The sequence below is a fragment of the Podarcis gaigeae genome, assembly GCF_964106915.1.
Source record: "Podarcis gaigeae genome assembly, chromosome: 9".
Lineage (NCBI taxonomy): Eukaryota > Metazoa > Chordata > Lepidosauria > Squamata > Lacertidae > Podarcis > Podarcis gaigeae.
In genome coordinates, this window is record NC_139685.1 from 12,744,975 (window position 1) to 12,879,895 (window position 134,921).

The following is a 134,921-nucleotide window of genomic DNA, read 5'->3' on the forward strand; positions in this document are numbered from 1 at the left end:
AGTTAGAGTGTGAGTTAGAGTGTTTGAGTTAGAGTTTTACAGTTAGAGTGTTTGAGTTAGAGTGTTTGAGTTAGAGTTTTAGAGTTAGAGTGTTTGAGTTAGAGTGTTTGAGTTAGAGTGGCTGAGTTAGAGTGTCTTAGTTAGAATATCTGAGTTAGAGTGTTTGAGTTAGAGTGTTTGAGTTAGAGTGTTTGAGTTAGAGTGTCTGAGTTAGAGTGTTTGAGTTAGAGAGTTTGAGTTAGAGAGTTACAGTTTTAGAGTTAGAGTGTTTGAGTTAGAGTGTTTGAGTTAGAGTATTTGAGTTAGAGTGTCTGAGTTAGAGTGTCTGAGTTAGAGTGTTTGTGTTAGAGTGTCTGAGTTAGAGTGTCTCAGTTAGAGTGTTTGAGTTAGAGTTTTAGAGTTAGAGTGTTTGAGTTAGAGTGTCTGAGTTAGAGTGTCTGAGTTAGAGTGTTTGAGTTAGAGTGTTTGAGTTAGATTGTTTGAGTTAGAGTGTCTGAGTTAGAGTGTCTCAGTTAGAGTGTCTGAGTTAGAGTGTTTGAGTTAGAGTGTCTGAGTTAGAGTGTTTGAGTTAGAGTGTTTGAGTTAGAGTGTTTGAGTTAGAGTGTTTGAATTAGAGTGTTTGAGTTAGAGTGTTTGAGTTAGAGTTTTTGAGTTAGAGTGTTTGAGTTAGAGTGTTTGAGTTAGAGTATTTGAGTTAGAGTGTCTGAGTTAGAGTGTTTGAGTTAGAGTGTCTGAGTTAGAGTGTCTGAGTTAGAGTGTTTGAGTTAGAGTTTTAGAGTTAGAGTGTTTGAGTTAGAGTGTTTGAGTTAGAGTGTCTGAGTTAGAGTGTTTGAGTTAGAGTGTCTGAGTTAGAGTGTCTGAGTTAGAGTGTTTGAGTTAGAGTGTCTGAGTTAGAGTGTCTGAGTTAGAGTGTTTGAGTTAGAGTGTCTCAGTTAGAGTGTCTCAGTTAGAGTGTTTGAGTTAGAGTGTTTGAGTTAGAGTGTTTGAGTTAGCGTGTATGAGTTAGAGTGTTTGAGTTAGAGTGTTTGAGTTAGAGTGTTTGAGTTAGAGAGTCTGAGTTAGAGTGTCTTAGTTAGAATATCTGAGTTAGAGTGTTTGAGTTAGAGTGTTTGAGTTAGAGTGTTTGAGTTAGAGTGTCTGAGTTAGAGTGTTTGAGTTCGAGTGTCTTAGTTAGAATATCTGAGTTAGAGTGTTTGAGATAGAGTGTTTGAGTTAGAGTGTTTGAGTTAGAGTGTCTGAGTTAGAATATCTGAGTTATAGTTTTTGAGTTAGAGTGTTTGAGTTAGAGTGTCTGAGTTAGAGTGTCTGAGTTAGAGTGTCTGAGTTAGAGTGTCTGAGTTAGAGTGTTTGAGTTAGAGTGTTTGAGTTAGAGTGTCTCAGTTAGAGTGTCTGAGTTAGAGTGTCTGAGTTAGAGTGTCTGAGTTAGAGTGTTTGAGTTAGAGTGTATGAGTTAGAGTGTTTGAGTTAGAGTGTTTGAGTTAGAGTGTTTGAGTTAGAGAGTCTGAGTTAGAGTGTCTTAGTTAGAATATCTGAGTTAGAGTGTTTGAGTTAGAGTGTTTGAGTTAGAGTGTTTGAGTTAGAGTGTCTGAGTTAGAGTGTTTGAGTACGAGTGTCTTAGTTAGAATATCTGAGTTAGAGTGTTTGAGTTAGAGTGTTTGAGTTAGAGTGTTTGAGTTAGAGTGTCTGAGTTAGAATATCTGAGTTATAGTTTTTGAGTTAGAGTGTCTGAGTTAGAGTGTCTGAGTTAGAGTGTCTGAGTTAGAGTGTTTGAGTTAGAGTGTTTGAGTTAGAGTTTTAGAGTTAGAGTGTTTGAGTTAGAGTGTTTGAGTTAGAGTGTCTGAGTTAGAGTGTCTTAGTTAGAATATCTGAGTTAGAGTGTTTGAGTTAGAGTGTTTGAGTTAGAGTGTCTGAGTTAGAGTGTCTGAGTTAGAGTGTTTGAGTTAGAGTGTTTGAGTTAGGGTGTCTGATTTAGAGTGTCTGAGTTAGAGTGTTTGAGTTAGAGTGTTTGAGTTAGAGTGAGTTAGAGAGTCTGAGTTAGAGTGTCTTAGTTAGAATATCTGAGTTAGAGTGTTTGAGTTAGAGTGTCTGAGTTAGAGTGTCTGAGTTAGAGTGTTTGAGTTAGAGTGTCTTAGTTAGAATATCTGAGTTAGAGTGTCTGAGTTAGAGTGTTTGAGTTAGAGTGAGTTAGAGTGTTTGAGTTAGAGTGTCTGAGTTAGAGTGTCTTAGTTAGAATATCTGAGTTAGAGTGTTTGAGTTAGAGTGTTTGAGTTAGAGTGTTTGAGTTAGAGTGTCTGAGTTAGAGTGTTTGAGTTAGAGAGTTTGAGTTAGAGAGTTTGAGTTTTAGAGTTAGAGTGTTTGAGTTAGAGTGTTTGAGTTAGAGTATTTGAGTTAGAGTGTCTGAGTTAGAGTGTCTGAGTTAGAGTGTTTGAGTTAGAGTGTCTGAGTTAGAGTGTCTGAGTTAGAGTGTTTGAGTTAGAGTTTTAGAGTTAGAGTGTTTGAGTTAGAGTGTCTGAGTTAGAGTGTCTGAGTTAGAGTGTTTGAGTTAGAGTGTTTGAGTTAGATTGAGTTTTTGAGTTAGAGTGTTTGAGTTAGAGTGTTTGAGTTAGAGTATTTGAGTTAGAGTGTCTGAGTTAGAGTGTTTGAGTTAGAGTGTCTGAGTTAGAGTGTCTGAGTTAGAGTGTTTGAGTTAGAGTTTTAGAGTTAGAGTGTTTGAGTTAAAGTGTTTGAGTTAGAGTGTCTGAGTTAGAGTGTCTGAGTTAGAGTGTTTGAGTTAGAGTGTTTGAGTTAGAGTGTCTGAGTTAGAGTGTTTGAGTTAGAGTGTCTGAGTTAGAGTGTCTGAGTTAGAGTGTTTGAGTTAGAGTGTCTGAGTTAGAGTGTCTGAGTTAGAGTGTTTGAGTTAGAGTGTCTCAGTTAGAGTGTCTGAGTTAGAGTGTTTGAGTTAGAGTGTTTGAGTTAGAGTGTTTGAGTTAGCGTGTATGAGTTAGAGTGTTTGAGTTAGAGTGTTTGAGTTAGAGTGTTTGAGTTAGAGAGTCTGAGTTAGAGTGTCTTAGTTAGAATATCTGAGTTAGAGTGTTTGAGTTAGAGTGTTTGAGTTAGAGTGTTTGAGTTAGAGTGTCTGAGTTAGAGTGTTTGAGTTCGAGTGTCTTAGTTAGAATATCTGAGTTAGAGTGTTTGAGATAGAGTGTTTGAGTTAGAGTGTTTGAGTTAGAGTGTCTGAGTTAGAATATCTGAGTTATAGTTTTTGAGTTAGAGTGTTTGAGTTAGAGTGTCTGAGTTAGAGTGTCTGAGTTAGAGTGTCTGAGTTAGAGTGTCTGAGTTAGAGTGTTTGAGTTAGAGTGTTTGAGTTAGAGTGTCTCAGTTAGAGTGTCTGAGTTAGAGTGTCTGAGTTAGAGTGTCTGAGTTAGAGTGTTTGAGTTAGAGTGTATGAGTTAGAGTGTTTGAGTTAGAGTGTTTGAGTTAGCGTGTTTGAGTTAGAGTGTTTGAATTAGAGTGTCTGAGTTAGAGTGTTTGAGTTAGAGTGTTTGAGTTAGGGTGTCTGATTTAGAGTGTCTGAGTTAGAGTGTTTGAGTTAGAGTGTTTGAGTTAGAGTGAGTTAGAGAGTCTGAGTTAGAGTGTCTTAGTTAGAATATCTGAGTTAGAGTGTTTGAGTTAGAGTGTCTGAGTTAGAGTGTCTGAGTTAGAGTGTTTGAGTTAGAGTGTCTTAGTTAGAATATCTGAGTTAGAGTGTCTGAGTTAGAGTGTTTGAGTTAGAGTGAGTTAGAGTGTTTGAGTTAGAGTGTCTGAGTTAGAGTGTCTTAGTTAGAATATCTGAGTTAGAGTGTTTGAGTTAGAGTGTTTGAGTTAGAGTGTTTGAGTTAGAGTGTCTGAGTTAGAGTGTTTGAGTTAGAGAGTTTGAGTTAGAGAGTTAGAGTTTTAGAGTTAGAGTGTTTGAGTTAGAGTGTTTGAGTTAGAGTATTTGAGTTAGAGTTTTAGAGTTAGAGTGTTTGAGTTAAAGTGTTTGAGTTAGAGTGTCTGAGTTAGAGTGTCTGAGTTAGAGTGTTTGAGTTAGAGTGTTTGAGTTAGAGTGTCTGAGTTAGAGTGTTTGAGTTAGAGTGTCTGAGTTAGAGTGTCTGAGTTAGAGTGTTTGAGTTAGAGTGTCTGAGTTAGAGTGTCTGAGTTAGAGTGTTTGAGTTAGAGTGTCTCAGTTAGAGTGTCTGAGTTAGAGTGTTTGAGTTAGAGTGTTTGAGTTAGAGTGTTTGAGTTAGCGTGTATGAGTTAGAGTGTTTGAGTTAGAGTGTTTGAGTTAGAGTGTTTGAGTTAGAGAGTCTGAGTTAGAGTGTCTTAGTTAGAATATCTGAGTTAGAGTGTTTGAGTTAGAGTGTTTGAGTTAGAGTGTTTGAGTTAGAGTGTCTGAGTTAGAGTGTTTGAGTTCGAGTGTCTTAGTTAGAATATCTGAGTTAGAGTGTTTGAGATAGAGTGTTTGAGTTAGAGTGTTTGAGTTAGAGTGTCTGAGTTAGAATATCTGAGTTATAGTTTTTGAGTTAGAGTGTTTGAGTTAGAGTGTCTGAGTTAGAGTGTCTGAGTTAGAGTGTCTGAGTTAGAGTGTCTGAGTTAGAGTGTTTGAGTTAGAGTGTTTGAGTTAGAGTGTCTCAGTTAGAGTGTCTGAGTTAGAGTGTCTGAGTTAGAGTGTCTGAGTTAGAGTGTTTGAGTTAGAGTGTATGAGTTAGAGTGTTTGAGTTAGAGTGTTTGAGTTAGCGTGTTTGAGTTAGAGTGTTTGAATTAGAGTGTCTGAGTTAGAGTGTTTGAGTTAGAGTGTTTGAGTTAGGGTGTCTGATTTAGAGTGTCTGAGTTAGAGTGTTTGAGTTAGAGTGTTTGAGTTAGAGTGAGTTAGAGAGTCTGAGTTAGAGTGTCTTAGTTAGAATATCTGAGTTAGAGTGTTTGAGTTAGAGTGTCTGAGTTAGAGTGTCTGAGTTAGAGTGTTTGAGTTAGAGTGTCTTAGTTAGAATATCTGAGTTAGAGTGTCTGAGTTAGAGTGTTTGAGTTAGAGTGAGTTAGAGTGTTTGAGTTAGAGTGTCTGAGTTAGAGTGTCTTAGTTAGAATATCTGAGTTAGAGTGTTTGAGTTAGAGTGTTTGAGTTAGAGTGTTTGAGTTAGAGTGTCTGAGTTAGAGTGTTTGAGTTAGAGAGTTTGAGTTAGAGAGTTAGAGTTTTAGAGTTAGAGTGTTTGAGTTAGAGTGTTTGAGTTAGAGTATTTGAGTTAGAGTGTCTGAGTTAGAGTGTCTGAGTTAGAGTGTTTGAGTTAGAGTGTCTGAGTTAGAGTGTCTGAGTTAGAGTGTTTGAGTTAGAGTTTTAGAGTTAGAGTGTTTGAGTTAGAGTGTCTGAGTTAGAGTGTCTGAGTTAGAGTGTTTGAGTTAGAGTGTTTGAGTTAGATTGAGTTTTTGAGTTAGAGTGTTTGAGTTAGAGTGTTTGAGTTAGAGTATTTGAGTTAGAGTGTCTGAGTTAGAGTGTTTGAGTTAGAGTGTCTGAGTTAGAGTGTCTGAGTTAGAGTTTTAGAGTTAGAGTGTTTGAGTTAGAGTGTTTGAGTTAGAGTGTCTGAGTTAGAGTGTCTGAGTTAGAGTGTTTGAGTTAGAGTGTTTGAGTTAGAGTGTCTGAGTTAGAGTGTTTGAGTTAGAGTGTCTGAGTTAGAGTGTCTGAGTTAGAGTGTTTGAGTTAGAGTGTCTGAGTTAGAGTGTCTGAGTTAGAGTGTTTGAGTTAGAGTGTCTCAGTTAGAGTGTCTGAGTTAGAGTGTTTGAGTTAGAGTGTTTGAGTTAGAGTGTTTGAGTTAGCGTGTATGAGTTAGAGTGTTTGAGTTAGAGTGTTTGAGTTAGAGTGTTTGAGTTAGAGAGTCTGAGTTAGAGTGTCTTAGTTAGAATATCTGAGTTAGAGTGTTTGAGTTAGAGTGTTTGAGTTAGAGTGTTTGAGTTCGAGTGTCTTAGTTAGAATATCTGAGTTAGAGTGTTTGAGATAGAGTGTTTGAGTTAGAGTGTTTGAGTTAGAGTGTCTGAGTTAGAATATCTGAGTTATAGTTTTTGAGTTAGAGTGTTTGAGTTAGAGTGTCTGAGTTAGAGTGTCTGAGTTAGAGTGTCTGAGTTAGAGTGTCTGAGTTAGAGTGTTTGAGTTAGAGTGTTTGAGTTAGAGTGTCTCAGTTAGAGTGTCTGAGTTAGAGTGTCTGAGTTAGAGTGTCTGAGTTAGAGTGTTTGAGTTAGAGTGTATGAGTTAGAGTGTTTGAGTTAGAGTGTTTGAGTTAGAGTGTTTGAGTTAGAGAGTCTGAGTTAGAGTGTCTTAGTTAGAATATCTGAGTTAGAGTGTTTGAGTTAGAGTGTTTGAGTTAGAGTGTTTGAGTTAGAGTGTCTGAGTTAGAGTGTTTGAGTTCGAGTGTCTTAGTTAGAATATCTGAGTTAGAGTGTTTGAGTTAGAGTGTTTGAGTTAGAGTGTTTGAGTTAGAGTGTCTGAGTTAGAATATCTGAGTTATAGTTTTTGAGTTAGAGTGTCTGAGTTAGAGTGTCTGAGTTAGAGTGTCTGAGTTAGAGTGTTTGAGTTAGAGTGTTTGAGTTAGGGTGTCTGATTTAGAGTGTCTGAGTTAGAGTGTTTGAGTTAGAGTGTTTGAGTTAGAGTGAGTTAGAGAGTCTGAGTTAGAGTGTCTTAGTTAGAATATCTGAGTTAGAGTGTTTGAGTTAGAGTGTCTGAGTTAGAGTGTCTGAGTTAGAGTGTTTGAGTTAGAGTGTCTTAGTTAGAATATCTGAGTTAGAGTGTCTGAGTTAGAGTGTTTGAGTTAGAGTGAGTTAGAGTGTTTGAGTTAGAGTGTCTGAGTTAGAGTGTCTTAGTTAGAATATCTGAGTTAGAGTGTTTGAGTTAGAGTGTTTGAGTTAGAGTGTTTGAGTTAGAGTGTCTGAGTTAGAGTGTTTGAGTTAGAGAGTTTGAGTTAGAGAGTTAGAGTTTTAGAGTTAGAGTGTTTGAGTTAGAGTGTTTGAGTTAGGGTGTCTGATTTAGAGTGTCTGAGTTAGAGTGTTTGAGTTAGAGTGTTTGAGTTAGAGTGAGTTAGAGAGTCTGAGTTAGAGTGTCTTAGTTAGAATATCTGAGTTAGAGTGTTTGAGTTAGAGTGTCTGAGTTAGAGTGTCTGAGTTAGAGTGTTTGAGTTAGAGTGTCTTAGTTAGAATATCTGAGTTAGAGTGTCTGAGTTAGAGTGTTTGAGTTAGAGTGAGTTAGAGTGTTTGAGTTAGAGTGTCTGAGTTAGAGTGTCTTAGTTAGAATATCTGAGTTAGAGTGTTTGAGTTAGAGTGTTTGAGTTAGAGTGTCTGAGTTAGAGTGTTTGAGTTAGAGAGTTTGAGTTAGAGAGTTAGAGTTTTAGAGTTAGAGTGTTTGAGTTAGAGTGTTTGAGTTAGAGTATTTGAGTTAGAGTGTCTGAGTTAGAGTGTCTGAGTTAGAGTGTTTGAGTTAGAGTGTCTGAGTTAGAGTGTCTGAGTTAGAGTGTTTGAGTTAGAGTTTTAGAGTTAGAGTGTTTGAGTTAGAGTGTCTGAGTTAGAGTGTCTGAGTTAGAGTGTTTGAGTTAGAGTGTTTGAGTTAGATTGTTTGAGTTAGAGTGTCTGAGTTAGAGTGTCTGAGTTAGAGTGTCTGAGTTAGAGTGTTTGAGTTAGAGTGTCTGAGTTAGAGTGTTTGAGTTAGAGTGTTTGAGTTAGAGTGTTTGAATTAGAGTGTTTGAGTTAGAGTGTTTGAGTTAGAGTTTTTGAGTTAGAGTGTTTGAGTTAGAGTGTTTGAGTTAGAGTGTTTGAGTTAGAGTGTTTGAGTTAGAGTGTCTGAGTTAGAGTGTCTGAGTTAGAGTGTTTGAGTTAGAGTGTCTGAGTTAGAGTGTCTGAGTTAGAGTGTTTGAGTTAGAGTGTCTGAGTTAGAGTGTCTGAGTTAGAGTGTTTGAGTTAGAGTGCCTGAGTTAGAGTGTTTGAGTTAGAGTGTCTGAGTTAGAGTGTCTGAGTTAGAGTGTCTGAGTTAGAGTGTTTGAGTTAGAGTGTTTGAGTTAGAGTGTCTGAGTTAGAGTATCTGAGTTAGAGTGTTTGAGTTAGAGTGTTTGAGTTAGAGTGTTTGAGTTAGAGTGTTTGAGTTAGAGTGTTTGAGTTAGAGTGTCTGAGTTAGAGTGTCTGAGTTAGAGTGTTTGAGTTAGAGTGTTTGAGTTAGATTGTTTGAGTTAGAGTGTTTGAGTTAGAGTGTCTGAGTTAGAGTGTCTGAGTTAGAGTGTTTTAGTTAGAGTGTTTGAGTTAGAGAGTTTGAGTTAGAGAGTTAGAGTTAGAGTTAGAGTTTTAGAGTTAGAGTTTTAGAGTTAGAGTTTTAGAGTTAGTGTGTTTGAGTTAGAGTGTTTGAGTTAGAGTGTTTGAGTTAGAGTGTCTGAGTTAGAGTGTTTGAGTTAGAGAGTTTGAGTTAGAGAGTTTGAGTTTGAGTTTGAGTTAGAGTTAGAGAGTTAGAGAGTTGGAGAGTTGGAGTTGGAGTTGGAGTTGTTGGAGTTGGAGTTGGAGTTGGAGTTGGAGTTGGAATTAGAGGAGGAGTTGATGTTGATGTTATCCCGCCACTTGCCTACCACTTTTCTGGTGGCAGGTATTGTTGGTATTCCACCGCTCCACCACCACTTTTGTGGCAATCACACAGGGTCCCCGGACGTTTGACGGTCTCTTGACCCTGTGCCACCACTGTAATTGCGTTCTTCGCTGCCACCACCCCATTTCTCACGGGTACACACGGAGTCCAGTCAGTTGTTAACATTAACAAATAATCAAGTTTATTTTATAGGCACGAACAAGCTTATGGTTTCAGTTAATTTTTCTTGGCAGTTTCTTAGTCTTAGTTCCTTAACTGTCCTATTCGTTCCTAGCGAGTTAGAGTGTTTGAGTTAGAGTGTTTGAGTTAGAGTGTCTGAGTTAGAGTGTCTGAGTTAGAGTGTTTGAGTTAGAGTTTTTGAGTTAGAGTGTTTGAGTTAGAGTGTTTGAGTTAGAGTATTTGAGTTAGAGTGTCTGAGTTAGAGTGTTTGAGTTAGAGTGTCTGAGTTAGAGTGTCTGAGTTAGAGTGTTTGAGTTAGAGTTTTAGAGTTAGAGTGTTTGAGTTAGAGTGTTTGAGTTAGAGTGTCTGAGTTAGAGTGTCTGAGTTAGAGTGTTTGAGTTAGAGTGTTTGAGTTAGAGTGTCTGAGTTAGAGTGTTTGAGTTAGAGTGTCTGAGTTAGAGTGTCTGAGTTAGAGTGTTTGAGTTAGAGTGTCTGAGTTAGAGTGTCTGAGTTAGAGTGTTTGAGTTAGAGTGTCTCAGTTAGAGTGTCTGAGTTAGAGTGTTTGAGTTAGAGTGTTTGAGTTAGAGTGTTTGAGTTAGCGTGTATGAGTTAGAGTGTTTGAGTTAGAGTGTTTGAGTTAGAGTGTTTGAGTTAGAGAGTCTGAGTTAGAGTGTCTTAGTTAGAATATCTGAGTTAGAGTGTTTGAGTTAGAGTGTTTGAGTTAGAGTGTTTGAGTTCGAGTGTCTTAGTTAGAATATCTGAGTTAGAGTGTTTGAGATAGAGTGTTTGAGTTAGAGTGTTTGAGTTAGAGTGTCTGAGTTAGAATATCTGAGTTATAGTTTTTGAGTTAGAGTGTTTGAGTTAGAGTGTCTGAGTTAGAGTGTCTGAGTTAGAGTGTCTGAGTTAGAGTGTCTGAGTTAGAGTGTTTGAGTTAGAGTGTTTGAGTTAGAGTGTCTCAGTTAGAGTGTCTGAGTTAGAGTGTCTGAGTTAGAGTGTCTGAGTTAGAGTGTTTGAGTTAGAGTGTATGAGTTAGAGTGTTTGAGTTAGAGTGTTTGAGTTAGAGTGTTTGAGTTAGAGAGTCTGAGTTAGAGTGTCTTAGTTAGAATATCTGAGTTAGAGTGTTTGAGTTAGAGTGTTTGAGTTAGAGTGTTTGAGTTAGAGTGTCTGAGTTAGAGTGTTTGAGTTCGAGTGTCTTAGTTAGAATATCTGAGTTAGAGTGTTTGAGTTAGAGTGTTTGAGTTAGAGTGTTTGAGTTAGAGTGTCTGAGTTAGAATATCTGAGTTATAGTTTTTGAGTTAGAGTGTCTGAGTTAGAGTGTCTGAGTTAGAGTGTCTGAGTTAGAGTGTTTGAGTTAGAGTGTTTGAGTTAGGGTGTCTGATTTAGAGTGTCTGAGTTAGAGTGTTTGAGTTAGAGTGTTTGAGTTAGAGTGAGTTAGAGAGTCTGAGTTAGAGTGTCTTAGTTAGAATATCTGAGTTAGAGTGTTTGAGTTAGAGTGTCTGAGTTAGAGTGTCTGAGTTAGAGTGTTTGAGTTAGAGTGTCTTAGTTAGAATATCTGAGTTAGAGTGTCTGAGTTAGAGTGTTTGAGTTAGAGTGAGTTAGAGTGTTTGAGTTAGAGTGTCTGAGTTAGAGTGTCTTAGTTAGAATATCTGAGTTAGAGTGTTTGAGTTAGAGTGTTTGAGTTAGAGTGTTTGAGTTAGAGTGTCTGAGTTAGAGTGTTTGAGTTAGAGAGTTTGAGTTAGAGAGTTAGAGTTTTAGAGTTAGAGTGTTTGAGTTAGAGTGTTTGAGTTAGGGTGTCTGATTTAGAGTGTCTGAGTTAGAGTGTTTGAGTTAGAGTGTTTGAGTTAGAGTGAGTTAGAGAGTCTGAGTTAGAGTGTCTTAGTTAGAATATCTGAGTTAGAGTGTTTGAGTTAGAGTGTCTGAGTTAGAGTGTCTGAGTTAGAGTGTTTGAGTTAGAGTGTCTTAGTTAGAATATCTGAGTTAGAGTGTCTGAGTTAGAGTGTTTGAGTTAGAGTGAGTTAGAGTGTTTGAGTTAGAGTGTCTGAGTTAGAGTGTCTTAGTTAGAATATCTGAGTTAGAGTGTTTGAGTTAGAGTGTTTGAGTTAGAGTGTCTGAGTTAGAGTGTTTGAGTTAGAGAGTTTGAGTTAGAGAGTTAGAGTTTTAGAGTTAGAGTGTTTGAGTTAGAGTGTTTGAGTTAGAGTATTTGAGTTAGAGTGTCTGAGTTAGAGTGTCTGAGTTAGAGTGTTTGAGTTAGAGTGTCTGAGTTAGAGTGTCTGAGTTAGAGTGTTTGAGTTAGAGTTTTAGAGTTAGAGTGTTTGAGTTAGAGTGTCTGAGTTAGAGTGTCTGAGTTAGAGTGTTTGAGTTAGAGTGTTTGAGTTAGATTGTTTGAGTTAGAGTGTCTGAGTTAGAGTGTCTGAGTTAGAGTGTCTGAGTTAGAGTGTTTGAGTTAGAGTGTCTGAGTTAGAGTGTTTGAGTTAGAGTGTTTGAGTTAGAGTGTTTGAATTAGAGTGTTTGAGTTAGAGTGTTTGAGTTAGAGTTTTTGAGTTAGAGTGTTTGAGTTAGAGTGTTTGAGTTAGAGTGTTTGAGTTAGAGTGTTTGAGTTAGAGTGTCTGAGTTAGAGTGTCTGAGTTAGAGTGTTTGAGTTAGAGTGTCTGAGTTAGAGTGTCTGAGTTAGAGTGTTTGAGTTAGAGTGTCTGAGTTAGAGTGTCTGAGTTAGAGTGTTTGAGTTAGAGTGCCTGAGTTAGAGTGTTTGAGTTAGAGTGTCTGAGTTAGAGTGTCTGAGTTAGAGTGTCTGAGTTAGAGTGTTTGAGTTAGAGTGTTTGAGTTAGAGTGTCTGAGTTAGAGTATCTGAGTTAGAGTGTTTGAGTTAGAGTGTTTGAGTTAGAGTGTTTGAGTTAGAGTGTTTGAGTTAGAGTGTCTGAGTTAGAGTGTCTGAGTTAGAGTGTTTGAGTTAGAGTGTTTGAGTTAGATTGTTTGAGTTAGAGTGTTTGAGTTAGAGTGTCTGAGTTAGAGTGTCTGAGTTAGAGTGTTTTAGTTAGAGTGTTTGAGTTAGAGAGTTTGAGTTAGAGAGTTAGAGTTAGAGTTAGAGTTTTAGAGTTAGAGTTTTAGAGTTAGAGTTTTAGAGTTAGTGTGTTTGAGTTAGAGTGTTTGAGTTAGAGTGTTTGAGTTAGAGTGTCTGAGTTAGAGTGTTTGAGTTAGAGAGTTTGAGTTAGAGAGTTTGAGTTTGAGTTTGAGTTAGAGTTAGAGAGTTAGAGAGTTGGAGAGTTGGAGTTGGAGTTGGAGTTGTTGGAGTTGGAGTTGGAGTTGGAGTTGGAGTTGGAATTAGAGGAGGAGTTGATGTTGATGTTATCCCGCCACTTGCCTACCACTTTTCTGGTGGCAGGTATTGTTGGTATTCCACCGCTCCACCACCACTTTTGTGGCAATCACACAGGGTCCCCGGACGTTTGACGGTCTCTTGACCCTGTGCCACCACTGTAATTGCGTTCTTCGCTGCCACCACCCCATTTCTCACGGGTACACACGGAGTCCAGTCAGTTGTTAACATTAACAAATAATCAAGTTTATTTTATAGGCACGAACAAGCTTATGGTTTCAGTTAATTTTTCTTGGCAGTTTCTTAGTCTTAGTTCCTTAACTGTCCTATTCGTTCCTAGCGACTTCAAACTGATTATCCCAACTAACTATCTATCTGACTCCACCTAACAATTCCTCTCACTCTCTCGCCACACAACTCGACCAACCCACAGACTATTCCTCCCTCTTCCTTCTCCAACTCTCAACTAGCTTCCACACAACACCCACTCTCACTCCCCCTATCAGTTTCCACTGGCCAATCACACCACACTCATTTTAACCCTTTGCTTATGACCCACCTAGGAGGCAAACGCCACAATCTGCTCAGAGGATATCATTTGCACTGTCTCAGGTTACACATGTCCCTTCTTTTTCAGGTTTTGTGGATTTTTAAGTCCTTCCAAATCACTCTGTGTTGTCGCTGATTCTAGCGGTGAATCTGCTAGATTCTACCAGGCTCCATCCAAGGTCCACAAATTCTGCCCTGATCTGTTAGGTCCTCCACTTGTCTTACCATTGTGTACCTTGACACTGCCTATGGCCTTCCCAGTTTTGGCCCTTTCTGTCCCCACTCCCCACCCCTCCCAGAGGGCCTGTATTTTCTAAATCTAAATCTGGCTTCCCTAAACAGAAAGTATTAAACCATTACACCTGATCCCTGCAATTGCAGCCATCTGGACTTGCTGTTAGTTGGCAGAATTTTATTTTCTCTCGATTTTAATTGTAGCAATGCTAGGCCCCCAGACCTTTCATACAGGTTACCCAGCAGGTATTTAGTATTCATCAAGAGTTCAGTTGCCATTTAGCTTTGAGGCTCGTTTTTTAAACCTCACCATGACACCGGAGAATTTGCGTACTTGCTGAGTAAAATGCCACAGAGTCTTTAACTTCCACCTGGGTAGCCACCAGAGGCAAACAGAAAGGACCTTGGGTTTAATGTCTCATCTGAGGGAACGTTACAATGTGTAGCCTTCATTATTCATAGCAGAAAAGGCCTTTGTCTTGGTCAAACAGGTTTAATGTGTTTTCTATGCTACATAAATTCAAACTTGATGGTTCATTTATTTGTTGGATTGTTGCTTTTATTCAATCTCAGCTAAGCCCTGGGATTTACTAATAACTTGTGTTCTGTCCCCTTGCTTGTTTGAGAAAGACAGGAGTCTAGTTTGTCCACCTCCTCTTCCATTGTCTGTGTTAAAGTTTGAGGCATTGATGTTTCAGGGACCTCTGTTGACAGAACTAGCAAGAAAAACAGTGTTCAGTTTGTAGATAATTTTTGTTTTGTTCTAGTGTACAAAGACGTGGCATTATATTACTGATATGACTGCCTTCCTCTGAAAGGATTCTGTGTGGAAATGGGGGAAAAAGGTGCTCTGGAATATGTTGTACCAGAATGCAAGATAGCAAGCTACTGTAAACATCCCATGTAGCATAGAAATGGCAAACAAACGTATCGGGAGAAGAAGTTGTTTATTGTTTTCTCAAGGTTTTCTGTTCTGCTCAGGATTAACAAAGCTTTAAACATGGCTGGCCAAGTTTATCAAATTATCAAAGTTTTAAACCTGACTGGCCATGTTCCCCCCTCCCCTGCACTCAACTTTCAGTGGCTAAACTTGTTTTTGTTTTAGTTTAAACTTAATCACCTTATTATAGCAAAGGTATTTAAAAAAGGGCAAGCATCCAAACACATTTGGATAAGCAGTAGTTTGAAGCTTAGTTTTGGTTGGGTATAAAGGTAAAGGACCCCTGGACGCGGGTGGCGCTGTGGGACAAGGGTGGTGCTGTGGTCTAAACCACAGAGCCTTGGGCTTACGGTCAGAAGGTTGGTGGTTCGAATCCCCACAACTGGGTGAGCTCCTGTTGCTCAGTCCCAGCTCCTGCCAACCTAGCAGTTCAAAAGCATGTCAAAGTGCAAGTAGATAAATAGGTACCACTCTGGTGGGAAGGTAAATGGCGTTTCTGTGTGCTGCTCTGGTTTGCCAAAAGCAGCTTAGTCGGAAGCTATATGCCGGCTCCCTCAGCCAGTAAAGTGAGATGAGTGCTGCAACCCCAGAGTTCTCCGCGACTGGACCTAACAGTCAGGGGTCCCTTTACCTTTATAGAACCACTGACAGTTAAGTCCAATCGCGAACAACTCTGAGGTTGCGGCGCTCACCTCGCTTTACTGGCCAAGGGAGCTGACGTTTGTCTGCAGACAGTTTTTCTGGGTCATGTGGCCAGCAAGACTAAGCCTGAGATGCAAATCTTACAAATAAAGTAATCACAAGAGCAAGTCAAATCTCTCTCGCTGGAGCATCTAGCTAATATCTATACAGCGGTATACGCTACAACTTCAGCAAACATTCTGGATTTGCTAAAGAAATGTTGGATAAAAGTCTGTGGGCTTCATTCTGCCGCAGATCATGCTAGGTTTTTATAATGGTCTCTTCTGGTTTTTTTTTAAATCTATAAAAACATTTTACTGAAACTACTAATAGTAGCTTTCAAAAAATGAGAATGACATACCAAATGCTAAACATTCAGAACACATTGCACACATTGTTTGGCTTGTGTGGAAAATATTATATGCTTATAATAATGGAATGTGTAATGAATGTACCTGAAGGTTAGATCATGTATAATGTGCACTCTTATTTTGTTCCGGCCGGCATGTTTTCAATAGTGCCTAGAAAAAAATATGATTTGTTTGCTACTCTGTGCAAATTTTATACTAATTCCAGACTCATATTCCCATCATGGCAACTCAAAAGGAAAGAAAGTACCAAGGCTGTAGCTATCGGGAGATTGCCCTCAGATTTATGCAAACTCCAACCCATCCTTTCTCCCATACATCTTTCCCCACATGGCATGCCTTCTGTTTCTTTACGAGATTCTTGTACACAAATTAAATCACGGCTTCCTCATCAGAAGTTGTTCTTTTCCATTCAGCTTGAGAGCTGTCTAAATTTTTTGTATTTTGTTTTTCAAAATATAAATAAAGACGGGCAAGGTCAAAGCTTTTCTATTAGCTCTCGGTGGGGCCTCTGATTTTATCCAAAGCGAGTGCTTGCCATGATTAGCCCTCATGATCAAGAAAGTCAGGAACTTCCTAAGGCCCAAGACTAACTCAGAAACCAACTGGATTCAGATAGGGAGAATGAAGGATGAGGATGGAGTCAGCAGCATTAAATGGTCAGGTATTGCCATATCAGTCCAGAATAAGGTGCTGCCACAAACTCTGGTGTGTTGGTTGATTTATTTATAAAGAAAATTTCTTACCTGCCTTCATCACAAGGTCCCAGGATAGGATATACAATTATAAAAACAAATAAAACTTTGCAATTATAACAAAAACTCAAAAACCATTCCAAATGGAACAGAACAACATAAATACAGCAAAAAAGATGGGTCCCACGAACAGGCGCTTTGAAAAAAGATTTGCTCAGTCTCCAGCTTTCATGGAAACAATGTTCTGCTGTGGTTTTTCAGGATTTCACCTTTATGTGTGCCAGAAACATGGCCACCCATTCAGTAGCATGGCTGTGAAAAGGCAGGCTTTTTAGCATCCTTAATATCACGTAACTAGTGCAAGTGAAGCTTCCAGCAAGAATTATTCCTGTTGACAAAATAAGGGGGGAAAGATGAATAATAATCCTCTAATAAAAACATCCAATCCGTATCTGGTTTCTACAGAGCACTTTATAACCTTATAATCCCCCGTTTTAATAATATCAGTAGGCTTTTGGGTATCAAACCAGTGAGTGACAAATAGATGACAGCTCACGGGAGGGAACTGTGTGCGTTGGGGATGAAATTTCACTTTGTTACTAGCCAACAAGAGTACAGCTTCAGAAGAGAGTGCTTTTATTCTTCTTTGTAGCTATTTTTAGGCTGCATTCTAAGCTGAAGGCCTTAACTTCTACAGATTCATTAGAACACCCCCTCCTGTGATCTGCTGCTGCTGCTGCCTAACTCCCACTTTCTCGACTTTCTCTGTCACAGTAACAAGTCCCTAGTAGCAGATGGTCCCAGTCTTCTTTCCTGTGCGGTTTCCAGAACAGCTCATTTCATCCTGTTTAACCAGACTTGCAGACAATGTGCCACCCCCCCAAAAAAAACCCCTACACTTGCAGAAACCACAGCATTAACCCAGTTTCCTAAAAGCAGGCATGTTCCGTTCTGATGAAATGTGGCAGTCCTTCAAATCTCACTACAGTGGTACCTCGGGTTACATATGCTTCAGGTTACATGTGCTTCAGGTTACAGACGCCGCTAACCCAGAAATATTGCTTCAGGTTAAGAACTTTGCTTCAGGATGAGAACAGAAATCGTGCTCTGGCGGCGCGGCAGCGGCAGGAGGCCCCATTAGCTAAAGTGGTGCTTCAGGTTAAGAACAGTTTCAGGTTAAGTAACAGACCTCCAGAACGAATTAAGTACTTAACCCGAAGTACCACTGTAAATCTAATGAGATACTTTCAGCAATAACCTTTGCAAGTACAAGAAGTGTAAACTGTTTAAGTAATTCAGGTAAGGATGAGGTTGATATAAGGCCGCACTGTTGTTGTTGGCATTCATCTATCTCTAGAGACAATGGAGAGAAGGCTCCCTGGAAAAGACCCTGATGTTGGGAAAGATGGAGGATGTTAAATAGTGGGTAGACATAGCAGACGACGCAGCAATTTCTCCAAAGCAGCTCTTTATTTGTAAGCTGGAACAGAACTGAACAGCAAACAGCTCAGCCGGCCTGCTTTTATAGGCAGCCGGCTGTCAACATTGTAGCAACAACAACCCAGGGTTTCCTGCCTAAAGTAACTGACATGGGGCTGAGTGAATACATGATACTCCTGGTGGCCAGGGAGAGAACTTCAATACATAACAGAGGGCACAAAGAGAAGGGGACGACAGAGGACAAGATGGTTGGACAATGTTCTCGAAGCTACCAGCATGAGTTTGACCAAATTGGAAGCATAACACTCAAAATAGAGCATGTTTGGCTTCTGAAAAAAAGTTCACAAACTGGAACTCTTACTTCCGGGTTTGCAGTGTTTGGGTTCCAAGTTGTTTGAGAACCAAGGCGTTTGAGAACCAAGGAACCACTGTATCTATAGCCAGACACAATCTAAAACAACAGGACAATCTAAAAAAACAACGCAACCCATCTCAAATAGTTGCAGCCACAGCAGCATCTACACGACGTGTAAAAATAATAAATCGGCTGCATGGATAAGATTTCTTAAATTCAGAATCCTGCCATTCTCGTAATGGTCAGCCATGAGCTAGTCAGGCATACTGCCTTGAGCAGGGAATTCATTTTTTTTTTTTTTTTGGCAATAATATTTATTAATTTTCAATAGACATAACAAAAAAGAAAATATGCAACAACACAATAGAGAAGTGAAAAAGAAGGGGAAAAAATAACAAACTTGAAATACCTAAACAGGGGAAAAAGAAACTCAATTAATTAATTAAAATCCATTTTCATAAACATTTTAGTTGACTTCCTCTAATCTCCTCCATCTGAATTTCCTCTTAATTTGAATGTAGCAGTTTCCAATATCATTATTTCATAAAACAATATTACAGTCGTATTCCAATTTCTTTACATTTCTTATAGTACATTTTCTTATTTATATATTTATGTCTAATTTAATCCTAGGCCTGATTGGTTCTTTCAAGTGGTTACATTTCTTTAATATTAGAATATTTGTTCAAATAGTCTTTAAATTTCTTCCAGTCTTCTTGGTAGTCCTCTTCTTTCTGGTCGCGGATTTTCCCGGTGAGATCAGCCAGCTCCATAAATTCCATCATCTTCGTCTGCCATTCTTCTACTGTTGGTAATTCTTGTGTTTTCCATTTTCTGGCTAGTAAAATCCTAGCAGCTGTTGTGGCATACAAAAATACTTTCACATCTTTTTTGGGCAGTTCATGTCAGCATCGCCCTTGAGCCAGTGCACCAACTAGACTCATGCACCTCAACCCCGACTGGGCTAGGCGAGCTGGGTAGCACTGCCAGAGACCACCTTTCTCACAGGAACAGGTCACAGTGCTGTGGACTCACAGCTTAGAGCTGAGAGCACCGGATTCACTGTCTCAATAATACAGTCGTTGCGCAGCAGAGTTTTGCAGAGTCTTGCAGAGTATAAACCACTCGGAGAGCAGCTCTGTAGAATATCTTCCTTTTATTCTGTAACTACAACTATGATACAAAACTATATACAGAGCTGAATATTCTAAGCATAAATCAATGCTACACTGAGAGTCTGGAGCTGCTCTTAGCAGCAACCTTATCTCTAGGCACGATCTCTAACACTCTCTCTCTCTCTCCGATACACTGACTGACTGACTCTCTCTCTCACACACACACTGATGTGGTGCTGGGGCAGAATAAGTAGATAGCAGGACACACCTCCTCCTCTCTGGAGAGTCAGCAGAGACCATCAGGAGATTATCAGGAGATTCTTGGGTATGGGAGGGGTGAAATCTCCTCAGTTCAGTGCCTACTATCCCAAGGAGAAAGGCCTCTGGTCTGAGCAGGGAATTCAAAAGGCTGGGTGCTATAACAAAGCAGCCCTGAACTCCTGCAGATCTCATTTCAGCGAAACAGAGGAAGGGGGCATGCAGCAAGTTTTCAGCTCTTTTGCCAACTGAGACAGTGTGACACAGATGCAATTACTGAACTGCCCATAAAAATCTAATGTATCCGCCAGTGCCTTTCCAAAGGTTGGTTATGTTATTTAAAAGTTTAAAAAATCAGCTACGTGCAATTCCTTCAGTTTAGAATCTTTGCACATTGGATCTAAAAAAAAAAAAAGTGGACGCCACGGGGGGATTTAAATAAACGTTCCAAGGCTTTGCGAAAGCCACGTGAAGCCGAAAGATGTTAAAGTTGCATGAGAGGTCTGGACCCTCTGAAGTTTCAGGCTGTAAATAGGATTTAGGACCTTGCGTTAACCAAGACAACAAAAAATAATTAACGCATACTGCTAAACTTCATTAGTCTCCCAGGGTTTAAATTATGCTTGCAACATCAACACATTAGAGTGAATAGTGTTTAAAAAGGTGGGAAGCCACTTTGCTATGAAAATTTGTTTTCTTCCACACTGGGAACAATGCCCCTTTCTTACTGCATAATTGCCTTCAAGATATATCTAGTGAATATTGTTCTGATAGCAGAACTCCCACTGAAAGTTTCTTCAGACATTAATGTGCACATTTGTCTGAGGCTACATACAAAAAAAGGGACGCAGGTGGCGCTGTGGGTAAAACCTCAGCGCCTAGGACTTGCCGATCGCATGGTCGGCGGTTCGAATCCCCACGGTGGGGTGAGTTCCCGTCGTTTGGTCCGAGCGCCTGCCAACCTAGCAGTTCGAAAGCACCTCCGGGTGCAAGTAGATAAATAGGGACTGCTTACTAGCGGGAAGGTAAACGGCGTTCCGTGTGCTGTGCTGGCTTGCCAGATGCAGCTTGTCACGCTGGCCATGTGACCCGGAAGTGTCTGCGGACAGCGCTGGCTCCCGGCCTATAGAGTGAGATGAGCGCACAACCCTAGAGTCTGACAAGACTGGCCCGAACGGGCAGGGGTATCTTTACCTTTACCTTTTTACATACAAAAAACACACCTTTTTAGTCTGGAATCAATGGAGAAGTGTTTTTTTCTATGTGGTCCGCATGCAATCTAGATTTACTGCATTTATATATTTTGTTATTTTTTTGCCCCCGAAAAAACACTTCTTAAGAAGCTGGTTTCATTCTAGGGGGCAGGGGGAAGCTCATTGCAGATTAATTCTGCATCACCCCGCAGTATGTCCATTTGAAAACAGATGAAAACAGATGTAGGAAGTCCTGGAAATGGGACTGTTGTGGGTGGCTGTATACCAAGGTCACAACCACAATTTCCTACTTTTTTTCTTTTTAAAAATAGCAATAATAATATATATACCATATTTTTCGCTCTCTAGGACGCACCCGAGCATAAGACGCACCTAGTTTTAGAGGGGGAGAACAAGAAAAAAAATCTCTCCCTCTCTGCGCAGCACCCCTTCAGCGAAGCGGGAGGAGAAACTGAGCCCCTTCCATTTCTCCTCCCGCTTCGCTGAAGGGGCGCTGAGCAGAGAGGGAAAGCTGCGCAGCGCCTCTCCAGCGAAGCGAAGCCAGGAGAACAAGAAGGATCAGTGCACACCAATCCCTCTTGCACTCCTGGCTTCAGCGAAAGCAACGCAAAGCCTCCGGAGCGCAGTGGGAGTTACCGCTGTGCTCCGGAGGCTTCGGGTGACTGCCCCTGAAGCTATGGAGCCTCCATTCGCTCCATAAGACACACACACATTTCCCCTTAATTTTTGGAGGGGAAAAGGTGCGTCTTATCGAGCAAAAAATACAGTGTGTGTGTGTGTGTATTACCTTTATTGTAAGATTGTATTTTAAACCAATAAAGATGTATTTTAAAAATAATAATAATAAAGACTCTACTATTCCATCCTTCTAAAGAACATCAAAGCGAGGTAAGAACTGACCCTTGGAACTTTTCATCACTTTTGGAAGCAGTGCATGCAACAAGGCCCAGATCCCAGATCGTGGCATCTCCACACAGGGCCAGGAGAGACTGGTGCCTAGAACCCGAGAGAGCCACTCACTGTTGACAAATACTGAGTTTGACTCAGTCCTGAATCAGATATGGCAGCTTCCTATATTCCTGTTGGGACTTGCTCTGTGGAAGCATTTGCAGCATGTGGCAGATTTGAGGACTGGAAGAAAGATTTCCTTGTTTATTTTTTCCCCACTGGAGCATTTAGATCCTGCCGTTTGAGTGTAAATAGTGCACCTATTGTTCTCTTTCTCTGGCAAGAAACAGCAAGGCACTGTGCTACGCTGGGGGCAAACCAGTGGTGGTGGTTGCCCTGATTTTCTCCTTGCCCAAAGCAGAGAGTGAGGAACGTCAGGAAGATGTCAGGTGAGGCATCTCAGGGCAATTGTCTGTTAATGCGGAACTGTTGGGCACGACTGCCACTGGGCGAGGGCAGGCAGGGAGGAGTTCCTTTTCCATGCGATTGGGTAATTCATGAAAGATGTACAGCGGTACCTCGGGTTAAGTACTTAATTCGTTCTAGAGGTCCGTACTTAACCCGAAACTGTTCTTAACCTGAAGCACCACTTTAGCTAATGGGGCCTCCTGCTGCCAGAGCACGATTTCTGTTCTCATCCTGAAGCAAAGTTCTTAACCTGAAGCACTATATCTGGGTTAGCGGAGTCTGTAACCTGAAGCGTATGTAACCTGAGGTACCACTGTACCTGCGTCTCTATAACACCTACGCTGATGGATGCCCCCTTTACACTGATCTGTGCAGTCTTGACTACTACTCTCTAATTTTATGCGATAAAACATCACACACATAGCTGAGCAGAGATGAAAGGGGGAGAGAGAAAAACGTTGGTACGGCAGGTATCACCAAAATTACTTTGTGAGAAAGGGCAGTCCAGTATTTCTCTAATGGGTAAAGGTTGAATTGAAGGGACATAAATTTCAAAGGGAAGCAAAAGGGTTAGGAATGTGATGGATGTGAGATAACAATAAGTTAATCATCGACATAATGTCACAGAGCATTGCCCTTGCATTCCAGAGTTTTGGGGACCTACTGTCTGCAATAATTTATCTCTCTCATTCTGTATGCTATGTGTATTTAATTCATCTGATGAAGTGAGGCTTAGTCTGGACGTAAAACACAGTTATGCATATCTGTTTTTAAATTTGTCTGAATTTTACCTGCATATTGATATAACAACAACAACAATAATATATTTTTTATACCCAGCCCATCTGGCTGGACCTCCCCAGCCACCCTCCAACAGAACACCAAAATACAATAGTCCATCAAACATTAAAAGCTTCCCTATATTGATAATTTTTTAATAGTGTTTTCTGCACACCACTTACACACCTCCAGGTGTCCCTATTTTCCAGTGACAGTCCTGGATTTACAGAAGCCATCCTGGTTTCTGATTTGATCCTGGAATGTCCCACTTTTCTTTAAAGGTAAAGGTAAAGGGACCCCTGACCATTAGGTCCAGTCATGACCGACTCTGGGGCTGCGGCGCTCATCTCACTTTATTGGCCGAGGGAGCTGGCGTACAGCTTCCGGGTCATGTGGCCAGCATGACTAAGCTGCTTCTGGTGAACCAGGGCAGTGCACGGAAACGCTGTTTACCTTCCCGCCGGAGCGGTACCTATTTATCTACTTGCACTTTGACGTGCTTTCAAACTGCTAGGTTGGCAGGAGCAGGGACCGAGCAACGGGAGCTCACCCTGTCACAGGGATTCGAACTGCTGACCTTCTGATCAGCAAGTCCTAGTCTCTGTGGTTTAACCCACAGCTCCACCCGCATTGATGAATATTTATTCTATATTTAAACCTTAAAATTCTTATACAGTGGTACCTCTGTTTATGAATGCTTCAGGTTACGAGCTTTGCTAACCTGGAAGTAGCTGCTCCTGGTTGCAAACTTTGCTCCAAGATGGAACAGAAATCGCGCGCCAGAGGCCCCATTAGAGAAATGGGTACCTCAGGGTAGGAACGGTTTCAGCTTAGGGATGGACCTCCAGAACGAATTAAGTTCGTAACCAGAGCTACCACTGTAACAGCAGTAACAGTTATTCTGTTCATCTCACTCAGGACCCCCGCCTCACCTGCCTACCCACCCACTCACTGGTCTTTCAATCACTGCAGATGAAAAATATTATCGAAAGCATGCAAGCTACAAGAATTTGCTGAAATGGCGCAGTTGACAAATACCCTGAGAGGCAATTCAATACAAAAATTTATGGAAAAGTGGGATAGATATAAAACATGTTCAAAAATACATTAAAGGTTTGCTATCTATGCTAGGATTTGATTGACGTTGGAGTGAGACTGAGTTGAGAAATAAGACTAAGAGCACATATTGATATAGGAATGTATTAGATAATATGTAATATTACAATAATAAGAGTACATTCATTTGTAAAAAATAAATATACAACGCGAAAGACAGGAAGTCTAGTGTGTTGGCATGTATATGATAAGGGGGGGGGGGAATTGTTTTTTTGTTTTTTCCTTTGTTCGTTCTTTTTTTGTTTCCTTTTCTTTCTAGGTATATAAAATTTGTATATCATTTTTGTATACATGTTGGAAATTATATTATAGTAAGTCCTGTAATGTAATATGACAACGTTTACCGCTGTAAGATAAGAATGTTAACAAATAAATAAAATGCAAATTCGAAAGAAAGAAAGAAAGAAAGAAAGAAAGAAAGAAAGAAAGAAAGAAAGAAAGAAAGAAAGAGAAAGAAAGGAAGGAAGGAAGGGAAAGAAAGCATGCTTTTGGGTTGAGTTAAATGCCTCACTGCCTCTAGATATCTATAGCTTGATAACTGGAGGTGCTTGCTTAAGGGCATTTAGCGACTGGTGGTTACTCAAAGTTACTGGAAGTTGTGTCACAGTTCACCTACCCAGATAGGAACTGATACAATTACTTTCGCATGCAAATTGTAGCTGTAGGCACTGTGGGAAGGTGCATTGCAGGTTGCCTTTTGGGCACTGATTCCACGGACATATTCAATATCTATGATATGCATCTGTTTTGAGATGGAGAAGCCAGAAGCATGAACAGTGGTCAAGGCAGAGAGTTTTATAAGGGTGTTACAGGAAATTCCAGGCATCGTAATCCATAGCAAGCACTTTGACATTTTCATAGCTGCTGCACATGTTGTTTTTCATCTACCAACAAGCCCAATGACTCTTTTCTAGTTAGTCACTGATGTTTCAGACCCTACTGATGTCAAAGCAAAATTAGGGGTTGTTTTTCAGTATTGGAGGGGTGCAATTTGAATCACCAAATTTGGGATTTTTCTTTCAAATGAATTTGAGCTGTTCTGGACATTGCACAGCTGCACCTAAAAGGCCAGTCACTGCTGCTTTTCCACCACATCTTTAGGATACACATACCCAAGGGGGATTTTTTCAGCTGGAACTCAAGTCCGGCACCTCCCAGTTGGGCACCATTGCCATTCTAAGAGAACAAGGGTGAGTCCCAGCACATCTTTTTCTAGAAAAATAGCACTGCATAACAATAGCAAACATGCTTTATCACTACCTGCTAAAAACATGATTGTTTAGACAAGCCTACCCTTAGAAAGTTGAGATAATTTTGATCTCTTTTCGTATTTTTTGCTTCTTGGGAGAAAAGCAATGACAAACCTAGACAGCATCTTAAAAAGTAGAGACATCACCTTGCCAACAAAGGTCCGTATAGTTAAAGCTATGGTTTTCCCGGTAGTGATGTATGGAAGTGAGAGCTGGACCATAAAGAAGGCTGATCGCCGAAGAATTGATGCTTTTGAATTATGGTGCTGGAGGAGACTCTTGAGAGTCCCATGGACTGCAAGAAGATTAAACCTCTCCATTCTGAAGGAAATCAGCCCTGAGTGCTCACTGGAAGGACAGATCCTGAAGCTGAGACTCCAATACTTTGGCCACCTCATGAGAAGAGAAGACTCCCTGGAAAAGACCCTGATGTTGGGAAAGATGGAGGGCACAAGGAGAAGGGGACGACAGAGGATGAGATGGTTGGATAGTAGTGTTCTCGAAGCTACCAGCATGAGTTTGACCAAACTGCGGGAGGCAGTGGGAAGACAGAAGTGCCTGGCGTGCTCTGGTCCATGGGGTCACGAAGAGTCGGACATGACTAAACAACTAAACAACAACAAAAATTACGACAAAACCAAAGTTTTCCTAATATAATTTTGGGGCTGTGACAGTTTCTTCCCTGATATAGAAGTTCAAGTCAATCTGATCTTACACTGAACTTCACTTGCACTCGGCTGTAGACTAGGGAAATATTAGAGCCACCATGATCTACGAACTATCAAAATCTGGGGTGCCCTGCACACCTTTTGTAGTGTTGCAAACCCTACAAAAGGTTTGGAGTGGATCTCAAAGTTTGGGGTTCGTAGTTAATGAAGCCCATTCCTAGATTTACCTTACCAGGCAGAGGAATTTCAAGAATGTTTTGAACTGGACTGCTCAGACATTTTCCATTTGAAATGAATGTGAACTAGAAAGTCTTCCATTCCAAACAGGTTTCTGTCTCTCTGTCCGCTTCACCCGTCTTACAAGGTATTGTTGCGAGGGCTATTGAGCAAGCATTTTAAGCACCAACATAAATGCTAAGTGAAGACCCTAAAAAATCCACAGATGCCTTTACTCTACGGTACATTCCCTGTTCACATTCTGATAGGGTTGCCATACGGCCAAAATTTCCCGGACATAGCCAGGATTCAGTCATTGGCAACGGCGTCTGAGAGAAAATTGCTAGAATGTCTGGGAAAATCCAGACCTATTGGCAGCCCATGACGACAGTGTAGATTAGGGAGAATTTCCTTAGAAATACAGTGGTACCTCGGGTTACATACGCTTCAGGTTACAGACTCCACTAACCCAGAAATAGTACCTTGGGTTAAGAACTTTGCTTCAGGATGAGAACAGAAATCGTGCTCCGGCAGCGTGGCGGCAGTGGGAGGCCCCATTAGCTGGTGCTTCAGGTTAAGAACAGTTTCAGGTTAAGAACGGACCTCGGGAATGAATTAAGTACTTAATCCGAGGTACCACTGTAGCTCAAAAACTTCAAAGCTCAAAAACTTTGCCCTAAAAAGCTGGGCAAACGTTTGTGTCTGGATTTTCACTTTTTGAAATGTGGCAACCCTACGTAGATATGCACTCGCATATGTTTTACATGCAAGCATCTGCAAAGATCGATGCACCGCTCACACAGTTCCTCACTTTGCCACCACACACAGCACATTGCAATGCAGCCAAACTAAATAATAATAATAATAATAATAATAATAATAATATAAAATAATAAAATTTTATTTATATCCTGCCCTCCCCAGCCAAAGCTGGGCTCAGAGCGGCTAACAACAGTAAAATAATACAGCATTCTAAAATCAATTCATTCTAAAATCATTTCAAATCAAATTGATAGCAACCATTGGGCTAGAGTTCTGTGAAGAAATTACCTAAGGAGGGGGTCAGGCTGTGCCTTGGCCAAAGGCCTGGTGGAACAGCTCTGTCTTGCAGGCCCTGCGGAAAGATGTCAAGTCCTGCAGAGCCCTAGTCTCTTGTGACAGAGCGTTCCACCAGATCGGAGCCACAGCTGAAAAAGCCCTGGCTCTGGTTGAGGCCAGCCTAATCTCTCTGTGGCCCAGGACCTCCAAGATGTTTTTGTTTGCAGACTGTAAGGTCCTCCGTGGGACATACCAGGAGAGGCGGTCCCGTAGGTACGAGGGTCTAGGCCGTATAGGGCTTTAAAGGTTAAAACCTTAAACCTGATCCTGTACTCCACCGGGAGCCAATGCAGCTGGTATAGCACTGGGTGAATGTGATCCCGCAGCAAGGACCCCGTAAGGAATCTCACTGCAGCATTCTGCACCCGCTGGAGTTTCTGGGTCAGTCTCAAAGGCAGCCTCATGTAGAGCGAGTTACAATAATCCAGTCCGGAGGTGACTGTCGCGTGGATCACAGTGGCTAGGTCAGGGCGAGAGAGGTAAGGAGCCAACTACTTAGCTTGGCAGAGATGAAAAAATGCTGCCTTTGTTATAGCTGCAATCTGCGCCTCCATGGAGAGGGAGGTATCAAAGATTACACCCAAACTCTTAACGGACGGTGCTGGCACTAATTGCGCCACCGCAAGAGATGGGAGTTGCCCCCCCATCCCATATCGTTCCGACCCAGCCAAAGGACCTCTGTCTTCGAAGGATTTAACTTCAACCGGCTCCCACGTAACCATCCAGCCACAGCTTCCAAACATCTGATCAGATGCCAGATTAATTGTGTACTTGCGGTTAACATGTCTAGTTTTTGCATTTTAAAAGGAGCCACAGAAGCGGGGGAAGAGAGAGAGGCTACATGTTCCGAAGGCCTGACAGTATCTAATGGAACCCAAGCACGAAACAAGACAATCTGCTACAAGAGAAAAGCAGTCACAAAATACTTGAAAGACCATATGCATGCAGAGGGGAGTTTATGCGAAACCTCAAATTAAAATAGATGCTGAATGTGCGTGATAGAGAAACCATTATTTAGGGAGGGAGATGCACTCTAGAAAAAGGGATTTGCTGCTTCGAGAGATGGAAACTCTCACACAGGTACTGAGGACCAGAAGGAAAAAATAACACAGAGGAACGTTAGCAAGGAGAGTTAAGCAGTTCTTTACGGTGGAGCAGAATGTTGGTGAACAAAAAGAATAGGTGGAGCAGTGGCCTTAAAAATTCACCTGCTATCATTTACGAATGGCTCTCTTATGTATAAATGAATGGTTATTTTAGTATGTATTCCTTACTTCTGAGCACCTGCTTTTCTTTTCTTTTAATATATAAATTTTATTAGTATTTTTCCACCCAACAACAATACGAAAGATATCGAAAAATAACAATACACAAAACACAAAAACTAACATTCAACCCCCCCAAAAAAACCACAAATCCATATCTTACAAGTTAATAATATAAACACTAAAAAGAAAAATAAACATTGACTTCCACCAATCCCACAGAACCTCCTTTATTGTGTCTTCCCGTTTTCCTTATCATCTCTATCCTAACATCTAAATATAAATTCCTCTTTAACTTCACAAGGTTATTCCTGACTCAGCCAGAATTCTGTCCTCGGACCTTGACTTTTAAGATATTCATTTAGGCACTCCCATTCTTTTTTTACTTCACTTTTTGGTTTTTGTCTTATGTCTGTCAGTTTGGCTAATTCTAAGTATTCTGAAAGCTTACATAACCACTCTCCCCTAGTGGGTAACTGATTCCCTTTCCAATACTTTTGGAAATAGCGCCTGCATTCCTACACCTATTCCATCTTCTCTCCCTTCGTGCTTCTCCCTTCTGTTCTCTCCCTCTTCTTCTCTTGAACCTTCTTTCCTAGCTCAGACATACCAGAGTTCCCTGATCCCTTGGTCTGCTACGTTCTGGTCCTGACTCCTTCCTTGGATGCAACTCTCTAGCATCCAAGCAGCTCTGTTAATGGCAGGAACAGAGTCTGACCCCACTCAATAGCAAGCAGTTACCCTAAAAGGAGGGACACGGGTGGCGCTGTGGGTTAAACCACAGAGACTAGGACTTGCCGATCAGAAGGTCGGCGGTTCGAATCCCTGCAACGGGGTGAGCTCCTGTTGCTCAGTCCCTGCTCCTGCCACCCTAGCAGTTCAAAAGCACGTCAAAGTGCAAGTAGATAAATAGGTACCACTCCGGCGGGAAGGTAAACGGCGTTTCCGTGTGCTGCTCTGGTTCGCCAGAAGCGGCTTAGTCATGCTGGTGGGTACCCTCAGCCAATAAAGCGAGATGAGCGCCCAACCCCACAGTCGGCCACGAGTGGACCTAATGGTCAAGGGTCCCTTTACCTTTACCCTAAAAAGGGGAGAGAGCAGTTCAGCTAGTGGCTGCAAATCTATGACTGACAACTGTCCGTGAATGGCAGGCAGCCGACCCAATCATTGCTAGGTGTTTCCCGGCCCAAGAATTTTGCAAACCATGACGTGTCAGTGTACAGAATCTATTACCCTTTTTTTGTGCTGGGACATCAAATCTCCATATATTTACTGCAATCTGGCTTGTCAGCTCTGAGCGATCTTGGCATTAAGACAACTCTCCCAAGAACCACCAATGGAGAGGCGAAGTTTTAGTTTCTAGACCAACCCCCCCAGTGTTCAAAATTGTCTCTTCAAATGATAACACAAGCCTCCTCCCCAACAAGAAAAGTTATCACATAAAGCTTTCAAAACCTAGTTACTTTGGTTGATTTTTTATAATTACAGCAATTTGGATAGGTAAATCAAGTTTCATTGCTAAGACGCGTCTTAAAAGCGGATTCCAAGAAGGCTTAACAACAGGAAAAATATTGCCGCCTAGTTGACAGATTCTGTATGAACTCATCAGCAAATTGACTAAACAAAGCCTTCTTTAAATATTTTTCCTCTGTCACTTCATGTTGAAGCTTATTTCCTTTAGTGCATGAAGCAATGAAATATTAATTTTAAAGCGTTTTCTTTTCTTTGAATAATCTGCAAGCTTTGCCTCTAGATGGATTTTAGATGACATTTTCCCCCTCCTCTCCTCATTTTTTCTCCTAACCACTCCCCTGAGCTACTATTACCTAACTTTTACACAAACAAGCAGAGCTCAGAAGCTCTAACTCAACAGCTGCCTGGAACCTAGACTCGCTTGCTTGTCACCCTTTGCACAAAGAGACTGCACCCAACTGGAAAGTGTTTTGGGAAAACAAATCTTTGCAGAAGGAATCCTGCGCAGAAGGAAGGTAGGATGATTGCAATTACTTTTAGAACCGGCTGAGGATGAAAACAGACAGCATTCTTAGACTGTGTACACACTCCCATTTACTCTCATCCACCACTGGTTTTGGAAGCAGTTTGCATTCAATTCAGACTCTATTTTATCGTTTCTTATGAAACACTGAGTTTTTATGAGTTTCCCCACCAAAACCAGCTTCAATCTGAATCGAGAAAAAGAGAGTTCCAGCTGTATTTTAAGCCGATAACATGAACACAGCGTTAGTGTAATGAACATATATTCTCTGCCTATAAAGGCAAGTAAGTAGCTTTGAAGGCAGCAAACACATGATCAGACTACTTCATTTGCACTTAGTCTGTTTGTCTGTCTTCACTGTGTATTAAAGTCTTGACTTCTTTTTTTCAACTTTTGGGAAAACCAATGCCGTTTTGGGGAATGCTGAGGAAAAGGGGTGATCCAGTGGTGTGATATTTTCCCAGCCATATTCAAGAGGGGTTGTGTGTTTGGGTTGTTTTTTTAAAAAAAATATGGGACATTGCTAGTTCTATGTCAGAGAATCACAGAATTGTAGTGTTGGAATGGGACCCGAGAGTCATCTAGTCTAACCCCCCTGAAATGCAGGAATCAATCAGGTGGTGATAAATTTTACAACCAAATATATCCTGTAACTAAACTGCTATAGAGAGGTGGTGAAGAATCCAATCAGGCAAGATGAGGGAAGAATGGAGATTGGATCTAATGAATACTTTTGTTATTACCTCAGAAACGATATGGGCATAACGTAGCCACCTAATATGTTTTCTGCTGTGGGGCTGAGGGATCTGAATTTGAGAAACAACTGGGGTTTTTTAAATACCTCACCCCTGTTTAAAAACCAGAACACCCTGTTCCTGTAACATAAACATGACATTCTTGAGATCGCCCAAAGACAGCTCTAAAATGCTGAGCTGTGAACCAGAAAGTCTTCCAAGTTCAAATCTCACCTCAGTCATTAATATTATTGTCTAGGTCATGGGTAGGCAAACTAAGGCTTGGGGGCCGGATCCGGCCCAATCGCCTTCTAAATCTGGCCCGCGAACAGTCCGGGAATCAGCATGTTTTTACATGAGTAGAATGTGTCCTTTTATTTAAAATGCATCTCTGGGTTATTTGTAGGGCCTACCTGGTGTTTTTACATGAGTAGAATGTGTGCTTTTATTTAAAATGCATCTCTGGGTTATTTGTGGGGCACAGGAATTTGTTCATTCACTCCCCAATATAGTTTGGCCCCCCACAAGGTCTGAGGAACAGTGGACCGGCCCCCTGCTGAAAAAGTTTGCTGACCCCTGGTCTAGGTGTCTCTAAACAAGGTGCAGTCTTCTTTACCCCAGTGGAGGAGTGGTAACATCACCTGCCTAATAGCCTTCTAAGGATTGAGATCACATATGTGAAATAGTTTCATAGAACCATAGAATGGTAGAGTTGGAAGGGACTCTAAGGATCATCTAGTCCCAACCCTTTGCAATGCAGGAATCTCAACTAGATCCTGCGTGACAGATGACCAACCAATCTCTGCTTAAAAACCTCCAGACTCTCACTCTTGTGGGAGTCTGTTCCACTGTCAAACAGCTCTTACTGTCAGAAAGTTCCTCCTAATCTTGTAGTTTGATTCCATTGTCGAAACAAAATAAAAAAAATCCTTCCAGTAGCACCTTAAAGGTAAAGGGACCCCTGACCATTAGGTCCTGTTGTGGCCAACTCTGGGGTTGCGGCACTCATCTCGCTTTATTGGCCGAGGGAGCCAGTGTACAGCTTCCGGGTCATGACTAAGCCACTTCTGGTGAACCTGAACACCACACGGAAACGCCGTTTACCTTCCTGCCGGAGTGGTACCTATTTATCTACTTGCACTTCAACGTGCTTTCGAACTGCTAGGTGGGCAGGAGCAGGGACCGAACAATGGGAGCTCACTCCGTTGTGGGGATTCGAACCACCAACCTTCTGATCAGCAAGTCCTAGGCTCTGTGGGTTAACCCACAGCGCCACCCATGTCTCACCTTAGAGTAGCACCTTAGAGACCAACTAAGTTTGTTATTGGTATGAGCTTTCGTGTGCATGCACACTTCTTCAGATTCTTGGTTTGAGCCCTATCCTCCAGAGCAGGGGTCAGCACCCTTTTTCAGCTGTGGGCTGGTCCGCTGTCCCTCAGACCATGTGGTGGGCCAGACTATATTTTTTGGGGGGGGGGAATGAATGAATTCCTATGCCCCACAAATAACCCAGAGATGCATCTTAATTAAAAGCACACATTCTACTCATGTAAAAACACCAGGCAGGCCCCACAAATAACCCAGAGGTGCATTTTAAATAAAAGGAGACATTCTACTCATGCAAAAACACCAGGCAGGCAGCTCGTCTTTGGAAGGAAGCATGGAGTGCTCCAAAATCTCCTGGTAGACAGCTATGTTGACCCTGGAATTAATGAAGCACAGTGGACCAAAACCAGCTGATGACATGGCTCCCCAAATCTATTTTCTGATGAGAGCAGCTTTTGCATCTCATTTGGAAACCAAGGACCCAGAGTCTGGAGGAGGAATGGGGAGGCACACAATGCCAGGTGCTTGATGTCCAGTGTGAAGTTTCCACAGTCTGTGTTGATTTGGGGAGCCATGTCATCAGCTGGTGTTGGTCCACTGTGCTTCATTAAGTCCAGGGTCAACGCAGCCGTCTACCAGGACGGCTTCCTTCCAAAGACGAGCTTTATGGGGATGCTGATTTCATTTTCCAGCAGGACTTTGGCACTTGCCCACACTGCCAAAAGTACCAAAACCTGGTTCAATGCCCATGGGATTACTGTGCTTGATTAGCCAGCAAACCCACCTGACCTGAACCCCATAGAGAATCTATGGGGCATTGCCAAGAGAAAGATGAGAGACATGAGACCAAGCAATGCAGAAGAGCTGAAAGCTGCTATTGAAGCTTCCTGGTCTTCCATAACATCTCAGCAGTGCCACAGGCTGATAGCATCCATGCCATTGAGGCAGTAATTGATGCAAAAGGGGCCCAAACCAAGTACTGAGTACATGTGCATGCTTCTACTTCTCAGAGGTCCAATATTGCTCTATTTGCAGTCCTCGTTTTGCTGATTTCATTTAATATTCTAATTTTCTGAGATTGTTAATTTGGGGTTATCATCAGCTGTACACCATAAACATCACAATTATAACAAATAAAGGCTTGATATATCTCGCTTTGCATGTCATGAGTCTATCTCATATATTAGTTTTACCTTTTAAGTTGAATTACTGAAATAAATGAACTTTTCCACAATATTCTAATTTTTTGAGTTTCATCTGTAGATAACTAAAGATGGCTATCTTGTCTCCTCTTTACCACGCTAAACATGGCCAATTCCCTCCACCATTTCTCATAAGGCTTGGTTTCCAGACCCTTGATCATTTTGGTTGCCCTCCTCAGTACAACATTATAAAATGCTATTATTATTATTTTTCCTTTGGCATCGGTGCTCTTACCGAAGCCATTGACGCCACTTTTCTCTGCATTATTTTCGTAGCCCTTTGCAGGTTCCGCCTAACTCCACCATGTTCTTGCTGCTGTTTCTCGCCACCGGTGTGGCCCTATGTGTAACTGATGCCCAGCCGAATGAAGAAAACGCACTCCAGGACATGCAGAAAAAAGTCAACGACCTGTGGCTGAGTTTGCTCTATCCGCAGCTGTATGAGGATATCGTGGCCTCCAACCGGACTGCTTATGCCTCCTGCTTGGTGAAACCCAGCCCTAAAGTAGGTGCGGAGAAGCCGCAGGTTACAGGACACGTTTTGTTCAGGCAGGCCTACCCAAATGGGAAACTGGAAGCTATTTTCAACTTGGACGGCTTTCCGGCAGGCACCAACTTATCCGGGAGAGCGATTCATATCCACCAGTACGGAGACCTCAGCGACGGCTGCGACTCCGCAGGCGGACACTACAATCCCTTCAAGGAAAACCACCCTCGTCACCCTGGGGACTTTGGGAACTTCTACTCTAAGGAAGGCAAGATTAAAAAATATAAGGCCAATCTCGTGGCCACCCTGTTTGGCCCGTACAGCATCATAGGGAGATCGGTTGTGATCCACGAGCAAGAAGACGACCTGGGGAAAGGGAACAACAAGGCCAGTTTGGAGAACGGCAACGCGGGCAAGCGGCTGGCTTGCTGTGTTGTCGGAACGGGCACCAAAAACCTGTGGGAAAAGCAGTTCCCCGAGGTTAAGGAGAAGAGGAAGAAAATGCTCACGACCAAAGAGGCAAGCAGCAGCTCGCATGGCGTTGCTGCTAAACCATAGGAAAGCCTTCTGGTTCTTTTGAGAAAGTGTAAGATACGCCTTTTGCTCTGTCGTAGTGCTCCATTCCGTAAGCAGATTAATAATAAAAAGTAGCGGCGTATGATTTAAAGGTTCAGGCTTGCTCCCCCCCGCCAGCTCTAAAGTTTATCCTTGATATATTAAGGAGGACTGTATGCTTCGCTACTGAAATCTTGAGCAACCCTGCTTATTGTGTGCCATATCTCTTAGGGGGGAAATATCAAGAACAAGAAAGCTGGAGGAACAAACGGTAAAAATAAATGTCTCCAACTAAGATGGTGTGCTCTGTTTTCCTATATACCTGAAACGCATAAAGAAAATACTTCCCTTTCAACTGTTTGAGGATGGGCTGGCAGAGAGTGATAACAGCTCCCCCCCCCCCCCCCAGAGCTCAGGTAGGAGTTTGTGTGTTATTTCTATTTTAAAACTTCAGATCCATTATTTTATTCTGCTTATATTTGCAGGTTTTACTTCCTAACTTTTTTTTAAGCTTCTTAGCTGGTTTGAGTTATCCACAGTCCTGTAGCTGTGTCACACTGTTTATATTTGAAGCAAGTGTTTCCAAAAACATTCCTGACTTTTTCTTCGTCACTGAATAAATATTTGGAAAAGTGTGATTTGAATCACTTCTGGTTAAATTGTGTAATGCTGTTTGTGCAATGTTGATAAATGAAGGGGGATCTCTTTCTGCATGTTTTCAAGAGTGACAAAGGTGCCATGAACTATGCCACAGAAGCACAGCAATCTAGTTTTGTGCAGCTGTTGAGAGTACTGAACTAATAAAATAGAGCAAAATACATTTTTTTCATTCCAGAAGTTGCAGTTCTGAAAAAAGGTTTCTGACAAGCGTTCAGAGGGCAAAATCTAGGTTTGGTTTTTTTTAAAAAAAAATCAACGAGTTTTTCCAGTGACAAATTCAAGGACAAGCAAACTGGGAAAAATATGAACTTTAGAACGTACTGCTGTACGTGTTTATTTCTTAAAACATTTGACCAGTGATCTGACAAATACACACATAACCTGACACCGCTTCTTAAACTTTGTTCTAAGCGATTGTGGCTTACATTTCTTTCTATATATTTTTTAACAGAACCACCACATTATTCTAAATATGTGAGGATGCTTGGATAGGTTCTGAATTAAAACCCCACTATTGCCTGGATCTTTTGTGGCCAGAATCCTGCAGTCAAACTATATACCAAGTGAGAGCTGAGGGCAACTAAAAATTGGGTTGATGCTTCAGCATATAGAATAAATGTCAAAGAGAACACATATACTCAGCTCCTAATACTCTCCCCTTGTTATTTGTACTGAAGTTGCACAAAGCACTTCGAAGTACACCAGCAGCTGCCATGCACCAGAGTTTAAGACCAAGTGAGTCACAGTCATGTTATAAAAATGAAGTAAAAACAACACAAAATATAGATAAATATATTAGGAAATGTCTTTATTACAATTGACAAAATATATATATTACTTGATGACAGGGTTGCAATGAAAGCAAGGCCTGCAAATAAATAGAATACACATTTTTAAAGGAAATTATTAACCAGCAGCAGAATTTTATAAAGCAATTAATTTATTTAAGGTTTTTAAAAAACATGATTTCCACCCGATTTATTAAAATACATTCTCGAGAGCTCTTGAGTTAAAAAAAAACTTCTGGTGGATTATATAAAATGCCCTGTGCATAAAATTAGCCTCCACTACCAAAAGATTGTTTTTTCCATCAAAAAGAGGTTGTTTCCATGACCATTGAAAATTTGCACAGTTGAATGATTTATCAAACACATTTTTAACGTAAAGGAGTCTTAAAATGTAACATTTGGGGTTTCCCCCCGACATTACAGTGTTCATTGCCTTTGAGAAGGATGCGAGGGAATCCTTAAAAGAAAAGCTTTAAAGAAGCACCTGAACTTAGGAAAGGAGTCTTAATTTCTGAGAGCCTCCAGAACTGATAAAAATGAAAAACGAGTCCTAGTGAGAGAAAGAAACAAAAAGCCAAGAAGAACTTTACATAGCAGATCCCTATTCAGAATCGTAAGACTAGACTTAGGGTGTTTCATTTTACAGCTGAAGCCTGATAATCGCAGCCCTATGCTGGGTTCTGTCTCTTTCTTGGTCGAACTGGACCGAACCTTTGAAACTGGATTTTATTTTTTTCTATCATGAATGGCAATATTCACCCCACAGCCACCCCCCCCCCCCGCTGAGTGAACACTCAGTGTCCTCATAGTATCCATGTCCCAGTGTGAAGAGCATATCCCCCCCCCCCCATGAAAGGGAATGGCAGCTACTCGTTTTATGGGAGAAATAATGGGGGGGGGGGGCATTCAGCAACACTAGGAAGGTTAAAGTGGAGCAGGCTAAAGCTTTCCCCTTGAGCTGGACACACTATCTTCATTGCATCCACACTCCCACCGCACACTGGAGGACAAAGTCCTGCGACAGAGAGCCTGCTGTCAGTCAGTCAATCAATCAATCAATCAATCAATCAATCAATCAATGATTGATTGCCTGCTGTAATTCCCAGTGAAAGCTATAAATTGTGCAGGGAGGTTTAACAAGTACAAAAGTACAAGGAGCTCTCCCTTGTAGCCATTTACCGTATTTTTCGCTCCATAGGGCACACCGGACTATAGGGTGCACCTAGTTTTTAGGGGGGGAAATAAAGAAAAAAAATTATTTCCCCTCCCAGCCCCAAAGAGCAAAGAAGCCAAGACAGTGAGCGGGATCCATCCTGCTCGCTGTCTTGGCTTCGTTTTTAGCCGCGGGGCTGGGGTGGGGGAAGCCCGAGCTTCCCCCGACCCCAGCCCCCAGAACAGGTCCAGGCTGCGCATAACCTTGCCGCCGCTCCCGGAGCTGGGGGCGCACTCCTAAGGCTTGCAGATAGCTGCCTGAAGCTCGGGGAGCACAGCGGGAGTTGGCGCTGCGCTCCCTGGGCTGCAGGCTGTAGGCTGCTATCCGCAAGCCTTCGGAGCGCGAGGAGAACTCCTGCTGCGTTCCGAAGGCTTGTGGATAGCTACCTGAAGCCTGGAGAGTGAGAGGGGTGGGTGCGCACCGACCCCTCTCGCTCTCCAGGCTTCAGCGAAAGCAACGCGAAGCCTCCGGAGCACGGAGGGAACGCTCCCACCGCGCTTCGGAGGCTTCCCGCTGCTATCGCTGAAGCCAAGGAGCCTGCATTCGCTCCATAGGACGCACACACATTTCCCCTTCATTTTGGGAGGGGGAAAAGTGCATCCTATAGAGTGAAAAATACGGTAACTTCCACTGGGAGAAGGGCTTCACTGCACGAATGCCGGAATAAGGTTTAGGTTGCAAAGGGACGTTGGGGAACTTGGCATGTAAAAATAATACGTAGATCCACTGTGGTGCACTTCCATGTTCAAAGGTGGTTATCATGGAGTTGGAAAGGGCTCCTGGGATCATCTAGTCCAACCCCCTGCAATTATATACAAGTGATAAGGGGAATGGGCACTCTTGTACCCAGATGGCCAGGCTTCATTACCACTGGCACGGACTGTTTTCTGCAACTGAAAAATATATAGATGCAAGTGCAAATTTATGGGGCCATGTACTGGTTTCAACCAGCAGCTAAATGAATATAGCTGCAATGCTATAACCTGTGCAAGTGGCAATCAAAAACAAACAAGAAAGCTCTCTAGGGTTTTTGATAGCAAAGAATTAAGTCCCAACAAGGAAGCACGACTGATACTCATAAGAACCTCTGCAATAAATAGCATCAACTGTGCTGCTCTCAGATAAACAAGCCAATGTTTTTGAAACTGAAGGCTGCTGCTATAAGCACAGTAAGAGCACAGGGGGACTTAAAAAGCTAAAGGACCCCTAACAGTTAAGTCTAGTCGCAGACGACTCTGGGGTTGCGGCGCTCATCTCGCTTTACAGGCCGAGGGAGCCGGCGTTTGTCCGCAGACAGTTTTTCCGGGTCATGTGGCCAGCATGACTAAGCCGCTTCTGGTGCAAGTGAACACCGAAACCAGACTTACTTGTGAGTGAACATGCGTAGGACTGTAAGTTAGGTCTAAACTAGATGTCGTTGGATGTACTTTATCAGTCTGCCATCTCTTCTCTGTAAGCGTAAGACATGGAATGTAGCCCACTTGACCTTTAAATGGTTAAGGAAGCCAGCAAATCAAAAATTGGAATCAAAGGAGCAGAAGAACGGAGAGAAAGTAAACCAGGAAGAGTGTTATTGACAAGAATTCAGCTGTAACATGGGGCCGTCACATTACCTGATACCCCCCCCCCCCCAATCTGTATCACCAGAAGTCTAGATATAAGATTACACATAGTTACAGTGAGTGGCGACACTGGAAGTAAAGAAAAGAGGGAACGGGCTACTTCATGGATTTGGATAGTGACTGGGTTTCGGAAGTTCAATTATCACTTAACCTGCTATAGCCCCTGCCGCTCTTTGCAACTGTGTAAGTAGTCACTGAATCAGCCCCTGCTCTTTGGATTACTGAATGGATTTTAGATCACGGGGTTGAGGAATGTTTATTTTTAGAGAGCAGCGTATCTGTTACTAATACCTTAATAGCTACATGCATTGTTTAAAAACTAGGCTTGCTTCTTCAGGCTTGTACTTGCTTTTACACATATATGACCTTAATTCAATCTCTCCCTATGATAGCATCATTCCAGCTCACCGGAAGCTACTGAGCTCAAATGCAAACATTTCCACTAGCGCAGCTGGGCTCCAAACTAGACGCTACATAAAAAATGCAAATGGCAGCCCTCACTCCATAATTTAAAGCAATGCAAAACATTGGCCATTCATGGTGTGAACTTGTTTACGTTAAGCTGCCCTCCCTACTTGTCTACTTTTTTCTGCGCTAGGACTTCATCAGCATTAGCTGTAGCCCTTATCAAGGCTGTGACAAAACCAGAAAGAAATATATATCTTGAAATGAACATTGGGATGTGGAATGTCTTATTTATGATGAGCAAAATTCCAGAATTTCATATTCATAAGTTTGGTGCATATTCATTACTCTTCCCACTGTATCAGTTTTGTCATTCCTATAACAACAAATCGAGACAATAAGGCTATCTGTTATTTTACCAATAAAAGCACAAACGCTGTGCTGAGTCGATAACATTGTCAGCTACTCTATCAATAAAAGCAACAGTACCACAAATTCAAGAGATAACATAATCCTCCCCCTTTTCCTCCGCTGCACTATGAGGAATGAAATTATGCAAACTAATAAATGGTTTCCACTTTTTTTCATATTAATGCAAGAGACAAAAGCATTTAATTTAGAATAAACCAGTGTTGCTCAAAAAGAATGGGATGCAAATAGCAGAGTGGTGCAATGCCCAAGATTAAGGGAGTATTTAAGGAACACTGCAGAGTCTTCCCCCCCCCCCCTTTCCTCTTGGAACAGAGAAACTGAACGGGTTGAAAAAGTAAAGAAAGATTGAAACAAAACTCTCCGGCTTTGAAAATGCTGTCATTTGTTCTGTCTCCATGTGGAACCATTCCACAATCTTTGGCCTAAAAGGAGTCTCCACGTACTGTAGAAAGATGCCTAATGACTTCCTTGTTCCTTGCTGTACTGGAAGAAGAGCACGTTGTACAGAGAGCGAGAGTGAGAGCGATCAAATGGGGTTTCTCTAGCAGCCAAACAATTTGTTAGAACCAGTACTTGTTCCAGCTGGCTGGAGGATCCTGAAGCTCTTTTCAGGGTTCCTCCTGGTTCCAAGCCTGGGGTACAATCTGCTTGTCCACTTGGAGTCCCTTCGTCAAAGCAACACTTGCTATCTAGCTCAGCCGACTTTCAAGATTTGGGTCTGCCGCTGCTTCCGGCACGAACCTGCTAACAAGCAGCTTGTAACAATGTGCAGCTGGCAGGTAAGTATTTTGTAAAACTAAGGCTCAAAACAGGAAGGATTTCCCTCCTTTCTTATGAACACCATTGTTAAATTTGGATTAATCCCCTCTCCAATTGGTTTTAAGTTCTAGGAGTGAGAAATGAACATTTACAGGCAATTAGGTTCCCAAGCCAGCAGGAAAATTGCCTCTACGGCTGGAGGCCCAGACAAGCTCTACAGCTGCTGAGATTGTTTCTTATTGGGGGGGGGGGACCAAACAAAAAATCAGGCCTCCCTTTAGCTCCACAGCTGCAAAATATCCACAATAAATATTACACAGCCATTGTCCTACCAGGAACCGCAAGGAAACACTTCAGAATCAGTGGAAGTAGGCTATGGAAAGCTTTGCTCAGCAGGCCTCGGAAGCCCTAAAGACTCTCTCCCACTGGAAGCTAATTGATTGCCACCACGGGAAGAATTGAAGAGAGAAAATGGCTACAAAAAAAAGAGTAATTTCAACTATTATCCACAAGGCTAATGGATCAGAAGGGAAAGAAAAATATATACTTCCCTTCTGCACAGGTGTACCTTTTGAGCTTAAATGCTGCTCAAATGAAAGCAGAGAAGGCATCCGACTTCCAACTCTCCCCTGGTTTAAGCTCAAAAAGACGTCATTCTGACATGGACGAAGTTCAACTTCCATTTCTAGGCCGGACAAACTCCATTTGATACAACCCAAAGTGTGAGCCGTAAGAGAGATGAGTCAAGAACTGAAGCTGCAGCAAAGTAAAGAGAGGGGGGAAGGAAGAGGAAGAGAGCGAGAGCTCACAGTTTGCAAGGAAGAGGGGGCAGAATAAGGGGAAAGAGGGAGGGGTGGTAGTGATACATGGCTAGCGAGGCCAGCCTTGTCAATACGCCGTTGTGCCTTAGTACTTACTGGAAAAAGCTCCTTCAAAATAGAAACAGCAAAATAGGCTGTGTGTTTGTATGTCTGCAAGTAATTAATCCGATGACCAGACACGGTGTATATACAGCCACCAGTTATATCAAGGCAATTTGCTGTTTAGTATTAAACTGTGTGTGCCAGGAAGAATCACCCCCCCACCCTGAGAAACCAAAAGCTTGTTCATTGAAGCCTTTGTTTTACCATTTCTGATTCTGTCAGCTTCACCAAAGGCAACTCTCTCTACCCCCCACCCCTTGACGTTCCAGGCTCTTAAGATACATTCAAACAGGCACTGCACCAAAAATTATACATACTGAAGAGACAGAGATGTAACTGACGTGATAAAGCATAATGATGGGGTGCTAAGTCCCATTATTCTCAATTATGTCACTCTATTTAATAACGTTAATCGCAGCAAATAGCAGAGGGCAAAATTCTGAAAGCCATCATTTTAGTCCTGCTCCTTTTTTTCACATTTCTCTAGGGTATGTTTGTTTGTACATACCAAAGTGTTGGATGCAGGGTGTGTGTGTGTGTGTGTGTGTGTGTGTGTGTGTGAGAGAGAGAGAGAGAGAGAGAGAGAGAGAGAGAGAGAGGGAGGGAGGATCTTTCTCGACAGACAAACAAAGAGGCAGCTGGGAGAAACTTGAAGAGACTGGGGACACATCCTTTCTGAAAACAATGCCACGGTCATAAACAGTCACGGTGAGCCCAGATCAGAAGCACTGTCTGTAACTGTCACAGCTGCAGGTACATTATCTGGAATGTCACTGAAATCTGGAGTTGGGAGAGTCTGCTTTTCATCATCCTCGGCGTTCCCTGTGTCACCGCTTTCATCCTTTTTGTCACAAAGATTCTCAGTGTCGCTTTCCGAGGTTCCTGTCTCTTCTTCCACGGCTTGCTTCTCGTTTGTGTGTTTGTTCTCCCCGAGGTTGCAGGGCTCTGTGGAGTCAAAGGGAGGAGGGCTGGGCAAGGGGGATTCGCCTTCGGATGAGCTGCTGAGCTCTGGCTGACCTGCTGCCTGGCTCTCTGTCAAACATTCTGCTCTGCTCCCTTCCAGCTCTGCAGCTGCCTGCTCCTCTGTCAGCTTAATGATTTCATTCCCAAACCCATTTGCACCGTCTTCCTCAGAAGGAAACTGGGGTAATGATGGATGAAAATGATTGGTTTTGTTACCGTTGTTTTGGTTTGTGCAGGAATCATCAGAAACTGCAGCCATTTTCTCCGGGAGTGTCAATTCTGTTTTAACGGCACACGTCTCCTCTTGTTCTCTGGTTTCTTCTAGAAGAGAAAAATGGGGAAACATCACATTTATGTAGATATAAAGCACAGTTCCAGGTTTGGAGGGGACCAAGAAGCAGGCACCTCCATAACACAAGACAGTGAATTGTCTTTAAGCCTGTCCTTAGGCATTGCACCCTTTTCAGGAATGCCCTCTTTAGATATTTTGAACTAAGCAGAAAAGGTCTCATCCACAATGAGATGCAGGGGCAAGAGTATAAATCTCAACACAGAGGATTAGAAGATCTCTCCTTTCAGACAATACTCAGAAGAATGAGGAGGGTTACACGCTATTCAATCTTTTCTTATTGCTGCCGTTGAATGTCCAAAAAAAGTCTCTAAGAATCACCTAGTCCTTAGTCTGCTATTTCACTCCATGGGTGGGTTCAGATGTAACAAGAACAAGTGTTGTGTTCATGCATTTCCTGCTTCTGGATCAGCATCTGGTTTCATATCCTGGTAAGTTTGTTAAACCACAGTTTCCCGGTTCAAATATAACGGTTCAACAAACTGTGGTTTAACAAACTCCAGGGAGTTTTAAATTGTGACACGCAAGAGAAAGGTGGAAGAAGTGGGTGGGCATATAATTCTCAGTTTAAAACTCTATGGTTTATTAGAGCAATTATCAGTACATCTGACCTAGCCCAGCGGCTCACAATGGCATTTCCCATTCAATTCACTTTCCCACTTACACATTACTCTCAGAAGCATCTTCTACGTGGCTCCTTCAAAGTTTCTCCAAAGAAACCATGTGCCAATGATTTCGTTCCTCATCCCACTACATTGTGATCTCTGTCCTGCTGGGACACCAGCCCCATGGAAGCGAAGCATATACCCAACCTTGCCATTCCCAGAAGTGTGGGAAGAAGTGATGAGAGAAGGAACTAGACTAGACCTTAAATTTTCAGGTTGGGGGGAAGTTTAGTATGGAAACAAAGCTGAACTGACACTTACTTGAATTCATGTAACACACTCTTTAAAAAACAAACCCCAATTACATTGAGTCTGGAGACAGCCTGAAGTTACAGTCAAGATGTCTGAATCTCTTGAGTATTAATTAGTATGACCACCGTTTAAGTACTGTATTTTTAATATTTGGGGGCAGATAAAACAGTGTGGAGTGTGAAGGAAAAAAGGAAAAGGAAAAACAAAGTAGAGGGACAGAAAAAGTATGAGAAATTAAGGGAAGAAAGTTTTATTTCCCATTGGAAATGCTAACTGCAGAACAGAACAACTTAATAAATAATAAGCAAAGGATAGCAAAGAGCATCACAGTGTAATGAGGTGGTTGGGAAGGCTCTATTTCTGCCACTGCCTTCTGTATGTTGCTCTTCAAAACAACTTGAGAATTCAGAAAGAACATAGGACAGAGGTTTTCAACCTTTTTGAGTCCACAGCTCCCTGAACCAACTACATTCTTTCTGCGGCACTCCTGTGGGGCTCGGGAACTTATTTATGTCACCCCTTGCCTGCAGAGCTGGCAGCCTCTCACCCTTTTTCAAACACCCTCCCTGGTCTCTGAGATGCGCCCCCTGCCCTCAAAGAGAGGTGCCTGCCAGAGGCACCATTTGCCTGCGGAGCTTATAGCCAGGGCTGCTGCAATTAACAGCTGTGCAAACCTTGGGGAGGCAGAGAACTGAAAGATGAGGGAGGGAAAGAAAGAAAGAGGGACAGAGGCCAGTGTTGCCCGCAGCACCTCTGGCCATCATTCAAGGCACCCCAGGGTGCCATGGCACACTGGTTGAAAACCACTGGCATAGGATATCAACTCACACACTGTAGCACCTCAGAAAACAAGTGCAGGATCTGCATTTTGAACCTCCTCTTACAGCATTAACTCTCTCTGTGTGTAAAGCTAACAAACTCCAACTCTGAAAAGTTCTAATTTTCCATATGCAGAGCTGTTTTGAAGGGGGGCGTTTTGATATCTGATCCGTCACCTCAATTCTGAAGCAGAGAAGGTCTTATGAGAATTGTGCTGAACCCTAAACCCTCAGGTTTCGTGTTCCCCTTAACAAGTTCTGATGCCTGAAAGCTGCTGAGATTCTCAGCAAGCTGAATTCAACATCCAACACCTCTTGTGCACTCTGGCAGAATCACAGCACACATGACACCAATTTTTGCATTCAGTTCCCCAATGTGATTAGAGTCACGTGAGAAAGAGCAAAGAAAGGCTGGCTGACTGGCTGGCTGGCCCCATCCCCTCCGCCCTGTCCCCAATATTTGGCCCTCCTTCTGCTCGCATGCTAAAGGACTGAATACTTGCAGCAGGGAGCCCGCTGTACTCATCAGGGCCGACCCACCAATGAGGCAAGGTGAGGTGACCGCCTCAGGCGGCAGCACATCTGGCCTCCAAGGGATGCCTCGCCCGCTGCCACTGTGAGTGCACTCCTGCCTTATTCCTAATAAAAAACCTTATCCCCCCACTTGTTCCTGAAGTAGGTCTTTGCTTTTCTTCCCTGGCCAGTAGGGCCCTGCTATTTTCTGCTATGCCTCAGGGGCCAAAATGCCTTGGGCCAGCCCTGGTACTCCAGAGGCTTTGCTGTGAATGAGAACCATTATTTTACAGGATTCTAAATCTGGCACAGAAGTTTCCAAGAACTACCACAGGCTTCTTCTTTAAGCGCATGGAGAGCAGTGAACCTGCAGATCTGACCAAGGGAGTAAGGCTAGCGAGTGCATCTCTGCTCTGTCTCATGCACTTTTAATGGAGCGAGAGGACCTGAGCATACACACCACATAGATCTACTATTTGGGTAAGTTCACATGTGATTTATCAACACAGAATAAATTATGATTGCAAAGGTTGATTTGGTTCCATGAACTTGGCTGAGGGCAGCATGGGTAACGGGAACAAGCTGCCTGTGTGATCTCTCTTTATCCACAAGTTCCACTACATTTGTTGTTGTTGTTTAGTCATTTAGTCGTGTCTGACTCTTCGTGACCCCATGGACCAGAGCACGCCAGGCACTTCTGTCTTCCACTGCCTCCCGCAGTTTGGTCAAACTCATGCTGGTAGCTTCGAGAACACCGTCCAACCATCTCATCCTCTGTCATCCCCTTTTCCTTGTGCCCTCCATCTTTCCCAACATCAGGGTCTTTTCCAGGGAGTCTTCTCTTCTCCTGAGGTGGCCAAAGTACTGGAGCCTCAGCTTCACGATCTGTCCTTCCAGTGAGCACTCAGGGCTGATTTCCTTCAGAATGGATAGGTTTGATCTTCTTGCAGTCCATGGGACTCTCAAGAGACCACTACATAGTTGGCTCCAAAAGAATAGCTAAGCCTAACCACTTTTAAGATGAAAATCCAGCCCATTCACGGAATTAAAAAATAAAAATCGTAACTCTGATCAGATCAGAACAGCAACTGAAATGCATAGGAAGTATGCGCTTGTGGACCCTCACTTCCCATTTCTGTGTATCTTCTATTTAATTTAAAACATTTACAATCTACTTATAGTTATTATATGTATAGTCATATTATGCGTATAGTTAAAGCCATGGTTTTCCCAGTAGTGACGTATGGAAGTGAGAGCTGGACCACAAATAAGGCTGATCGCTGGAGAATTGATGCTTTTGAATTGTGGTGCTGGAGGAGACTCTTGAGAGTCCATGGACGGCAAGAAGATCAAACCTATCCATTCTGAAGGAAATCAGCCCTGAGTGCTCACTGGAAGGACAGATCCTGAAGCTGAGGCTCCAGTACTTTGGCCACCTCATGAGAAGAGAAGACTCCCTGAAAAAGACCCTGATGTTGGGAAAGATGGAGGGCACAAGGAAAAGGGGATGACAGAGGATGAGATGGTTGGACAGTGTTCTCAAAGTGACTAACATGAGTTTGACCAAACTGCGGGAGGCAGCAGAAGACAGGAGTGCCTGGCATGCTCTGGTCCATGGGGTCACGAAGAGTCGGACATGACTAAACGACTAAACAACAATGTAATATACATAATATTTTATAACTCTATAAGCACTGTACAGTATAATATTATGTAAGACGTATCCTTGAAGATTCATCTTAAAACAAATAAAACAGTGATATAAAGTCATACAAAACAGGAATTAGAATTTATTCATATAAAGGCGTTCTATCCCAAACCTTTCCTGCCACAACATTTCAAATTCCAATACTGTGATCAGAATGGACTATGCAAAACTGAATAGCAGTATGCAAAGTAACCACATGCTCATATTATTAAATGCTGAATTTCTAATTTTCTTAGTGCAAAATGTGTGCTTAATATACAAACAGCCTTGATTATAGCTGATCCAAATGCATTAAGATACATGGGGGACCTCCAGATCAGACTCTGAGAGGGCAGTAAGGTGTGGAGAAAAGTTTGCTTACTTGTTAGTTTGATGGAATGATTGTCCCTGGAGCCTGTTAGATAATTGGGGTTAGTCTGCTTGCAATATTTTATGATGGAATGGTTAATAGGCTACTTCAAATTACGCTTATTTTCAACTAGAGGAGAAAAGAAAATCAGTTTGCCAGGTTCATGGAACTAAATCAACCTTGGAGTCAGATTTTATCTGACATTGCAATATATTAATAATAAAAAAAATCAAAGAAAAGCCATGTTCTAATTACTGTGAGGAAGTAGTACGAACTAACTGTGTGCTGTGCATCAGACCCGCGTGAATAAGAATTAGAAAGGAAAGCCAACATTGCATGAACTTTAAATAGTGTTGGCCACATATAAATAAAATATTTGTATTTTCCCATTCAGACTTGCCCATTCCCTTGATTCATGAAGACAATAGCTGAGCTGTGGGAGACAATCAGTTAACACTGCCTGACAAGGAACTCTCTGCTCCCCAACCCAGTCAAATTGGAACTATCATCCTCATGCTAGTGTTTTCCTGTTTGTGCCCATTTTTGGTACACCCATGTGTCTCGACTTCCTCAATTGCTAATTTTAAATTCAGGGAAATTGCAAGTACAGTTGGATGAAAATCTGCTTTATTTACATACTTGGGAGTAGCTAGAATACCTCACCCCTCAAACAATCTGATAAATTCTTCTTCTTTAATCTGACCTAAACCAGTCCTTTTCACCAAACATGGATTTCTAGTGCAAGACATCCTATACATGTCTTGTCAGAAGTAAGTTAGTGGGACTCAATCCCAGGTAAACATGTATAGGATTTCAGCCTCTGTTAACACATCCCTTTTACACTTTGCACAGAATGAGGTGATACGATTCTGGATTGCACTACCTCAGACCAGAGATGGGGAGTCAATTATTATTTTTTAACAGTTATCAACATTAGAAGATTTCTTCTGGGAGAAGCTACCACATCATGAGGAAGGCCATGCCAAACCTTTCTCCCTGATGTGGTGCTTTACTTTGTGCAGGGACTTTTCTGAAGTGACGTCCTGCCTCTGGGCTAAAGCAGCATGACTCAGAATTCTACCCCTTCTAGACCGCCATGCCATTGTGCAGAATGTGGTCTCCTTACACCGTAGTGGCAGCATGCAAATTGCTACAGCACGGCTACGACAAGAGCAACATGAAAAGCCCCAACCCGCATGGGAGGAGTCTGTTCTGCAGTTCCTGCCCTTGCAAGTGATCGCCCAAATTCTGGATTGGATCATGCAAAATTTAGGCACTCTGTGTTAGTTTCTGTTCTTATCACTCTGCAGCTGCTTGGAGTCACACAAGGCTCTGTTTACATTCCAGTGACCTTCCAGGTTACTGGAGAAGAGACGGGATGTGACGTTAGTGGTTTCCTGTTCCTTTGTTCAGTTGCTCTCTGCTTTCATAGAGAGAGGATGTCTTTTCTGTCTGCGTAGCTTAGAAATAAAACTCTTTGCAATGCAGCCCAAACCTCTCCTCTCTTTCCTGTGCTGGAAGCACTGCTGAAGAATGTGCCTGAGGCCTTATCAAAGGCTCAGGTCGTTAAACACGTCGGGAGGCAATTCCGAAGGACTCAGGGGAATAAAATGAGCTTTATCAGCTTGGCCAAGCGGAGATCCTGACACTCTGTTGCTCTCCCATCTTCCCAACACAGTGACTCGCTGCTGCTTACAGAGAGAGGCAAGGTTTGGGAAGCTCATGGTGGTGCATGACGACAGGAGCAACAATGCTGCACCATATCTCACCCTCTTGGTAGGTGGCAGTGACCCACGGTGTTGGAAGCCAGGAGAGCGACAAAGACACACACCCCACCGCTGCCTCACCAGCCACCACTGAGTATTGTTTCCTGTCCTGTGGCCATGGGTTTGTTTCCCATGCTATTGTGGTGGTGCAAAAATGAGACAATGCAGGTATCTCTAAACAGCTTCATCCTTATTCCCCCCTACACATTCAAAGTCAGTGGCACAAGAGACGAATCGTCCTACGCCAGCCTTTTGTTATGACTCCAGATGCTTACCTTCTGTCTTCTGCTGTGGCTTATCTGCGAAAGATAGCAATGGTGATCGAGACCTCTGGATAATAGGCATAGCGGGGTCACTGAATGTAATGGTATCCTTGCCACCTGCGAGTAAGAGGGCATGGAAACATTAACTCTCAAACACAAATGAGAAGTTTACTAATGCAACGTTTTAAACAGTGAGGCTACATTTAAATAAAGACGTCGTATACACCCAACAGGTATATTTCAGTAGCTCTGCTCTATAGAAAAGGAAAAGCTATGATATGAGCCAAAATATGTACTACAGTTCAACTCATAGCTGTCAACTTACAGATTTGAAAATAAGGGACCAGCAGCCTCGAAAATAAGGGATCAGCAGCCAAAATAAGGGATTTTCCGGGCACAAGTATGTTTCACTTCTGAGCCCCTCTGAGCCAAGGGAAGAAAGCCCAGCCAGCAGCCAAATGAAGCCTCATCAATAAGGGACAGCAGCGGGACATGGCGCTGGGATAAGGGACTGTCCCGCCAAATAAGGGACACTTGACAGCTATGGTTCAACTGCATTAAACCCAATGAGACCATTTTGCATGAGCACATCTGGTTAAAAGATGTGGTTTCCTCATTTGACAATAATTTAAAGAAATAAATCACAAGCTAGATGTGTTTAACTGCAATCCAACCCTATCAGAAATTAAGGAATTATCTTCAGTGTAAAGAGTAATATTAATACAGATAATATTTCTGTTTAGACCTGAGGTTCACAGAATTCCTCTTCAGGCATTCAGTCTACATGATAAGTAAACATGGGGGTGGGGAATGGGAACAAACACACAAGTTCTGCTTCTCAGTTGCTGCTTGGATTCTCCAGGTTTCTAAAGCATGCAGGGAACCCCCATTAGAAACAGGAAGTTCCTCCCACTGAGTTCCTCCTTGAGTTGGAGGTTGATCAGAATGGTGTTAACATGCTCATTCAATGCCTCCCTCCCACATGTTTACTTAGCATGTCTATGGAATGCCAGAAGAGGAAGAGAGAAATGGCTTTCCAGAAAAACGAATGTTTTTTGAAGTCAGATCCATGGACAGGAATTCACGCACATATGTACAAATGCACGCAAACATATATCTAGGATCCTTTTCTTACAACCATCCTGGAAATGCTGAATTTCCAATATACAGGGCCTATTTTAAACAGGAAACTGGTGCAAAAGCATTATTCCTGTGACAATTAAAGATACTGCTTTGGGGTTGCTCCTATTTTGACCTATGATTTACACCTATGATGTAGCCTTAGGGAAAGGAAAAAGCGGTAAGAGGCAACATTTAGACGGGAGGAGTAATCTGGGTATACCTTCACTGGGTATATTTCAATGGGTATTCAGCCAGGGGGCTACTTTGAAAAAGCAAACCAATGAGCACAAGCTGGTTTATCAAAAGAGGCCTGAAAAACCAGACTTGCATTTACAGAAGATTAGAATAAGATATCAATCTGTGTAAGAATATATTGCAAGAGCATTTTGGGAAATTTCTACCACAGCACCTACTAATACAAGCATCTTAGGTGAAATATACTAGATACTATCAGGATTTATAAAAATCATTTTAATGGACGATGGATATCTGACAACTGCAATATAGATTAGCAAATTCAAGCTAGGGGTGGAGTGTGGATGGGGAACAGCATATGCTATGGATTTCAAGTACAAATATCATATCACCTTTGAACTCGCTGGGTGGGCATAGGTAATAATGGATTTTCTGGGTTGTTGAAGAGATTACTGAGATAATGGTGCCGTGAGACTACAGTATTGTTATTTTACTGCTACCACCTATTTATTTAGACCCACTGTCCATTTAATGAGAAATTCTTATTACAGCATTACTTGGACCTTTTTAACTCCTTATTTTTGTAGGATGTTTGACTTTTGCTTTCGCAGGCCATGATTTCTAAAACCAAAATTTGTTTTCTTCTGCTTTTATCTTGGAGCATTCTGAATGAGTCCTTCATTAAGTCTGTATTGGACTTTGCCCTCTTAAAAATCAGCTCATTTCATTCCCAAGCCTTCATTCCCAAGCCTTCTAATAGAGAAACAAGCAAATGCCTAAGCAGCTGGGGCGGATGGGTCAAGAGTCTTTTTGTAGCCTGCCAAGATCCTCCAAAATTGACATTCAGTTTTACCTTTTAAAATGTTACTGTTCCTATGTGTCTCCCAATGTGTTGCAAATTTTGTGGTCCCTTGAAGCATGCACCATTTAAACCATGGGTAGGCAAACTAAGGCCGGGGGGCTGGATCCGGCCCAATCGCCTTCTAAATCCGGCCCGCAGACGGTCCGGGAATCAGCGTGTGTCCTTTAATTTGAAATGCATCTTTGGGTTATTTGTGGGGCATAGGAATTCGTTCATTTCTCCCCCTTCAAAATATAGTCCAGCCCCCCACAAGGTCTGAGGGACAGTGGAGCGGCCCCCTGCTGAAAAAGTTTGCTGACCCCTGATTTAAACCATTAAAAAACCCATGCTTCCATATGCCTCTAACCATGATACTGTACTAGGAAGCCCAAAGTGTTTTTTTTATTTATTTCCTTGCGGAAGCTACTTCCTTCTTTTTTTAGGAAACAAAGTGCACCATCTCTGTTTCATGTGTTTGTATGCAACACGTAGCTAGTCACTCAGAATAGATGTACTACTGTTTCTGTATTAAAACAGTGACCCCAAAGGTATTCTAGGCAGAGGTATTGCCTGACAATGCATTATGCCCTCTCTCCATCAATGTTTACTGACTGCAGTAGAGGCTGCTATAGCAGGGTTCTTCCCTGCGCAAGTGTCACCCCTTCCTGAAAGTGGGGCAATGTTGGCATGGTGTAGAGTCCTACAGGCTTCTCGTTTATCACCTCAAAATGAGAATAGAAGGCTGAGTAGCTTTACTTTTCTGTTGCCTTGTTCATTATGTGTGTCTATTCTGTGTGGTTTAGCGCATGAAAACATAGTTTGGTAACTTCATCAGAAATCTAAAGGGAAATTCCCTCTACATGTGGAGGGGGGGAACGCTGAAGGGCAGGTGTTAATCCCGGTCTCCAAAGACTAATGAGGTTTTTCAGCTTTACTACGTAACACATTATACGGGATGTGGGTGGCGCTATGGTAAGGTTACCAGATGTCCCTGTTTCCCGGGGACAGTCCCCAGATTTACCAATCAGTCCCCATACAAAATCCATTGAAGTTGAAAAGTGTACCAGGATTCCTTGAAAAAAATCTGGTAACCTTACACTATGGTCTAAACCACTGAGCCTAGGGCTTGCCGATTGGAAGGTTGGTGGTTTGAATCCCTGCGCTGGAGTGAGCTCCCATTGCTCGGTCCCTGATGTTGCCAACCTAGCAGTTCGAAAGCACGTCAAAGTGCAAGTAGATAAATAGGTACCACTCCAGCGGAAAGGTAAACAGCGTTTCCGTGCACTGCTCTCGTTCGCCAGAAGTGGCTTAGTCATGCTCGCCACATGACCCAGAAGCTGTCTGCGGACAAACGCCGGCCTGTAGAGCGAGATGAGCGCCGCAACCCCAGAGTCATCCACGACTGGACCTAATGGTCAGGGGTACCTTTACCTTACATAACACATTTCCTTTACAAGACTAGATGGAGGAACATACGAGAATCTGGTCCTAATTAAAATTAAAGATCTAACAAATAAAAGAGAAAAGCAGGAACCAACTCATGAATCTTCAAAAAGAAAAGTTAAATTGGCTTGATTCAAATGCTTGGATAAAAGGAGACTTTTTGTTTTTATCTACGTACTTGCTTAGCATGTGTCACACTCCAAATATCTGAATCAGTATTTTGAATGGCTAAAGTAAGAAACATTTTAACTCAAGTATTAATTAAATTAGGTTCCTCTTATCTCATCTTAAGTTCTTGTCACAGGGATACTGTCAAAAACGGCATTCCCCAAAGGGCGACTTTGCCACCTTCCCTATACAAGTTTTGCAATGCTCCTACTAAAAAAAATGTGTACATTAAAAATGTGTACTATATTGAGCCACCCCTTGGTCTATCTATTCTGGTTATTTAATTGGGGGTGCGAGGGATAAATCTTGGAACTTTCTACATGCAAAGCTTGTTCTCTAGCATCCCTGCTGTCCTTCAATACAGTGGTGCCTCGCAAGACGAAATTAATTCGTTCCGCAAGTCTTTTCGTCTTGCGAGTTTTTCGTCTTGCGAAGCACGGTTTCCCATAGGAATGCATTGAAAATCAATCAATGCGTTCCTATGGAAACCGCCTTCAGACCAGGTCCGGGGACAGTCTGTCCCCCGACCTCTTCTGAAGGCCGGCGGGGGGCGAAAGTCTTTGCTTCCCCCCCCCCCCGCCTGCCTTCCCGGGACAGCGGAGACTTCTCCGCTGTCCCGGGGCGATTTTAAAATGCTGGCGGGCGGCAGCGAATTCTCCGATGTCCTGGGGCGATTTAAAAGCCCCCGGGAAGGCAGGCGGGGGGACAAAGACTTTTGCCCCCCGCCAGCCTTCAGAAGAGGTCCAAGACCTTCAAAAGCCGTCAGGCCTTCAAAAGCCGTCTGGGACAGCGGAGAAACGCGCTGCGTTTCTCCGCTCTCACGGAAAGGCAGGCTGGGGGGAGCAAAGACTTTTGCCCCCCCGCCGGCCTTCAGAAGAGGTCCAGAGGGCTCTCCAAGCTGCGGATAGCAGCCTGCTGCCTCGCGCGGGGCAGACATTCGCAGGGGCAGACATTCCCTGCGGGGCTCTCCAAGCTGTGGATAGCAGCCTGCTGCCCGGCGCAAGGGGCGCTCTTAAGCAGAGCGCCCCTTGCGTGGGGCAGACATTCACAGCTTGGGGAGCCCTGCAGGACTGCTTTCGTCTTGCGAAGCAAGCCCATAGGGAAATTCGTCTTGCGAAGCCGCTAAAAATCGGAGAACCCTTTCGTCTTGCGGGTTTTTCGTTTAGCGAGGCATTCGTCTTGTGGGGCACCACTGTATGTGAGGGATGTAGAAACCCTGAATGGGTTCGGCATGTCCGCCTTGTCCATTTACCATCAGTGTCTTTGGGTTCCATGATGCTTGGATCTGGAATGCGTAAACCAGACAGCAACACTCAAGGAATTAAAATGTAAGTAGCAACACTGGGTGATATCCATACTCATAATTGCTGAGTTAAAGGGGGGGAATTGTCTCGACTTACTGCTTGTCATTTTTTTTTTTAAAAAAGCTACAAAATCACATCGTTCTGCACAACCCATGATTATATTCAGCACTAGCTCGTATCCTTCCTTATTACCATTTCTCCCAATTAAAAATAATTTTACAGTGTTCTGTATTTCTCTTGTGGCCATCTAACTTACTCGGTTGAACATCTTAATCTGACAGATATAGAAAAACATTCAGATAACATTTCCATTTATTTACATGCAGTGACAATATTTAATGCACCGCTAAGATTAGTTACTAAAAATACATATGTCAAACAGAACCTACTCCCAAATCCCACTGAGACATTGTAGCTCAGGCCTTCAGGCAGCAAGAAAAAAAGGAAGGAAAGAAAAGTTATTATATAAATATTAATTTGATGCCTAAACAGAAATAATAGAACAAAGGTATTCTAAAATCATCGTCTGTCTTTTGCTAGTTTTCTGTTTTAAAGGCCAAAACACTTTATATAGTGGATTATGGGCTACTTGAAGCAGAAGACCAAACCCTAGAGTGTGAGCAGCAATTGACTACAAGCCAAGATGCAAAACCATGGTTTGAGGTGGGTCTGCATACCATGCTCTGCAGTCACCATATTTAAGTGTTTTATCTCTACCAAGCAAACCATGGTTAAGGCATTTTCGCTTGAAAGATACACATACACTGAGAACAGGGCATGTGTGAGCAAGCTCAACCTTGGTTTCAATCCATGTTTGGGATCTTAATCAAGATTCAAGGAACAATAGTGTCAGGCCATGGAAAAGGTCAAGCTTCAGGAAGACAGGTTCTGGGGTGAGCTAGCTAGCAGACCAAGTAGGCCAGGAAGCAGCTGTGCAGATCAAAATACACACGGGTTCAAACATGTATCAAAACAGGCATCGGTCTGGGCAGAACCAGAGGGGTCAGAGGAAGGTATATAATCAAAACCAACCAAGTAAGTTACTGTGTGGGAGGGGTGGCAAAAGTGGTGGTGTGCTCTCACAAAGTCTGTACAGTACATTTTTTTCCTGGCCAGAGATTTCAACTACAAATCCCAGAATCCTCAGGAGGAAACTGATGCCATGTGTGCCATTCTCAACAAGGTTAAGACTCCAAAGGAAATGAAAACACAGTGTCAGTTTTCAGCTGAAGATTCTGGGATGTAGTCTTGGTCCACAGCAAGAAGTGATGATCTGTGGGTCACCAAGCAGTTCTGTGTTCCCCTGTCCTGACTTCTTGTTGTTATGTCTAAATTTGTACCCTGCCTTTCCCCCAGAGGAACCCAGGTTAACTTCGTTGGCCTTGGGGCAGAGAAAGGGGGAAGCAGGAGTGGCCATTAGAACTGAGTCAAAGTACAGCCCTAATTGCAAGGCTGCCATTGCCCTGATCCCAATCTCAAGCATCCAAGAAGGGGCTCTCACTAATGTGAGCACAACCTCACACTCATTAGCCTAGTTGGAAGCCTCAATCAATGCACAAAGTTTAGTCTGGCAATCTTGCAACAGAAACAAGAGTATGGATGGTGCAGGAGGCAAGGCACCAGACCCTGGCTGCAAGGAAATGCAATTTCAGAAGGTCTGTAGGAGCTTGCACCAAGAAGACCTGGGCTATAATCTACAGACAGGGAAACATGGAGTTTATTAACGAAGATGAAGCTATCTGGAGGAGTGCCACTCTGGTTTACTGAAGGGAGATTATGTCCCCTGTAATCAATTATAAAATGAAGTACAGCAGCAGCAAAGAAATAACTAAAGCAAGTGGAGTAGCATTAAGAGCAGAAATATATACTCAAAATGATCACGTGGGCTATATAAATTTCCTGGTCTGTATATTTCAGTCTTCAGGGGGAGATCATAGGTGTGAGTGTGGTCTGAATTTACGTTTTGGGGTTGCTGGTTGTTGTTTCTTTCACTTTTTTTAAAAGCAGCAGCAGCAACAACAGTATCCTAGGTGCACATAGAAGACTACAATTCAATCTTGCTTGCTATGGGTACATATCCAGTAGCTGAAATTAGCTGCCTGAATCCTGCATAAATCGAGACTTGAACTCACTGTGCATCAGCTCGTGTGTGGGAAGTTCAATGCTGCTTTATGTAGTTATCACCTCTCTACTCCAGCAGTCCAGCTTTGTCAGGTGGATGGGACCCCCCCCCCCCACCTATCAATCGGCCATGGTCAATATGACAACACATGCTTGACAGGTGGCTGGTCCCACCCACTTGTCGGTGAGGCGGGGAAGATAAGAGATCTAGCCCACCAGGCCAAAAATATTCCCCATCAGGGCATTGGGGGAAATTCAAAATGGGAGGGGGAAACTAGAGCAGGGGTAGGCAACCTAAGGCCCATGGGACACAAGTGGCCCATGGGGGTCGTTTAACCAGCCCACGAGCTGCCCCTGAACCAAGCCGCCCACTCGGTGAGTCCCTGCGTACTGCGCTAAACTGGCGTGTGGTGCCTCACTTCTGTGGCATAGGAAATCACGTCTGCACATGTACAGACGCCGAAAATCACGTCTGCGCAGATTCAGAAAATTGCATGCCCGTGCACTTAGGCACGTGCGCAATCTGGCCCGCAGAGGGATCTCTGCTGGAGTGAACCGGCCCAGGCGAGGTAATCCTTGCCAACCCCTGAACTAGAGCATTACCACAGCTACCAGGTAAACTCCTAGCCAGGAGACGGAATGGGCTGGTAGGGTTGAAAGCAGCACTGCTGAGTCCTGGCAAGATACACACGGCCTGACAAGCTACTGCATGCTGTGTGCCACTGCTAGCCCTAGCATTGAGTTCCAGGCTAAGGTTGCTTAGGATTGCTATGGCTTCCTGCTTTCTTTCCTCTAGCGACTGAACACACATCAAATTAACGATGGGGAGGCTAACACCTAATTTTAATCTTACTCCTGCTCTGAGCATCTATGCTTGCAGAAGAGAGAACATAGTTCAGAAGTGATAAGAACCAGTCAGTCCAGTAAAACAAAATTCGTTTACTGGATCTGCATTTCTCAACCTCATCTAAATATTCATTTTTTTGGATTTATGAAAGCAAGCGGCAGAAGGGATTTATAGATGTCAGAGCTTCTGAACAGACCAGGGGCAAAACAAAATGCATTCAGGCACGCAATAAAATATGCTAGGTAAGATATTCTTAGTCATATGCTAACTTTTGATATTAAATACCATAAAGGCAGAGAAAACTGTTTAGGAGTTATGAAAAGAGTCTACAGTTTAGTGAAAGCTTTTTCTTGGAGAAAAATGTCAGTTTCAATGGTTTCCAGGCTGAAAAGTTCAGCAGTTCCAAACTGATAATATTTTATATACCTTATTATAGCTACATTATATGCCCTATTCCAGCAATTTGAGTGTTCTTACATAGTCAACCAATAGGCAATTACAGCAAGGCTCTTGATTCTGAGGTCCACTGAGATAGTGCATAAGCAAAATTCTAGACCATTCATTATTTATGCTTGACAACCATCATGGTGATGAACTCGATAGAGGGAAGTTGTGATCAGCCAGTTTGAGATCGCTATCTGACCAGGCCAGGAAGGACTTGACCTCACTCTAAATGCCCTTCTTTGGTCACTGAGATAAGCACACAGAGTTATGTTATCACATCTTCTATATGTTCCCTGTTGGTTGGGGTCATGCTAAAAAAAAAGAAAGTAGTTTTTCTTTTTTTAAAAGAAAGGGACTGAAACTGTAGCTGACCAGAGAAAATGGTTACAAACACAAAAGGTAAATGATTATGTGTGATCTTTCCAAGGAGAAATTTGCCCACACATAGCCAACATTGCTTTTGTGCTGAAAATCAAGAGTCAAACATTCAGCATAGCCATTAACTGTTTGTTAACTGTTCCGTCATGTGAACTAAGCACATCTCACTTCATTCCTCAAAATGCTGATGTCCTTCATAGACATGACAATTCTCAAGGATGTGCATACTATGCAGCAAAGTTTATCAAAAAGTCTTTGCCATGGACAATATACATTCTGAAGCCTATACTGGCTATGCTAGAGGCAGCCAATGTAGCACTCTCCAGACTGCAACAGAATAAAAATAAAAATGTTGATCTGCATAGCAAATACATTGTCCTAAGAAGGAGGCACAATTTGTAAAGCAAATTTCAGGAATATGTTTGAAGTAGAATAAAATTATAATATGGGGGGTGGACACCAAATTTTATTAATAAAATTTCAACTGTGTTGTTGAAATGTATCTTTTAAAATAATAGATTTAAGCTGCAATCCCATACAGGCAGTGACCATTTTGCGTGGGGATTCCGTTCCTGACCCCTGTGCATGTCAGCGGTAGGGATGGGCAATGCCAGGTTTTCAATCAACGTCACGATTTATCGCCAGCCATACATCGGGATCTGGGGATACACCGCAATGTTAACACAAGTTGCATTGGCCCCAGCACGCAAGGTGTGGGGTGAAAACTGCCTCAGCTCTCACTGTGGGGGGAGGCTGAGGTGCTTTCACCCCAATGTCTCGTAGGCTGGGAACAGTGCAGCTTCTTTCTGTGGCTCAGGTGGGGAGCAAAAAGGGTCCCGCCCCTGCCCCCCCCAGCTTTCCACTGTTCTTGATTTGAGTTTCTACTGAAACGAGGCTGCATTTTAATGTTGTATTTTAATCTTGTTTTTAAGTTGTATTTTAATCGTTTTTATACCTGGTGTTAGCCGCCCTGAGCCCGGTCTTTCTTTCTTTCTTTCTTTCTTTCTTTCTTTCTTTCTTTCTTTCTTTTTCCTGCCCCCCCCCCCAGCTGAGCGAGCTGCATGCCTCTCGGGCTTGCACGCAAGGCATCAAGGCTTGCTCACCTGGGGGGTGCGCAATACAGCTTCCCTCTTCCCTCTGTGGTATGAGGGGCAGATTGTGATGGTGGCTTCACCTGGCAGTATATCCTGGGTGAAATCGTTGCTGCTACTGTCCCTCTGCTGCTAGAGGCTTGAGGTTGAAAGTGGTGCTGATCACAGAGGGAGTCAGAAGCGGTGTTGGTTTCATCCGCAATATACTGCTGGGACGTGGGTGGCGCTGTGGGTTAAACCACAGAGCCTAGGACGTGCTGATCAGAAGGTCAGCAGTTTGAATCCCCGCAATGGGGTGAGCTCCCGTTGCTCGGTCCCCTGTTCCTGCCCACCTAGCAGTTCGAAAGCATGTCAAAGTGCAGGGAGATAAATAGGTACCACTCTAAATAGGGAAGGTAAACGGCGTTTCCGTGCGCTGCTCTGGTTTGCCAGAAGCAGCTTAGTCATGCTGGCTACATGACCCGGAAGCTGTACGCCGGCTCCCTTGGCCAATAAGGCGAGATGAGCGCCACAACCCCAGAGTCGGTCACGACTGGACCTAATGGGTCAGGGGTCCCTTTACCTTTTTTTTAAGCTGCCATTGTGGTCTGCCCCTCATACTGGTTCCAGGGTGTATCAATACATTGCACAGGCCTAGTCGGTGGAGAGCCCATAAGCCCATTCTGCCCTCTTACGGGTCCAAAAGACCTGTGTGTCGGCAGACACGCAAATGGTTGCTGTCTGTAAATACTTGCTGGGGAGTTAAGTCTCACTGAACTCAATGGACTTTGTCCAACCAAATCGCCCTCAGAGCAGAGCCGCTGAAGTCAATGGACTTTAGTGAGAAAAGCCTACTGATTGCAACAGCTCTACTTTGAGCATCACAACCCAGTGAGATTCAATTCTAAATGCACATGCATAGGGAATGCATTGTTAGAATCGTTTTAGCTTTCATTTCCCATGTTCTTACTAGGCACATCTGCATGGTAAAGAAATTAAAATAAATCCTAACTCCCAGCTCTCCTGAAACTAAACTACTACAGAATTGCATGTTTGAAGGGTTCTGTGTCAAAAAGGCCCTTATCCTTGGACAAAGTTTTCACATAGAGAAATCTCCTGGTGGCATTCCCAGGTAGTTTTTCTCTTTAAGTCTGAGAAGCGTACAGGTTCAGAAAAATTATGTGGCAAGATGTAATTGATAAATGTAACACATCATTAATTATGTTGTCAAAGAACCTTTAAAATGCTTCAATTTCAGAAAAATCTGTTATGTGTGAAAGAAAACAAAGATTTCTTGTTCAGTAAAAATATTTTCATATTACTTTTCTTATAGAGACTAAAAAAACAAACCCTGCAGTAAATGAGGAAAACAATGCATTTCCCAATGTAAACAGCAGCTTTCTTATGAAATACACATTTAAAAATGTCCTTATGTTCAGATACCCCCAAATTAAGTACGACTATGAATTCTGACTTACCTGGAAGACTCCACAAACCAGAGACTTCTAAAGTCCTCAACTTTTTCTCCAGTTCTGCTACACGATTGCCTAAGATTCTGAAATGAAGATAAAATGTTCCATGAAATGTAATTAAAAGTATAGTAATATCACCATGGATGGGCATGTGCCCTGTTTATATTTGATGGGTGATATCCAATGATAGGTGATATACGTATGGTATAGATTAATTCACGTGAAATACATATATTTTTTTCACATCAGGTTAGAAACGTCTCCAATATATCAGAAATTATTCTGAAATAATATATGTATGACATGCCCATGCAATCCACCCACTCCTGAAATTGGTGTACAATCTCAAGGCTTGCTTGTATTCTGCACATTTGCAGACTACATTAATGGATTCACTTCTCCTTCATAATTAATCAGAATGGCTTCCTGCATATTTGCCTCAAATCCACTGATCTCGTTACCATACATCCAGTCTACATATCAACAAATCCTATGGAATCTGCAGTTGACTTAACTACTGTAACAAGGAATATGTAGTATTATCGCAATATGTATTTACCAGTGACTGTGATTAAGCATGTTTTGAGGAATTCAATTTTTGTGAATTCCAGTGTGCCCTGACCTAATCTATACGTCTCGTGCTAATGTGTACTCCTCACTGCAACTTGATTTTACACTTTCTAAATTGTTCCAATGCAGCTCGTAAGTAAAAAACTAAACCCCTATAGTTTAAAAATTGTGTATTTGAAAGAAAAGCGTTTTTAAAAATCAATATTTTGAAAGAAAATATCTCTGTAATGCTAATGGAACTGTACAGTACACCTTAAAGAAGGAATGCACATTCGTGTTTATCAAGCCACAATTGTGAGTAACGTTAAAAACGTAACATCAAGGGTTTTGGTAACATATTATGAAACCATGCTGCTGCGTCAGAGCCACTTAAGTTTCAGCATCCTGCTTGACTTAGCCAGTGGCGAAACCTAAGCACTTCCATTGAAATACAGTGGTACCTCGTTTTGAGTCAAGCTCAAAACGTGGCGAAACCTAAGCACTTCCATTGAAATACAGTGGTACCTCGTTTTGAGTCAAGCTCATTTCGTCGAATGTCCGCAGCAAACCCAGAAGTACCGGAACGGATTACTTCTGGGTTTGCCTCTCGCGCATGCGCAGAAGCGCAAACCACTTCGTGTGCATGTGCAGAGCGGGACTTTGTCATGCGTCCTTTTCATCTAGCGTCCGGGGCTCTGGAACGGATCCCAGTCGCAAAACAAGGTATGACTGTAAGAGCATATTCTTTCCTTTATTAACCCTGCCACTGAGTCCCTCCTGTTTCTCTATGTCAGATTTTAGACCATAAGCTTCTTAGGGCGCAGAACTGTCTTCTTGTGCTTTGCAAAGCACCATGCGCATGGATGGTGCTAATAATGCTGGTGATATCAGCAATATGTATCTCTCAAAACTGATGCATTGGGTTAACGGCAAAATAACTACAATTTCACAATTACATAAAGATGCACACCCACATTCACATTGTTTGGCGTTTTTGCTCTACCCCAAGATAAAAGCCTTTAAAACGAAACGCAAAACAGATTTTGAACTAAGTCAACTGAAAGTTCGAACCCTGTATGGGACAACCGCATATTCTTGCACTGCAGAGGGGACTGGAATAGATGAACCTCAGGATCCCTTACAACTCTGCAATTCTCTGTTTCTGCGAAAGTGCCTACTTGTTGGTTTGCCTTTGATGCTGAATGACCATGTTTTTCTCATGGATTGTCTCCAGTAAAGCAGTAGCCAAAGATTTAAGGTCATAAATGGACTGTGGTGTGGCTGGCAGGCTGCATCCATGATCCTCTGATAACAGCTCTTGGACTGGAAAAATCAAAACAAAAGAAATACTGACTTAGTTTTATGGAGATAGAAGCCTGGAAATGACACATCAAAAGACATTGGGGGCGGGGGGAAAATCAAATTCTATTCATTATTACTGAAACCCCTTGATCTGTTTTCATTGAAGCCCCGGAACAGCAGTTCTTAGCTTCCCTCACAGAAATGGTGACTTTTGAGGGTGTTCATTGTATCGCTCAAAGTTATTGCAGTATCTCAAAGTGAAAACAGGAATACATGAGCACAATCTTCGCTGTTTTCCTGAAGTCTCAGAATAGCAGTTCTTAGTTTCTGGAGACAAAAGGCAAGACAAAAACCAATGCAGTACCTTGCTTAGCAGAAAGGACTCCAGTTAGTGCACTGCTATTTGACTTGCTGTGAGACTTGGAATTTTTCCTCCTCTCTAGTGCATTCTAAAACAAACAGCAATCAAAGAATGGTAATTTGTTTTATTATATAAAAAAATGTGTTTTTTTAAGTAGAAAATGTCGACATAACTTTTGATTAGACTGAGAGGTTAAGAAATCACACTTTGGTCCCTCAAACTGTCCAAATTTATTTATTTATTTAAAAATTGTTTATTAAAAAATTGTTACATTTATTAAAAAATGTAACCACCAGCAAAGAGTAACTTAACACAGCATCTATGTTGTATGTAAGGTTTCGCCAAATGGAAGATTATTTTGCTACATATTCACACCCAACTTAAGTAGAAAACAGAGGTACATAGGAAAAGATTTCAGACATCTTAGATATTAGTCTAAAATAAATATCGCACTATATCACAATAAAAAGTATTTTTGCTGTTTTTATATTGTAAACTACCCTGTGATCCTTGGAGGAAGAGTGGCATATAAATTAAATAATAACAATAAATAAAAGTGTCATCTTCAGAATACATAATCAATATTAATGGTTGCTTTCAACTGAACATGTTGGATAAATCATTTTATTGTTGAAAAAAAATCTAAACAGATTTGGGCAGCTGAAGAATTGTACAGAATTCTTTTACAGCAATTTCTTCTGTAGCAATTGCATTCTCATGGGGGATAAAGCTAATTGAGATCTATCTTTTCTAACAAGCAAATAAAACATGTTTTAATCACTATGGGTATGTGATTAAGCCTTCCAATACTAGCAGAACATACAATGTTGAAAACCTTTATGTAAAAGAAAATAGGTCAATTACAGGTACTAAAATCACCCTGCAGCTCTCTATGAACACAGAAAAGGTGCGGCACTCTGTATTTTTGTGAATGAATTAATCTACTTTCTAATCAACTCTCTGAATGTGTAACAAGACGGCAAACAAATGCAAGTGCACACCACAAACACATGAATGAAACTGATTGCATATTATATCACAAAAACCAAATCTACCTTATACTTTACAATATTTGATTTGAGAATGTTGACCTCTTCTTGAATTTGCTTTAATCTCTCATGAAGATATCTGGAAAGTCAGAAAACAGACTATATTGCTTTCATGAAGCTGTTTATCCATTGAGCCATTTTAAAAGGTAACAGAAAGTAATGCAGAGATAGTGAAAGAGCTGAAGTTTGTAATCTGCTTATTTAATTAATTAGCAGGATTTATGTACTGGTTAAGCATCAACAATCTCTATGTGGTTTACAAAAAATATACATTAAAAATATCAATAAAACCAAATTTTAAAAACAAGTTTGACCTAAACATTTTCAAAGCATAAGTAAAATCGGCAGCTTAAAAAAAATACCATAATAAAATAAAATCTCATGATCAAGTATATGTCAAGTTTACATGGATGGGTAGGCTTGCCTAAAAATGTTTTTTAGCAGACACAGGAAACAATACAGGGCACAGTATCAATGGGGAGGGAATTCCAGAGTGTAGGATCAATTCCTTCTAAGCGCAGAGCGGACATTGTGTGGCACTTGTAAATGTGCCAGTTCTGCAGAGTGAAGAAGTCAAATGGACATACATGGGGGAAGGTCATCCTTCAAGTAAACTGGCTGCAAGCTTTAAAAAGTTTTATGCGCTAAAAGCAACATCTTGAACTTGGAACAAATCAGCAGCTCAAAAAATGAGGGGACTCAAGCTGCAATGGTGAACTGAAGGATTCACCCATCCCTTGCTAAGCCCATTATAAAATAAGCCCACCAGAGTCCTGGCTCAGTTCATGATGGTCTTGCCACCAGCTAGACCAACCCCTTAAAATTTAATATTGAATAAAATTGGTGATAGTGGACAACTCTGTCGGGTACCTGACTGGAGTCTGTATTTCTCTAGCCTTGTTTTATTGACCCAAATTGAAGGAGTAGATTAGTGACAATCAATTTAATCCTTGAGATAAACTTTGCGCCTAACCCCGTATTTTGTAGAACCTGAAAGTATTGCCACACTATTCTATCAAATACCTTTTCCATATAATTAAACAGCTGGGTGGGGCTTTTTAAGAAACAGTGATAGCTTCTTACACTTGATGGTATGTTACTGGCTTTATTTTTTAAAGAAAAAATTCTTTGTAGTGCAAATTTGGCTCCAAAGTCTTCTGGAGTATCTTATTGCTTTTAAACTAAAATTTAGAATGGCAAAATACAGTGGTACCTCGAGTTACATACGCTTCAGGTTACAGACTCCGCTAACCCAGAAATAGTGCTTCAGGTTAAGAACTTTGCTTCAGGATAATAACAGACATCGTGCTCCAGTGGCACGGCAGCAGCAGGAGGCCCCATTAGCTAAAGTGGTGCTTCAGGTTAAGAACAGTTTCAGGTTAAGAACAGACCTCCAGAACGACTTAATCTGAGGTACCACTGTAATTAAACAGCTGGGTGGAGCTTTTTAAGAAATAGTGATAGTATTTAACAGCTTCTTATACTTGATGTTATGTTACTGGCTTTATTTTATTTTTTTAAATGGCTCCAAAGTCTTCTGGAGTATCTTACTGCTTTTAAACTAAAATTGAGAACTGCAAAATATTAGCAATGACTTAATTTTTGAGGTGACCCTTGCAAATGCTATGTGGCCCATTGTTCCGATAAGTTATAAAAATTTCCAAAGAAACTCACCTGTTCTCCATACAAAGAGCATCAATATCGATAATGCGGTTTACATGTCCTCCAAGAACATGGTTAAGCTCCTGGTTTAATCTGTCAGACTTATCTTGGTAAGAAGAGCGCTCCTCTTTCACATCCTGTAGTTCATCCAATGCTGCTTGAAGATCATGTTGCAGAGTCTCAATCTGACAAAAAACCAAAACTCAAACGCATCACTGTATTCTGTTGAATATTATATTAACCTATGTGCAAAATAACCTGTTTCTGCAAGCAAAGCTTTAAAAAAGAGAAGTTAATAACCAAAGTAAAGGTAAAGGGACCCCTGACCTTAAGGTCCAGTCACGGACAACTCTGGGGTTGTGGCATTCATCTTGCTTTACTGGCCGAGGGAGCCGGCGTACAGCTTCCGGGTCATGTGGCCAGCAGGACTAAGCCACTTCTGGCGAACCAGAGCAGCGCACGGAAACACCGTTTACTTTCCCGCCGGAGCAGTACCTATTTATCTATTTGCACTTTGATGTGCTTTCGAACTGCTAGGTTGGCAGGATCAGGGACCGAGCAACAGGAGCTCACCCCGTCGCGGGGATTCGAACGGCCGACCTTTGATCGGCAAGTCCTAGGCTCGGTGGTTTAACCCACAGCGCCACCCGCATCCCTAATAACCAAATTGCATCTCTCCTTATGGTAGGGAGTCTGGCTGAGGAGAAGCAATAGGCAGAGGGGAATTTAGGCAGCGTTTCACCCCCATACCCTTTTAACTATTAAAACTGGATTATGTCCCAAAAGAAAATACTTCTTCACACAACACATTTATTTATGAAATTCAAAGCCCAGGTGTAGCGATGGCCATTAGAAAGGAACTAGACAAATTCTGTTAGGAATTTGGAGAGGATTTTGGATTTCATGCTTTGCTTGTGGGCTTCTGGGTAGCATCCAACTAAATGCTGTAAGGTAACTGGATGTCAGAAAAGATGATGTCTGGCCTGATACAGCAGGTCTCTTTATATGTTTTTACTTCTGCCCTACAAACAACTCAAGATCCAAAAATATATTCTGGAGGTACCAGGAACAGATGTACAATTATGTACAATGGTAAGTACTTGTTCTCGTGCTTTCTCCAGTTGCTGGACAAGGTCTTCACGTTCATGTGGTGCGAAGTGGCGTGCGCCAACCTCTTCATCTCCGAGTCTTTGCTTAGCTATTGTCATCCTAAGGAGCTGAAAGAAACACCAGCAAGTTAGTGCTTGAATTAAGGCAGTTTAATGAGGATTAATGAAGGCAGTATAAGGGATGTTCCACATTGTGGCGTTTGCCCTCCTAGGTGGGTCATAAGGAAAGGGTTAAATGAGTGTGAAGTGATTGGCCGGTGGGAACCCAAGGGGAGGAGTTAGAGTTGGAGTTGTTGGGAAGTCAGTTGGGAGTTGGAGAAGGAAGAGGGAGGATACGTCTGTGGGTTGGTCTAGTTTTGATGTGAGAGAAACTGTTAGGAGGAGTCAGATAGACAGTTGGGATAATCAGTTAGAAGTTATTAGGAAGGTATAGGCTGGTATAGAAACTAAGGATAAGAAACTGACAAGAAAAATTATCTGAAACCATAAACTTGTTCATGCTTATAAAATAAACTTGATTATTTGTTTTAATGTTAACAACTGTCTGGACTCGGTGTGTACCCAAGAGAAACGGGTTGGTGGCAGAGGGGAAGCAATCACAGTGGTGGCACAGGAATCAATAGACTGTCAAACGTCCGGGGACCCTGTGTGATCGCCACAAAAGTGGTGGTAGCGGTTTGATAACAACTGTTTGGACTCGTGTGTACCCGAGAGAAACGGATTGGTGGCAGCGGGGAAGCAATCACAGTGGTGGCACAGGGATTAATAGACCGTCAAACATCCGGGGACCCTGTGTGATCGCCACACACATATCCAGAGATAAACCTAGGTTTACCACCAACAATGCATTTAACAGGTAGTTGTAGCTAACCACAGGCCCCCCAAATGGGCTCTTGACTTGTGTGATACCCATATATGCCATCAGACACATTTATCTGGCCAGCTATCCTCTTTGGTTGGTGGAAGAGTAAGTGAGCATTGCATAACTCTGTACTACACACTTAAGGTGATGTGTGGAAGCCTGGGTGCAGTTATCTCACCCCAAATGGAAGAACCTAGATGCAAATCAGGTGTACGCAGGTACAGCCTCATATATTACCATATGGTGCACTGAAGGAGTATGCTCACCTGTTCATCTACCATACAAAGAAGACTGCTAGGTGGTTAAGTCTGTCCCATTAGGCAACATCAAGCAATGGCTTCCATGTGCAGAGTACCAATCATAGACCGAAGGAATAGCTTTATTATCGTCTCATACAAAATCCTTTTTACATTGTGACAGTTCATATGTTCTGCTGTGATGAATCAATGCACATTCATGCATGAACTACTCTCAGTTTTGCCACTAAATGTTGCTTTTTCTCACTGTTGTAGTGGAAGCAGAACAGTATGTTTAAAGCCAAATCTGTCTCCAATATGTACAAAGCATGTGTAATATTGTTGTTTTTGTTTAAGCACTTATTTCTATTATGGACTTTCTTTTAATTGTCCTATTAGGTTATGTGAGTACATCAACAGAAGAACAGGATATATAAATATATGATGATGATACAGATGTCTGTGAGTCCTGTTTTATAACAAATGTGCGCACATGTGAGGGGCAATCTTCTCACCACTTACAACTTCCCTATGCAAATCTTACCTGCCCGCCCCCCATTTTCCCCTTGGGTGGGTTATGGAAACTGAAGAAAGCCTGACTTCAAGTAAAGCACTTGGGGAGAATGGATTCAGTTTGAGAGTTAGGCCAGAGATGGCAACCTGCAGCTCTCCAGATGTTTCTAAACAACTATTCTCATCAGCCCCAGCCATCATCCCAGGAATGATGGGAGTTGTAGTTTAGCATCACCTGGAGGGCTAGCTTCCCCTCCCCTGATTAAGGCAATTCTTGTCCATGTGCCCCTCCCTGCACTTACACACACTTAGACCATACCCATTGAGTTAATCACCCATCTCCTGCTACCCTCCTGAGAAAAACCCCACCCCACCCTCCCACTATATATAAGGGTCTGGTGACTTCTGTTTCAGAGTATCTGAAGAAGTGTGCATGCACACAAAAGCTCATACCAAGAACAAACTTAGTTGGTCTCTAAGGTGCTACTGGAGATTAGATATAGATAGATAGATAGATAGATAGATAGATAGATAGATAGATAGATAGATGATAGATGACATATAGATAGATATTCGACTCCATCAGACCAACATGGCTACCTACTGGAATTTAGAACACACTTAGACACTTATGTGTTTGTCAATGTTATGTCTCAAATAGCCCTCAGGCTTTCTTTCAGTTTTAGCTGGAGGACAATTATGAGAATAACAATTAAACACATATCTAGAACATTTAATTATTTTCTTGATCTTCCCTATCAGTAGCAGCAATAATCTATCCATACTACCACTTTTAAAAAATACCTACAGCCTAAAATATAAAGGTAAAGGACCCCTGGACGGTTATCTCGCTTCAGGCTGAGGGAGATGGCGTTTGTCCACACACAGCTTTCCGAGTCATGAGGCCAGCATGACTAAACCACTTCTGGCACAACGGGACACCGTGAGAAGTGCCAGAGAGAATAGAAATACCGTTTACCTTTCTTACACAGTGGTACCTATTTATCTACTTGCATTGGTATGCTTGCAAACTGCTAGGATGGCAGGAGCTGGGACAGAGCAACAGGAGCTCTCTCCACTACACACATTTGAACCACCCACCTTCCGATCGACAAGCCCAAGAGGCTTAGTGATTTAGACCACAGCACCACCCGCTACCCTTAATTCAGAACTAAGTTCCACCGAGTACCTAATTTCAGTGAATGAAGTCCTCAATCTGGGATTGCCTTTTGTACAGCTTTGTTCAATGCTTCAGACACAGCAATCTGTTTATTTACAATGAGAATTCTAAAATACCACTGCAGTTAAAAAAAACCCTCATCAATCCCTGTGTCAGGCAAGATGTGCCCAATATGACAAACCAAAATATTTCACCAGTGTTTATGTGATCTCCAAAAGCAAGTATTCAAACTAGCATGAACTCAATTCGGAGCCAATCGTTTTCAAAGCTACCGTCAAAAATGTTTTGAGGAGTGAAAATAAAGTGTGCAAGTTACCTACAAAATGATGAGGCCATAGTGGATGCAACTATTTAACTCCAACCCTCCCCCCTCCACATTCTGCATTGCTGGGAGAGAGAAAGAATTACATCTCAGTGGTCCAATTTGTAGAATTGACGCAGAGGCATGAGAAATCTGCAGTGAAAACTCCCATGACTTAACATTTTGCAGCTGCGCTACAGAATTAATGCACATCATTATATTTCATGAAATAGAAGATCACTCTTCTGAAATTGAGCATCACATATTAAGGCTACCTAAAGCAATTTCAGAATGCCAATCACTTAAGTACCTATGGGCCAATTAAAATATTGCTGATGCAAATGACCCGCGATCCTCTGCTTCAGCCCCATTAAGCCCACGCTGCTGTGGCTGCTATTCTTCATTTGACAAGCTCCACAGGGTGACTGACTTGCAGGCCTCAATGAGGCATTGACCCCCATGTTGCTTTCATTTTGGCAAATTGGGCTGTTTTCGCATTCCCAGCCAGCAAAAATGGGGAAGAAGAGGAAGATGTTATGTGTGTGTTTTTAAGCACCAATTTATTTATATTTTTAAAAGCAATTTTACTAATAATAAAGACATGAATGGAAGGTGGTTGGAAAGAAGACTAAGAGAAGACGGTGGTCAAAGAATCAAGCCCCTGAGTTTTAATCTAACAGCAGAAGCCTTACAAGTACAGTGGTACCTCGGGTTAAGTACTTAATTTGTTCTGGAGGTCTGTTCTTCACCTGAAACTGTTCTTAACCAGTTTATCCACTTTAGCTAATGGGAAGATTAAAAATAAGGGGATAAATTTGCTGAATAAAATTATAACCAGGAATGCAGGAGCGGGAGATGTGAGGGAGTCCAAAGAAGTGAAAAGATCTATGTTAAAAGATGTGATATTGTATTGTTTTATTGGCATTGTGATTTAAACAAAAAATTGTTAATAAAAAATATTTTTTTAAAAAAATATCCACTTTAGCTAATGGGGCCTCCTGCTGCCGCTGTGCTGCTGGAGTACGATTTCTGTTCTCATCCTGAAGCAAAGTTCTTAAGCTGAAGCACTATTTCTGGGTTAGCGGAGTCTGTAACCTGAAGCGTATGTAACCTGAAGCATATGTAACCTGAGGTACCACTGTAGCTGTTATTGCAGATGAAATTTTGGTAAGGTGATCTTTTTAGCCGTTTGTGGGTCAGATCTGGTGTTGTTCTTCCATGTCCAACCCCCCAATTCAACAGCCTACCAGCTTATGGGGTCCATCCCTTAGGATCCCCCCCCCTAAGCTTTTTGTACCGATGCGAACCTTGGGGCTCTTCCAACCTTGATGACACTTCCTTCTTGAATGTGCACAGTGCTGTTTCAGCTATGGACCAACACTCAGAAAACTGAGTATATAACTATTATGGATAATGATTTGTTACTTGTGTTTTTGGTTCTTTTTCTTATGCACGATTGTGAACAGTTTGAATGTAAGGTATGTGGGGAAATGACATACAAATGAAGCAACTACAAACCAGGATTTTGGATTCCACGCTCCGCCTGGGTTTCCAAGGTGGCAGCTGTAGCCAGGAGAGTCTTTGCTAAGCCTAGACTAGTAAACCATGCCTTAGTTACATCTGGACTGGAGTAGTCTAATGCACTCACATGCACTGTCTTTGTAGACTGTTTGGATGACATTTATTGGGTTGGAAGAGCCCCCAGGAAACTCACTCTGTGTTTGAATGTTGGCCAATACACTGAAGCTGAATCCTGAAAAGACAAAGGGTTTTATGCGCGCCCAGGTTCTCACATCTGGGAAGCGGCCCCTGTTGGTAGCTGTAATCCATGCTCTAGTAACTTCCAGATTGGACGGTTGCAATGTGCTCTGCGTGGAGCTGTCCTTGAAGATATCTCGGAAACTTCAACCGGTCCATAACACAGCAGCAAGATTAGGGGCTGGGGTTCCATTTAGGTATCACATAACCCATTTTAAAATAACTGCACTGGTTTCCAGTTTGTTTCTGGGCCCAAATCAAAGTGCTCATGTTCGTGTTTAAAGCCCTAGATGACACAGGACCCAAATATCTGAAGGACCACCTCCTTCCTTACAGACCCTCTCAGATTATGAGATCAGCAAAGAGTGCTCCCTTACTAGTTCCTCCACCCTCAGGAGGCTCAGGATTAGGGGGTTGGCATTCTCTGTGAAAGCCCCTAAGCAACTTTAGTATACAATTCCTGGTGAATGCTGAAAATGCACCTCTGGCTTTTGACACTTGAGATGTGTATATTTTAGAATCCACCTTATTTTTGTGATTGTAAGTTGTTTCAAACTGATTTTAACATTGTGTTTTAATGCTGTAACCTGCTCTAGGACCTTAGGGTGAAGGGTGGGTGATTATTATTTCCTGCTCAGTAAATTTTTGCTGCTTGGCAGCTTTCAGGGGACCCAAGCTGGAATGGGTACATCTAATGCAAATCTTTGCTTAAAATTAGAAGAAGGAGGAGGAGGAGGAGGAGGAGGAGGAGGAGGAGGAGGAACATAAAAGATAGAAGGTGTGCTCTGGTGCAGATGCAATGCTGGCTGCCTTCTAACTTCAAAGGTGATGTTAGGAGTCAACCATGGAATTCTGCAACCCCTACCTGCACATTTCACCTTCCTCAAGTGAATGTCCATCTTAACTGCAGATAATGAAAACTTTTTGGGGGTAGGGCTCCAAATGGATCGAGATAAAAAAAGCCAATGTTAAAATGTGGTTTTAAATCCTAGTTAAAAGGGAAACCCTTCTAAGCTTCCCCCAGTAAGCTGTTTATCTTTTTCTCTCACCGTGAAGGTAAGGCCCCTTTAAGAGATGGGGAAGAGGGGAAAACAAAGTCATCAGAACTGAAGAGATGTGTCTAGAAGCAGAGAAAAAAAGCTGGGAAGTAAACTAAGATGCAGTTCTCTTGTATTAAAGCACAATAAATTATTTAATGTTTCCAGCATTGCTTCACAACGCAAGGAACAACACACTCCCTAAAACCAATCTGCCACTCCTACTCAAAATAATATTTCACTACTGGTGACTCAGAACTATTGAGCAGTTCTTCCAGAAAACTTCAGATTTTCCTATCTTCTAGCCCAGAAATAGTGGGAACACTTTTATTTCTTTAGTATTTTGCATTTATTGTCCAAAAGGCACATTTTGTCCGTGGTGGCATGAAACAAAGATACCTTTAAACCTCAGGCAAGCTGCATCCAGGAGCAGTTCTGGTGGTGTGTGTCAGGCTTGATAAGAGATTGTGATAAGTCACAAAAATAAACAGCCTTAGAACTCAACTTGCAAACTGCAGTGTGTGCGTGTCACCACAGTTCTGTTAACTGCTACTGCAAATTCTTCGGACAGATTGCCAGAAAATGTTTTGGGGTGCTTTATAACATTTGAGATGCACCAAATAAATGAAAAACCTAGGTTGTGTTTTTTTAAAGAACATTATGTAATTAATTTGCTTTTATACTTAATCTGCTTGAACTTGGGTTTTTTTGGCCACAACCAAAAAGGTCATTGCCTAAAGCACATTCCTCACTCAGTTTTCAGGTAGTTATTATCAGGTATATTTAAGCAACTGCACAACTTTAAATCCCCCCAAACCCTTTAAAACCACGCCTCTGCTCCTATTGATAGATATGTCTACTGAAGTATTTCCCCTCCTCCTCCCACTCCTATGGCCCAGTTTGCTTGGGGAAAAACAACTGTATGAATCACACATCCAGGCAGAGTTCACTCATAAAGCATCTTTTCAGGCTGCAAAAGCAGCTGCTTGCTCATCTCTTGCCAGAGGTGACACTGGCAGAGACCATCTGGGCATTCACTTTGGAACAGATAGAAGCACAACTATCAAAACGGTACCGAAATTATTCTTTGGGGAGTGTGCATGCTTTAATTATTATTACAGTGCTTTTGTCTAATACTCCAACAAAATTAACAATCTGCCAGCGCAGCGGGGCTCGCTTTGCTGAACCCAATGGTTCAAGGCACACATTTTAAAATGTAAGAACATAAGAAGAGCCTGCTGTATCAGGTGGTCAACAGCCCATCTAGTCCAGGATTCTACTCACACAGTGGCCAACCTGAGGTCCACAGGAAGCTCACATACAGAACACTTGCAATTCCCAGCGAGTCTGACAGTGGAGGTACAACATGGCCATCATCTAGAAACTTCAGGCTGGCACAGGAGAGGGGTCCAAATTGGGCATTCATCTGGCAATGGGATGGCATAGGAGCCAGTGGATCTGCAACTGGCCCAGTTCTACCACCTTAGCACCCTGTTTTGTGGTCCTCAACAAGTTCCCCTGAGTGTGAAGATTGGTGGCAGTAGCCTTCCATCTGCTCAGGCAGATCTCTGGCCTCCGCTGAAGCAGATTTTTTTCTTTTATATTCTTTTACTTTTTGGAGCCTGTGTGCGCCCTTCCAACCCAGGAAAGAAGCACATTGATCATTATTTTAAGCAGTCAAAAGGCTATCCCTCCCTGGGATTTCACACTACTGACATCAGATTTCATCACTAAGAATAAAGCCGTTTACTTTCTCGTCTGCAAAGCCTCAAATAAATGAATTAAGATTAGATAGCAAAAGCTAAAGGTGAAAATAAAACAGGCAGTTTTATACAAGCTGGAAGCGCTCAAGTATTCAGAGGTTGTGGAAGTCTAAAAGCTTTGTGGGTTTTGCCTTGGGCAAGCACTGCCGATGCTGACAGCTGTTTCTCATCCATTTGTCCTCCTGTCTATAAACATGTAAGTAAATAAAAAGATCTGTGCCAAGACATAAGACCACACTGCTTTCCCCTCCAAAGTTTACTGGCTTTGGGTTCTTATACATAGTTCATAGTTCCGTATAGTTAAAGCCATGGTTTTCCCAGTAGTGATGTATGGAAATGAAAGCTGGACCATAAAGAAGGCTGATCGTCGAAGAATTGATGCTTTTGAATTATGGTGCTGGAGGAGACTCTTGAGAGTCCCATGGACTGCAAGAAGATCAAACCTCTCCATTCTGAAGGAAATCAGCCCTGAGTGCTCACTGGAAGGACAGATCCTGAAGCTGAGGCTCCAATACTTTGGCCACCTGATGAGAAGAGAAGACTCCCTGGAAAAGACCCTGATGTTGGGAAAGATGGAGGGCACAAGGAGAAGGGGACGACAGAGGATGAGATGGTTGGACAGTGTTCTCGAAGCTACCAGCATGAGTTTGACCAAACTGTGGGAGGCGGCGGAAGACAGGAGTCCCTGGCGTGCTCTGGTCCATGGGGTCACGAAGAGTCGGACACGACTAAACGACTAAACAACAACATAGTTCAGAAAAGAAAGAACAAGATGCATCCCAGTTTGCACATGGTTTGCACATGGTTTGCTGTGAACACTTCTATCTGGGCTTTTTGTCTCCTCTCTGCTAGTATGATGGAAGGAAATGATCCCTACCTTAGACATCCAAACCAGGCACTGTAATTTCTTTTGCTCCAACAAACTACAATCAGCAGTACAGTCAGACAACATAACTTGGCTACAGTTTGTGGTTTGTTGGCTGCAGATCATGGAGTGGGAAGGAGCAAAGTGGATATTCTTTACTCATGCACAGTAAGCCATGGTTTATGGCTTACTGTGATGTGCAAACCCAGCTCCTAGCTTCAATCCTAAGAGTTGAATCCATGAATGCAAATGGGGCATCACTGCGTTTCAGCTTGAGGATTAATGCCAGTGTAAACAAACAAGGTTTTAACTCATGCTGGGGACTCTCAGTTTGAAAGATTTTCTAAACAGAACACTCTGTAGAGAAAAACGAATGTGCACAAATCTTGTACATGTGAGATACTGGCAAATATTATAACTACCACCACAGAAAGCAATTCATTACTGAGCATTACATGTTTCTTTTAATTCTATAAAAGTGCTGCACAGCAGGCCTATGATAAATTTAGCCACTGTAAGCTAAAACATTAATCTTGTTCAGACCTATTGGGAAACAGTGGTTTCCTATTGTTGTTGTTGTATTATGTATTAGATGCTTTTTTCACACAAAAACAGAAGCAACATTAAAACTAAATATAAAAACAGTAATAAGAACCTAAGATGCCCATCCGTAATACATATAAAAGGGCAGATCTAACTCAACCTACCTCACTAAAAAGATGAGCAAAAAGGAGGCCACGGATAGACCCAATACCCTCTAAATTAAGGCTCTAAAGCCTAAGTGAATAAAAATGTTTTCTCCTGGGTCCTAAAAATAAGTAACGGTGAGTCAGGCATACCTCCATGGGAAAGCAATTCACAAGCAGGAAGTTACCACTGAGAACACCATTCTCATGTTACCAACTTCTACTCTTTCTTTTCAGAAGGAGAAGGGCATCAGATGACAAACACAAGTTCAGGGTTGGTTCTCAAGGAGTGTGGTGGTCCTTATGGTATAAAGTCCTTGAGTATTTATTGTTGTGACGTGGGGTTTGTGATTTCAGCTCTCTTGACATAATATGCTGGAGACAGTTCTCTAGTAACACTTCTTTATTAAAGCAAACAAGACTGAGACTTGAGGAGGGGAGAGCTACATTTATAGGGACAGGGAACAAGCTAGAAAGGATACATTTTGGAGGGAACAATATCAGGCAATCACAGTCCTGCCTTTTGGAGGGAACCAATAAGACAGAGGATCCAAATACAGCAGCTTAAATGAACCAATAGTAGCTGTACCCTCTGGAACCAAAAGGCAGTTACTTTACCCTAATGCAATACAGACAATAATAATACAGATATAAAATCCTTTGACTCAATACACAACATTTATAGGTCAAAATCAACATTTTGAATTGACTTCAGTAACTAATTGATTGCCAACGGATTCCTGCCGCATTGTCCCATTCAGCAACCTGGCCACTGAATTCTGCACCAGCTGCTGTTTCCAAACTGTCTTCAAAGGCAACTCCATGTATAACACATTCCAACAATCTAACTAGAGTTTACAGAGCATAAACAACAGAAGCTAGGCTCTCTCTGTCCAGATAGGGGCATAGCTGGGCCACCAGCAACATCCTGGGAGGAATAAGGTGAAACTGTGAACCTCCCTTGTTATTTTTGCTAAAGGATGATGTACGCCGTTTATACAATCTTGCTATATTTATAGTATTCAAATGTGGTTGTTTGTATATTATTATATTTGCTATCGTTTGGCGATGTTATTATGAAATTGTTATTACGTTATTGTTTTGTTGTCATTGCGAAATTGTTTTTGTAGTGTTTGTTTGAAATTTATTCCTGTTTTCTTTGTTGCAAGCCGTATTGAGCGTAATTTTTTTCTGTGAAGAAAAGCACCATACAAATAGAATGAATGACTGAATGAATGATGAAAGGCACTTTGCACCACTGCAATAGTAGTGAATCCAGAAGTACTTGTAAGCTATGCACCTGCACCTTCAAAGGGCATGTAAGCTCCCATTCAAAGCAGGCCCTGCCCTGCCCATGTGGTCTAGGAAACAACCCACTAACAGTGCCTCAGTCTGATCTGGAATAAGCTTCAGTTTGTTGGCTCACTGCTGAGGCCAGATGTTGGTTTACCACATCCATTGCCACACATATTGCTCACAATACACACCAAAACTCCTGATGATTCCACTCAGCAGTGTCATGTAGATGTTAAGCAGCATGGGGGATAAAATGGATTCTTGTGGCACCCCACCCGGGCCTAAATAAGACTGCACAGGCACTACGCTCTGCAAACAGTCATCCAACAAAATGAGGCCTAAACCCTGATTGAAATGGATCTAGAAAATCAGTTTTCCAAGAAAGCTGGGATCTGCCCACAATCAAGTGCTCAAGAACTCAAGAAGGGTCACTAGCAATCTGCTGATAGTTATTTAGGTTTTCTTAATTCTGCAAGGGTTTCTTGTGATCTTACCACTGGCTCCTTTAGGTAAACAGGCACCTTACCCCCCTGCAAGGAGAAATTCATCACCTCCCTGGCCCAGCCAGCCATCCCCTCCTTACTAGTTTTATTCAGTCATAATGGGCAAAGATCAAGAGCACGTGGTTTCCCAGATCAAACCAACTACCTTGTTCACATCAAACACAACTAGACTAGACAGTGATCTGGACCCTTCTTGCAATTCATCTGCTATAACAATGGAGCTGAAGTCCCAGCAGAAACAAGCAATTTTATCCTCAAACAACTCACAAAGATAAGCAACTGCATCACAATGAGGCTCAACCTTGCACCATTCTTCTTTTTGCTCGAGGGGAGGAAGTTTAAATCTTCCTATTGCAGTTCGTTACAAACCGGTTTCTTGCTAGACTGAATATGAGAAACTGTGCTTCGTTCAAACCAGTTATAACAAACCAAAATCAAACCATTGTGTCTCGCCAAGTGTGAACCAGGCTACTGGCTCTAATCTTCCATATATAATTGGGAATATATATGGCAGCAAAGAATTTTAAATAGGATGGTATTTTGAACTAAGGCCTAGACAGCATCTTAAAAGGTGAGATATCACCTTGCTGACAAAGGTCCGTATAGTTAAAACTATGATTTTCCCAGTAGTGATGTATGGAAGTGAGAGCTGGACCACAAAGAAGGCTGATCGCCAAAGAATTGATGCTTTTGAATTATGGTGCTGGAGGAGACTCTTGAGAGTCCCATGGACTGCAAGAAGATCAAACCTCTCCATACTGAAGGAAATCAGCCCTGAGTGCTCACTGGAAGGACAGATCCTGAAACTGAGACTCCAATACTTTGGCCACCTGATGAGAAGAGAAGACTCCCTGGAAAAGACCCTGATGTTGGGAAAGATGGAGGGCACAAGGAGAAGGGGACGACAGAGGACGAGATGGTTGGACAGTGTTCTCGAAGCTACAAACATGAGTCTGACCAAACTGCGGGAGACAGTGGAAGACAGAAGTGCCTGGCGTGCTCTGGTCCATGGGGTCACGAAGAGTTGGATGCAATTAAATGACTAAACAACAACAAGGCCTAAAAGCTCAGCAGCAACATTCTTCCATGCAGGTTGAGACACAAGGGGCTCTTTACATTTCTCCTTCTCAGCATCAACACAATAATTTGAGCAGGGTCTCCTCTTTAGACACTTCAGATACTTTGTCCCATATGCCTTATATTTGATTCCCTGGCATAGGAGCCTGCAGCTGAGAACTCTACCAAAGGATGTGAAGGAGCTGAGACGGTGGCTGATGTATGTAATTAAAAGACAGTGCTTCAGGGAACATGGCAGGGGGGCGGATTAGATGGGAAGCCTCTGCAGGTCAGATTGGAAGCAATGTTCACCTCTTTCCCTACTTGAGCATTAAACTGTTGAACTTTATGTTGCCTATGCACTAGTGAAGCCTTTCCCCCAGCTATTCCCATCAGCCCCGGTCAGTCCAGCCATGAAGGCTGCTGCTCTGCTTTAAAATCCTGTTTCCTTAATCTTGCACTTTCTGGATTGCACTATTAAATCCTGGTTTTCAACGCTTTGCACATGGATAAAGCTACAATTATTAAATGCATTTGAGTTCATATATTTGAGTTAACACAGACAAGTGGCATTTGTTTAATACCACTGGCCAGAATTACGAGTAATGTTCCATATAAACTGCTAAATTTAGCAATGAATTTATAAAGTGGTGATTAGCAGGCAATGTTTTAAAATAAAAAAGTAATATATATGTATATATTTGAACCCTCCCATCTGTCTTTTTAAGCAGCAAAATGTGAATGTATTCCTGATATAATGGACCTTTTAAAATGGTGCCTGCACTTACTGAAAATACTAATTTTCTAGAAAAAGAAAATACTAAATCACAACAGAAAGTGATCTGCCTCTCCTTCTAGCAATAATTTATTATGAAACACTAATTAAAACTATGAAAGCCAGCGATGATTAACTCAAAACAGCAGTATAAAGGGTATGTCAAGCATCTAAATATTTGGCTTTTAAATCACAATATATAGAAGGTTATTTTTCAAATTGCAGTAGGGGATTAATGGAGCAGGTGGGAGAGTTTATGGCCTCATCCACTTTACAATTCTTAGATTAGGTTTAGATGGAGCCAGGAGCCAGTGCTTCTTACATTCAAGAGAGAAGGAAAACAACAAACCAGAGAAGCCCACTTACCCTTTCTCAGGTATCATCAGAAATGTTTGTGACACTCAGAACTAACTGCATTTTAATGTTTTCCTCATTTAATCTTTGAAACAGAATCATATCACATACGAAAGTATCAGCTCTGCTGTTTGAATTCTCCAACTTTAAAATGATATTCTGCAAAAGGAAATAGGTGTTTGAAGAGGGAGAATTCTACACAGTACTAGGGTGGAAAAACTGCCAATTAAGAACTTGATTACAAATCGGATATGAGTTGTTAGAGAGTCAACAGATAAAACTCTAGGGGGGAAATGTAATGCCTTTTTGAAGAAGTTTTAAGACCTCCTGAAACGTATGCACATACCAACCAAAATGTGAAGGGTCTACATTAAAGGATCAAAGCTCAAGTACAGCAAACATTTTCCTTTTAACCTGGGCTTTTGGCCCTTAATTTGAAGAGTTTCAAGTATTTGTGACCTCTGTTAGTGGAGAAGGGTTGTCTTTATCTGTATAGTTGTTGTTGTTTTTAATTTTTTATTGGGTGTTTTTCCCCACACTAGTTTTATTGTTTTTGTAGGTTGCTTTGGGTCACTTTTGTGAGAAAAGTGGCATAATAATTATACAATATATTAAAACCCTTTTGTAATATAAGGGACTGCTATTTTTATTCTGGGATTTATGAGTTTTGAATACTGAGCAAGTGCTACAAACACATACACAGCACTATGAAAGGCACAGCAGGGAAGGAGGTCAGGTGAGGGGTTAACTGTTATATACACTAAGTTTTTTCTTTTACTTTTTTCTTTAATTTTCTCGGTTTTTCTTTTTAGTGCCTTTTTTTTTCTTTAATTCACGGGTTACTGTGCTTAGTGTGCAGCTGTATTTTGTGTTGTTTTTTTCTTTAACTGTTTTTCTTTTTTCTGTTTTGCATATGTCTGTGTTATGAAAGCTATCTAATAAAAAGAATTTTAAAAAAAAATGAAAGGCACAGTGCAAAAGTTGCATAGATGTTATCAATTCTTTTTGGATTGGACTTCCAATTTAAATACCAATAGATCACAATCTGGAAAACTGCAGGCAAAACTGTCTTTGGTTGCAGTTATGCAAATTGAATGAGAGACTAGATTACTTCAAAAGCTATAACCTTTTTTACTTTCAAATGCAACTTGTACAATACCTTGTTGTCCCCTTGGACTTCTCCCAGCCTCTGCTCAAGTTCTTTGATTTCATCTCCCAGATGCTTATTTCGATTCCGAGAATCACTCAGGAGTTGGGCAAGATTAGCCTAGGAAAATTGCAAAGTTTCATCAAACAAGAGTGAGTCAAAAGCTGGATGATGAAGATGTGACTGAGAAAAATCATTAAGCTTTATGCAGTGCGACATTTGTATATAGTTTGACTGGTGGCGAGGGGAACCAAACGCTTCATTAGGCCAAAAAGCATCATTCCTATAACTAAAATTACTGCAAAAAATAAAATAAATCAACCATGTGTGCACATAAACCTTGTACATAAACAAAGACAGATGGCAGCACAAATATCGTTTGATACCACAGGGAAAAAATCCTGCCACACTTTGTTTACTACAAGGGATTGAGACCAGTGGTTAAATATCACAAGGCCATAATTAAGATGAGGAAGTTTATGAAAAGAAATATGATTTACATCGTCACTCACTTACAAGTGCACCTTATCAAATAGTGCAATCCAGTGGGAATTTATCCTGGGTAAAGCTCCCTAAAGTGAATGGGAGCTGCACAAGAACATTAAACACGTTCTTGCACAGCTCTCGCTCACTGGGTTGGAGCCAAACGTGCTTTGTTACATGCAAAAGGCATCTTCTGCCTCCTAGAGCATTGTGCAAGAAAAGAACAACTTGTGCAAGTTCTTATACAAGTGGAAGTATGAGGACTACTATACAGCTTTTTGCTTCTCATGCAAATCTCAGCCACCTTCTCCTTTTCAGAATGAACCATCTGCACTGGTGATTTGCTAACCATGGTTAACCCGATACAGCAGTTTGCAAAACTGTTTCTAACCTCTATTGCTTAGAGCTGGCCATGGTTACCAATGAACCAGTGTTCATTCAAGAAATGAAAGGATGGAGTTGTATTTACAGCCATTTTCCTTTCAGCTGTAGTTATTTAGTCAATCTATTATCATTTATAAACAATTGCTGGCTGTAAGTATGAAGAGCTGTTATTAACTCTGCGAGAAAGTCACAAAGCTGTTACAGTGGTACCTCGGGTTAAGTACTTAATTCGTTCCGGAGGTCTGTTCTTAACCTGAAACTGTTCTTAACCCGAAGCACCACTTTAGCTAATGGGGCCTCCTGCTGCGCCGCCGGAGTACCATTTTGTTCTCATCCTGAAGCAAAGTTCTTAACCTGAAGCACGATTTCTGGGTTAGTGGAGTCTGTAACCTGAAGCGTGTGTAACCTGAGGTACCACTGTATTTAGAAAAGTTATCACATATACCTGTTTACATACAATAGATGATGGAAGACCTATTTGTCTGTTGCTTTCTCTTAGAATGTCTATTATAACTTCATGGAAACTGCTTCGATAAAGGAGCTACCTAATGTGACACAATTCCTGCTATGGTTCCAAACTGGTTTGTGCAGCCTTTATCGGCTATATGAATTTGGGGGAAAGCACCCACAGGAGTCAATGGGAACTTCAACCATGGCTTCAAGTTGGCTTGATTCAAACAAATCATCATTACTAACCAGTCAGTTTAGATGCAACAAGCTGTACTAAACAAATCTGGAAAATGAAAATTCCAAACACCTCCCTCTTAGCCATGCGGGGGGACAGGAAAGAGGAGTGCACAAACCCATCGCTTGCCAAGCCTTGTTCCTTTTTTTGCACATCACATTAAATTATGGTTTGGCGCAGCATTGAACAGCTATCCACTGACACATCTGCAAAACCTTCATTTCCTTTATTTTTTATTTATTTTTATTTCAGTAACTTTTTATTGGGCTTTCTAATCAGGGATCATAGGAGTAATAAATGATAACCAGAGACAGCTGTGGACAGGATTCCTGCATTGCAGGGGGTTGAGCTAGATTCCCACTCTACAGTTCTATGGGATTCCACGAGATTCGCATGTCATTTGTACATCACCAAAATAGCACAAAAAATTTGCAGTGGGATCTACAACTTATGGTTCATTATTAGCATTCAATGTACAAGTTCTTGGTTCATGGAGTGGTTTAAATAAAAACAGTAACGTCAAGGAAACAGGATAGAAGAAAATTAAGATATCATTCAATATCACATAGATAAAATGCCTAATCAAGGGCCCTTGTGTTGTGTTTAGATTAAGTATGAGTAATAGTCATTTTTTCTCTTACCAATGAAACAGTATAAAGTGTTAGTACAGTCGTACCTTGGAACTCAAACACCATGGCTCCCGAACAAATCAGGTCCCAAATGATTGAAACCCAGAAGTGAATGTTCTGGTTTTTAAACAATTTTCGGGAGCCGAACGTCCAGCGCGGCTTCCAATTGGCTGCAGGAGCTTCCTGCAGCCAATCAAAAGCCGCACTTTGGTTTCTGAACGTTTTGGAAGTCGAACGGACTTCTGGAAAGGATTCCATTTGACTTCAAAGGTACAACTGTATACTGATGAACACAGGAGGGGTTCCTTCACAAACAAAAATGTCACCAGGACAAAAGCTCCCAAAAGCAAGAGGACCTATGGAGCCATCTGCAGCAGATGCTCTTTGAAAGCCTCTTTACATAAGCAGACCCAGCCTCAACCTGAATAGTATTTTTTTCCCCCAGGGCTCCCATGACATAAAGCTTCAAAAGTAAGGTTTTTCGGTCAGCACAATGAGCAGAAGACTTTGGTAAACCAAAATAAACCAAAGTACACTGGGGATATGGCAATTTGATTCGTTCTCTCATTACCCAACCCAAGTAGAAAAAAGCCAGTAACCTCAGTAACATTCTCCCTAAAGCACCCACTACCCTAAAATTCGATTTCCATAACACAGCTTTTGAAATCCTGCCACAAGTTATTTTGCTTCAGACTACTGAAGGGTGGATAGTAACAAACTTAATGCACCCTTCAGTCCTCTGCAGATAAATCGTAGTTAGCGCACAGAAGTTGTTATCCCATCCCACAGCCATGCCCTGTAAACTAGGTTTTTGGATGAAGGGGGAACAAGAGGGGCAATTGTGAGAGACAACAGTATGAAAGCCATTTAGACAGAAATGTTCAAACAATGCTCAAGTCTCTTAGAAGCTTAAATTATTTTCCAGTGTTTAAGCTCACAGCTCAAGTTAGACAACTGGAATAAAGGAGAACAGGTAGAAAAATCTGATGAAACATCAAGTACACTTCAGAAGTGTGATTGATAGCAATTTTTATTGCAATTTCTACTTCAATGGTTTTGTATGATTGTGGCACCCAACTTAATGCAGTAAAACCTGCTTTGCTTAGTAAGAGACCCTAGAGCTCAACACCAACCACAAAAATTGATGATATCTGCTAGCGTTACATTTTTGTTGTAGAAACAAACTTTCATGCATTAATTTTCAAGTGATGAAGGATACCTGTCACAGTCTTTCCACGCAAATAAAATGCTTTTGGAGCTCTAGTGAGGATATTTCCAACAAAATGCACAATCAAACCAATGTGTATTGAAGGGAAAGTAAACTCACCATCAGATTTTATAATAAATATGATTCACCAGAGAAATACTAACACTTTGTTTAACGAAGTGCCCAAACAACATATTCCTAATACTAGGGAGGTGGTGCATAGTAAGAAGAGCCAGACTAAGTTTTGTAAAATAAGTTTCCAGCTTTGAACACTTCTAAGAATGTTTTACAACTAGAACTGAAAAAGGAATGAAAGTGCTTGGACTCGATGGCCCTTGTGGTCTCTTCCAACTCTATGATTCTATGAGGATAGACCCAAGAAATTGTTGTGTGTTCCCCACTTCCTGGAACAATGATGTGCTCTAGGGCCTCCTTTGATGGAGCACCTAGGGTGTTTGTAAGGACACCATACCTATTTGCTTTACTGTATTTACATATATGCAAGCAGAGCAGCTTCTAAACAGACCTGATGCTTAGAAAGTTGGGGTAATTTTCATCTGTTTTAGTATTTTAACTATTGTATGTTTTAAATAAGGCTGTGACTTTTTTCATGATTTAACTGTTTTACTTGTTGTAAGCCACTTGGATGGTTTTTGTTTTACAAGAAAGCCGTGTATAAATAAAAATAGACATCCCCATGGTAGAAAGCAACTCCACACACTCAAAATCCAACTGCTAGCACCTAGGTGTGCTTCATCTTCTGTGTGCCCAGTTCCAACACATCCTCAGTGCCCCAGATAAAAACAGGCTGCAAATTATTTTTCTGCCCCTTCCTGCTGGCCAGGAACTATTGCTTTCCCAAACTCTAATTGGTATTGCAATCCAGAAGCTGGAGAAAGATTCCTTGGTATAGGGAGATACCATTCTGAATTAGGAAACTGCGGTCTAAGCTCTGACAAACCAAAATTGGAAACCATGATTCGATCCTAGTTTGCAAGCCAGGATTGTTACTGGAACTTAAACCACAATTTTCAGTTATGACACAACTCGTCCTTCTCTTTCCTAGACCCAATGAAAAATGGTGGCTTTAACAAACACCCTTGCATTAAGGCACATGGAAAAAAAACAGAGGAGGGAATTTGTGGCACACCACTTCTCCTTAGCCCTATAAGCCACTGTTGATTAACCTGCGTGGGCCTTTCTAGTTGAAAATATTATAGTCAAATGAATTGAAAGCTTTACTTGAATATTATTTTCAAATGGAATGCTTTTAAATATTTTAAAGACGTGACAACCCAAAGCATTCATTTCCATCACAATGTTTGGGTTTTAAGGGGGTAGGATTGGGAATGAAGGCAGTGAAAACTGTTGACCTACTAATTCTAGTATGCCCAAAGAACTGACAAAATGCCACTGCTATCTTCTAATCTACTTCAACAGAGGGCACCTTCAATTTCCCTCTCATTGTTGATAGAAGTGTTTGCGCTACTTGCTAGTTACAGTTTAGATTGTGGCAAACCCGATTCAGAATTTCTCTTTTACTAGACTGGTGGTTCCCAACTTTTTTCCTGGCCGAGTGCTTGAAAAGTTTAATGATTTTTCTTCTTGTTCTAGCAACTGTAATACACTGTACTAGACGCTGTGTGATTTTTAATTGTATGTTTATTGCTTCTTTTAAGGTGTTTTATTGTATTACAATTTGAATTCTGTGGAAATCATATTGTAACAATAATACAATATGAGAAATAAAAGAAGCAACGAAAATCAATAAAAATCAGTATAAATATTTAACATGGATACGCTGTGGGCCACCTGATTGACACCTGCAAACCAATGATGGTTTATGGACCATGACTTGGGAACCCAGTACTAAGAAGTATGGAACAGTTTGTGGAGGGGATGATTGCACAGGATATTCATGAGAAAGCAGTTTCTTGGAAGCAGGGGACCCTACAGCTCTGATATACTCCTGATTCGAGAACAGTACACTCCTTCTTCCTGGGATGATAGCAGGGGCAAGCTTGAGGCATTTTGGCAAGAGACAAAATGCCCTGATGCCATCCTCGTGATGCGGGGGGGGGGGCAGCTGTGAGACTCTGCAAGGGCTTCCCCTCAAGGCAAAGCCCTTGAAAAGCCTTGCCAGCCTGCTGGGCGGAGGGGGGAAATTCAGCAAGGCTTCTCCTTAAGAGAGCCTTGCCCAGTGGCAGCGCGAAACAGGAAGTGCCCTTCCTGCCACTTCCACCACAAGATCTCAGCGGAAGCTGGTGCCAATTCCGGCACTGGCAGAGCAGGTGGGGTGCTCGCAGGAGCACCATCTTGGGGCTTTCACTGCCTGCGGTGGCTGCATCTCCACCTCATCATCGGGGAGGCCCTGCTAGGATGACAGCCCTTTTGCCAATGAGCACACAGCTTCGGGAGCAGAGCATCTGTTTGAACTTTTACTGTTGATTTGTAGGTTTACTTTGCTTTATATGGATTTCAGCAAACTGCCTTGAGGGTCCAATGGGATACAGGTTTGAAATATAAAGTGAGTACAGTGGTACCTCTGGTCACGAACTTAATTTGTTCCGGAGGTCCGTTCTTAACCTGAAACCGTTCTTAACCTGAGGTACCACTTTAGCTAATGGGGTCTCCCGCTCCCGCCAGCACATGATTTCTGTTCTCATCCTGGGGCAAAGTTCTTAATCTGAGGTGCTACTTCCAGGTTAGTGGAGTCTGTAACCCAAAGTGTTTGTAACCCAAGGTGTTTGTAACCCAAGGTACCACTGTAAATTGATTAGTGGAATCAAAATGACATAATTTAGCATTTTTTTAAAAAAAAAAAACCAACAACAAATGACATAGAGCAGTAAATTATATGTGCATGCAAGCAAAAATGAAACCTACCTGCTTTCTCTTTTCAGGAGGAAGAGATGGGTCCCCGTCCTACAAGAAGGGAGTTTACATGTCACTGGAAAAATAACAGGACTTTATAAAGTAATCTAGTTTGCTTGAAAAAGTAATTTAATGAAGCACTGCAGTACTGCAATCAAAGCACTAAGAGGTTTAGACCGTAAGGTCGAAGCGGTTTCTATTTGTGCTTTAAATAGTAGTGAATACATAATTATGAATTAAATAAAAATAAACAAAAATGAACAAAAACAGCATCACGAATACAGAACTAAAAGGATTACAAGGAAATGATTAATAATGCACAATGTGTTACAAGAAGCAAAAGATTTAATATAAGCAGATATTAACAGAAAGTTATCAAACCAGCTACATACAATCAGTTCCCGGTATTTCTTTTTCAGTGATTGGTGCTTCTCCCGTAGCTGATTAGCCATAAGCTTGTACTGGTCTCTTTCTTGTTGACATGTGTCCAGCTCTTTGGAAAGAATTAGCAGTGCTTCCTTCTTACTTTCCAGCTTCCTTTTACACACCAAATACTGCAAGAAAGTCAAGGCAAAAAGTTTGTACGTGCCGCTTGAAAAAAAAAGAAAAGAAAACCAAACCAACCAGGTGCATTGTGCAATAATGCTACTTTAAAGGCAGTGGCACACACATTTAAGTGCTTTAAAGGAACTATGGGCTGTGTAAGTTTCTGGGTTAACATTACAACCTTTAGGATGAAAATAGATTTATTTCTAAGTAAACATACTGAGGATTGTAGTTAGGCTGTGATCCTATACGTACCTACATCGGAGTAAGCCCCACTGAACATAATGGGAATTACTTCTTCATAAACACACTCATAATTGAAGTATCAGACCACAGAGTGCTTAATTCAGCTAGCAGAGATGCATTTTCTTTCACTACTCTATAAAAGTAAAAAAAAAGCTATACTATTCCCTCCATTTTGATGACACCCTTTTATCCAACGAAGCCCAATATTTTTTTCTACTAGCTACTCACAAACTCGATTACAGCCTTCCAAATGCAATATAATCTTACTCACATGTGAGGTTTTTAGGCACATCCCTTTAAAAAGGACATTTATATGCACCTAAAATATGTAATGTGCTTTAGTGTTTCATATGTGTAAAAAGCTGCAGAATTTGTTTCTGTTCACACTTGGTCTGCAGTCAAAAGACCCCTTTTGCTCTGCTCCTTTTTTGAAGACTGGGGGAAATGTAGAGAAGGGCTTTCTTGAACCTTACAGCTCTTATTTCTACTGGTCAAGGTGCATTAATATACCTGCAGGTCATGAAGAAATAATAATGCATTGAGTAGTACCCAAAGGTAGCAAGTTTCAAGAGCCCTTTAAAGGGAAGGAGAAATCATTCTAGGGTAATGAACTTTGAAGAGGACACCTCCACCTTGGATTAATTTTATTACTGGCAGCAGCAAAGTTGAATTTCTGCCATAAACCTTCTGGGTTATGATGCCTTGGCACTACCCTCAATAAAGCAACGTTATTGTTCTTATCCATATAGTGACACTTTAAGAGTGGCCAATTCCCTGATTAAAAAGGCATCTGGAATCTGTAGCTTTTTATGCACCATTGAAATGACATTGGAACCTGGAATAATGATGAACTCTGGATAGGAAACTGCTATATGTTAAAGCAGTTAAGAGTCTGAGCTACAAGGCCCCAGTTCAAGCTTAGACGGTATCCTTAAGCAAGTAAGTCACTGTTTTCTCAGCCTCAGCTCCCATCTTTAACATGAAGAAATGGATTGCTAGAGATAACAGATCCAGGAGTTCTGTTTTGGTTTCTTTAGCCCTAAACATAATTAGTCATGAAGTTTGGATTGGCAAACTCCAGTTGGCACTTATTCTCCAAAACCAAATCAGAAACCCATTTCAAACAGTTTTTTATTTTGATTTGGAAGGCAAACACTAACTATGGTTTGCCAGTTTGGATGCTACGGCTTACTATGGTTAGGGCTAAAGTGGAAACGGAAATGGAAACACAAGCCTCATTTCATACTCCGAGTAACCAAACACAACAATGAAACTTGCAGATAGGCAGATAATAAATATGGTTGTGGACACCTTGTTACTACTTCAAGAGTTAATGGTTCGCTGTGTATGTGACGATTGCTCCAACTTCGCTCCAAGCACAAGTGGGATCAAATAAACCACAATCCCTGGCTTAGCATTAAATCCAAACCAGGTACCAGTGGCGTAGCGTGGGTTGTCAGCACCCGGGTCAAGGCAAGTAATTTGCGCCCCCTAACCCTACCCCCCAGATGTTGCGCCCAGTGCGGCCAGCCCCCCTGCACCCCCCACGCTACGCCACTGCCAGGTACAGTGGTACCTCAGGTTAAGTACTTAATTCGTTCTGGAGGTACGTACTTAACCTGAAACTGTTCTTAACCTGAAGCACCACTTTGGCTAATGGGGCCTCCTGCTGCCGCCGCACCGCCAGAGCACGATTTCTGTTCTCATCCTGAAGCAAAGTTCTTAACCTGAAGCACTATTTCTAGGTTAGCGGAGTCTGTAACCTGAAGCGTATGTAACCTTTCAGTCAAACAAACAAACCACAACTGGTATGCCAAGAACAATTACCCTAGACTGAGTGTGAGAAACAACCACAGACCCTGGCTCAGATTTACATCTAAACTGAGGACTGTGGTTTGTTCAGCTCCAAGCAAATCACAACCAAGCATGAATCCCAGTTAAGTTTGAAACATTAAGTCAGAGTTTATGCTTTGTTTCTCCCACTTGAACTGCTTTGAGGGTTTTCTACAATCAAGCGGTAAAAAAATTTTATGAAACAAATAAAGTGGGAGCCATCAACTGCAGCTTGCCATGATGTGCAAGTGATGCTACTGTGATATACTGGTTTTAAAATACAGTGGGGTTTTTTTACTTTTAAGACGCAAATAACCACTTTTATTTGATTTCTTTTTTTAAAAAAAAAGAGCCACCATTTATTGCAGATGGTTATAGCTTCTGCTATTTGTTTTTAGGTATTTTTTTAAAAAGTGAATCTTCTGAATACATCTTCGTGTATTTTTGTGAAAATGAACTATTTAATGCTTTCATTAAACAGTTGTTAGATTCAAATTTCATCTGCTTTTCTCTAATTCTAAATACCTTCAAAATAATAATTTTCATTGCTGTGTATTGACTTTTATCTACCACTAATTTGCCATCGTAAGTGGACTATGATCGCTACAAGATCATATTCAGTAAAGACTGATATAATACATTACTGCTTGAACTATCTTACTGCCTGCTAACTGCTTTAAACAAAACAGAATGAGAAAGACAACATTACAGAGCGGTGAAACAGCTCTCCTCTCATCAAATGGTCCCTATTTGTCCATAGCTATTTTTAGTGCCAAATCCGCTTTGATCTCATTAACTCCTGAACAGAAATGACCTCATAATCTGATAATGCCAGGACATTAGTCAAGTTATTGGAGAGGGGAAATCTAAAAAGTGAAAGACACACCATTATAAACTTCGGAAATTCAGATTACAGTGTCACTTATCAGCTTTGGCCTATCTTCATTTAGAGCAGTGGTCATCAACCAGTCTAGACCCAAGGTGCACCATATATTCCTTGCTAGGCACACAGGACTCACTTTTACATTTCCCCTTTTGATTTATACTTAATAGTACTAGCGTCCCACCACCTATTACACAGAGGTAGTGGCATACAATTTTTCTAAATGCAAGTAAACCAATATTTCACGTACTGTTGGGCAAACTTTCGAACCCTTTTAATACATATAGCTTCTCTTTTATTTCTCGGGTTCTTCTCTTCCTTGAAACCTGTGGTTGATATTGAGAAAGAGGGCAAATCACCATCGCTATTTATGCTTGTGTTTTGTTACCAAAAAGGCCTATCAATTTTACCAGCTCCTGTCTCTGTCACCTGCTTCCGTCTTTTTCTCTCCCTACCTTCTGGTCTTGCATCACCTGTCTTGCCTTTGCTCTTCTCTCTTCTTACCTCCCACATTCTCCTTGCCTCCTCCTTGCACCTCCCAGTTCCTCCTCTGTTATCACTTACTCCCATCTCATCATCTTTCACAATCCTTTTTCTCTCCATTCTCTTTACCTTCTCAAACTTTTCTATACTTTCTTCCTTCTGCTTCATTTCACCTGCTCATTATTGCCTGCCTCCTTCAAATTTTCCTTTCCTCACTTTCTTCCACCTTATTATCACCTTCTCTGCCACCTTCGATTCACTTCTCTGTGACTCTTGCTCACTTTTAACATCAGCAGACCTGAAATCAAAGTTAGCAGCACTTATCACTCTTGGAACCTAGTATACTGTAGGTGGCAGTTGTTCTTTCTTGCCCGTTAGCTGTATAATGCTTTGAGGAAATTCCTAATTCTTCCACATTCAAGCACCATATGGCTGTAGTTCCAAAACAAGTTTTTTTTCCCTTTCAGTTTGCAAAATCTTACCATTTTATCATTCAACTAAATAAAATTAATTTTCATTCCAAATCAACACTGAAATATTAAAGTGGCATATTTACTTAAGAGTAAGTCCTATTAAAATAAAGGATTTGCATATTAATTTAATTAAGAATAACTAATGATATCCTCCCTTTCATACAGATTCCTCCTTCTTTCTGTCACCTGTGGACTCCTTTCTCTCTCTCTCTCTCTCTCTCTCTCTCTCTCTCTCTCTCTTACACACACACACACACACACACACACACAGTCACCTGTCTCTGTCTTCTCCTTGTATCAGCTTGCATCAAATCAAATGTACAGAAAAGCTGAAATTTCAGGACCCTCAGAACCCAATAAAGGCAGCAGTTGTTTGCTGTTTTGTTTTACTTATTTCCTTTTAAAAAAATTTGTATTTTATTCTGCGAACCACCCTGATATTTTCTAATGAAGGGCAGTCGAAAGAAAGACAGACAGACGAAAGAAAGAAAGAAAGAAAGAAAGAAAGAAAGAAAGAAAGAAAGAAAGAAGATAGATAATAGAAGCCAAACTAGCTGTAAGGATGTGGAATACAGTGCCACTCCTTGCTACACATGCCGTATCTACTTCCTGCTATGTACTGAGAATTTGTCACTATTTTATTCTCATATGCAAATGTCTGGGCAATAATAATCCTAAGCAGCCAAAAAAAAATTGCAATGCTTTCACAGTTTTAATATCAGAATGGCTAAGGACTGGTTCGCACATGGACGTACACCACATGTTCACTTAACACTTGGTGACTTGCGGTTGAATGTGCAAGCTAAGAACCACTGAATGTTTGTTGACATGAGGTAATAAGAGGTAGATACATGGGGAAATTTTTAAGAAGATCAAGGTGTGGGTAGGTGGGTGTAAACTAGCTTGTGAGCATTGATGTCCTCCAGCACCAATTCATCTCCTTTAGGGCAGCCCTTTAAACCGCAAGGGAACTTTACAGATATGGAACTGTACTATATTTGTGTTATCACAGAACAAGAGTTGAGTTAGCCACCTGTAAAGCAGCCCTTTCCTCACTTGTACCCCATTTAAGGTTTGCATCACACTTAAAAAACAAAACAAAAACCCCGTGCTCGTTTAAAAATGTAACATTTGAATGTGAGAAGCAAATGTTTCCATACATATGTCTTGAATGCGAATATTCATCAGACAGACAGACAGACAGACAGACAGACAGAGGCTATTTGGTGGCAAATCCAGATTTTATGCAACATAGTGTGTGAAATAGTGCTCAGAAGATGTCTGTGATAAACATCTACTGTGTAAGCTGAGGGGGGATTGTAGCTTTTACTGTATTGAATCATTTGAACCATTGCTTCTAACCCTGCCGACAGGTGAGTGCATGTGAAACCTTGTGTGGCACTTTCTTAAGAAGCAGCTGCAGATCTAAGCTTTAAACAAGAACCATTTCCTCAAAGAGCCCATAAAATCCAATCATCCAGTGCAAAACAAGTTTCAGAGCTGGTTTCCAGGAAGGTTTGCTTTATCACAGTGACATCAAGTGCCAGGTCTTTAGACCAGCAGTACAAATAGACAGGAACACAGGTAGTGGGGAGAAACTGGCAGCATGATCTCATGCACATTTATTCAGGAATAAATCCCAATTAGCACAACTGAGTTTATTCCCATGTAACCCTGTGCACACTTAACTTGGGTGTTATGTCCCATTAAACACAGCAAGACTTACTTCTGAAAAAACATTGGTAAGTCTTTACGTCTTTATTTTATGGACCCTTAAAATTTCCAATAAGCAAAGAAACCCAATAAATATGTGCAGTTCCAGTTTTCCATCTCAGTTCCTATCCTCGCTTCTTATTTTTTTGCTATGTTTTCAAATAATTACACAATAATTACTAATTTCCTGCTTAATAATATGAAACTGTTTTCTCTTTTTCTTAAAATAATGGTAAGTTATCAACAGGATCATATGGTAGCTTTAGATGTATATAATAATGTACATAATTGAGCACCGCAAGTGAGGATGAGCAAAATACTGTGGATTTGCGAGGGCTGGGGAGGCAAAGAGAAGGAAAGACCATTTCTTCTCCCTTTCCATCACCTGCTGCCAATAACTTATATCTATTTACTTTACAGCCCTCACAACCAAAAATGCATCTTGAACTGGTTATTAGTCCTACATTTTGCATAGGTTCAAGATTAGGGGCCTTTAGAGTCAAAGAGCATCTTACACAAATCATGGCCAAGATTGCAAGGCCTATTTGAAAATACACATCCAAATTAATGAATTTTGTTTGTAATTAATGAATTAATGAATAATGTGTGTTATTGCTTTTCTTACAGAAATCCCCCCCCCCCAGGAATGTTTAAATATTTAGCTTCCCACCAGCAGTTACCCTATCCTCATGGTCAACACATGAAGGCAGTCTGCTTTCCTACTTCATCCTATGGTATGTAGAGGAACTGTCACACCAGAGTGAGAAGTTGTAAAGGCAAAAGGTAGAGGACCCCTGGACGGTTGAGTCCAGTCAAAGGGTGTGGCACTCATTTTGCTTTTCAGGCTGAGGGAGCCAGCCTTTGTCCACAGACATTCCCGGTCACGTAGCCAGCATGACTAAACCACTACTGGTGCACAGAGGACCATGATGAGTGCCAAAGCACACAAAAATGTGATTTACCTTCCTGCTGCAGCTGTACATTTTTATCTACTTGCACTGGTATGCTTTCAAACTGCTAGGTTGGCAGAAGCTGGGACAGAGCAACAGGAGCTCTCTCCACTACACGCATTCGAACCACCAACCTTTCAGTTGGCATGCCCAAGAGGCTCAGTGGTTTAGACCATAGCACATCCCTAGTTAGCACAAAGCTTCACAGAACATGGAAGGGGAGGGAGTCTCTTGTAGGTGGTCTTCATCTTGGTCTCATAAGGTCACCATCCTTCTACACCACAAAACATTTAATATCACTACTATTTTTTGCCGCATACATTAGTTGTTGCTGTTTTATTCCAGCATTGCAGGGGGCTGGGCTAGAAGGCCCTTGGGATTCCATTCTATGATTCTAAGTATTAGAATGCTGGTACTCCATATGTGACCATAATCATTCATAATTGCCAATAACTGCCTGTGCCAACATTTCCCGCCATTTCTTAGAAACATTTTCTCAGAGCAGAAGCAAAATGGCATGGGGGTGCTAATGGAAGGGCAGGGAGTAACATTGGGGTTGAAAGAAAGCAGAGCTGCCTGGCATTTGTTTAGGACCCCAACCTTAGCCCAAATTAATATGAATATCATGGAAGTGAAAAGAACCATGGACAGGCAATACCCACTTTGTAGAAGCGTTGCTGACCCAACGGCTGCTTAGAGAGCTTAGTTACACTCTGATTGACATCCTTTCTTATAACCTTAGAGTCTGGCTGTGTTACTCAGCTGTGGGTGTGAAATGCTGGTACAATAATATAGGAATCAAAGTGTTCTATGACTACAGAAGGAAGATGTTATTGAGAACATCAGCAGAGACTTGAAACCTAGGGAAGCAGCCATTTTGAGATACTGGGGCAAACACTAGTCAGTGTTTGCCAAAGTTGACTACTTCCAACAACACTTCAATCACCTCTGGTCTTTTTATGAAGTTTACAGCAGCAATTATTACAATTATTACAATAATTATTACAATTATTGCAAATTTCTTTTTTTCTCCTCTTGTACATTGAAAAGCCACAGGGTAGTCAAAATTTAGGTGAATGTGTCATTTCCCCTTCCCTCTCTAACAAGAAAATGATAGGCTCATATTCAACCAACAAAGATTCTGTTAAAAACGCACAGAATCCTAGCCAGAAGAAAAATAGTAAGTTGCCAACTGAATGAATTAATAGGCACAAGTTAAAAGTGGAAAAAAGAAAAGAGTAGGGGGGGGGAGCAACAGAATCCTAAGGGGTGGAGGAGAATTTAACCCATTAGTCTCACCTATTGTGGTCTCTATGGAAATTATTCCCCTGAAGCTGCAACTTACATCAGGAGGGAAGCCTTCACAGGGCAAATATGCTATGCATAAGCTGCCTACTTACATTTTAAAAAAACAGCAACAGCACATTAGTTGCAATCATGCAATGGACATTAAATCTAGTTTGGCCCAGAGTGGCCAGGTCTTTTGAGGGCATGAATCAAGAAGGTGAAGCCTGATGGGAGATGGACAAATCCTATTAGCATGCAGTAATAAATAATAATAATAATAATAATTTACTTATACCCTGCCGAGTAGGGGACATTCCCTGCCAACTTAACAGGCGGAGATTGACAGCAAAATCTCTTGGCATCCGTCTGGATCGTGGTGCATGTCCACCCGCAACCTAAATATATTTACTTGGATATGGTGACGAATCAAAGAGCATATGGTTGCAGATTCACAGACTTCATTTAGACTTTTAACCAAACACCTGCAGCCCTCCCATCCACCCAAAAAGTTTGTTTTGGGTGAATAGCGCTGCAGAAACCTCTGATCGCACCCCAAGACCTGGCAATTCATTTTGGGGAATTCCTGACTCACAAGGTCTCTCTAAGTAAAAAAAATGGGGAGCTGGGAATAGCAATTTTGCTGCTTTCAGCTTAACAGGGATAAGGGAAGATATATACCCTGCTCCTGAACCCTTGGCCCCCAAAGTGACATACAGGCAACATCCGTCATACCCCTCCAAGCAACAAGTGCCAACGATCCCTGCGGTGACACGCAACCATCCAGCTTTTAGCATTGGCCACACCTGGAAAAACTGAGGCAAGTTTTGAGCTTAGCCCTGCTGCTTTGGCAGGCCAGGGAGGTCGTTTGCCCCAGACGCCACCCCCCCCCAAAAATCCCCCACCACTGCAACCCTTTTGCACGCTTAACTTGGGGGGGGGGGTTGAATTCACAAGTGACATGCTGCACAGTAAACACACATCGGGGGAAGTGGGGCTGCAAACCTTAACTGCACTAAAGAGAGGAAAGGAAAGCAAGCCGCTCCGACTGTAGATCGCATATATGCACAGCAGGCTGCCGGAAACACCAGGAAGGAGAGGGATGGGCGACCCAGTGCCGGCTCCATTGCACCACCAAGGCGGGTTTTTGCAGGCCCGTTTGGGGAGGAGAGCTGGGGGGGGGGGGAATGGCGGGAAAAGGCAGCTCCGCCTTCCAGTCCGCGGGAGGCCTCGTTCCTTCTCCCCCTCTCACCTCGCTCACCAGTCCCTGCCAGTCGCTCTCGGTGCGGTTGTTGGAGTTCATGGCGGCGGCTGGGCGGCTCCAGCAGCTGCCGGCGGCGAGCAGCCGGGTCTCCTCAGCGCCGCCGCCGCCGCTGCTCCTCCTCCTCCGGCTGCTTTTGCGCGACGTGGGCTTCGGGGAACACAGGCCGGCCGCCGAGCCTCGCGTAGAGGCGGGGCCCGCGCTGAGGCGGCCTCGCCCGTCGCGGGCACCTGCTCTTCTTCCAGGGCTCCGACGCCTCTTTTTGCGCTTTAGAAAGAAAGAAATAAAAGCAGCCTCTGAGCGTGAGGGAAACTTAAGGCGTGCTTGCTTGTTGGCAAGGTCGGCCTGAGGCATTTTGGTGCCTGAGGTGAACCCCGAGGCCTTTTTGGCGCCTGAGGCGAACCACAAAATGCCGCCTCCTCTCCCTTCTTTCTCTGAGGGAAGAAAAGGGCGATGTCACTAGATGACCCGCCGGGTCCCTTTTCAGCTTTAGGATTCTATGTACTGCATCAGGATCCGCTGCCCAAGGCAGTTGCCTCACCTTGCCTGACAGGTGGGCCGGCCCTTCTGTTGGTTGTTAACACGTTTGAAATGCTCATCCCTCGAGTTCACTTCTTCAGTAGCCAGAGGCAAAGCGACTGTGATGTTAGCAATAAAATCAGGAGGAATTACTGAAATATTATTATTATTTGTAACCTATCCATTCTGAAGGAAATCAGCCCTGAGTGCTCACTGGAAGGACAGATCCTGAAGCTGAGGCTCCAATACTTTGGCCACCTCAGGAGAAGAAAAGACTCCCTGGAAAAGACCCTGATGTTGGGAAAGATGGAGGGCACAAGGAGAAGGGGACGACAGAGGACGAGATGGTTGGGCAGTGTTCTCGAAGTTGCCAGCATGAGTTTGACCAACTGCAGGAGGCAGTGGAAGACAGGAGTGCCTGGCTGCTCTGGTCCATGGGGTCATGAAGAGTCAGAAATGACTAAACGACTAAACAACAACATCAGGATCCACCGCCCAAGGCAGTTGCCTCACTTTGCCTGACAGGTGGGCCGGCCCTGCTGTTGGTCATTAACATGTTTGAAATACTTGCCCCTCGTTCACTTCTTCAGTAGCCAGCGACAAAGCGACTGTAGCCGTTAGCAACAAAATCCGGGGGAAATACTGAACTATTATTATTATTTGTTGTACTGTCCTTCATCTTCATCTACATTTTTTTAGATTTGCCTTGAGACAGTCTTTATTTTTATTTTTTCCCCCAATTTTTTTATTGATTTTCAACATTTATCACAAAAATTGTTGCTACCAAAGGGTTAAGAGGTAGCAAGACGCTCTAATCACTGAGCAGCTGGAAGTCATTAAGCTTCCAGGAATGTGAGTTTGTATAAATAGTCAGTTCACCAGTGTGTTTACCCCCTTGGGCGTGTTTGCTGATATGTGTGGTTCGTCGCCAGGGTTTTTTTTTCTTTTGTAAATAAACCTTTTTCTTTGAGTTCCAAACCGCTTGCTCCAAGATTCCTCTTCGAAAAGATACTGCCTCTCCTGCCCTTCTTAAACCGCTGCGCGAAATGCTCTGCTGTAATGGGACTTGTGACGATGGAAGCGCACTGGACATTTACTTAGCATTAAACTAATTAAAGTTTAATGGGACAAAAATAACATAACAAATGCACAACAAAGAAAAAAAACACACCACACTACAATAAACTAAACACAAAAGGAAAAAAAGATTATCTCTTCAAATATCTCTTCAAATTTCATCTCATTGATGACTGACTTCCTCGAGTCCCCTCTAACTGAATTTCATTATATCACCTTTATAACAGTTCTCCAAGTTCATATTCTAATAATATTAACTCCTTTCATTTACTAACCTCTTCTTCTTTTTTATATTCTAGTCCTTAATATTTACTACCACATATTCTTATTCTACCCCTAAGCCTATTCATTACTTCCAAAAAAATTCTAATTATCTTGTATTACAATATTTAGCTAAATATTCTTTAAATTTCTTCCAATCCTTTTGTATCTCCTCTTCCTTCTGATCATGGATTCTTCCAGTCAGGTTGGCCAGCTCCAAAAAATCCAACATCTTCATCTGCCATTCTTCTATTGTTGGTATTTATTGCAATTTCCAGTTTTTGGCTAGTGGCATACAAAAACAGTCTAGCATCTTTTTGGGCAATTCCAGTCCTAGTATTCCAAGTAGAAAGGCTTCTGGATTCTTAATAAATGTAATTTTCAACATTTTTTTCAACTCATTATAAATCTTTTCCCAGAAGTCTTTCACCTTGGGACACGTCCCAATTGGGACACGTCCACCACATATGATAAAGAGTACCTTCTTTTTCTTTGCATTTCCAACACTAGTTATCATTTGTATGATATATCTTTGCTAATTTCACCTGGGTTAAGTACCATCTATACATAATTTTCATAATATTTTCTTTTAAATATTTCTGTGTGTGTGTGTGTGTGTGTGTGTATCTATATATATGCCAGTTCTCCTATATATATTTTTTATTCATATATATATATATATATATATGCAGGTTTTGGTGTCCTCGGGTGTCTTCCCGTGTAAAAGTTGGGGTGTCTAGGCGACGTTTCGACGAGGTCTCACTCGTCATCTTCAGGCTGGTGCTTTCGGCTTCTTGTTACTGGAACAGAGCGGGATCTCAATGTTTGAGTTCCTATAAATACTGTAGAGGGGGTGTGGTGTCTAGCCTCCAATGTTCTGGGCAGAGAGGAAGTTCCCAGGCTAGTGTGCCTTTTCTTCTTTTGTTCCTTAATTACTTGAGAGATACCTTGAGTGATTTCTTGAGTGATATCCTGAGTACCACTTAGGTGGGTCATTAGGTGTGGATTAGTTGCTAAAGTCTTTGTGTCTTGACCTCTTGAACTTTGTGAAGAGTTTTCCTGAGAAGATGGCTGTATTGCACTTAGTTGTGCTTTGGCTTGGCTTCGTGTATAGGGGCGAGCTGTGGTTTTGTGGCTTGTGTCAGCCAGATCTGTGTAGGGATTGCAGGGGGGTGCAGCATCCGGAGGTGCCACCATGGATTGGCTACTGGATGGTGTCAGTAATTCATCTGTGGAGAGGGTCTGGGTTTGGGTCTGGTGTGGTTGATTGGTGTTGGCGTTCTGTGTGCCTCTGGATCTGGTGTCAGTTTTTGTGGAGAGGGCTAATTTCCAGATGTCTGGCAAGCGGGATGTGTCGTCACGCTTGTTCATGTTGTGAGGGTGTTTCTCTATCTCGATGGCTTCCATGATTATTCTCTTGTGGTGATGTTCCGTGTTAAAGAGCAATTTGGAATCTGCAAAATTAATTTCGTGTCCTGTTTCTTTCATGTGTTGGAAAAGAGAGGAAGGTTTTTTTTTTTCTTCTTCTTTTTTGACGGCATTCTTGTGTTCTGCGATACGTGCATTTATTCGTCTGTTTGTTTGTCCAATGTACGTGGCTGGGCAGACTTTGCAGGGTATTTCATAGATCCCTTGGTTTTCCAACTGGATTTTATCCTTGGGGTTTCTGAGGATATTGGCTATTTTTTGGTTGGTGCAAAAGGCTGTTTTGATATTGTGTTTATGGAGGATTTTGCTAATTTTATCTGTAGTGCCCTTGATATAAGGAAGGAGGGCCATGCCATTGTTTTCTTCTGTGTCTTGGTTTTTGGGGGGTGTTTCCTTTTGGATTAGCTTCGTAATCCTGTTTTGCTGGTATCCATTGGCAATTAACACATTTGAGAGATTCTGTAACTCAGTTGTCAAGTGGTCTTTGTCAGCCAGGCGTTTGGTTCTGGAGATGAGAGTCTTGGCTACGGAGTTTATTTGTGCAGGGTGGTGGTGTGATTGTGCATGTAAGTAGCGGTTGGTGTGTGTTTTTTTCTGGTAGATAGTGTGTCCTAGGGAGCCATCAGGTTTTTTGTAGATTAGGACGTCAAGGAAGGGAAGTTGGTTGTTGGCTTCTATTTCCATAGTGAATTGTATTTTGGGGTGTAAGTTGTTGAGATGTGTGAGGAAGCTATCCAGTTTTTCCTTCCCGTGTGGCCAAATTACAAAGGTGTCGTCAACATATCTTCCTTGACGTCCTAATCTACAAAAAACCTGATGGCTCCCTAGGACACACTATCTACCAGAAAAAAACACACACCAACCGCTACTTACATGCACAATCACACCACCACCCTGCACAAATAAACTCCGTAGCCAAGACTCTCATCTCCAGAACCAAACGCCTGGCTGACAAAGACCACTTGACAACTGAGTTACAGAATCTCTCAAATGTGTTAATTGCCAATGGATACCAGCAAAACAGGATTACGAAGCTAATCCAAAAGGAAACACCCCCCAAAAACCAAGACACAGAAGAAAACAATGGCATGGCCCTCCTTCCTTATATCAAGGGCACTACAGATAAAATTAGCAAAATCCTCCATAAACACAATATCAAAACAGCCTTTTGCACCAACCAAAAAATAGCCAATATCCTCAGAAACCCCAAGGATAAAATCCAGTTGGAAAACCAAGGGATCTATGAAATACCCTGCAAAGTCTGCCCAGCCACGTACATTGGACAAACAAACAGACGAATAAATGCACGTATCGCAGAACACAAGAATGCCGTCAAAAAAGAAGAAAAAACTTCCTCTCTTTTCCAACACATGAAAGAAACAGGACACGAAATTAATTTTGCAGATTCCAAATTGCTCTTTAACACGGAACATCACCACAAGAGAATAATCATGGAAGCCATCGAGATAGAGAAACACCCTCACAACATGAACAAGCGTGACGACACATCCCGCTTGCCAGACATCTGGAAATTAGCCCTCTCCACAAAAACTGACACCAGATCCAGAGGCACACAGAACGCCAACACCAATCAACCACACCAGACCCAAACCCAGACCCTCTCCACAGATGAATTACTGACACCATCCAGTAGCCAATCCATGGTGGCACCTCCGGATGCTGCACCCCCCTGCAATCCCTACACAGATCTGGCTGACACAAGCCACAAAACCACAGCTCGCCCCTATACACGAAGCCAAGCCAAAGCACAACTAAGTGCAATACAGCCATCTTCTCAGGAAAACTCTTCACAAAGTTCAAGAGGTCAAGACACAAAGACTTTAGCAACTAATCCACACCTAATGACCCACCTAAGTGGTACTCAGGATATCACTCAAGAAATCACTCAAGGTATCTCTCAAGTAATTAAGGAACAAAAGAAGAAAAGGCACACTAGCCTGGGAACTTCCTCTCTGCCCAGAACATTGGAGGCTAGACACCACACCCCCTCTACAGTATTTATAGGAACTCAAACATTGAGATCCCGCTCTGTTCCAGTAACAAGAAGCCGAAAGCACCAGCCTGAAGATGACGAGTGAGACCTCGTCGAAACGTCGCCTAGACACCCCAACTTTTACACGGGAAGACACCCGAGGACACCAAAACCTGCATTCCTGTACCCGTGAAAATCTACGAAAGCATATATATATATATATATATATATATATATGAATGAATGAACGAACTGGACATTTCCACATTATATGCCTGAAGCATATAATGCATAATGTCTCAACAAGGCATTACACCTCCAGCACCTATCTGTCTTAGAAGGAAAGTCATGTATAGATTCTAAAATAATTTCCATTGCTTGGGTTGTGTAAAGGTAAAGATAAAGGTACCCCTGCCCGTACGGGCCAGTCTTGACAGACTCTGGGGTTGTGCGCCCATCTCACTTAAGAGGCCAGGGGCCAGCGCTGTCCAGAGACACTTCCGGGTCACGTGGCCAGCGTGACATCGCTGCTCTGGCGAGCCAGAGCCGCACACGGAAACGCCGTTTACCTTCCCGCTGGTAAGCGGTCCCTATTTATCTACTTGCACCCGGAGGTGCTTTCGAACTGCTAGGTTGGCAGGCGCTGGGACCGAGCAGCGGGAGCGCACCCCGCCGCAGGGATTCGAACCGCCGACCTTTCAATCGGCAAGTCCTAGGCGCTGAGGCTTTAACCCACAGCGCCACCTGCGTCCCAAACGCTTGGGTTGTGTAGCACATTCTAATTCCCCATTCCATTCCTTTAGCCACCTGTGAAGATCCAATGATGTCAAAGCATTCAGACCAGATGGTCCATAATTACACATCAACAGGTGTTGTGACTGAAGATAATGCCATTCAGCATTTATTGGTAAGTGATATTTAAAGTACAATATTGTATATGGTCCAAATTATTCAGCTGATCTAATGTACAGCTCCCACGGTCATACTATCACATAAATTTGAAACCTCATCAATTATTAAACTGTTGTAATGTAAACGTTATCTTTTCAACAGCCTGTACTTCCTTAAAGTTTCAGGAGGTAAGACATAACAGTATCTGAATTTAGAAATCACTAATCATCAAATTGGGACACGGGTGGCGCTGTAGGATAAACCACAGAGCCTAGGACTTGCCGATCAGAAGGTTAGCAGTTCGAATCCCCGCAACGGGGTGAGCTCCTGTTGCTCGGTCCCTGCTCCTGCCAACCTAGCAGTTCAAAAGCACTTCAAAGTGCAAGTAGATAAATAGGTACCACTCTGGCGAGAAGGCAAACGGCGTTTCCGTGAGCTGCTCTGGTTCGCCAGAAGCAGCTTAGTCATGCTGGCCACATGACCCAGAAGCTGTACGCCGGCTCCCTCGGCCAATAAAGCGAGATGAGCGCCGCAACCCCAGAGTCGGTCACAACTGGACCTAATGGTTAGGGGTCCCTTTAAATCATCAGATTTATATATTCTAATGACCTCTTTTAACTTCTCAAGTTCATTTATAATAATTGTCAGGGGACTGCCATCGGAACAGGGGAGAAAGCCAGGGGGATGCAGAGAGCCTCTGCCGCTCCTGAGGAGCAACACCTTGTCCAGCGTTGGAGAAAGCCACACCTCCAGTGGAGCAGAGTGGGAAGGGAGCAGCCAAGCGAGGGGATGGCTCGAAGATGCTACTGAGAGCCCAAGCGCCTCACCTAGCCCAGCTGGCCAGGCCCAGCTTATGCAGAGGGATGAAATGTAAGGAGGGAAGGTGGAGATTTGGGGTGTCTGAGTTCTTCTGTTGGGGGAGAAACCGGAAGGGGCCACTCCCGGAATCTGCAAGTGACTGAGATGGACATGAACTTTCTGGTTCTGCACTGTAAATAGTTTGCACAAATAAAAACCTGCTAGAGACAGTAGGAGTCCTGCCTGGTTACTCATGAGCGACCACCTCACCACCTAACAATAATGTTTTTTAAATGATTTTCTGAACCAGTAGAATGCAGTTTCAGTCTCAACACTGAATCTGTCCCAGCTTCTTCTCCCTAGCAAAGCTTAAAAAGAAATGAATCAATTTTCCATGAGGGCAAGAAGCTGCTTCCCCTTTGCTCTCTCAGGGACACCACACATTATCAAATGTATTTCCCATCTTAATTATCTTAAAATATAGTCTAGAAGCTTGGAAATAAGTAGGTAGCATCACCAAACACCTCACTGGCTTCCAAACCCCCACTTTCCCTGACATACTGGCAAGATTGTATTTTTCTTCAGTTATCTCTATTTATGATCACTTCCAATTATTTTTATTCTCTGAGGCTTTAGCTTCCTCAGTAGTGCTCTTCAGTAGAAGAAAGGTGGCTCATTTTAATCCTGTTATCTTGCTGCACATAAATTTAGTGAACTTATTTGTTTGAATATTAAATGTGTGTGTGTGTGTGTGTGTGTGTGTGTGTATCTACACACACATACACAGACCTGAGAAATGAAGTAGGATTAATGAATCTGAGATCAGAGTGTAAAGTAAAAAAAAAAAATTAACATGCCTTATGCCTATATTCTTTTGCATTGCATATTTGAAGTTTGGTGACATTTACCTAGCTGTTGATTGCAAGTCATAAGTGATGGGAGACAAATATAACCTGTTTTGTTTGTTGAGGTAACATATCTAGATCATCAGCAATATCTATTGACATAAATGAGATATAGTGCCATGTTTGTCTTGCCATGTCAAAAATGGTACCAGTATGAAGAGAGCCTGATACTTTGTAGTCCTCTACATAGTAGTATGCAGCTAGACATATTTATTTATTTATGCTTTGATTTTTAAAAAGACCTAAGACATATAGAAATACAGTTATGGAATTCAAAAGTGGAGATAATCATCATTATTTTATTTATTTTTATACAGTCTTCCAGTTTCCCCCAGAACTGGGATTCAAAGCGACTTACAAAAATTAAAGCCAATATGGATAAAACACTGATAACTAAAAGCATGTGAAAGATAATAGTTAAAATTAAATTATAGTACAATGTAAAAACATTATGACTTGTTTTATTTCAGAACCAAAACTGGTCTCTGCCACCTTAGGATTTCTCTCATTACTTGGAACTCAGAAGCCATCTTCTCTCTGGGTTCTTGCCCTCCTTATATTGTCTGAATACAGACTCTTCCTCTTTCTAGATACTAAACAAGATGGTCTCCTGTGAAGGGTGGTCCCATTAAGGAATTTCATGCTCAAAGCACCCGCATTTATCATTGCATGGTTGAAATGTAATGTTGCGTTCGGCAGTACCCATGCACAAATTTTTAGTTTGCTAGTAATCAATCGTGGGGCTTTAAAATAATCAAAATCAATTAGAGAGAAACTTTGTAACACTAGTATGACAAAATGGTTTGTTTCAATTATACTAATGGGTCGCAGCTGGAATGAATTGATGGATTCCCCACTGAAATCAATGGAGCTGAGAATTGGCAGGAGCTTCTCAGGAACTGTGGCAGTGTTGGAGGCAGCACCCATAACAGTGCTCCCAGTGACCATCTGCAGCATTCTTCTTAAAACTGCCTTTTAAAGAAACATGAGAATTGCTTTGATGGACCAGACCAAAGGTCCTTCCAGTGCTTCATCCTGTTTCTAACAGCATCCTGTGGGAGACTTTGGGGCATTCATGAACAGGGCATTTAAATTCACAGACTTTTGTTTGCTTGTTTGTTTCTCAGCCACAAGGGCCCAAACAGAGTCATAAAAGCATGAAAAAAATTAAGGAAAGCAAAATACAGTGGTACCTCGGGTTAAGTCTGTTCTTAACCTGAAACTGTTCTTAACCTGAAGCACCACTTTAGCTAATGGAGCCTCCTGCTGCCACCGCCCTGCTGCAGCACTATTTCTGTTTTCATCCTGAAGCAAAGTTCTTAACCCGAGGTACTATTTCTGGGTTAGCAGAGTCTGTAACCTGAAGCATATGTAACCTGAAGCGTATGTAACCCAAGGTACCCACTGTACACACAAACAGCCGTCTCTCATAATAAAGCATATCATCTCTTAGGGTGCCTGGGATAATGAGATAAAGTCTTTACAGATCTCCTTTAAAAAGTCATATATAATGGGATCTGGTTAATTTCCTTCTGGACAGAGTTAACACGAAACAAGTGCCACCACTTAGCTTCAGTGGCACCCAAAGCAGCATCTCTTCAGAGATGCAAGGTGGTGTGTGTGTGCAGACAGAGAGCAGGTAGTCCTGTGACCTCTAGCCTCAACAGGAAGCTGAGCAACTGCTATTCTGAGCCTATCAGATGAACATGTCTGAAGCACAACAGCACTTGATACATCAATGCTTTTGCCACTGTAATCTAAGAAACTGACATGAGCACCAAAATGTACCCATTTTACAAAAGAAAGGTGAAGCTCAGAGCCCCATCCCCAAACAGCCAAAACATCTCTAACCCCTCCAAAAAAAAAAAAACCCCAGAAAAAAAGAAGGCAACACTCACCCAGAAACCTTCAAATCAAACATTATCATCATAATTATCATCATCAATAAGAAATCAGAAGGGGCAGAGGACTCTCACCCTTGGGCACCACTTTTATCTCAATTAACTGCTGCTATAACTAACTGCTGCTACATCCCAAAACTGTGTCCTGTGCGCCAACCAAGAGACTGAGACTAACTTTTGTATGGCAGGCCACCCCCTTTCGTCCAAGACATCCCCGCCAGTTTGGGGCAGATGAAAAAATCACATCACTCAAGGACAAGTACAATCCCTTTGTTTGTCGTGTGTGTGTTTGCTTCCTTTCCAGGTATTCCCTCGAGCGTACATCGTGCAGTCCCGCGGCAGTCTCGCTGAGCCGGTTCACCAGTTCCTCTGGGTGACAGCGTCTGGCGACCCCCTCATCCCCTACTGCAGTGAAAGTAGCCGAGGTGATCCCCTGGGTACATCACACGCGTCTGAAATCCTGCTGACCCTCTGAAGCTGATCATCACCTTGTGTCTGACGCTACCAGGAAAAGCGTTGGGCCACGGGCAACGAGATCCTGCGACTACTCATCACAAGGACAGTCACAAAGACTTTCTCTTTTCTCTCTTATTTTCTTTATTGACTTGCTCTATGTCTTATTGCCCTGACCCTACCGAGCCATACCAACCCTATTGGTCTGCTGATCTCTGCTATGACTGGTTCGTCTTGCCGGTGGTAAGAGACGGCATACTCGTTGGCTCTTGGGAACGAGGGTTCAATAGGGCGGCCGCAGTACAGCATCCCACTCTCCCACTGTGGCTCTTTATTCACTGCATTGCCCAGCGCACTTGGATGTGGCTCCTCCGGAGAGCTGCAGGATCGGTCGAAATCTATCGAGTTCTAGACTGCTCTTGTGGTTGTGGGAGAATAGCCCGCTGGTTGCATGGTAAAGCGATATATCAACCCCATTTGATAAACCAGGCCCAAATCTTACTCCGGGTGTTGCATGGGAGGGTGTCTGAATCAGGTGCACATTAAAATTGCTGAACAGGTGCCTGTAAATTCTGCAGTCCCACCTGTGACTATCGTGGTGGCTCGAGTCTCCCAAAATCCCAGAATACTGCCTGAACTACTGGGCCTGGTAACTCCATACCTAATACCCTTGAATGTGGCAGGGTATTCTTGTGGCTGCATAAGAGTTGCCACCCAGTAGACAGACAGGGTACCTAGTTCCAGAAGAATTGGATGGGAGGGGCGCCAGCAGGCAGCGTCCCCAACGTAGAAACTTGCTCTCCAGCAAATTTAGAGGCACCACTAGGACTTTTGGTATTGGGACCAGAACCCCTTGATATAGTCACCCTGTGTGTGTCAGGCCATTGCAGGGGTGGATATATTCTTGTGGGTGCAACATCATTTACGTGGAAGAAGAAGCCCCTTTTGGATATAGTACTCTCCCAGGAGACCACAGGGGTCTCCACCCACCGGGAATAGTTGGGAAGTTGATCCAAGTGGTAGGAGCTTCCGAAATAAGGTGGAAAATGACTCCAGAGGCCCAAGCGTTTATAGAATACGAATATCAGTGGGCCCTTCAGCAGTAAAATGGCCCCCGAATATTGGTGGGAGGAACTATGGAAATATTGAGGTTGGTGGGTAGGAGTGGTATGTACTGCCCTATTTCTTTGGATGTTCATGTATTTTTGCTGGCATTGGCCAAAGCGGGAAAGAGTCCCCTGGCCTCCCATGCCAACTTTTCCCATCTGGCTCTCTATGACCTATAGGTCCATCGATCGAAAATGCGGAACCGTAACTGGTCAGCATTTTCTTGATGGAAAGGGGGGAATGAAGGAGAGGAGACCAGAGGTCCACTTTGGAGAGCCAGGCTGGAGCCATTTTATAAGCTGAAAGCCATTTTAAAAGGAGCAAGCTGAAAAGGCTAAAAGCTATCTCTCTTCTGTTTGCAAAAGCATTCTTTGCAAATGCAGCAAATGTGGTCTGAGCACTTCACACCTGCTCTAGCTGCTGACCCAATTCCAGTAAACAGACCGAGGAAAGAGCGAGCAACAGGAAGATGTAGCCCACCACAAAATTCTAAAAGAAGACTTACACCAGAACTTGTTAAAACCACAAGACCCCTTCCTGCTAAATGGGGGGCCGGAGCATTTTCGGGAAAAAGCATTTAGGTCAGAAAGATTTTAAACTCGCAGCGCCACCTAGTGGATAATGCAGCCTGGAACCAAAGGGCCACCATCAATTCTTTAATTGGTTGAGCTTCAATGAATAGGAAAAAGGGGAATGTTTGAGGGCTGGGTCAAGGGCTGAACTGTGCTTTTGCCAAAAGGTATAAAAGTTGTCTGCCCCTGGTGTTCGTGGGCATTCTCTCATTTTTCCTGAATGCACCCCTTTGCTTTATTTGTCTGACAAATTAAACCAAAGTCAATAAAACTTGTGTTTAAAAAATATTGCTGCCTGGATTTTTCCATTCTGGTCTAGATTCTGAAGTTTCTAACAGTAGCTGGGGCAGATGAAGGCATCTGGTTGTGCTGCTGCAGCTGCACCATGGCGTTTCTTCTCTCTGCATACCTCCCAGCGGTCATTCCTTCTCTGGTAACTGCTATGGATGCACAACCTGATGGTTTGTCTCCGGGCAATGCAGTTGTCTGCAAGGGTGATGAAGTATTCCACATTTTTAAAACCCATTAGATCATTTCTGAAAGATGCTGATGTGATAAGATTAGATGTTCAGAAGGGAGAACTACTTCTTGACCATTGCCCTGATCCAGTAAAGCGTACATCCATACAACCATTGAGGCAATCTTCCATAGGAGACTTACTCCTGTTGCATGTAGAGGGTGAAGATTCTCCACACCCAGCATCTGGGGGTGCCTGGCAGATTTTGCCCATAATTTAGATCTGAAATAATGATCTAGATGCCCACACATGGCTGTATCGCTGTAGCTACTTTCCACACTAATAATAATAATAATAATAATTTATTATTTGTACCCCGCCCACCTGGCTGGGTTTCCCCAGCCACTCTGGGCGGCTTCCACAGAGACCAAAAATACACTAAAATGTCACACATTAAAAACTTCCCTGAACAGGGCTGCCTTAAGATGTCTTCTGAATGTCAGGTCATTGTTTATCGCTTTGACATCTAATGGGAGGGCGTTCCACGGGGCAGGCGCCACTACCGAGAAGGCCCTCTGCCTGGTTCCCTGTAGCTTTGCTTCTCACAATGAGGGAACCGCCAGAAGGCCCTCGGCGCTGGACCTCAGTGTCTGGGCAGAACAATGGGGGTGGAGACGCTCCTTCAGGTATACTGGGCCGACGCCATTTAGGGCTTTAAAGGTCAACACCAACACTTTGAATTGTGCTCAGAAACGTACTGGGAGCCAATGTAGGTCTTTCAAGACCGGTGTTATGTGGTCTCGGCGGCCGCCCCCAGTCACCAGTCACTTGTACAAAAGGACGGCGTGGAAAATAACCATGTCACCAAGCAGCCTAATTGGTTGCTGGTTCATTGTTGTTAATACGTTGGGATGGTATTCCTATCCTGCTCACAGTCTACTGGAATGAATTGGAGCTGAGGATTGTCCATATTAGTTTAAAATAGTTGTAAACAAATACCACTCGTATCTATGATCTTAGAATCATAATCCATGTCTCGTTTTTCATAAACATAAATGACTTTGTCATTTTGGAATGCAAATCTTGTTCAATGCAATTATAATGCAGGCACAAATTCATTTCAAACTCTTCAGCCCTAATTAATCTTGGCAGAGTAAATAAAGTATAAAAGTACATACGTTTAAAACAATATTGCCAGAAAATCCAGTTGTGGAACCACATGAAGAATGCAAGAGTATTTTTTTATTTTTTAGATTTATATAGTATTCTTCAAAGAAAATGTTTCACAACAATATACACCAAACCAATATAATATAATATTATGATATGATATGATATGATATGATATAATATATAATATAATTAATATAATATAATATAATATAATATAATAATACAAATTTAAAACCAGATAAAAGCAAGCATTTCATTACAACTAAAAGCAGCACAAAATACTACTAAAAGTAGCACCAGCTAACAGCAAGACATGGCCATAGCAAAAACTGGACACACCAATAGACTATCTGATAAAGGCAACAGTAGAAAGAGTAGGTCTTTAAGTCTCCTTTAAAGACAGCAAGTGATTGAGCCTGCATAACAAGCAGAATTGAGTTCAATAACTGTGGGTTCTTCACAAAGAATACACTGTTCCTTCTGTCCATCAACCCTAATTGTCTTTGTTGGTTCGCATCTAAGCAGAGCTTCTGAAGCTGATCTTAAGGCAGTAAGGGAGATTGATATTTTGCAAAGGCAGCCCTTCAGGTAATCCTGTCCTAATCCATTCAGAGAAGCAAAAAAACCCAATCATGTTGCACAAATGACCTGTCTACACCAGTGCAAACCCTTAAGATGAGAATATTCATCACTTCTATCTACATGCACAGTCAATTAGTGTTGCACCCTAGGTGGGTTGTGCTGTGATGGCTCATCAATGAATAAACTAGTTTAGTGCAATAAGGTCTATTAGACATCATGGAGTGATACAATGGGGAGCCAAACATGTGGTTGCCATTTTATGCAGCATCTATGTATTTAGCATATTATCTAGTTTGACCATCATTCTCTTACCTTGTAACAGAATTTGAGATATCATATGGATTCGGATTATGGAAAAGAGCTCTGCTTGAAAGGTCTAGAGCTCTTAATTTTTCAATAAGCCATTGAAACTCCTCTTCCTCCTCCTATTCCAGGCTATTACACACATATTCAGCCTGCCTTGCATTATTGGATGCTTCTATTGGCCGGCCTTACAGAGCTGTTGAAAGACTATTGTATTCTTGAATGTGAAGTGCCTTGAATATTGATTTGATATATTAATTAGTATAGTTATAATTAAAGCCACATTTATCATGCAGATGAATACTATTTATAGAAAAGTGTATTGTTCTCTGCACTTATGTTCTAATTTTGACCTGCACTTATGATGCATTTATTTCCATTTGGTATTTAATCAGGTGCACAGATGGTGCTAAAGAGCAGGTAGAAGTGGTTAATAACCTGTGAAGTTTAGGCAATTTCCCTCTGCCTATTGAGGAAGTTAGTATGTTGAGTACATGGGGTTCCTGTATGACAAATTTGCATTGCCACAATAGTTTTCAGTCAGTCACTCTGTGAAAGTGCTTGGTTCAAGTGCTCTGCAGCTCTGTCTGTTTCTACCTTCCCAGCACAACAGATGAATCATGCGATGCTCTGTATTTTTATTCATGCATATCCTACCTTTCTGCACCATGAATTCTTACGTCTTACTGACACCATCTGCTTCTTATGTCTAAACCAATTTATATTCCATTTCAGATGTTGTCCCCTATCCTCTTCTGCCTGACCTTGTAAATCCATCTCATGGTGCAGTCATATTAACAAATGCTTTCCTGAAACCTGGATGAATTATACTGATGGCTTCATCTTACCCATTCAATAATGTGTAGAAATGACCCTAATACATTTGTCACACATGATCTTCATTTAACTGCTTCATGCTGACCGACTCCCTACTAAATCATAACCTTAACTGAACTGCAATCTTCTTCTTTATAAATGTTTCCATTATCTTTTCCTCCATTAACATCAAAATGTAGAAGTCGGGGTTGCGGGATCTAGGTATCTTTCTGACAACCATAGAAGTCACTTGACAGTCCGCTGTGCTCTGTATAGACGACAAGCCTCTTAAAGAAAAAATATTGAAGCCCTGCAAGGTGTAATAGTTGTATAAACGTTCACTGTAATGCATTAGAAGATGGTGGATTGCTTTACTGCTGGCATGAAACGACACTGGGATGAATGACGGCACAGCCATTCACAATGTGGCCAAATTATTGTGCTGTACAGGATGTATATAGCTGCAGCTAAAATTCAGTTAGTTGATTAGATGAAAGTTTAAAATATAAAGAAGACCAAGATACCAAATCAATTTGATCAGTAGTATAAAAGTGTACTGGGAAAAGTACACTTTTATATTACTGATCAAATTTTCCCAGTAGTGATGTACGGAAGTGAGAGCTGGACCATAAAGAAGGTTGATCGCCGAAGAATTGATGCTTTTGAATTATGGTGCTGGAGGAGACTCTTGAGAGTCCCATGGACTGCAAGAAGATCAAACCTATCCATTCTGAAGGAAATCAGCCCTGAGTGCTCACTGGAAGGACAGATCCTGAAGCTGAGGCTGCAATACTTTGGCCACCTCATGAGAAGAGAAGACTCCCTAGAAAAGACCCTGATGTTGGGAAAGATGGAGGGCACAAGGAGAAGGGGATGACAGAGGAAGAGATGGTTGGACAGTGTTCTCGAAGCTACCAGCATGAGTTTGACTAAATTGCGGGAGGCAGTGGAAGACAGAAGTGCCTGGCATGCTCTGGTCCATGGGGTCATGAAGAGTCGGACACTACTAAACGACTAAACAACAACAAATAAAAGTGTACAGAGAAAGCAGACTTGTGTCATCTTCATAGATGTTGTTTTAGCAAGTTCTGTAAATCTAACACAAGTCTGGGGAGGAGAAGCATGGATTTAAGGCCCATCTTGGCAGAGAAATCTGCCAGTGCGTTATAAGTGAGCAGGAAGTCTAAACTTGTTCTGAACGCGATAAGGAACCATAAAAATGTTAAGAGGGTGCTCTTGAGAAGGAACAAAAAGTTCATCGATATAAATGATGACCCATAAGAACTTGTGGAGAAGGGCAGAAACGCAAGGGAGGGTTATTAAAAGGGAAATGACGTAAGGTGAAATCCAGTGGTGTCACCTGCAGAATAGACTTCTGCTCATGCAACACAGTGCACCTTTCTTTCCTCTGAAGCCCCACCCCCAAATCTGCTCTAGGCAGCCAGGGAGATGTTCTGGCGCAGACCCTGGGAATTGGGGCTGCAAGGGTAAAAGTCATTGCATGACTGGAAGTCCATTTGCATGTTGTTGGATGTCAACCTTAGAGATCCTACGTAAGAACAGCAACAGAAAAAAAGTTCAACTTTTGCAGGATTCCTGGGTTTTAGTTTGCGTACTGGTTTTTCTGAGATTTGATTAGATACGTAATTTGTTTCCTTTCCAGGTTTGCGGCCAATGAAACATTTTGTTCATTCAGCATATGGCCTATATTATCAGCTTCACATTCTTACCTCCTTAAAGGTGCTGGGGGGGGGGGCAATTTTATGATTCCAGTTTGTAGAATTGGTTGCAAACGAAAGCTGTCATTGGGAATATTTATATTTTTGGAACGTTAGAGACACTACATGCTGTTAGAGTTTTCAAGCTAAATAACTCTGGTATCCCTGCTGTGATAAAGGGCACTGTTTGGTTGTTTACTGTGATTTGTCACAGTATGTTGAACATTTACAATTTTTACTTTTTTGAAAGTATGTGAAAAGGGAGCATATGCCTTTTAAAAAAACAAAACATTAAATAAATATGTGAATCCTGTAGAAACTTACATCAGTGTGGGACCCAGGTAGAAAAGAGGGTGGCAATGTTATCTTTTCAAATAATTATTTCTTCTAACCAGCAAATAGAGATACAGAAGGTCATTCAGAGCTTGCAAATGCCAACAGTGACCAGCCATAAGTTAAGTCTAGAATATTTGGCTGCAATCAGCTGCACTTCACTGGGAGTAAGGCCCACTAAATTCAATAGGATTTCTGAATAGATACCAGGCAGATTCACACTTAAATTACATCTACCACACATTTAAAGCACATGAAGTAAAGCCCAAGAATCCTAGGAGCTGTATTTCCCCCCTGCACAGAGCTACAATTATTGTTGTTGTTTAGCCATACAGTTGTGTCGGACTTTTCGTGACTCCATGGACCAGAGCACACCAGGCACTCCTGTCTTCCACTGCCTCCCTCAGTTTGGTCAAACTCATGCTGCTGGCTTCAAGAACACTGTCCAACCACCTCGTCCTCTGTTGTCCCCTTCTCCTTGTGCCCTCCATCTTTCCCAACATCAGGGTCTTTTCCAGGGAATCTTCTCTTCTTGTGAGGTGGCCAAAGTATTGGAGCCTCAGCTTCAGGATCTGTCCTTCCAGTGAGCACTCAGGGCTGATTTCCATAAGAATGGATAGGTTTGTTCTTCTTGAAGTCCATGGGATTATTAAGAACAATTATTAAGAACCCTTAACAAACTACAGTTCTCAGGATTCTTTGGGAGAAGTCCAGTGCTTTAAATGTGTGTTGGAAGTGCTTTAAATGTGTGGTGTGGATCTACCCCATGGGATTGCACTGTTATATGAGGACGTGCCATCCTAGTGTTTACTACTGTACGTATGCAGCCCTGTCATATGCTCCAACCATTCCCCTGTTATATGCTCCAACTGTCCCTGTTAACTAGAATCAGCCTCTGTTTGTCCTTATTTTGCTTTTTGGATAAGAATTTTAAGAGTCGTTTCTGTGTGTGATTTTTTTTACTTCAGACTCATTACGCATTCTACCTCTTATGCTGTGATAATACTGGCCTGCTTTACAGGTATCCTGTGTAGGGTTTACTAAGGTGATTTTGAAACTAGGAAATGTGCTGTTTTAAATGTTCCATAGTATATTGCAATCTGAAAAACACCTTCTCAACACTCCTAGATGTTACCAATGTGGATGTTCATGGTAAGACAGCCATTGGTTGCTAGTGCAAGAGCACAAAAGCACCTAACATCATGTTCTAGGTTTAACCTGTCCTATGTTTCATCCCAGGGTTGATTGATGGATTTATCAACTCCCAGCTTGCCTCTCACATTAGATAATTAACTTGGGTGATAAGAGAGGATGATTAGCAATAGCCAGTTCCTAATAGCTACTTCACACATTCAAGTAATAGCTGCAATTATCACATGATAATGAGTTGGAAGAATTATGAGAAACAGGATGATGTACTATTGCAGTACTAATATGCCACTGGAATGCAGCCCAAATGCTCTCTCTGTTATGGCACTGATGCCGCTGAAAGAGGCCAGGGATCCTGGTGACTCAATCTGAGCCATCAGTTTGAGAGTCAATTCTTACATTATGGGAATGGCATGGTTACTGATCCACCATAACTTCAGAAACATGAAGGAGTGTTCCTCCCTGTTATGTTTTGCTTGGTCCTATAATCTGAAGGATAAACCCTTCTCAAAGTCACACTCCCAAGGCATGTGCATTATACAGCCACTCAAAAATTGAATTTCTTTGTGGTGGCACCCTGAATGTGAAACACCCTTCCTTTGGGAGCCCCATAGGCTCCCATTTTTTCATTATTATTATTATTATTATTTATTAAATTTGTATACCGCCCTATACCCTCAGGTCTCAGGGCGGTTCACAGTGTCTGCTTAAAAGTGTTTTTTATCTGCCCAAACCTTAATGTGCTGGTGAAAAAAATAGGCAACTTTCTTTCAGATTTTATTGGTATAAAATCTTGTTTTTATTTTTATGCATTGTATCAATGGTTTTTAGGTTTGCAATCTCTCTCCCTGCCTCCACTGACCTGGGATCAGGAAAGACAACGGGCAGGATGGAAATTTACTAAATAAATAAAATTTCTAAATACTTTTTGACATAATTACGATAATTTAAATAAAACATATCTCACCTTAATGGGGAATATTGTATTCGGGTGACTTTTGTTCCTGTTCAGTCTGCTTTCCAGGTGCCAATAACAGCTGATGGACAACTTTTTAAAACTAGACTTGGACCAGATGACTGTTGGGTTTTTGTTAGGTATATAAAAGGAGAATTTCCTTGCATGCCTAGATCCAGGTTTGAGGCAAGTACTCTTTGGTGTGAGAAGTGCAGCAGAGATTTAAAATCCCACAATATGTAACAAAGTAAAGACCTTTAAAACATCCCTTTCTAAGCTGCTTCCAAAGTTTTCCACTTCCCATAGCATAGAAAGAGACTGTGCATTTGGTAAGTTAAAAATGGTTTCCTTATAAACTCTTCAAAGATCAGATTCATCTGTCTTCTACTTACATCTACTTGATGCAAACACGGGAGCCTGATGTTAGTTTTCTTGCTGTCAGTGTTATGCCTCCATTTTGTTTTGCACAAAGAATTCAAGTTCTTTCAAGGATTTCATTTTAAATTTGCTGTATTGTTAATACTGAACAGCCTTTTTGTTCAGGGTTGGGAAGTGGAAGAAGAGAAGGCAAGGCAAATAAGACGTGGTCCCAAATTCCACTTGCCTTCCAGAACATTACATCTCCTGAAACTGCAGATTGCAGACAGCTCTCTGGCATGCTCTTGAACTGATGATGTTGTCTGTAGAGAAACAAGCTTACAGGGATGCCAGTAGAAATGACCTCTATTTTTTTTCTGTGTGGCAATGTCAAAAGTTGTTTTGAAATATTTTGTCCCCACCCTCCTCTTTTTAGGTTAAAATATGTCCACTAAGCAAAAGACTCAGAGGGAAAATAGAATGTTTTATGTTACACCTAGACAGCATCCTAAAAAGCAGAGACATCACCTTGCCAACAAAGGTCCCTATAGTTAAAGCTATGGTTTTCCCAGTAGTGATGTATGGAAGTGAGAGCTGGACCATAAAGAAGGCTGATCGGTGAAGAATTGATGCTTTTGAATTATGGTGCTGGAGCAGACTCTTGAGAGTCCCATGGACTGCAAGAAGATCAAACCTATCCATTCTGAAGGAAATCAGCCCTGAGTGCTCACTGGAAGGACAGATCCTGAAGCTGAGGCGCCAATACTTTGGCCACCTCATGAGAAGAGAAGACTCCCTGGAAAAGACCCTGATGTTGTGGGAAAGATCACACAAGGAGAAGGGAATGACAGGGGACGAGATGGTTGGACAGTGTTCTCGAAGCTACCAGCATGAGTTTGACCAAACTGCGGGAGGCAGTAGAAGACTGGTGTGCTCTGGTCCATGGGGTCATGAAGAGTCGGACACGACTAAATGGCTAAACAACAACATGTTACACTTACAATTTAAAAACCCCAACCACTTTAAAAATGAATTATAACTTACATATCAATTCCAAATTATCTTGGGAAAAGAGTTGGGACATTGATCAGCTGACTAATCCAACTTTCGTCTAGCTGAGGACCAGGTTTCTTGAGAGACTATTACACCTTTTACACCAGGAGGTCACTACGCTGATGAGACTTCTCAGCCCATCTCACAGACTTACATTTGCATTTACAGTATATGTAGATTGTACTATAGGTCTTTGCCCTGAGTCTTTTCAGTACCTCAACCACATTTAGCTCACCATCCTTACCCCAGTACCTATGCATGCATGTGAGCTGCAGTCTAATGTATGCTTATTCTGCAAGAAACTCCACATAAATCAATAGGACTAACAGTCCCTGAGTTCTTGCATGTTGGCAGATGTAGACTGTGCATGCCTTATGTGGGGGCAGAGAGCATGACCGGTGTGTCTCACAGTAGGTGTTGTTAAGGGATGCTGTGGGAGTTGCTAAATTCTCTTTTGTTTCTGCAAGTATTGTTTTGATTTCATCACACGATGTTATGGCAACACAGCGTCTGCCAGCACAGAAGGACCATTGGATTGACCTGCTAATTCTGAAGAAATATGTTAAGAATCAGGGCATCAGGCTCTTGTTATCCAGCTAGTAACAGGCTATTAATAGCATTCAGCATTCAGCTATTAATAAATCCACCAGAGGGAGCTCCCATGGACCTCTAAATATAGGAGATGTTGTATATTAAAATAGGCAAAAAAAATAAATCAGAACGAAAGGTTGCTTATGCAAAATAATGTTTTTTGCAGCTCTGCCCAATATGATTCTATTATTTGTTTTATATTTCTAGCAGTCCAAACAAATGGGGTTTTTTATATGCTATAATATTTAAGCTTTTGCAGCATAATCCTACACATCTTTTATTGATTCCATTGTCTTACTGCCAAATAAATATTCTCAGGATTTTAACCTAATCTTAGTTTCATCATCATTATCTTGTTGAGACCAAAACAATTAGAATAAAATTAAAAGACACTTCTGTGTAATAAATTGGCAAAGGAATACAATTCAGAATAATATAGATTGTTCTAATAAAAATATGTATGAATTATTACAAATTATTGAGCATGATCCAGCTAAAGGTAAGCACTTTGCAAAGTAAAGGGCCTGTTATAGTTATGGCCATTTAATTTCATGTAAGAGAGCGAAGCATGTGCTCAGTGGAGCTTTAAAGCACTTACAGTTGAATTATGTGTTAAAAAAAAATTGAGCACTAGTAAATAAAATTAAGCTTTTTATGAGACTGACATTATGGAGGAAATTATATGGCTTTGCCCAAATAGATGCACCAGGTCTTTGTCGCTAGAGATTTCTGGGCATTTTATTTGATATTTGTAGTCCATTTCAGGATAAATAAGCATAAGAAGGAAAACAGTGGTCTTGAAGTTTCCCACCAATGGCAGATTGAGCAGACACACAGGTCAGTCACCTGGTCACAGTCTTCCCCTACTATCCATTGTATTTCTATTTAAATTATAATAATTATTTCCTAATTTGCATATATATCTTAGATTCTAGGGGGTGGAGTGGGCTCCCGAACTCTTCCCCTTCCCCTGCAAGAGGCTCGGGTCAGTGGGGAGGATTGTTTCATCTTGGAAGCTGAAATGCTTGCGTTGATAGAATGATTGTCATGTAGCTACTTTGAATTCTGTAACTTTTGCTGTGGCCACATCCACTACTGCCATGCCACCCTCTGCAGGTTGGCCAATAGCTCATGCAGCCCTCGGATTTAAAACGGTTAGCTACCCCTGCCTTACAATATGCACTATTTTTATTTTTTGCTAATCTGCATAATGAATTTCTTCTTTTTAGGAGGTCCCTAAGTGGCCACCCTAGGGGATGCAGGTGGTGCTGTGTTCTAAACCACAGAACCTAGGGCTTGCCGATCAGAAGGTTGGCGATTTGAATCCCCGCAACAGAGTGAGCTCCCGTTGTTCGGTCCTTGCTCCTGCCAACCTAGCAGTTCAAAAGCATGCCAAAGTGCAAGTAGATAAATAGGTACCACTCTGGTGGGAAGGTAAACACTGTTGCGTGTTGAGATCCACAGTGCCACCCCCCAAATAATTCACACTTCACACATCAATTTTGTTTAAGGTTTTTGGCATAATTTTGGCCACAACTTTTTATTCAAATACAAAAATTGTGAGTGGTTGCTTAGGCATTGGTTATGACTATCTGTCCTGGCCCTCAAGGACAGAGCTGGTCCTTCCGGACTCCACCGGAAGCCAGCGTGGGAAACAAGTATTGGATGAGAAGTGAGGCTGGGAAACAGACCCTCGCTTCCCACCCTCATGTTCCGGTGGGGCTTGCACGGCCCAAGTCCGGCTCCACGGACAAGGACGAAAGAATGGCAAGCCCCTGGATTCCTTTAACGGAATTCCCTTTCTGCATCATTTGGAGGGATAGGCACTTACCCCTCCAAGCACCAATTAACCAATGCCTAACCGCCAACCTTACAAGTTGTGACGATTTGCTACGCAGTAGGCAAAAACCAAATGGCACCAGCCAATCCGCCAAATGGCCAAATTCCTACCAGGCCCCCGCTCCAAGGCGAACGACCCCATGACAGGCATAGCAAGGTCAAGCAAACAACTTAAATAAAAAACCCCCCTATTAAAGGGAGGGAGGGCGGGTGATCCGATGCAAAACGGTCAAGAAGGACGTCCCCACGTCCGGCACATCTATTTATATCCTCTGACTCCTCCTCCAAATTGGTAACAATCAAATTTCCCCAGCAACCCAATTAACCCTTAAGGCCAGGGTTGCTGACAATTTGCCTAGTCATGGGAGGCTGGCCTGTTCCCCAACCGCAACACGTGCTCTCTGCTAGGGAGAACACGCTTTTCAATGTGCTGCTCTGGTTCGCCAGAAGTGGCTTCATCATGCTGGCCACATGACACGGAAGCTATACGCCGGCTCCCTGGGCCAATAAAGCGAGATGAGTGCCACAACCCCAGAGTCGGTCATGGCTGGACCTAATGGTCAGGGGTCCCTTTACCCTTTACCTTTAAGTGCCCACCCTAGGGGATGCGGGTGGCGATGTGGCCTAAACCACAGAGCCTAGGGCTTGCTGATCAGAAGGTTGGTGATTCAAATCCCCGCAACGGGGTGAGCTCCTGTTGTTCTGTCCCTGGTGCTGCAAACCTAGCAGTTCAAAAGCACGTCAAAGTGCAAGTAGATAAATAGGTACCGCTCCAGCGGGAAGGTAAATGGCGTTTCCGTGTGCTGCTCTGGTTTTGCCAGAAGCGGCTTAGTCATGCTGGCCACATGACCCGGAAGCTGTCTGCGGACAAACACCGGCCAGTAAAGCGAGATGAGCGCCGCAACCCCAGAGTCGTTCGCAACTGGACTTAACTGTCAAGGGTCCTTTACCTTTACCTTTGAGTGGCCACCCTAAATAGATGCTGAGGTATTCCAAGTACCAGCTGTCAATGGATTCTAGTTCAACTGTTCGTTTTATTTGGCTAAAGTCAGCTTGCTTAATTTTGCTCCCAGCTTTGGTTGAAGATAAAGCCTTCATGTAATAACAGGCCGAAAATTAAGCTTCAAGCAAATTATCTTTGGGGATTTGGAGGAATCTTATCTAGTTGGGAATTAATCCACATTGCTTGTTTTAGGGCTTTATCAGTCCCTCTGAGACTGTTGAAAAAAGGAACTGTTTCCCAGAGTGGTACACACACACAGCCATAATGCACAATTGCTGATGAGAACAATAGGCACTTGAATATTTAAACTGCACACTAAGAGCAGCTGGCAAGCACCATACCAGAGCTTATAATAGAAAAATTTCCCAAACTCTAAAAGCTCCATTGAAGACCTGGTGTGATTTTTCTTTCCCTACCACAGTGCTGAATCAGTAGCAGGAGAAGCTATATCTAGTGGAATTTCTTCTCCTTCTAGTTGATTCTCTCAGTGACCAAATCAGGAAATACTAATCCTATGAGGTTAAGTGGTACAGTGATCAGGTTCAAAGGAGAACGGGCTTGCAAACCATTTAAGGTATAGCTTTTCAGGTACACCTTTTCATATTCTTGTGTGACAAGCAGCACCCGCCTACATTCTCTCTCCTACGCAAATACTTAGCAAGGAGAGGCAAAATGGGTATGTTTGGGGAGAATCTGGGGTTCTAGAAAAGCCTGGACTACTTCACTTACTTGGATAACCTGTTATCAATCACTTTTTACATCAACAAACATAAACCTTTGCATGACTTCAGTTTTTGAACTGCCCAAACATTCCTTTCGAACTTCCCGTTTTCCCTTGTAAATGGTGTGTCTGCCATTAAAAAACAACCTGCCCCAATAGACTTATGTGCAAGCATAGATGATAATGATTTTATAAATGTAAGTGGTGGCCATGATCTTGTTAGATGCTAGAGAATATGAAGCAAATGCTCTTGCTTTTATTGCAAATAGCTTAAAGCTTGTCCTGCTTTTCTTTTTCTTGGCCTCATCTTTGAGTATAGTATTACACAACCTCTGCAGAAACTGATCTTATAAATTTAAAACTGAGGAAAATAACTGTGTGTTATTGGGGAGGAAAAACAGGAAAGTAAAGTCTCTGTGGAAGAACTAGAGAGACTGAGAACCTTGAAGAAAATGTTTTGTGATTTACACTGTTATAAGAGATTCTATTCTCTATTTAAATAGCTTAAATACGGTGTTAAGCTTAGAAACGTCTTTCCTTTCTTTGTCTCATTAGACAACAAAGTCAAGTTGTACTGCTGAGAATGCAGGAGGAACTGAATATATGTTCTTATTCCAAACAAAGAGCCATAGAGAGATCATGACTCACTAGTTGATGCCAACCTTTTGTGTCAAAAGGACTGTTCAACCTAGCCAGCTTTATAGCTGGAACTGTTCCCCACATTAATGAATACAATGTTTACTAAGTTCTGACTTGGATAGTTCCTAAACCTTTGAGGAGTAGGGGAGAAGCCAGACTTTTGCCAGGGGTAACTTTTGCCTCCTATAATAGGGCTGCAATAATGAAGTAGAGACTTCTGAGGAAACCTCACCCCCCCCCCCATACAAGAGCGATTCTACACTTTACTCAGAATGAGGATGGAAATGATAGAGAGTTCTGAACTGTATCACTTCAAAACCCATGTGAGAGTCAAGGTCACATTTTTGAATACTCCCTTAGATAAGAAAATCTGTAGGATATAGTAAGCCATCACATCAAATAACTTCTTCATGTGCTAGGCTTGTGATGATTGGAAGATGTTAAAAAATATAATTTTCCTGCAATCTAAAGTGGTGCCATCCAGAATTCTACAAACTCAGGCTGCCACTTCATTTCTGTATTACTTGGGAAATGACTGTATGGCTTGAGACGTGATCACACACACCCTTCTCAGGATGAGGACCTTGAAATCCCAATGCATACAACATAAAAAGCGGCAGCCTAGTTTAGCCACTTTCCAGCAATGGACCATAGCTCAGTGGTGAGGCACATGTTCTGAACACAGAGGTTCCCAGGTCCAGTCCCCTGTTATCACTAATTACAAGCATCAGGTAGCAGGTGATACACATGTAGCAAGTGATAAGATCCCAGAGAGAGCTGCTACCATCCAAATAAACAATACAGGGCTAGATTGACTAATGGGCCAATATGGTATTGGGCAGCTTCTGGTCATGAGAAAGGTCACATTTCTAGATACCCTAAATGACTGCACCTTATAACAGTTGGGCATGGAACTGACCAGAGGGGAGGTGACCCTGGATTTAGTCATAGGTGGGTGCACTGTGAGATGTTAGTGTTGGTAAATTGATTGGAAGCAGTGATCACGGTGCTATCAGAGTTATAATCTATGTAAGTGGGCAATTGCCAGCATAGTCCAATATGACTATATTTGGCTTCAAAAGAGGCAAGTTCTCAGGGGGACTAGTAGAGGCAAGTTCTCAGAGGGGACTAGTAAAAAAAGAAGGTAAGGAAAAGTTGAAAGGAAAACCACATGGATCAGTGAGAATGCACACTGCAGATCAGGACAAATACCCACCAAGTCAAAGAGGATACCAGCCAGCCAGCAAAATCAATGGTGCTTTTAATGGCAAAAATGCTTCCTTCAGAAAATGGAAGTAAGGGTTCCAAGCTTCAGGGGTCTTTGGCACATTTTTACCAGTAACTCTTCCTGCCTCCTAGCCTTGCCACAGCTGCCTCTAATCCTCTCCCCACCCACAAACACCCACTTACTTAAAAAACATTATTGTTGCAATTTTGGTGGCAGCACTGCTGGCTTCTCTGCCACCTCCGTTGGCACTTGGGTTCTGAGAAAGAACCAAGGGGATCCTTCTTCTCAGAGCAGAAGGAGAGTAAGCTAGAACTGGTACATTGTGTGAGATGGCCAGAATAATGTGCCACCACTGCAGTTTGCTATGGAGGCTAGTGAGACTTTCAACACTTGGATTGTTATTTTTCAAGTTGCTCCAAATTCGAGGCTCCAAGAAAGGGCCTTCTCAAAGTCCAGGTGAGACATGGAGGTAGAGGGTGGAGTTGGACCCAGCAATGAATAAGTGGGCAGGAGGCTTGGCCCTCCACCCATTCTTGATTTGGCCAACCCATAGCTGTCAACCGTCCCTTATTTGGCGGGAAACTCCCTTATCCTAGCGCCGTGTCCTGCTGCTGTCCCTTATTGATGATGTCCCTTAAATATCCTGGGTTTCATGCTTGCCCAGCTCGGGAGGGAAGCAGCGGCTCGACGCGAGAGAGAGCGCGCGCATGAGCTGCCGCGTCTCCGTCTCTCCCTTTCCCCCCTCAGGGGCGCATCATGAGGAGATGGGTGGCGGCAGGCGGGCAGGCAGCCCCTCTCTTGTGAAACTTTCACCGCGCTGCCAGGGGAAGCGAGAGGCGGCAGCGGAGGCAGCCTGAGGGAGGGGGTGGGGAGGGACGCAGAAGGGTGGCGCTTCAGCAGCCACGGCGGCACTGCAACCGCCTCGTGCCAGGCTCGCGAACGGCGTGGGTGAGAGTCTCCCTCCCTCTCTCTTGGGCGGGGAAGGGCCGATGGAACTCCTCGTGTCAGGACGACGGCAGCCCCGACGTGCTGTTTAGCATCCCCTCCAACCAATGCAGCATCTTAATGTAGTGATTTCCCCCTCTGCATCCCTTTCATAACTCTGTTTTTATAAATCATTTGTCCATCCATAGTTCAAATTTTTACTACGAGTTTTCTGTCAATCCTACCAATGTATGTAACTCTTTACAATAACTTTTCAACTAAATTATAAACATTCCCCATTCTTTATTAAAGAGGTACTCTTCCTGGTTTCTAATTCTGCCTGTAAGCTTTGCCATCTCAACACTCAACATCGTTCATCAGTTTTGTCTGCCACTCTTCTTTGGTGGGAGTTGTAGACTCTTAGGATCATCTAGTCCAGCCCCCTGCAAAACACAGTCAGTTGCAGCCAAAGCAGCATGGCTCTATCAGTGGTGGATTTCTGTATAGGTAAAGGTAAAGGTAAAGGTACCCCTGCCCGTACGGGCCAGTCTTGACAGACTCTGGGGTTGTGCGCCCATCTCACTTAAGAGGCCAGGGGCCAGCGCTGTCCGGAGACACTTCCGGGTCACGTGACCAGCGTGACATCGCTGCTCTGGCGAGCCAGAGCCGCACACGGAAACGCCGTTTACCTTCCCGCTGGTAAGCGGTCCCTATTTATCTACTTGCACCCGGAGGTGCTTTCGAACTGCTAAGTTGGCAGGCGCTGGGACCGAGCAGCGGGAGCGCACCCCGCCGCAGGGATTCGAACCGCCGACCTTTCGATCGGCAAGTCCTAGGCGCTGAGGCTTTAACCCACAGCGCCACCTGCGTCCCGGATTTCTGTATAAGCTAAGCCAAATCCCTTATTTTGGCTGCTGATCCCTTATTTTCGAGGCTGCTGGTCCCTTATTTTCAAATCTGTAAGTTAACAGCTATGGGCCAACCACTGGTGCTAAGTCTGATGGAAGTCTTGCCCAGATGAGAACTAAAAGGAGCACTAACTTTTTCAAAAGAAATGCAAGCAGACAATAAGACTTTTTAAAAAAAGAATATAGCATTGCTAAAAACATCGTGAAAGCAGGAAAACCAGCTAGCAAGGTGGATGATGAAGTAAAAGGTGTGCTAAAGGAGGAAAATGAAATTGCAGAGAAGCTGAATGAAAGCTTTGCATCTGTCTTCACTGTGGTTGATGTAGGGCAGTCCCTGTACCTGGACTAACCTTCTCTGGATGAGAGCCTGAGGAACTGAAGCAAACTGTGGTGACAAGACACAAAGTTCTGGGCCTTAATGACAGAACAAACAAAAAAAGAACAAATCACCAGGTCTGGAATACACCCCAGACTTCTTTAAAAAATCAGATGTGAAACTGCTAACAAAAACACCTTACTTGTTGTCACCAACATCAGCTTCCACACCTGAGAACTGGACAGTGGCCAACATAGCAGACATTTTTGAAAGGGAGCTGGGAGTATAGACTCTGGTTAGCCTAATTACTACTTTGGGAAAGCAGTAAAGTGGCCAAGTTTGCTAATAGGTATGAGGAAGGAATTTGGTTCAGTTCACGTTTTAATGTAAACCTACCTAATTTGCACTCACCCAAAACAATATGCAAACTGAAAGATAGCTATGCTTTGAATTGCACACTTCTTTGAATTTCGCAGTGCAACAGAACACTGTGTACAAAAATGCATATGCTAAGAGAAATTGTGAAGTAAACAGCCCTGTTACCATTTTGGTGAAGGATAGTGTGTAAATATAAGGTAAAGGTAAAGGGACCCCTGATCATTAGGTCCAGTTGTGGCGCTCATCTCGCTTTATTGGCCGAGGGAGGCAGCGTACACTTCCAGGTCATGTGGCCAGCATGACTAAGCCGCTTCTGGCGAACCAGAGCAGCACACGGAAACGCCGTTTACCTTCCCGCCGGAGCGGTACCTATTTATCTACTTGCACGTTGACGTGCTTTCGAACTGCTAGGTTGGCAGGAGCAGGGACCGAGCAATGGGAGCTCACCCCGTCGCTGGGATTCAAACTGCCGACCTTCTGATCGGCAAACCCAAGGCTCTGTGGTTTAACCCACAACGCTACCCGCGTCCCATGGTGTGTAAATATATTAATAGATAAATAAGTTCTAAGGCAGACTATTTGGTTTGATCCTGCAGGGCTCTTATTATATTCTTAGGGACTTAATGTATATTTTTCCTGCATAAAATGCTTCAGTGTTCTCATTCCTGGGTTTAAAAACTACACCAAAATGTTTGGTGAAATGTAAGAAATGTCGGCCAAAGGAAGCAACGAGAGTAGCAGAGAGAGTAATGCGAAGAGAAATTACAGCAGCGCGACAGTGATAGCAAGGGAGCCATCTTGCAGAATATGTCACAGCTGTGCCCTGTGCAGCTGTGCAAGTTATTTTGCTCCCCTAATTATAGGACTGTGCAGGATGTTCATTAGGCATCAGCCACCCTCTCTTAGTCACAGAAACACAGTGGATTCTCAATATGCTGTACAAAGTAGGAATGGTTCTTTCCGTAAGGGGGCTAATGTGTTAAGGGATGTTAGTCTAAGCAATTCTGAAATATGCCATGGGTCTGCAAAATATATTTTGCCCTGGTCTCCAAAAGAAGTAATTTTGCTGCATAAAAAAGAAGTAAAATAATATTTATAATGTATTTATATTTTGTTATTCACATTTTTGTAAGAGTTTCAAATATGTACAAATAACATACACAGCCATTTCAAGCGAGGGTGTTCTGGTTCTCTTTTGAAGCGAAAACAACAAAGAGTCCTGTGGCACCTTAAAATCTAACAAATTTATAATGGCATAATCACATTGATCACAATCTGCTTTATCTGTTCCAGTCTATGCATGGTATTCAGTGCTAGTCCTTGTCAGACTAGACCCGCTGAAGTAAATGGACATGACTAATTTAGGTTCATTCATTTCAGTGGGCCTACTCTTGAGTAGAACATCTTTGAATCTCTTTCAAGGTTCTAAACCACTTATGGTTTAAATATGTATAATTGGAGCTAAATTATTTGTATGCTTCCTCTAGGGCTGCAACATTACAGTGCAATCCAGGCATGTTTACTCAGAAGTAAGCCCCAGTGAGTTCCATAGGATTTACTCCCACATAAATGTGTATATAATTGCAGTCTTAATCATCTTACTATTAACAATTATCAGGGTGTTGAACACTTACAAACATCCCTTTCCTTTTATAAACACCTCTTTACTGTTGAGTCCTTCCTTCTACTTAAAAAAAATGATATACTGTATGTATAAATATCAATAACCTCAGATATGCAGACGACACAACCTTGATGGCAGAAAGTGAGGAGGAATTAAAGAACCTTTTAATGAGGGTGAAAGAGGAGAGCGCAAAATATGGGCTGAAGCTCAACATCAAAAAAATGAAGATTATGGCCACTGGGCCCATCACCTCCTGGTAAATAGATGGGGAAGAAATGGAGGCAGTGAGAGATTTTACTTTCTTGGGCTCCATTATCACTGCAGATGGTGACAGGAGTCACGAAATTAAAAGACGACTGCTCCTTGGGAAAAAGGCGATGGCAAACCTGGACAGCATCTTAAAAAGCAGAGACATCACCTTGCCAACAAAGGTCCATATAGTTAAAGCTATGGTTTTCCCAGTAGTGATGTATGGAAGTGAGAGCTGGACCATAAAGAAGGCTGATTGCCGAAGAATTGATGCTTTTGAATTATGATGTTGGAGGAGACTCTTGAGAGTCCCACGGACTGCAAGAAGATCAAACGTATCCATTCTGAAGGAAATCAGCCCTGAGTGCTCACTGGAAGGACAGATCCTGAAGCTGAGGCTCCAATACTTTGGCCACCTGATGAGAAGAGAAGACTCCCTGGAAAATACCCTGATGTTGGGAAAGATAGAGGGCACAAGGAGAAGGGGACGGCAGAGGACGAGATGGTTGGATAGTGTTCTCGAAGCTACAAACATGAGTCTGACCAAACTGCGGGAGGCAGTGGAAGACAGGAGTGCCTGGCGTGCTCTGGTCCATGGGGTCACAAAGAGTCGGACACGACTAAACGACTAAACAACAACAACAATAACATGTATAAATATTTAAAAGTATATAAATGTGTACACTTTTCAGTAAATATGGTTCCTAAAGCAACTTACAATTAAAATTCACCAGGAGAAACAAAATAACCAAACAGAGGTGTGTTATGTATGATGGAGAGAAGAAGTGGGATGATATTTTCCTTTTGCTATTCTACCTTCTCATTTTTTGAGTTGCCACACCGTGCTTGGTTAGATTATTTCTTCCATGTATTTTTCGCTAAAGCCAATTGCCAAATCTCCTCACACACAAAACAAACAGTTAGTATTCTGATGACAACAGAGAGTAGTACAGCTTTGTTATTTCTACACAACTTCAATTTCTACACAACTTCGGCAAAGACTGGGGCATCTGTTACAGCTTGGAGTAATACTGATAAACTGATGGCTGCCAGATTGTGAAGGGAACATTTTAGGTGTTAGTCTACAACAGGGGTCAGCACCTTTTTCAGCCCTGGGCCGGTCCACTGTCCCTCAGACCATGTGGTGGGCAGGACTATATTTTTTGGGGAAAATGAACAAATTCCTATGCCCCACATATAATAATAATAATAATAATAATAATAATAATAATAATAATAGTAGTAGTAGTAGTAATAGTTTATTATTTATACCCCACCCGCCTGTCAAACATTAAAAGCTTTCCTAAACAAGGCAGAGATCATTCCCTAAATAACCCAGAGATGCATTTTAAATAAAAGGGCACATTCTACTCATGTAAAAACACGCTGATTCCTGGACCGCTGTCCGCGGGCTGGATTGAGAAGGCAATGGGGCCGCATCCGGCCCACGGGCCTTAGGTTGCCTACTTCTAGTCTACAGCTTGCATTGCTCATGTGTGGCATCACATTCCCCAACACCGTGCAGGCCTGTGCGACTTTGCACCAGGCCGGGCTGCTCCCTGTGGCATCTCCTGACACTGTGCAGGTCAATTCAGCCTTCGCAATATCACAACAGGCCCCCTCAACATGGGGGGGGGGGTACTGAACCCCTTTCAAACAAATATTGAGGGGTCTGAAGACACCTCTAAGCCCTAGAGTCGATGCACCTGACATCTACATAGCACAGAACTGCTAACTATGGGTGTGATGGCCTGAGATTCGGACTCGGAGGCTGAACCTGAGGAATCCCAGCCTGCACAGGATTCCCCGCCTCCAGAACCAGCTGAGCCGGGGCTGGGGGCTGAGCCTGAAGAGTCCTCACCTGTGCTGGATCCTCAGGTGCAGGCATCAGCTGAGTCTGCTCTGGCCCCTGAGGTGATGGAGGACCCATTGCCTGCAGGTGCTCCGCTCTCAGCCCCGTCAGAAGAAGCTGAGGTTGCCTCTGGGTCTGGTAACCCTCCAGCCTCTCCTGAGTTGCAGAGGCTCAGGGCAGAGAGGCGGAGGGAACTAAGTTCTTGCAGGAGGAGTGCTCGCCTCCAGGCCAGGAGAGGCGAGTCACCTGTGGACCGGGGCTGCCCTATGCCTCGGGACAGATAAAAGCCAGTCAGCCCCAGTCCCAGATTGCGGGAGCAACATTGTTGCTAGCCTGTTCCTGCCCGCACCCTGCCCTGCTCTTCTGCCAGAGTTCCTGACCCCCCCTGACTCCCCGCCTTGGACCCAGCTACCGCTTTGACGGACAGCCTCCATACCGCACCCTTGACCTCGGACTGGACTCGGACCTCGCCTCTCGGTTAGCTCCCAGGACCAGCACAGTGGCGCTGCTCTAATCCCTGTGTATGACACTCTATTGCAAAGGTTGGATTTGAAGAGCAGCTATTATAAAGCTGGTTGTTACCGCAATTAGTATGCAGAGGACTTTGAACTTCCTCACATCCGCTAACCAGTTATCCTATGGACATTTAAAATCAGCAGCTTATTGATAATAGCAGATGGCAAGTGTTTCATTAACCACTGGCCTTATACACACCACAATGAAACGGAAAAAATTGTAGGAGAGCACCTGCAGCTGGAGGATGATTCAGACTGCTGAGTTACAAAAACTGAAACAGGCGCGGTAGTTAGAAAATGATCATTTTTCACACAATCCAGTACTAATGTCCGAGCAGTAAATAGAAATAAATGTGTTGACAGATAAGCCCACATATGCAAATGAGAAAATAATGCAAGCTAGATTTAAATGTGGCAGTGTAAGCCTTTGCAAAATGACCTTCAAAGATGCACGTTGGGAACAATAGAGGAAAAAGAGGAGTTTTGCTGAATCTAGCAGATCTTGCACAAGAATCGACTAGAACGATTCTGGCAAATGGTTCAGGCTGCATTTTCTGCATGACCTTGAAACTCCAAATGGACTCCAATTAATAGGTGTGAAAGTAAGAAGGGATTCGGGATCTTCATAATATATCTACCATATTTCAGAGGTTAATTAAGAAATCTAGATACAGTGGTACCTCGGGTTAAGTACTTAATTCGTTCCAGAGGTCCGTTCTTAACCTGAAACTGTTCTTAACCTGAAGCACCACTTTAGCTAACGGGGCCTCCTGCTGCTGCTGCGCCACCGGAGCACAATTTCTGTTCTCATCCTGAAGCAAAGTTCTTAACCTGAAGCACTATTTCTGGGTTAGTGGAGTGTGTAACCCAAAGCGTATGTAACCTGAAGCGTATGCAACCCGAGGTACCACTGTACATACAAAAATCTACAGTTGCTGCTGTTTTTCAAGAATGTTTTTGCATCTTTGACAATCACACAGCAGGCAGATATTCATTGTGTAGCTCCCCCCCCCCCAAGTGCACCTGTTAAATTTCTGGCTAGCACAGACCAGTCATTAGATACAGGCGTATGGAACACATTACTGCAAGCAGTTACATGGGAGAAACATTATAGGCACAATCCAATCAAAGTTAAGTACTTTTGAGCCCAATAGTATTGTTTACTTGGGCCTAGGACCCACCAGGTTCGGTGGGAATGGGACTTACTCCCAGAAAAATGTGCACAGGATTGTGGCTTTCATAGCCATTGATTTCAGTGGAAGAGATTTGCAACGCAGCTGTAAGCGTGTTTAGATTACAACAGTTTGCTTCTGAATAAGATTGCTTAGCATCACAACCTTTATGCAATGCTTGAAACTCCCATTGAAATCAACAGGACTTAGAAGGAGTTAGTACAGAGTTTTTATTTTCTACTAATAAAACTTTGCAGCCCAGGAAGCGAGGAGAAGACGCCAACACCATATTGACCATTTAATTGTCTGAAGGCCATTTGAGATCCAATGTTCATTGTTTGACAGCCATATATCTCTAGTGAGTGACCCCTTTCCCAGCCTGGATATGCTTCTCAGCTCTTTGTTGTTATTTTTTATTATTTTCTTCTAGACTGTAAATAATTGAAAGCAGGTACATGGAGACCTGCCAATGGATGGACAGATCAGTGCCAGAAAACCCTGGAAGTTCTGTTCTTTCACTGAACAGAAAGGGATACTAATGTGCTTTTCAGTATAGTGCTTCTGTCCGGAATTTTGAGTGGGCTATTGCCAGAATGAAGCTTTTAAGATGTTCCCTAGTAAATTAATGGATCCTGTTTTTGGTCAAAGTTTGGGTAAAAAGCTATTTACAACATCTAATGCAAAAACTGTGTGGTCACAGCATGTCTTCAAGTCAAATAATCTTAATCAATTGCTGGTAGCCATGTGAAGCAAGGTTACCACGTTTGATTTCAAAAATTCTGCCTCCTTGCAAGGGGCAAGGAACACGGTGAAATTGGCTGTTGAAAATGTTTGTACTATCTTGATCCCAAAGCTATTCAGCATCTGCATGAAGCTCTTGGAAGCCGTCATTAAGAGCTGTGAGTCAAAGTGTCAGTAGTATGTTGATGACACTCTGCTCTGTTTCTCTGTAACATCTGAATCAAGAGTACCTGTACATGACCTGAACACCAGCGCCTGGCTGCAGTGATGGCCAAAAAATGGAGACTCACTCTGTGGGTAAGTGATTCCCAGGTCCAGGAACAAGGAAGTTTCTCATGAATGGGTTTCCACTTCCCCTGAAAGAGCAGCTACGTCATTTGGGGATGCTCTGGAGGCAACACTGTCAACTGAACGTCAAATGACCTTGATGGTGAGGAGCACCAACCATAGGTGCTGCAACAACTATGCAACTATGCTCAGCCACTCTGATTCATGCATTAATAACCTCATGATTGGATGGCTGTAGTGCTCTACACTTGCAATTGGTTTGGAAGTTGCAGAATTCAGCAGCTGGAGTACTGATTGGAGCATTTGACCATGTCGGAGACAGGCTTTGGTAATATGGCAGGTAATATGGTAATTCTGAACAAGGAAAGAATTTGGCAGCATTTCTTATTTTCACGATAAATCCTTTTGCTGCAGTTGCTTTTTATGGATCTTCTCAGTAGGTACGCATATAAATATGCCGTTTGGCACAGAGTGGTGCATGCTCTAGTTATTTCCCGCTTGGACTACTGCAATGCGCTCTACGTGGGGCTACCTTTGAAGGTGACCCGGAAACTACAACTAATCCAGAATGCAGCAGCTAGACTGGTGACTGGGGGTGGCCGCCGAGACTACATAACACCGGTCTTGAAATACCTTCATTGGCTCCCAGTACGTTTCCGAGCACAATTCAAAGTGTTGGTGTTGACCTTTAAAGCCCTAAACGGCCTCAGCCCAGTATACCTGAAGGAGCGTCTTCACTCCCATCGTTCTGCCCAGAGGCTGAGGTCCAGCGCTGAGGGCCTTCTGGCGGTTCCCTAATTGCGAGAAGCAAAGCTACAGGGAACCAGGCAGAGGGCCTTCTCGGTAGTGGCGCCCACCCTGTGGAACACCCTCCCACTAGATGTCAAAGAGAACAACAACTATCAGACTTTTAGAAGACATCTGAAGGCAGTCCTGTTTAGGGAAGCTTTTAATGTTTGATGTATTACAGTATTTTAATATTTTTTTGGAAGCCGCCCAGAGTGGCTGGGGAAGCCCAGCCAGATGGGCGGGGTATAAATAATAAATTATTATTATTATTATTATTATTATTATTATTATTATTATTATTTACTTTTTGACTTGCACTTACCCTGGCGCTTTCCCTAGGAAGAGCTTCATTTCATGTGGCAGATAGGAGAGCTTCAATGTGAGGAACATCTGACATCACAAGGAAATCATTCTCCATAGAGGTCTACTTCCATTCACTTGTCCTTGCGTATTTGAGCCATTTTTAGACACGACATCATGACCATTGTTTTGCTAACTTTATTCACATACTAACAGGGTACACATATGCATTAGTAGTATTTAAGGTTAATAATCTCATTTCCATAAAAGAGCTATATGTATGTACAGCCTTAAAATGTTTTTATTGCTGCCACAGGACTGTGTCGCACTTTTATAAACTACCTCATTTACACATAATACATTAAAAACTGTGCCAAACGGCATATTGTTCTTTTACCACTCCTCCTTGTACACATTGCACAAGTTGTACAAGTTTTAGATGAATGTGAGTATGAGATATGCATAGATATTGAACTAAAACAATACAGGGTGTGATCCAGCCAAAGCTTTTGACCCACTTTTGACCCACTGGTTTTCATGTGATTGAAACGTGTATGCTGAACTCTTGCCAGTGAAATTAATGCGACTTAAATGTGCTTAACTAGACATGGATCATGCCCATTGTCCATTCACCAAACCTAGGCAATGGTAACATCGGTTGAAATCCAGTACACAGTTACCTGGGAGTAAGTCCCATTGAATTCAGTGGGACTGACGTCTGAGTAGACATGAATAGGATTACATCAATAGTTGCATTTGGATTAACCTATAGCCAGGCTCTTTAAACAAACAAACAACACCAGATTGCATTTTGCAGCCTGGGCTTTTGTCTTTTCTGTTGTTTCCATTTCTCACGCTTGAAAAACAGTGGATGATTCAACAAGGATATTCTTTTACATTCAAAAGGGTGTGTGTGTGTGTGTGTGTGTGTGTGTGTGTGTGTGTGTGTGTGTTTGTGTTAAGAAAAAAGATGTCACAGAAATCAAAATGTCTCTTCTCTGAAGTCATCTTATCTGCCCCTTTTCCTTTTGGTCCACTGAGATTTCAATGCCTTCTAGGCATCAGCCAGTACTATTCTGTTACCTTCCAGACTCCAACGGCATGGGAATGCCAAAGTTAAACATTTTTGCACCCTGTTAATTCTAATGGAAGAATTCAGTCCAAGCCAAATAAGAGAATTATTGGTGTGCTTAGCTTTCACAAGCGAAATCACTGTTGATTTAGCAATGGTGGGAATTGCAAAAGAAAAGCTAGCCAGTTCCCCCCAACTCCCAATAATCCTGCTTTGATATAAATGTATCTCAGGATATCCTAAGCATGGGAATGATCACCCAAAGCAAAGTTCTTTTAAATCTCACTGCTTTCCACAAGAGAGTTAAGCATGCAGTTCTCTCCATAATTGTCCCCCATTAAGGTCAGTGTGGCACATGTGCATTTCACTTTGGCTAGCAGATTCTTTGTGTGCAAGACGAAATAATTTAGCTGTTCCTAAATTCCACTGGAATGGATGGATTTTCAGTGGTTGGTTCACAGGATGGCAAATGTTGATTTCAAAGGGGATTTAAGCATCTGCTTTTCATTAGTTTACTGAAACTATTATTACTGAAACTGAATTTGGCTTGTTTTACTGTGTGTGTTCCTCTTTGTTTCTTCATCTAATTGGCCTCATTATACATATTTTAATTGCATTTTGATGTAACTCACTACTTTTCTGAAGTTACTGGAGACAAAGCCATTTGAATGTTCTAGTAACGCTTACTCATATGTAAATGTTTTGGAAAGGCATGCACTGACCCAGTGGGTACAACTGGACAATAATTTAATAGGAACAAAGGCTGCAATCCTATGCACGCTTACTTGGGAGCAAGCCCTGTTGAAATCAATGACGCTTGCTTCTGAGCAGGCATATAGGATTGTGCTGAATCA

General features: G+C 42.3%; 2 protein-coding genes across 6 annotated transcripts; one reads left to right on the forward strand and one right to left on the reverse strand.

The window, feature by feature from the left end:
- Positions 1-29,491: 29,491 nt before the first annotated feature.
- Positions 29,492-34,786, forward strand: SOD3 (superoxide dismutase 3). Of its 2 annotated transcripts, none has more exons than XM_083755093.1 (2): positions 29,492-29,654; positions 33,201-34,786. In XM_083755093.1, exon 2 carries the CDS (start codon positions 33,229-33,231, stop codon positions 33,967-33,969), a length of 741 nt encoding a protein of 246 aa, XP_083611219.1. In that variant the 5' UTR covers positions 29,492-29,654; positions 33,201-33,228; the 3' UTR covers positions 33,970-34,786. The 2 variants fall into 2 exon arrangements, with proteins under 2 accessions (XP_083611219.1, XP_083611220.1); XM_083755094.1 differs by lacking the exon at positions 29,492-29,654 and adding an exon at positions 31,706-31,723 and having other exon boundaries at positions 33,211-34,786.
- A 4,436-nt stretch (positions 34,787-39,222) lies between these two features.
- On the reverse strand, positions 39,223-96,558 carry CCDC149 (coiled-coil domain containing 149; the record flags this gene model as incomplete). 4 transcript variants are annotated; one of them, XM_083754950.1, is made up of 14 exons in its annotated part: positions 96,109-96,558; positions 86,838-86,999; positions 86,458-86,496; positions 80,196-80,303; positions 65,843-65,959; positions 64,755-64,927; positions 63,087-63,159; positions 62,035-62,119; positions 61,547-61,691; positions 59,826-59,902; positions 53,877-53,909; positions 48,427-48,531; positions 41,948-42,052; positions 41,472-41,713 (listed from the first exon to the last, which is right to left on the reverse strand). In XM_083754950.1, the coding sequence occupies exons 1-14, from the start codon at positions 96,469-96,471 to the stop codon at positions 41,472-41,474; spliced, it is 1,827 nt and encodes a 608-aa protein (XP_083611076.1). In that variant the 5' UTR covers positions 96,472-96,558. The 4 variants fall into 4 exon arrangements, with proteins under 4 accessions (XP_083611074.1, XP_083611077.1, XP_083611075.1 ...); XM_083754948.1 differs by having other exon boundaries at positions 39,223-42,052; XM_083754951.1 differs by lacking the exon at positions 96,109-96,558 and adding an exon at positions 95,862-95,963 and having other exon boundaries at positions 39,223-42,052.
- Positions 96,559-134,921: the final 38,363 nt, after the last annotated feature.

Excerpts from the sequence above, each read along its gene's own strand:
- SOD3 (XM_083755093.1), top strand. The coding sequence starts at position 33,229 with ATGTTCTTGCTGCTGTTTCTCGCCACCGGTGTGGCCCTATGTGTAACT.